We start from the raw sequence: 121950 nt of genomic DNA on the forward strand, positions 1-121950 counted from the left end.
GTCCCCCCATCCCAGGAGTGAAGTCTGACCCTCCCTGGGGGATTTTCCCTCCGGGTTGCCAAGATCCCCTCGGGCTCTGGAGCCTGCAGGCTCCCCCAGATCCCCCCTCAATGCCAGCCCAGGGGACCCCTCAGGTTTGGTCCCCGGGCAGGGAAGGGTGGGATGCTGAGCCGGGGGTCCCATTCACAGAGGAGGCTTTGCAGGGAGCGTGAGGAGCCCGATCAGCCACAGGCTGAGCCAGTGACCCTTGGCTGCGATTTCCAGCCGTTGCCCAAGCCGGTCCCTTCCCGCCTTTACCCTAAATGCGTTTCCCGCGTTAAGGCAAGCCAGTTGGTGACCCTGGCCACGCTCCAAGCTCTGTGTCCTGGAGCGTGGATGCTCTGGAGGCAGGCGGGCACCTCCTGCCGAGAGAGCACCTGGGGCCAAAGCCAAACGGCCTTTGGCTGTCCCTACTTCCCATTAAGGGTCGGCGTTTGAAAGAAAACAGCGCTGAGCCCGCCCTCCGCTCCGCTCTGCCCGCGGGGCACCGTCCACCATCCCCGGGCACACCCCTGGGCACCCTCCCTGCTGCCATCCCTGCCGTGAAAAACGTCAATCGCTTGGTTTTAAAATTTTGAAAGTTTAATAGTAATAAAAATATTATAAAAATAGTAATTATAATATAATATAATATAATATAATATAATATAATATAATATAATATAATATAAATAATTATACATTATAAATATTATTCTATATTATAAATATTATTAAAATATTTTATAAATATATTACAAATATATTATACATAAATTCTATTATATTAAAAATATACTTTATATTATAAATAATGATATATTATAAATAATATTATATATTATAGATATTATTAAATAAATTATAAATATATTGCAAACTTATATTATATTATATTATATTAATTACATTATATGTATTACATTATATATAATATAATATAATATAATATAATATAATGTAATATGATATAATATAATATAATATAATATAATATAAATAATTATACATTATAAATATTATTCTATATTATAAATATTATTAAAATATTTTATAAATATATTACAAATATATTATACATAAATTCTATTATATTAAAAATATACTTTATATTATAAATAATGATATATTATAAATAATATTATATATTATAGATATTATTAAATATATTATAAATATATTGCAAACTTATATTATATTATACTATATTATATTAATTACATTATATGTATTACATTATATATAATATAATATAATATAATATAATATAATATAATATAATATAATATATATTCTATTCTATATATTATCTTAAAATAAATATATTAAGATATATTTTAAGATAAATGTATTATCTTAAAATATAATATAAAAATAGTAATACAATTAGAGCAATAATAATTTGGACAATTTGAATTAGGACAATGGGAGACAATAGAGACAAAGAACATTTTTTGCAACCTAACACTATATTTAACACGCTACTTAAGAGAATTAATACGGCATTCATTTCTATAATATTCATTTTAATATTTGCGAAAAGCCGACCATAACATACATGCATTTTTCACACCTGCCCCATGGCCCTCTTTGCCTGTGTGACACGCACGGGTGTCCCCCCCCCAGCCACCAGGGATGGAGCTGTGCCCATGCGAGGGGGAAGGAAGGAGAGGCAGCCTGGGACAGGCAAGGAGGCAGGAAAGGAGGAATTTGTGCGGAACTGAGCAGAGGAATGGCGTGAAGGAGCGCAGAATCCCCTGGAGACACAGGGAGATCAGTGCCGAGTGAAATAAACGCTGAGCGGGTGGTGGCACAGCATTGCTGCAGCGCTCGGGGGGCTTCTCCAGGCAGAGAGAGAAGCCAGGGTGGGGAAGGGGATGTAGCGAGGCCGGGGGAGCGAGAAGGAAGGGGAAGGAGGAGGAATCCCGACCCCCAACCCCTCCCATGGCAGTGCCAGGGGGGCTGTGCCCAGCTGACCCTCCCTCCTTTTCTCCCCTTTTTCCCTCCCGTCTTTGACGTGGGGCTGGGGCAGATTCCCGGCGTGGAGCTGTTGCTTTTTCAAAGTTTTCACCCTGGATTGCTGCCGGCTCCTTTCTCCAGCAGCTGCCAGCGGGTTAATCATTGCCGGGCAGCGCACACGCGTGTGTGCCGTGTGTGCCCCGCGTGTTTGCGTGTGTTGCTCCGTTGCTGTGTGAGTCATTCCCAGCCCGCCCGGGGCTCCGCCGCCCTCCCTGAGCCGAAAAAGCAAATTGAGCTCGGATTGCGGCGGGGACAGGGACGGGAGGAGCCGCGGCTCCGGGGGCGGCCGGGCTGGCGCTGCCCTTGACCTTGGACCCCTCTGCTCGCAGGGAATGCCTTGGGGAGGTTGGCTGTGCTTTGGGGTGCTCCGGTTCTCGCCGGTGTCCCCAGCTTCAAGGTGCAGCTGCTTTCCCATTTTTCTTTACCACAGAGCCCAGCTTTCCAAGCAGGAGGAAGCTGGATCCCCCCAGGACCCCCACCCACCTCCCGTTATTCCTAGGGCTGATTTTCCATTCCCATTTCTCACATACATAGGATCAACAACGCACAAGGCAGCTGCCTTCCCGTTTTTCCTTACCACAGAGCCCAGCTTTCCAAGCAGGAGGAAGCTGGATGCCCACAGGACCCCCACCCACCACCCCTCATTTCTAGGGTGTAAAAGGGTTGATTTTGGTTTTCCATTCCCATTTCTCACACACGGGAGGGTTTGGCTCCACGGCACAAGGCAGGGAAGGGGATGAAGTCCGAGTCTCTCTGGCAGCACTGGGAGTGCCGGAAGCGTTTGGCAGATGTGGAAATCACGAGTCTCAGCAGAGCTTCGAGGGAGACAGAGCACCCCACATCTGCTGGGAGCACTGGGAATCACCCCTGCTGGGAGCTGGAGATACTGGGAGGGGGATTGAGTGCCACTGGAGAGGGCTGGGAGGCAGGAGAACAGGAAACAGGGAATTGGGGTGGCGTGCTCACAAGTTGGGGAGTTACAAACTGGCACAGCTGGCACTGAGGAGAGCTGGGAAATGGGGAATGCCATTGCTGGGAGAACTGGGCAAAACCAGTGCAGGGAAGTGGGTAAGTGGGTGGGGGCACTCTGGTGCCCTAGACCTCAGGATTCAGGGGAACCCAACCAGGGTGTTTCGGGGCTGCATTTGTGTCCCTGGACTCCAGAGTTTTAGGTACCGCAGGATCCTGAATTCAGTGTGTGCCAGGACCCCCCACACCCTGGGGTCAGCTGCGGAGATGCTGCCTGCCCTGCCCCGTGGGACAGCAATGTCCTGGAGGTGCTCAGCCCAAGGGCAGCCCCTCTCAAGGTGCTCTTTTCCCTGGCCAAGTCCCCACAATCTTTCAATCCAGCCTCTGTCGGGGGAATCGCCCCAGAAAAGCGTGTGCAAGGGGGTTTCCCCGGACTGCGTCCCCAAATCCGCCCTCCCGAGTCCCCTTTACGCAGGGACATTTTCCCAGCCTCTCCTCAGGAAGGGCTGGGACTGATGCGAGCTGTCCCCACCCAGGTTTTGGATAACTCCACCCGCCGCCTCTCAGCTCCTCCTCCCGGCGAACAGCCCAGCTGGGATATAAGCGAGTCGCTCGGGGCCGCCGGGGAGCTGCCGCCACAGCTGGCCGGGTGGCGTGGGGACATCGCGCCGCGACCTGAGCCGTGCCCTTCGCCTCCACTCCGCACCCCGATGGCGACGCCTTCGCAAAAAAGGAGCACCCGCAGCGGGGCTTCGGGGACCCCCCTGTCCCCCACCCGCATCACGCGGCTGCAGGAGAAGGAGGATCTGCAGGAGCTCAATGACCGCCTGGCCGTGTACATCGACAAGGTGCGCTCGCTGGAGCTGGAGAACGCCGGCCTGAGGCTCCGCATCACCGAGTCCGAGGAGGTGGTGAGCCGCGAGGTGTCGGGCATCAAGGCCGCCTACGAGTCGGAGCTGGCGGATGCCCGCAAGACCTTGGATTCGGTGGCCAAGGAGAGGGCTCGGCTGCAGCTGGAGCTCAGCAAAGTGCGGGAGGAGCACAAGGAGCTGAAAGCGCGGTGAGTGCCCCGGGGATGGCGGGTGCTGCCGTCATGCTTGGCAGGGAGCCGGGAGGGAGGAAGGAGTGACCCGGAGAGAGGAAAAATCCGTGGCCTGGCCGGGGCTGGGGTGTCTGTGGTAGGGACCAAAAGAGGAGAGAAGCTGTCTCGTCATTCCTGCTCTCCTTCCAAGCGCCATCTTTGGCCGGGATGCCCTTGGAGCGGGGATTTGGGAGCGGAGCTGGGGTGGCTTGGGGCAGGGGCTGAGCAGACGTGTCCTGGGCCCCCGGTAGGGTCCACAAGCGCCGGGCTGGCGGCCCCTGTGCCTTCGTCATGCTGGAGCTATTCCTAAACACGCTCCGGCACAGCCCTGGAAGCGGTGCCAGCCAGCTGGCTCTGTCCTGCCTACGGATTTCTCTTGCTCGTCCCATTTTCCTTTGCTGTCTTTGGCACCGCTTAAAGAACCTGCTCCAGGTTTTTGTTTGCCTTAACCCTCCCTGTGCCAAGCTGCTCCCGCTCTGTGCGGTCCCTGGTTTTGTGAGGTCCCTGGTTTTCGTGTCCCCCTCCCAGCAGCTGTCACCGGGTGGTGTGCTCCCGTCGAGGCTCCAATTCCTCCGGGCTCTTTTCTTTCCCTCCCTGGGGCAGAAATGCCCCTTCGTGGACCCCTCCCTGCTGCCACCCTGCGCTGCTCGGGGCTGTCCCTGAGGTCCCCTGAGGACACGGGGCTCCCTGGCCAATGTCTCTGCTGGCCAAGCCGGGGCTGGCACCGGGCTTCCCCCGGGCTCTGCCAGCCCGTGCAGTGTCGGGACATGTCGCTGTGGCGCTCGGTTCCCCGAGAGTGCCGCTCCTTTCCGTCATCACCTTTGGCTCGCAGCCGCCTTCGGGCTGGGCAGCGGCGGGACAGCCCCCTCTCGTTCCGTTTGATCTTTTGCCTCTTATTCTGACCTCCTCGTTTTGAGCCCGCACCAAATGAGGCTAAAATTAACTTCCTTAGCAGATGCCATAAATATTCTACCTGGGAGGGAGGGACTGTGCTGCCTGTTGGAGCTGTGCGCGTTTATATTTAGCTTTCGATTTCCCGTGCGCCGCTGCAGCTTCGTCCTCGGATAAAGGCGGTTTGCAGATCCCTGTTCCCGGATCCCGAGGATCCGGATGCTGCTCAGAGGAGGAGCTGAGCTGTCTCAAGGCTTTTTTCTGCCTTATGCAAACCCAGAACTATCTTGGCCGCGATCTTTCGAGGGCTGGAAAAAATGCCCGGCCCGCCGCCGCGGCTGGAGGGGAGCTGGAAACGGATGAGGAATTTTTCCCTGCGCTCCTGGAGCTGCTGTGCTTGTTCCTGGGCGCTGATAAATCCTCTGAAAGAGTGCTGTGACTCGAGGGGGTTCCCGGAGAGCGGCTTGTGCTCGAGCAATGGGTTTCGGTGGTCTCGGGGGGGCAGGGGTGTTTCCAGGGGTGTTTCTGTGTTGAGTCATCTCTGAGTCACGGCGGAGCGGAGATGCGGGGGAAGCCGCTGCTGTTCATTCCTGCCTCTGCTTTGTCCTGTGTTCTTAGGGCGCGGTGTGAGGGCTGCTCTGAACCCCAAAACCCTTTCAAGGAGGCTGCAGCTCATTTTGTGTCCCTGGGCAGCTGCCCGATGTGCCAGGGCTGCTCCCCAACCCCAAAACCCCTGTATGGAGGCTGTAGCTCCTCTTGTGTCCCTGGGCACCTGCTTGGTGTGCCAGGGCTGCTCTGAACCCCAAAACCCTTACAAGGAGGCTGCAGCTCATCCTGTGTCCCTGGGCACCTTCTCGATGTGCCAGGGCTGCTCCCCAACCCTAAAACCCCTGCAAGGAGGCTGCAGCTCATTTTGTGTCCCTGGGCACCTTCTCGATGTGCCAGGGCTGCTCCCCAACCCTAAAACCCCTGCAAGGAGGCTGCAGCTCCTCTTGCGTCCCTGGGCACCTTCTCGATGTGCCAGGGCTGCTCAGAGAGCAGCACAATCGGCTGCTGAGCTGCCATGCTCACTTTGATGGGGTGCCCCGAATTTTTGGGGCATGAGGGAACGAGCCCAGCCCCGCGGAGGGGTCAGAGCTGTTGGGGGGATCAGGATGGCCCCGTTCTGACGCCGTTCTCCTCCCTGCCATCCGCTTGGGCAGGGATGTGCCCGCTCTGCCGGCTCTCCCCGCCCATCCCGAGCATTTGTGTCAGCCCTGGGGCCGTTTCGCTGTCCTTGACTTTGGCTAATGAGTAACTGGCAGCGCTCTGCGCCCCTCGGCGTGCCCGGCAGCCCCGGAGAAGCGCGGGTATCTCCGGCAGGGCAGGCGCCCGGGGCTGCGTTATCAGCAGCCGCAGCATCGCCGCTGCCTGCTGCGGGGGTTGTCTCGGCAGCACAGAGGGAGGGTGGGGGGCCGGGATGCCAGGGCACGATGTGACACGGCCCCGGGTGCTGGGTGCTCTGTCTGGGGTGGGGAAAGAGCTGCTGGCTGCAGGGGGACGGGCTGTGCTAGCGCAGACCAGCCCAACCAGTAGCAGTGCGGGAGCTGCGTGGGTGGAGGAGGGTCTGAGAGGGGCTGGGCTGCCTCCCCTCTGCTCCTGCCTCCCCTCTGCTCCTGGCCAGCTGAGCTTCTCTCGGGAAGGTTTCCAGAGGGATCTTCCCACTGCCAGTGGTGATCCAGGGGGGGTTCCCCAAAGTGCCCAGCTGGCTCTTGGCACAGGGACCCTCAGCAGCCTGGTTCTGCTTGTGCCCCAGGACAAGGGACCCCTCTGGGCACTCCTGCCTGTCCTGTGTCCCCAGCTCTGGATGGCCTCTGGATGTGCAGTAGCCACGATTCAGACGAGGTAGAGGGTGTGGGGAGGGTGCCTGGTGACTCAGGGGTGCTGGCAACACCGGCATCATCCCCTCCCAGGCCACGGGTGGAGATAGGACCAGTTTGAAATGCCCCGTCCCTGGTGTCCTCAAGCTTCTGTCCCCTCCTTGGAGGGCCTGGATTCCAGCATGTCACCTCCATGGAGCTGGAGAGATGCTCTGGGAGACCTCCATGGAGTTGGAGAGCTGCTCTGTGCTGGGTCCTGCCCATTTCTCCCTCTCCTTAAGCTGCCTTCTGACTCACAGGGTGAGCAGAGCCACAGCCCTTGCCTTGCCCCATGGGAGTTCATCCCATCCCATCCCACAGAGCAAGCCCCAGCCTGGGGACACAGGGGGTGTAGAATACAGCCCTTGGCACCCTCAGTGCCAGGAGAGACCCCTGAGGAATTCGGTGTTCATGGTGAGGAGGGGCCATGTGGTGGGCACACCGTGACCGGCTCCCCTCTGCAGGCAGGAACCAGCCCTCGTTAGCAGCACCCTGATGAGCAATGCCTTCCTGAATTGCAGCCCCTAACCTGATTAAGGCATTGCCTTGGCAGAGCCTCTTCCTCCTCCCTGGCTCTAATGAGGACAAATCTCCTTTTTCCCAAGCGTTGTTGTGGAGGGGGAAGCACATCCAAGGGCAGAGCCACTGGGGTGCCAGGAGGAGAACGCCACAAGCCTTCCCCAGCCCAAGGGGGTTTTGCCCCTTGTTTTGTGACCCTGCAGGCAGGAGCAGGTAAATAAAACCTGTTTAATTGAAAAAAGGGAGGAAAAAGAATTAAAGCTCAGTGCTGCTGGTGGGGGGGAGGAGGGGACCATGCCCTTCAATGAGCTTGTGCTGGAACATTTTGCGTGGGGTGAAACCTCAGGCTCCTGGGCTTCTCCCCCGTCTGCCTCATGGGATCCCTGCCAGGGAGGGAATGCTTTGGCTGGGAGGAGGCTTTGCCCTTTCTGAGCAAACAAAGAGCAGCTTGTGCAGCTGGGGATGCTTTGGGGGGAGTCATCAGCACGGGGCTGGGCTGATCCAGACCTCCGTGGCCCTCTGGGACCCTCTTGAGCATGCCAGCCCCCCTGAATCTCCAGCCCTGGGTGTCCCCTGGCGTGTGCAGCCTGCAGCTGAGGGTGGCTGGGCGTGCTGGCCCTCCTGGCACGCTGCAGGGCTCTGTGGCAAAGCGTTTCTTCCAGGAGAAGGTTTTCATTAGCTGTTCCCAGTGGAGAGGAATTCTTGCCTGTGCAAACATCCAGCCCCTCTTTTTTCCAAGAAAAAGCTGTGGCAGAGAAACGTGCTCCAGCAGTTTTGGTTTGTGACCTCGCTCCCACTGCTGTGTTTGCCAGTGTCTCAGCTCATCCCCTCACCTTTCCCAGCAATGAGGGGAGTCAGGGGAAATCCTGTTGTCTCATATGTATTTAGGATGAAAGGATCCACTCTGGAAAATTAAGGACCTTTTCTTTGGAGCTGGGGGTTAAAGAGAAGTGATTGCCAAGAGAGTCAGGGCTGTGTTTGGTGCGGGAAGGGATCCATCCCAGCCTGCCTGGTCTCACATGCTGCCACAAGTGCTTTTTCAGCCTTGCACGTGCCACTTGACTTGTCTGAGTCCCATTAACACTCACACTCCAGAGCCCAGAGAACGGGGAGTTCCCTGTGTGGTGCTCAGGGAGGCAGACAGAGAAGGTGACACAGCCAGGGTGGGACATGTGGGACGCCTGCCAGCTCCTTATTCTGCTGAATTCATGCCCTTTGGGAGGGGTAGCTTCCTTTTGTGCTGCTGGCAGCCAGGAAAGGAGGAAGTCACCAGAGTTGTCCCTCTGCTCCTGGCCAGAATTAGAGCTGTGGTGGAGGATTCCCCAGGAAGCGTCAGCCCAGTGGGCTCAGGGAGAGCTGGGAATCGCCTCCCGCTGCCCTGCCACTGGCTGCATTACCTGTTTCACCATCCTGCTCCTCTCTGTGAGGTTGTCTGCTGAGCCTGTTCCTTTGTGACCAGCTCAGCACGTTCCCAAACAGCTGAGGCTGTGTTAAACCTGTCCCTGCTGACAGCTGCTATCAGTGTGGTGTCAGGGCTTGGTGCCCCCCTGCCTCTGCTCCCTGCCCAGGGCTGAATGTCCCCAGTGTGAGGCTGAACAACTGTGGGGGCTGGCGTGGTCCCCCAGCCCTGCCTGGTGCAGGGGCAGCTGCAGCCCTGACTGCAGAAACCTCTCTGTGACAGCCAGAATCTCAGCTACCCTCGGGGATGGGGCAGCCACAGCCTCTCTGAGCAATGCCAGGGCCTCACCGCCCTCGCAGGGAGGAGTTTCTTCCCAATACCTCGTCTAAATTGTCCTCTCACTTTAAAGCCATTCTGCTTTGCCCAGTCACTCCACAACCTCGATAAGAGCAAAATAAAATCCCCACGTTTTTCCTTGTTCCTGTACATGAAGGATGTCTCGGCATGTCCACGAGCCGTGGTGTGAAATCCAGGGCTGTGTGGGTGCTGGGGAAAGCCAAAGGGTGTGGAAGTTGGTTAATGAGGTGCAATGAGCTCAGCCCACAGAGACACCACAAAACCCAGCTGGGGTTGGGACGCCTCTGCTCCTGGTGAGGCTGAGTCAACATTTCACATTCTCTGTCATAAAGCAATTACCATTTCCAGGGAAGGTGAAGGTGCCCTTGGCTTGGGGTGTCCCCCAGGCTGCAGCCAGCGCTCAATTCCTGCCTCCCATGGTTGGCAGAGCTGGGAATTGCAGCAACAACAGGGACAAAGTTCCTCAGCACACAGGGTGGGAGCTGCCCTGCCTGTACTGAACCTTCTTTAATTATGGGGTTGCACCTGGCTGGTGTTGGAGCTGCAGAGAGGTGGCAGAGCCAGGTAGGAACAAACATGGGCTGTCCTGAAGGTCTGGAATAACAAACATGGGCTCTCCTGAAGCTGCTGAATAACAAACATGGGATGTCCTGAGGCTCTAGAATGACAAACATGGGATCTCCTGAGGCTCTAGAATAACAAATATGGGCTCTCCTGAAGCTCTAGAATAACAGACATGGGCTCTCCTGAAGCTCTAGAGTAACAAACATGGGCTCTCCTGAAGCTGCTCAATAACAAACATGGGATCTCCTGAAGCTCTAGAGTAACAAACATGGGCTCTCCTGAAGCTGCTCAATAACAAACATGGGCTCTCCCGAAGCTCTAGAGTAACAGACATGGGATCTCCTGAAGTTCTAGAATTACAAACTTGGTCTCTCCTGAAGCTGCTCAATAACAAACATGGGCTCTCCTGTTGAATTTTTCTGTCGGGGCTGTGAGTGGCTCAGAAGCACGTCTGGAGGAGCAAGGTTCTGATAGCAGAGGTCTCTCCTCCCTCTTGCACAAAAGCAACTTCCAGGCACTCGCTCTGGCTGCTGCTTTGCGCACACACACGTCCTCCTGTCTGTCCTGCCACCCCGTCCAGTGCCACCACCCTGGTCAGGCACAGCTTGGCATCACCACACCGTGGTGTTCAACTGGAGGTAAAAACTTTCACCTTCTTGTGGTTATTTATTAACAGCTTACCGACACAGTTTCTCCCTAAAACCCCCTGTGAGTCACACAAGCCCAAACAAACATCCAAGCTGTTGGTGTGGGGGTGCAAAGTGGGCTCCAGAAGGGGTGGGAGCCCAAAGGAAGCTCCCAAAGGAAGTCATTCCCGTGGGCACAGAGGGGTGGCCAGCTGCCAGTGCTCTCTTTCCACAGCAGAGCTGCTCCATCCCTGGGATCCTCTCCATCCATCCCTGGGGTCATTTCCATCCATCCCTGGGATCACCTCCATGCATCCCTTGGATCATTTCCATCCATCCCTGGGATCATCTCCATCCATCCATCCATCCATCCATCCATCCATCCATCCATCCATCCCTTGGATCCTCTCCATCCATCCCTTGGATCCTCTCCATCCATCCCTGGGATCCTCTCCATCCATCCCTGGGATAATTTCCACCCATCCCTGGGGTCATCTCCATCCATCCCTGGGATCCTCTCCATCCATCCATCCATCCATCCATCCATCCATCCATCCATCCATCCATCCATCCATTTCCATGCCCTGGATGCTCTCCCTGCTCTGTAGCACCAAACTCTGACCACACACAGCATCCCTCTGCTTTTACCCCTCCCATCTCTTCCTCTCACTGATCCCAATCAACACTCAAACGATTTTTAATCACAGCCAAGAGCTCAGGATAAAACCTCAGGCAATGCAAGAATTTTGGGTGAGAAAAAGAAATAAAATAACTGGCTTCCAACTCTGCCTTTTGCAACAAGTCTGACTGAGGAAAAGGAGAGAAAATAATTGTGCAGGTTCCTCTAGATATCAGAAGCTGCTTCTTGACCTGATGCAAATCATTTTTCAATCTTACAAAGCCCCAGTGACAAACAAAGCCCTGGAGCACGCCCTGGCCCCACTGCCCATCTCCCCCTGCAATTGACACTTTTGATTCCACCCAAACAGAGCTGGATGAGAATCGGCTGCCCGCAATTCCAGTCTTCACTGACATTTCATTTTTCACGGCCCCTCTGTGAAGAGCTGTGTGCCCTCCATCACAGCCCGTGCCAGATCAGAGCAGGGAGGTGACTCATGCCCAGCCTGTGGCTCTGGGCTGTGCTTTGGGGCCCCCCTGTCCTGCTCTGCCCCTTCCTTCCTTCCTGGCACCATGGCACACAGCCCAGCAGCACCCTGGGGTCCCCTGCCAGACACCAGGCTATACTGGGACAAACTGGGGGAGTTTCCAAGCTGAGTCTCTGTGTTGGGAGCTCTAGGGAGAAGGGGAGCACTGAGGAGAGCAGCCCCAGCTTTGGGCATTGTGCTTTGCTGTTTGGGTGGCCACCAGGCCCCCCTTTCAGGGCAGAGATGCTGCTTGGTGCTATCCACCCTCAGCTCTGCAGTTCCAGGGCAAAAACAACCAGACTGGGGTGGGTTTGGGTGTGTGATGCTGGAGCATCTCATGGTGCTTCTGTTCACAGGCAGCCCTGTGCAAGCACCAACTGGGGCTAAATTCTGCTTTCTAGGGATGCCACAACTGCAGCCCTCGCTGTGGGGAAGTGCTGATTTCCTGCCCACGTGCCAAGCAGGTCTGGGCTCTGTCCCTGCAGGGAAAGCAGGCAGAGGTGTGCTGTGAGCTCTGCACATGGCACAGAGCGCCAGGCACCTTGCTCGCTGCTCATCCCTGTGCTGAGCTGCATTTTCCTGCTGGAATCCCGTCCCTGTCCGTCCCCAGAGCCACCCCAGCAGCAGCTGCAGCTCCCTGTGCCGGCAGTGACTCAACGCTGTCACCGCCACATGCAAACAGACCTTGTGGGCAATGTAAACACCTTGTGTGCCTTTATCTGCTGCTGGAGCCAGCCTGGCAAACCCTTTTGTTCCCGGCAGTATGTGTGGCATCTGGAGCCAACAATCCCCTGCTTTGTCTCTTAAGCAAATGTTGCTGGCCAGCAGCTTTGCGTACCCAGTTTATGAAAAACACAGTGAGTTCCTGCTGCTTCTGAGGAGAAAAAGGAGGCCTTGAACTCATCCTCTGTTTTACCTCTCTTGGCTCCTTTCTGCCTTGTCCCAGCTTGCACAGGGCCCTGTTTCCATTGTGGATCAGGATGCAGCAGGCACAGGGTGACATCCTCATCCTTCCCACCCCACTTTGGGCTCAGGAGCTGCAGAGAGAAGGGAGTTACAGCCACATCTGCACAGTGGCAGCATGTTTCCTTGCTGCTGGGGCTGGTTTACCTCTCTTGCCTCCCTTCTGCCTTGTCCCAGCTTGCACAGGGCTCTGTTTCCATCATGGATCAGGATGCAGCAGGTACAGAGTGACATCTTCATCCTTCCCACTCCCTTTGGGCTCAGGAGCTGCACGTGTGAGCAGAGAGAAGGGAGTTACAGCCACATCTGCACAGTGGCAGCATGTTTCCATGCTCCTGGGGCTCCTTTCTGCCTTGTCCCACCTTGCACAGATTTCCACTGTGGATCAGGATGCAGCAGGCACAGGGTGAAATCCTCATCCTTCCCACTCCCTCTGGGCTCAGGAGCTGCACGTGTGAGCAGAGGGAAGGGATTTTTAGGCACATCTGCACAGTGGCAGCATGTTTCCATGCTGCTGGGGCTGTTTTACCTCTCTTGGCTCCTTTCTGCCTTGTCCCAGCTTGCACAGGGCCCTGTTTCCATTGTGGATCAGGATGCAGCAGGTACAGAGCAGCCTCCTCATCCTTCCCACCCCACTTTGGGCTCAGGAGCTGCATGTGAGAGCAGAGGGAAGGGAATTACAGCCACATCTGCACAGTGGCAGCATGTTTCCTTGCTCCTGGGGCTGTTTTACCTCTCTTGCCTCCCTTCTGCCTTGTCCCAGCTTGCACAGGGCTCTGTTTCCATCATGGATCAGGATGCAGCAGGCACAGGGTGACATCCTCATCCTTCCCACTCCCTCTGGGCTCAGGAGCTGCACGTGTGAGCAGAGAGAAGGGAGTTACAGCCACATTTGCGCCACTGGCAGCATGTTTCCATGCTCCTGGGGCTCCTTTCTGCTTTGTCCCACCTTGCCCAGGTTTCCAGTGTGGATCAGGATGCAGCAGGCACAGGGTGACATCCTCATCCTTCCCCATCCCTTTGGGTTCAGGAGCTGCACGTGTGAGCAGAGAGAAGGGATTTGTAGGCACATCTGCACCAGTGGCAGCATGTTTCCTTGCTCCTGGGGCTGGGATTGCCTCCCTGGCATTGCATCCCTGCTGCACATCCTGGCTGTGTTACCAGCTCCCAGCTAAACACGAGTTTAGGGCTGTTTTCCCCCAGTGCTCCTGTCCCGAAGGCGTGACTAACACGGTGACTCAGCTCCCTGTTTTTAACTGCCTTTGTAAGGCTCCCACCGTGCCCAATCTCCCAGGGAAACACCGGGAATCTCTGCTTTTCCTCATCCTTCGAGGTGCTGGTTTATGGGTTTGGGATGTGTTGAAGTGAACGGAATGTTCTGGGGCTGCCGCGGAGGGGCAACACTCAGAGCTGCTCTGGGTGATAAAAAACACCAAACCCACAACTTTCCCATTAAGTTTTAGCCCAATTATTCGAAAGCTGGCTTGGAGTAAGATAGTCAAGGCTGGGCAAAACTCCTTCAATTCCATCCAGTCCAAAGCTTAATTGTTAATTTGTTATTATTTAACACGTAATTTAACTATATTTATGGCACAAATCTGACTTGTTAAAATGGTGAATGTTCAGAGTAGTGGTATAAAGACTTGGAATTTCCTACTTCCCTCCGCTTCCCAAAGGTTTTGACTTTAGTCAGCAACAGACAGCACTGCAAACTGTTAGCAAATTCTGGATTGGGAAAAACAAGCTGACAATGCCCTCAAGCACATGGTGGGGTTTTTTGGGGCTGTCCTGTGCAGGAGTTGAAATCTGTGATCCTTGTGGGTCCCTTCCAACTCAGGATATTCCATGACCTTAAAGCTTTTTTTCTCCTGTCTCTCCTACTGCAATCTTGCCCTCAGAAGGAGCAAGAATTGAATTGAGCAGCGTGGAAGGTGGTGTATTGACATATTTGAGTTGTGTCTAAAAAAATTCACTTTCCAGCTCAATTCCAAAAATTTTAGCAACTTTCTTCTTCTTGATATGGGGTATTATTGCTTTAATCTATATTTAGGATGATTCAATCCCAGACCATCAAGTGTCTTTTAGCTCACCCAATTCAATATTTCATGGGAAGCTGGAAAAAGGCAGGCTGGCATGTTTGGAATGGATGGGTTTGGGTTGTGCTGAGCCTGGGCTGCAGTGGGTTTGGCCAATGTTTGGTCTTCTGAGGAGTTGAGATATTCAGGTTTATAAAGACATAAAATCATATAATAATTAAAAATAATATGATAATAATAGGTCAGGTTCATAAAGACATAAAATCATATAATAATTTAGTTTGGCTCCAAGACCATTGAGTTCCTCCAAAGGCCGCCACTAAGCCATGTCCCCAAATGCCACATCCACCTGTCTGTTAAATCTCTCCAGGAAGGGGGAAGCTTTATCACTGCCCTGGGCAGCCTGTTCAGGTGCTTGGTGACTTTTTTCAGTGGAAAATGCAGTTTTTTCAAGCAGGGAAACACCAGGCTCAGCCCCCTCAGGACGTGCACAGACACTGGCCAGCTTTTCCCAGTGCCATGTAATCCCAAGCTCTTCAGGACCAGCCAGGTTTTCCCAGTGCCATGTAATCCCCAAGCTCTTCAGGACCAGCCAGGTTTTCCCAGGGCCATGTAATCCCCAAGCTCTTCAGGGATTGCTAACAGAGCTGGGGCTGGGCCAGTTTGCTAAATCAAGTTTCAACTGGCAGCACTTTGCATGTACCCCCCCCCCAGGCTTGGAGGCCGGTTCCAGGTAACCCAGGGCTTGGTGGCAGAATTCCCCACAGGGAAATCCTGCCCTCCTTTTGCTGGGCTCCCTGTGCTGCCCCCAGCACTGGGTGCTCCAGGGCTGATCCTCCTTGCACTTTGCATCCTCTTTGCATCCATCTCCTGGGGTTTGCTGCACCCTGGAAAAGCTTTTGCCAGGCAGCTGAGAAATGGATTTCCATGGGTAACAGGGGGTCCTACAGGCAGCAGATGGGGTCCCACAGCTGGCAGGGGCTCTCCCAGGCAGCCAGGCTCTGGCAGACACAAAACTGGGGTGTTGTGATGTGTACTTGGAGGACAAGTCCTGCCCTTTGTGCACAGATTTATGCCAGACACAAACCTCCCCCAAAAACACAACGTGGGCTGTAGAAAACCAAATCCTTCCCATTCCCCCGATGATTCCCATGTGGCAAAAGAGCAAAACCCCCTTTTTCCAGCTCTGGAGCCCCCTCCAAACCCAGGGGCTGTTGCTGTGGGGGACTCAGCCCGAGCAGCAGCGTCAGTTGGTGATTTGGGATTTCCATTCGAGCTGCTGGTGAGTCACCAGCTGGCGTGACAGCCTGGACGGGGAGTGAGCCACTCCGGGGCTCCCCAGCCAGCACTGAGCTGCAGCATTGTTAATTCCAAACAATTAATACTCTATTTATTGTCAGAAATGTGCTTGGAGCTCTTGAGCAGAGCGTGGCTGCTGTGGTGCTGCGGAGGCTGAAGAGCTTCTCCTGTGGCAGGAAGGGTGCTCTGGTGCATCCAGCAGGAGAAAAGCTTCTCCAGACCTTCAGAGGGACATTTATGGCTGATTTCTGGGGGTACCAGCATGGTCAGGTGTGCACCCACAGCTCCCAGCAGTGTTCCTGGTGATGGGAGCTGTGGAGGGACAGGAACATCTTGGATTTGGGGAATCCTATGCAGGGGGGTCTGTTTGCCTCCCCATGAAAGGCTTTGTCCTGGTTCCCAATGAGGAAGCAAGTTTGGTTCATTTTAAGCTCATTTTAAGCAGCAGGTTTGGTTCATTTTAAGCCCATTTTAAGCAGCAGTTTTGGTTCATTTTAAGAACATCTTGGATTTGGGGAATCCTGGACAGGGTGGTCTGTTTGCCTCCCCATGAAAAGCTTTGTCCTGGTTCCCAACGAAGCAGCAGTTTTGGTTCATTTTAAACTCATTTTAAGCTCATTTCAAGCAGCAGTTTTGGTTCATTTTAAGCTCATTTTAAGCAGCAGTTTTGGTTCATTTTAAGCTCATTTTAAGCAGAAATTTTGGTTCATTTTAAGCAGCAGTTTTGGTTCATTTTAGGAACACCTTGGATTTGGGGAATCCTAGACAGAGGGGGTCTGTTTGCCTCCCCATGAAAGGTTTGTCCTGGTTCCCAGCAAGACAGCAGTTTTGGCTCATTTTAAGCTCATTTTAAGCAGCACTTTTGGTTCATTTCAAGAACATCTTGGATTTGGGGAATCCTAGACAGGGAGGATCTGTTTGCCTCCCCATGAAAGGTTTGTCCTGGTTCCCAACGAGGCAGCAGTTTTGGTTCATTTTAAGCTCATTTTAAGAGCAGTTTTGGTTCACTTTAAGAACATCTTGGATTTGGGGAATCCTAGACAGGGGGGCCTGTTTGCCTTCCCATGAAAAGCTTTGTCCTGGTTCCCAACGAAGCAGCAGTTTTGGTTCATTTTAAGCAGCAGTTTTGGTTCATTTTAAGCTCATTTTAAGCAGCAGTTTTGGTTCACTTTAAGGGCACAAGGAGAGGCCAGATCCCAGTTCCAGGAGGGGAAGCCCAGCTCCTGGGAGGTGCCACTGAGCTGTTTGTGCTCCACAGGGGCCACGTGGAGCTGGCCAAGCCCCTCATCCCCATGGCTGAGCGCGCCATGAGCGCATCAGGAGGGCCAGCACCGGCCCTGGCACCGGGAAGGGTCCTTGGCAGCACCGGTGCCAGATGTGGGGGCTGTTTCCATGCACACAGCAGGGCTGGCATGCCCAGCTGCCTCTGGTGCCCCACAGGATGCTGGCTCCGTGCAGACACTGTCCTTGCAGTGCATCACGCTGGCTATTTCCAGCTCCCCTGCATGGAGACCAGCCCGTGTTTATCCTGGTGATTTGGCAGAGCTGCTGCGGCACGGATGAGTCACGAGCTGGGAGAAGCTGCTTTGCCACATTCCCATTGCCCCACTGCAGAGCTTTTCCAGCTCTGCCTCTCCTCCTCCTGTGGGGCCCCTGCTCCATGGGATGGGGGAGCAAAACAGGCCCTGGGAGTGGGGAGCAGTGCTTGCAGTGGGGTGATGGTCCCTGGCATGGGTGGGACACGGTGCCACGGGTGACATGGAAACACAAAAGGTCTCACTGTTTCCAGAAGAAGCCTACCATACAAGAGAGACTCCTCACTCCTTGTTGAGAGCTGCGAATTGATTATCTGAAGGGTGGTGATGGACTGAGAGTTGGTGATCTGAAGGATGGATGTATTGGAAGTTTGGTGATGGGAGGAGGAAATGTTTTTTGGAAGGTTTTCATTCTTTCTGTGTGTGTGGTTTTTTTTTTTTTTTTTAGCATATAGTTGTAGCTTAAAAAACTCTTCTTTATTCCTAAGCTGGAGCCTGCTTTGCTCTATTCCTGGTCACATCTCACAGCAGACACCAGGGAGAATGTATTTTCGTGGGGGCACTGGCATTGCTCCAGTGTCAAACCACGACAGTGTTTGGTGATCCTGGGACAGATCCCTGGCACTGGAGGCAGTGCCATGGAGAGCAAACTGCCCAAGGTGGAGCAAAGCAGATTTCCTGGGCCCTCCCAGCAATCTGGGCACACGCTGCCACTCCTTCCTGTTAAAAACGCCAATCGCTTGTTTTTAAAATTTTTAAAGTTTAATAGTAATAAAATGGTTATAAAAATAGTAATACAATTAGAGTAATAATAATTTGGACAATTTGAATTAGGACAATATGAGACAATAAATACAAAGAATTATGGATGTCCAGGTACCTTTTTCTGGGCAGCACGAGCCCACGTTAACAAAGGATTAGCCCTTAAAAGCAACAGCCTGTTGCATATTCATACACTTCATACATGATGCATAAATTCCATTCAAACACAGGATTCTGTCTGGTCATCGTCAACTTCTTCCTCTGAATCCTAACAGTGCCTTCAAGGTGGGAAGAAGTTCATTTCTTGTGATAAGAGGGCAATAAATTCATTTTCTCTGAAAGATTGAGGTTCCTGTGGCTGCTATCTCACTGCAAGTCCCTTCTTTGAAAAAAGTATCCTACATAGCACACTTTCTATTTTAACAACTTTTATAACCTAAAACTATATTTAACACAGGACTTAAGAGAATTAATGCAGCATTACTTTCTAAAACAACACATATAATATTCATTTTAACATTTGCAAAAAGCCAATCATTAAATACATGCATTTGTCACATTCCCAAGCTGTGAATGTGTTTTTTGGGATAGCCAGGAGCAGCAGCTGTGGGCCCTGGCAGCCAGGTGGGACTGAGACCTGCAGTCTGGGAGGGGGGGAAATTTGCAGAGCTCCATAAAGATTTATGGATGGGGCAGGAGCCAGCGAGTTCCCTGAGCTGGCAGCTTTTCCAGGGTGGGGCAGCTGCAGTTGGGTAGGCAGGGAGGGAGGGGAACTGTGCCTCTACAAGCTCCATCCCACTCACTGGTCAAAGTGCACAATGCTTCAGGAGCGCTTGTGGGGATTCACAGTGGAGAGGGAAACCAAAGAGCGTTTCCTAAAAATGCACCGAGTGGGCTGTGGCGTCTCTCCAGCAGCCTGGTGGGCTCATGCCTGGAGCTGCTCCAACATCTCTGTCCTGTCTTGACTTTTCCAGAGGGAGAGCCCAGATTTCCAGTTTTCCTGGCTGGGATTTTGGGGCAGACAAGGGGGGAGCAGCAGCAGATCCCTGAGCCCTCTCTGGCTTCACAGCCTCGTGTCTGTCTGTGCTGAGCGCAGCCAGAGCAGATCCAACTTTCCATTAACATTTGGATTTTCTGGCAGCTCAGATGCAATTTTCAATCTTTTTTTTTTTTTTTCCTCCTTCCTGCTTTTAAAAGCTAAAAATAAAATGCCTTGAGGCCCCCTTTTCCCTCCATCTTTTCTCTTGAGACGTTTGTTTCTCGAGGATTTGGTGCCTCTGTTGTTTTTTCTCCCCTTGGGTTGTTTTCACCCGTGGCTCTCGCAGCACAGGGGATCGAATCCTGTGGGATTTGGAGGCACCCAGCCCTCCAGAATGAGGAGGGCTTCCCTTTTCTCTGCTTCCCTTTTCACTGGGGGATTTGGGGTCTTGCAGGCTCTAGCAGAGGCCAGTGAAATCCTGTGGGGAGGAAGAGGAGGAGGAAGGTCTGCCTTCGTCCTGCTCTCCAGGGAGGTGGGAGTGACACAGCTGCCATGGAAGTTTTTATTTTTAGCCCAGCGCCAGCTGGAGCCTGTGAGGCTTCCCTGGAATAAAAGCAGGACCTGAGGGCAGGAGAAGGAAAAACTCAAACCCTGGGATCAGCAGGGCTGGCCTGAACACGGCCAGAGAGGACTCACCTGTGTGCTGATTCCTTATCCAGGCACTGCTGCCACCTCTGGGGTCAGGGTGTGTGTGGAAGGAACCTGGGGGAGATGCTCAGGCCCAGGGAGCCTCACAGGACCCCCAGAACAGGGGACAGGAGAGGATTTGTCTCCCAGCTCAGTCTGGTGAGCTCCAAGCTCTTGGTTTTCTTCACAGAGGAACCCAGAGCTGAGCACAGGAGGTTTCTAAGCAGAAGGGATTGGTCTTTGAGTCTGGGATTTACTATGGGGCTTGATGCACAGAGCCCTGGATGCTTCTGGTCCCTGGAGAGGCAAATCTGCTGCAGGCACGAGGGTAACCCTCAGCAATTTCCCCTCTGTTTGTCCCTGGTCAATGGAGCTGCTGTCCCTTGAAAGAGTGGCACCATCCAGGTCGTGCTGGAGCCCCATCCCAACGAGCCAGAGTCCTCCAGCTGTACCCAAACAAACAGCAAAACCCTCAGGGATGAGCTGAGAGCAGCCCCAAACCCCAGGGATGATGAGGAACCCCAAACCCCAGGGATGAGCAGAGAGCAGCAGCAAACCCTAAGGATGAGGAGGAGCCCCAAACTCCAGGGATGAGGAGAAGCCCCAAACCCCAGGGATGAAGAGGAGCCCCAAAGCCCAGAATGAGCAAAGAGCAGCCCCAAACCCCAGGGATGAGCAGAGAGCAGCCCCAAAGCCCAAGGATAAGGAGGAGCCCCAAACCCCATGGATGAGCAAAGGGCAGCCCCAAACCCCAGGGATGAGCAGAGAGCAGCCCCAAAGCCCAAGGATAAGGAGGAGCCCCAAACCCCAGCGATGAGCAAAGGGCAGCCCCAAACCCCAGGGATGAGGAGCAGCCCCAAACCCCAGGGATGAGCAAAAAGCAGCAGCAAACCCCAAGGATAAGGAGGAGCCCCAAACCCCAGGGATGAGGAGCAGCCCCATCACTCCTCAGCAAGGACAGGGCAGTGCTGGGGTGGCCACGCTGGCCAAGGGGGCTGAGCCAGGGCCAGATGGGAAAACTCAGCGAGCCTTGGAGCAGCCTGGGACCCACTCCCAGTTGGCATTCCTGTCCTGTGAGTCACTGGCACAAAAAGGAGGGGGTTGGACAGGAAGGATCCAGCAGCAAACGGGACTGTGGTTCCCTGAAAAAGCAGCATTTCTTGGTCAGTTATTCCTCTGTGGGCAAAATTTCAAATTCTCCAGACTGCTGAAACACTGTTTAGACATAAAAGAGGCTGTTTTATGGAATTTATGAGCTATGAAATCATACTCTGTGCGTAGCATTGAGACCCTCTTACCTGAGAGCCCCAAACATTAAAATATGAAAATCCAACCACAGATACGTTCTAGAATTCATTACAAATCCAGCATTTTATACTGGGCCCTTTGCACCACAATAAAGAGTGTTCTGGGCTGGGAAAGGAGCTTTCAGAAATTGAAAGAAAGGCAGAAGGCAGATCTTCAGTCACTTCCAAGAAAAAGTCTGCAGATTCCCAGAGGCTCTTGGGCTCTGCTTTTCCTGCCAGCAGCACTTTAAGTGATTCTGAATTTCGTTGCTGTACATGTAGGAATTGTGGGGTTGTTTTAACTGTCCTTAAGGGGAATTCCTGCTCTTTTTAACATGGAACATCCTGGGATTTGAAGGGAGGTTTGCACTTAAAAACAGTAGCCTGGGATTTTGGAACCTGGGGTTTTGAAACCCAAAATAACAGAATAGCTTCTGTGTGCTGGCTCGGGTCAGGAAACAGAAAGAAATGCAGGGAAATCTGCTGCTGGCCAATCCAGGAGCTTCCAACATCGCTCATCTGAGAGTCTGGGAGCTCTGTCCTGCTGCTCCCAGGTCCATTCCTGGTGCTCTGGGATGGGCTCTGGGTGCTGCCATGGGATGGGCTCTGGGATGGGCTCTGGGATGGGCTCTGGATGATGCCACGGGATGAGTTCTGGATGCTGCTCTGGGACAGGCTCTGGATGCTGCCATGGAATGGGTTCTGGGTGCTGCCATGGGATGGGCTCTGGATGAGCTCTGGATGAGCTCTGGATGGGCTCTGGATGGGCTCTGGGTGCTGCCATGGGATGGGTTCGGGATGGGCTCTGGATGCTGCTCTGGATGGGCTCTGGATGGGCTCTGGATGGGCTCTGGATGCTGCTCTGGGAGCTGCCATGGGATGGGCTCTGGATGGGCTCTGGATGGGCTCTGATTGGCCTCTGGATGCTGCTCTGGGATGGGCTCTGGATGCTGCTCTGGGATGGGCTCTAGGATGGGCTCTGGATGGGCTGTGGATGGTGCCATGGGATGGGCTCTGGATGAGCTCTGGATGAGCTCTGGATGGGCTCTGGATGGGCTGTGGATGGTGCCATGGGATGGGCTCTGGATGGGCTCTGGATGGGCTCTGGGATGGGCTCTGGATGGGCTCTGGGTGCTGCCATGGGATGGGTTCTGGGTGCTGCCATGGGATGGGCTCTGGATGGGCTCTGGATGGGCTCTGGGTGCTGCCATGGGATGGGCTCTGGATGGGCTCTGGATGGGCTGTGGATGGTGCCATGGGATGGGCTCTGGATGAGCTCTGGATGAGCTCTGGATGGGCTCTGGATGGGCTCTGGATGGTGCCACGGGATGGGCTCTGGATGGGCTCTGGATGGGCTCTGGATGAGCTCTGGATGGGCTCTGGATGGGCTCTGGGTGCTGCCATGGGATGGGCTCTGGATGGGCTCTGGATGGGCTCTGGGTGCTGCCATGGGATGGGTTCTGGGTGCTGCCATGGGATGGGCTCTGGATGGGCTCTGGATGGGCTCTGGGTGCTGCCATGGGATGGGTTCTGGGTGCTGCCATGGGATGGGCTCTGGGTGCTGCCATGGGATGGGCAGACTGCCTCAGCCACTCCCTGTGTTTGTCACCGCCGTGTCCCCGCTCTGGTGCTCCCTCCTGGCCCCAGCAGGGGTGACAGCCCCAGCCCGGGCTTGGCGGCTGCTGGGGAGCCCTTGGGTGTTTTCTTTTTATAGGAACGACCGAAATAGCTCCAGGCTGTGTTTGGGTGTGCAGTCAGATCAGGTTCCCCGGTCACATGGCGGGGATGAGGAGCGGCTCTGACAGGCTGGAAAAGAGAGGGGGGCCAGGATGGTGGGTGGGGATGGCAGAGGTGGGGCTGGGGGGCTGAGGCACCACAGCTCTGCACCCACTGAGCACCAGCTGAGCTCTGTGGGAACCCAGGACATCCCTCTGGCTGTCCAGAACGGCCAGGACCCCTGCCAGGGGGCTCAGAAGCCCAAAATGCCCCTGTGGTTTTGATTATGAACCCTGGAGCAAATTACTAACCTTATATGAAGATCAGCAAGCCACAGCAGTTTAGGTAGAATAATAGTGAATTTATCACAGGGTGAAAAATAGATTTTGGGGTTTTTAGAATGGGAGTTCAGGGGGCAAGATGGAGGGAACTGGGTGTGCCCAGCCTTTCTCCTTCTTCTTCTTCTTCTTGGCCTCCATCTTCTGCTGTGATGGTGACACTTTTGGGTTGGTTTAGAGTAGGAGCTCACTGTCTAACATGGGTGACAGGTATTGGGAAGTAATTGTAAATATTGTACAGGTAGTTTTTAGTACAAAGACATAACACCCTCCTGGGACAGGCAGAGTGCCTGGAACTGTCCTGCTGGACGGACCTCGGCAGGGCAGGAGAAAATTTTTATAGATAAGACAGAATAAACAACCTTGAGACCGAGAAATGAAGAGCTCCACTCATTCTTCAACAGCCAGGCTGGGAAAAGAGATTTTTAACATTTCTCAACCAGCAAAACATCCTGAGAATGGCGAGGCAGAGCCACAGCAGGGCAATCCCAGCCCCTGGTGCTCCCTGGCTGCTCCAGGAGAGGCACCTGGAGAGGGGTGCCACACACTCCTCTGCCTGGGCACCTGAGTGGGCAGCACTGGCCATGGGGCAGTTCCAGCTCCTCCCCAGCTGCTGCTCCACCATCCAGGCCCACATCAGAGCTGAGCCATGCCGTGCTGAGCCACACTAACATATCTGAGTGTCCCATGCCATTGTGGCCTCTGCCACCCTTCACAGTGCAGATCCATGCCATGCTGTGTAGCAGCCTGAATAGCTGCTAGTATAGTAAGGAAATAAAAAATATATATAGTATAAAAAATATATAGTGTATATTTATATATTTATATATTTATATATTTATATATTTATATTTATATATGTAAAAATATATAATATAATATATAATATAATATAATATAATATAATAATAATATTATATATTATATTATATATTATATTATATATTATATGTTATTAATTATATATATAAATTTATATAATTCATATATTTTTATATATAATTATATATGTAATTATATATAATTATATTATATATTATAATACAATATAATATAATATAATATAATATAATATAATATAATACTATATTATATAGTATATGTATAAAAATATATAGTAAGGAAACAAAAAAGATCTTTGCATAATATCCACAGGTGTTTTATTCAGCCACATGGTGAGATGTTCAAACCTTGACACCCACACACAGAGGGTCTGGCTCACTGTCCTGGTTCAGGGCAAATTTGGGAGAGAACCCCCAAAGGGGCTCCTCTAAGAAAGCAGATTTATTTGGCCCCTCCCCACAACTGGTCTGGGAGAAAACACCTCCTTGGAAAAAAAAAATCAAATAATAATTATTTATTATTTAAAATAAATTTATTTGTTTATTAAATAATAAAACCTAAATAATATTAAACAATAAAACCCCTTGCTGCTCCAAAAGTGATGACAAACTCAGAAAGTCCCCATCCCCGGGTTGCAGCTCAGCTCACTCAGGCTCTGCTCAGTCCCTCCGGTGCTGGAAATGTCACAGGCCAGGCCTGGTGGCCACAGGTGGAGCTGCCAGTGCTCTGCTGGGTGTTCAGTCCAGAGCAGGTTTAAACAGCTCCAAAGAAAAGGAAAAAACCCAAAAATCCAGGAAACTTGTCTGCCTTAGCAAGCTAAAACTAACTAAAAGCAAAAGAGAGCTCTATCCTGTGTCTGTCCATCCACAGACAGCACAGTCCAGGAGCAGGAATGTGGAGGAGTGGAGTGCAGTGTCTGAAAACAAACTGAGCTTCTTCTCTCCCCCCTTCAGTCTCTGGAACAAGGCTTAAAGGTGCAAAACTTATTATTCAGCATAAACAGAAGAAGACAATTGGGGATAAAAGCATCATAGAGTCAACCCAGGACAATTCACTTTCTGCAGGGGCCTGGGGGCTGGCCCTGCTCTCAGGGCAGACCAAAGGTGAGGGAGAGTGTGATGGTATTCAGGGGTCCGAGGATGAGGGAAGAGATGAGGATCTGAGTCTATGTTTCAGAAGGCTTGATTTATTGTTTTATGATATATATTCTATTAAAACTATACTAAAAGAATAGAAGAAAGGATTTCATCAGAAGGCTGGCTAAGAATAGAAAAAGAAAGGATGAATAACAAAGGCTTGTGTCTTGGACAGAGAGTCTGAGCCAGCTGGGCTGGGATGTGCTGGTCCCCTTGTGGGTGGTTCTTAGGGACAGCAGTGCAGCCCCTTTGGGGGTGATTAGAGGAGGGCAGGAGTGACACTCTTTGTGCTTGGGCTTTTCTGAGAACAGCCCTCAGGAGAAGAATTTGGAGGTTTTGGTGGACGAGAAGCTTGATAAGACCTTGGAGTCCTTTTCAGTACTTAGAGGGACTAGAAAATTTTGAGGGGGATTTCGGACAAGGGTCTGGAGTGACAGGACAAGGGGGAATGGCTTCCCAGTGCCAGAGGGCAGGGTTAGATGGGATATCGGGAAGAAATTGTTCCCTGTGAGGGTGGGGAGGCCCTGGCACAGGTGCCCAGAGAGGCTGTGGCTGCCCTTGGATCCCTGGAGGTGTTCCAGGCCAGGTTGGACGGGGCTTGGAACAACCTGGGATAATGGAAGATGTCCCTTCCCATGGCAGGGCGTGGAACAAGATGAGCTCTAAGGTCCCTTTGAACCAAAGCAGCTCCATCATTTCCTGATGACTGTGATTATTGCTGCCGTGCCACTCACCTGTGCCACCCTTTGCCCTGCAGGAATGCCAAGAAGGAAGGGGACCTGCTGACTGCCCAGGCACGCCTGAAGGACGTGGAGGCTTTGCTTAACTCCAAGGAGGCCGCGCTCTCCACGGCCCTGGGTGAGAAGAGGAACCTGGAAAATGAAGTGCGAGACCTGAGGGGACAGGTGGCCAAGGTGAGCAGTGGCAGCTGACCCAGGGATCCCTTTTTCCTCCCTGCCTGGGGCTGCCGGGGGCTGTGGGGCAGATGCAGTTGGGTGGGGGTCCCCAGCCATGCCCAGAGCCCTCTGTGATGTTCCTTCTCCATCCCCTGGCAGCTGGAAAGCGCCCTGGGCGAAGCCAAGAAGCAGCTGCAGGATGAGATGCTGCGGCGCGTGGATGCCGAGAACCGGCTGCAGACCCTCAAGGAGGAGCTGGAATTCCAGAAGAACATCTACAGCGAGGTGAGCTGGGATGTGCTGTGTGGGATCACCCCCACTGGGTGTGCTGTGTCCCCTCCCTGAGGTTGATAGTGGAGCCCAGGAAAAAGTTAAAGATAGAATCTAAAATGTTAGGCTTTGTGCTTTCCCAGATCAACTGCACCTGCGTAAGCAGTATGATAAATTATATAATTGCTAGATGTGATGATTGTTTAGTAATTAAATATAATTTTTATATAACCATAAGAAGAATAATGAGAAACTATGTTGGAAGTTCAGAGAGGGGCTAAATTTATGTATACAATAGAACAATATAAGTTTAATAATTAACATGAAAGTTATATAACGATAGAGTATAAAACATGATCATTTCTGATGTATGGTCGGAGTCAGATTTGGATTGAATATACCCGATTCCCAGAGCTCTTAATAAAAAGCACTGCATATAATCCCCCGTGATTATGTGTTTTTGCACGCTAACAAGGTGACCCAGTGTGACACTGTTCACAGGGGTCTTAGGATGAGGGAAGAGACGAGAATATTGACTCCATGTTTCAGAAGGCTTGATTTATTATTTTATGATATGTATTATATTAAAACTATACTAAAATAATAGAAGAAATTATTTCATCAGAAGGCTGGCTCAGAATAGCAAAAGAATGATAACAAAGGCTTGTGACTGACCAGAGAGTCCGAGCCAGCTGACTGTGATTGTCCATTAATTAGAAACAACCAACATGAGACCAATCCCAGATCCATCTGTTGCATTCCACAGCAGCAGATAGCCATTGTTTCCATTTTGTTCCTGAGGCCTCTCAGCTTCTCAGGAGGAAAAAACCCTAAGGAAAGGGATTTTTCCTGAAACATGTCTGTGACAAGCCAGTGTCCCCTGGTGTCCGCAGGAGCTGCGTGAGACCAAGCGGCGCCACGAGACGCGGCTGGTGGAGATCGACAACGGGCGGCAGCGCGAGTTTGAGAGCAAACTCTCCGAGGCCCTGCAGGAGCTGCGCAGCCAGCACGAGGCCCAGATCAGGCTGTACAAGGAGGAACTGGAGAAAACCTACGGGGCGAAGGTGAGCAGATCCCCCACACCGCTCTCCCGTCCCTCCAGCCCCAAAGAGGGCGGGTGGGCTGCGGGTGATGAGGTGCTGATGCCCCTGTCCTGTCCCCCAGCTGGAGAATGCCAAGCAGTCAGCTGAGAGGAACAGCAACATGGTGGGTGCTGCCCATGAGGAGCTGCAGCAGACCCGCATCCGCATTGACAACCTCTCCTCAGAAGTCAGCCAGCTGCAGAAGCAGGTGGGTTGAGACCAAAGGGTTCCTTGGGATGGTCCCAGGTGGAGTGGCTCGCCTTCACCTTCCCTCCCTGTAGGAATGTGCCCCCTCTTGACGGAGTGACCAAATTATCCTTTGTCTCCTTAAAAAAAGGAAATAAGCCCAAAAGTTTCTCTCCTCAATTGGGTGAAAAGACACCTCATAGGACCTTGGGGGCTTCACCTCAAATTTAAGGATAGCCAACTGGACAGAAGCCAAAAGCAATTTACTAGGAAAAGAAGGGAACAAAGGAACTAATTGCTTTTGTGAGGTGTTTTACCAGGAGCAAAAGCCTCTTACCCCTGGCTCAGTTTTTCTCTGTAAAGAGCTGTTATTTTGCCTTTATTGAAATTTTTCGGTTTCCAAACCACCACAGAAGCCACCCTGCCGATTTGATGGATCTGAGGTGGCTGAGCTATCTCAGGTGTCATATAGACCTCCAAGAGCTCATAAGACCTGGCTCAAGGAGACCAATCTGTCCCCTCCCCACAGCTGGCTGCCAAGGAGGCGAAGCTGCACGACCTGGAGGACATCCTGGCCAGGGAACGCGAGACCAACCGGCGCCTGCTGTCCGACAAGGAGCGGGAGATGGCCGAGATGAGGGCGCGCATGCAACAGCAGCTGGATGAGTACCAGGAGCTGCTGGACATCAAGCTGGCCCTGGATATGGAGATCAACGCCTACCGCAAGCTGCTGGAGGGCGAGGAGGAGCGGTGAGCTCAGGGTGCTGCGCCCAGCTCTGGGCCACAAGGGTCTGTCTTGGTTTGGAAAGACAGGAGCCTGCTAAGGAAGGCAGGAGCCTCCCCTGAAATGGAGAATGTAAACCCACCTCTTCCAATTGCTATAAATTTTAAATTAAGGGGCTCTCAGGCAAAAATATGGGAGCAGGAAATAATAGTTCTTTAATAGGGAAAAGAAAATAAAAAAGGATAAAATAAGCAATGCAGTACACTAGAACAACACTGACAGAATCAGAACCCAACCTGACACCCTGTGGGTCGGGGTGTTGGTGGCAGTCCCATTGGAATTGTGGCTGCAGCCCTCCTGCAGGGTCAGGTGTGGCTCTGTTGGAGCAAGAGGGATCTGTAGAGAAGGATGTATTCTTCCTCTGAAGATCCAGTGGAAGGAGAGACAGCTGCTGCTCCTCTGGGAAATCCTGTGGAGAAAGCCATGCTCGTGTCTCAAAACCTCTGGATTATATCTGGGTAGCAATGCTTGGCTCCTCCCTCTGGGTGGAGCATCTCCCAATGGGATGTTATAGTTCTTATCAGCCATGCAGTGACATTCAATAGCTGTTATCAGCAGATGTCCCCTCCCCAGGGAGGTGTGATTGTGGTCACTCAAAGAGAGAGATAAAGCAAACTGCCCACTTGACAAAGATAATCTGCCATACAGAGGGTAATGGAAAACATCTTGCATTGCAATCTTCAACAGGGTCCCAGCCTTTGTGAACTCACTGGTTTAATCTCCTCTTCTCCCCTGCCAGGCTGAGGCTGTCCCCCAGCCCTTCATCCCACAAAGGTGCCTCCCGGAGCCACCTGTCCACTTCGAGCTCCTCCAAGAAGAGGAAGCTGGAGGACAGCGAGAGCCGGACCAGCTTCTCCCACCATGCCCGGACCAGCGGCCGTGTTGGCGTGGAGGAGGTGGACCTGGAGGGCAAGTTTGTCCGTCTCAGGAACAAGTCCAACGAGGTGAGCTTGTCTTTGGTGAGATCCCTACTGTTGGGGTCTCTAGCTTGTCAGAGTGACCCCAAGAAATGTTGGAAAGTCTCTTTTCCCAGCCCGGTGCTAGTAGGAGTCAGGGCTCTTCACTTCTTGTTCTCCAGGGTTGTTTATTCTTTCTTATCTATAAAAAATTTTCTCCTGTCCTGCTGAGGTCCACTCAGCAAGACAGTCCAGGCACTCTGCCTGCCCCCAGAGCAGTGTTATGTCTTTATACTAAAAACTACCTGTACAATATTTACAATAACTTCCCAATCCCTATCACCTATGTTAGACAGTGAGCTTCTACTCTAAACCAATCCAAAAGTGCCACCATCTCAGCAGAAGATGGAGGTCAAGAAGAAGAAGGAGAAAGGCTGGGCACACTCAGATCTTTCCATCTTGCCCCCTGAACCCCCATTCTGAAAACCCTAAAATCTATTTATTCACCCCGTGATAACTTCACTATTATTCTATTAAACTGTTGTGGCTTGCAGATCTTCATCTAAGGTTGACAACTTGCTCCACAGGTCATAATCAAAACCACACAGGTGTTTTGGGCTCTGTGCCAGGGTCCCTGAGAGCCCTGGCAGGGATCTTGGCTGCTCAGGACAGACAGAGGGATGTGCTGGGTCCTGGCACCCTAGGGTCCCTGGGGTGAGGTTCAGCCCTGCTTCACCCTAGGGGCAGGAGGTGAATGGGACAAGCTGGAGAGGGTTCTGAGGGTCTCTGCTCTCTCTCACAGGACCAGGCCATGGGGAACTGGCAGATCAAGAGGCAGAATGGGGATGATCCCCCCCTCACCTACCGCTTCCCCCCGAAGTTCACCCTCAAGGCTGGCCAGGTGGTCACGGTGAGTCCCTGCCTGGTGGAGGATCCAGGAAAGATCCCAAACCCTGCCAGGCCACTTACACGGAGTGCTTGGTGTGTGGTGATAGACAGACCAGAGAAGTCACTTTTCTCCTGCTTTTCTCCCTAGATCTGGGCCTCGGGAGCTGGAGCAACCCACAGCCCCCCCAGTAACTTGGTGTGGAAAGCCCAGAGCAGCTGGGGCTCAGGGGACAGCCTGCGCACCGCCCTCATCAACTCCAACGGGGAGGTGAGAGCCCCTGGCAGCTCTGGCACACAGGGATGGGGGGTGACAGGCTCTGAACCTCCCAACTGACCCCCTGTCCCCTGCAGGAGGTGGCCATGAGGAAACTGGTGCGCACTGTGATCATCAATGACGATGAGGATGAGGATGATGACGAAATGAGCATCCACCACCGCCACCACCATGTGAGTAGGGCCCTGAGTAGGGGGTGCTGGTGGTTCCAAGGGGGTGCAGCTCCAGGCAGGGCGGGAGGGAGCTCAGAGCAGGATCAGGCATGCAGGAGAAGGCAGTGGGGAGGCTGCTGTGGAAACAGCAGCATCAGAGAAGCCCACAGACCTCTGGCATCTGGAGGAGAGTGCTGCTCACTAAAAAAGCTCTGAAAACCTTGCTGGAAGTTGTCTCCAACCCTAAAGAACCCTGATGTGCCATGAAAAGGGCCAGAAGAGTCAGAGGGAGGCTGAGCATTGCTTGGAGGATAGGATGGTGGGAAGATGATGGATGACACTTCTTGTCAGCAGCTGCTCTGTCCTCTCTGCTTCATGAGGGTGCTGGAACAAATCCAGAGGTGGCTTTGTCCTTCCTCTCAGCCCATCTTTCCCCATGTGGAGCTGCAATATGCACGAGGAGGGGCAGCAGGCAGTGGGCAGGGAGCAGGCAGCATGCCAGGGGCAGAGCTGCAGCCTCTTCTCCCAGAGAAGCATCCCTGGCTGCTGCCCATCCTGCAGGGTGTGTGTGCCCACAGGAATCATGCAGAGAGGTGCCATCGTGGCCAAGCCGTGCCTCAGTGAGGGTGGAAGATCATCTAGGTGTCACTTCCAGGAGCAAATTGGGGCATCCATCATCCACTTCCCTCTGAGTTCTCTGGATCTGAAGAGCTGTGCTGAGACTGACACCAGCACGTTGAGCTGGTGGATTGTCCTCCTCTACTCTGCCCTTGTGAGACCCACCTGCAGCGCAGGGTCCAGTTCTCAGCCCCCAGCACAAGAAGGACATGGAATTGCTGGAGCAAGTCCAGAAGTAGCCATGAGGATGCTCTGAGGGCTGGAGTCTCTCTGCTCTGAGGCACGCTGGAGGAGCTGGGGGCAGCCTGGGGAAAAGAAGACTTCAGGGAGAGCTTAGAACTGCTTCCAGGGCCTAAAGGGGCTCCTGCACAGCTGGAGAGGGACTTTGGACAAGGGCCTGGAGTGACAGGACACGGGAGAATGGCTTCCCACTGACACTTAGAGGGGATACTGGAAGGAAATTGTTCCCTGTGAGGGTGGTGAGGCCCTGGCACAGGTTACCCAGAGCAGCTGTGGCTGCCCCATCCCTGGAAGTGTTCCAGGCCAGGCTGGACAGGGTTAGAGCGACCTGGTTTAGTGGAAGGTGTCCTGCCCATGGCAGGAGGCTGGAATGAGGTGAGCTTTCAAGTCCATTCCAACCCAAACCATTCCATGATTCTGTGATTCTCCTCTGTATTGACCATCCCTGGGCAGAGGAGCCAAGCTCCTGCAGCCACTGCTGCCCATTCCAGGAGGCTGAATCCTTTCCAGGAGCAAACTTCCCACAGGGGAGCTGCCAGCTCACGAGGTGGTGAGGAAGAGGATGTTTTCAGGAGCACAGTTCAGGTGTCTCCCATGTGCTGAGAGCTCAGGGCAGCAGGGCAGGTCACCCACTGGCAGCATGCTGGCCCCAGTTCACTTGGGATTAGAAACACAGTAATTAAATATTATTTATTCTTAATTAAATATTATTTAAATAAATAATATAAAGATAAATTTATATTATGTTATATTATATTATGTTATGTTATATTATATTATATCATATAATATCATATCACATTATATCACATCACATTATATATTATATATATATTATATATTATATATTGTATATTATATAATATATATTATATATTATATAATATATATTATATATTATATAATATATATTATATATTATTTATATTATATTATATTATATATTATATATTATATTATCATATAACATCATATAGTTGTTTATATGTATGTTATATGTATGTGTATATATATGTTATATTTATAATGTATCTAACGTATATAATATAATATAATATAATATAATATAATATAATATAATAATATATAATAATATATAAAGATATATAATAATATTTAATAATATATAATAATATTTAATAATATTTAATATAATCATATATAATAATATAGAATATAATAATATATAATAATATGTATTATTTTTAAACCCCATGATGGAGAGCACAGGTGAGCCAGGCTCACTTCCAGAGCTCTCCTGGCTCACACCATTCCTGCCACCATCCCCAGGGCAGGGACTCTGTGCAGAGCACGCTCTGGCAGCACCTTGAGGCCGTTCTGTCTGTGTGTCCCCACCATGTGCAGGGCTGCAGTGGCTCTGGGGACCCCGGCGAGTACAACCTGCGCTCCCGCACCGTGGTGTGTGGCACGTGTGGCCAGCCGGCCGACAAGTCGGGCTCCCAGAACGCCGGCATCACCTCCATGTCCTCGGGCTCGTCCAGCTCCAGCGTCACCGTCACCCGCAGCTACCGCAGCATGGGCGACTCGGGCATCGGCCTCGGGGACAGCCTGGTGACCAGGAACTACCTCCTGGGCAGCTCCAGCCCCCGCAGGCAGGTCAGTGCCATCCCAGTGACAGTGACAGTGCCAGGCCTCTGGTCAGTCCCTGGCACCCTGTCCTGCCACTGTCCTTTCCCCGCAATGCCATCCCCTCCCAGCTCTCCTTCTCCTGCTCTTCCTCTTCCTCTTTGGGCTCACACAAACCTCTTTATAAGGGATGGAGGGTTCTGGGAGGGATTGGAAAGGGATGTGGCCGTAGCAGCCTCCCACCCCATTTTGTCTTTCACTCATCCCCCTTGGCCCCCCAGAGCATTCCCTGCAATGCTGTCCCCTCCAAGCTCTCCTTCTCCTGCTCTTCCTCTTTGAGCTCACACAAGCTTCTTTATAAGGGATAGAGGGTTCTGAGAGGGATTGGAAAGGGATGCTTCCCACCCCGTTCTATCTTACATTCATTCCCCTTGGCGCCCCAGAGCATTCCCTGCAATCCTGTCCCCTCCCTGCAATCCTGTCCCCTCCCAGCTCTCCTTCTCCCTGCTCTTCCTCTTTGGGCTCACACAGGCTTCTTTATAAGGGATGGGGGGTTCTGGGAGGGATTGGAAATGCTTCCCACCCCATTCCATCTTACACTCAGCCCAATTTGCACCCCAGAGCATTCCCCATCCTCTACATTGTGACTGTTTTTACAGGGGTCTTAGAAGGAGGGAAGAGATGAGGATCTGACTGTTTCAGAAGGCTTGATTTATTATTTTATGATATATATTATATTAAAACTATACTAAAAGAATAGAAGAAAGGATTTCATCAGAAGGCTGGCTAAGAATAGAAAAAAAAAGAATGATAACAAAAGTTTGTGGTTCAGACAGAGAGTCTGAGCCAGCTGACTGTGATTGGCCATTAATTAGAAACAACTCTATGAGACCAATCACAGATCCACCTGTTGCATTCTACAGCAGCAGATAACCATTGTTTACATTTTGTTCTTGAAGCCTCTCAGCTTCTCAAAAAAAAAAATCTTAAAAAAAAGGTTTTTCATAATAGATGTCTGTGACACCACATCACTCATTCCACTGCTGCTGAGTAATGTGAATATTTCAGCACTTTATATCTCTATATTGGATTAATATACAATATATTCTATATTGATACTTTTAGTCAATATTATAATCCTCATATATCACCTACCATTAATCCTCAAATTTTGGAACTATGAACATCCCAGCTTGGGAGGATTTATTTATCACACCCCAAGGGTTAGGATGGAGGAGAACCTGGGGGCACTGTGGGCACCCAAAAGATCCCACTGGACACTTTGCAGTCAGAGCAAGTGGATGGTGACACTGGTGACACTGGGGTTTTCTTAACTCTCTTTTTTTCTTTCTCCCTTCCAGGCTCAGGCTGTGCAGAACTGCAGCATCATGTAATTCCATGGCGCATTCCTGTGGTTCCTGCCTGTCTCCAGCTAGGTTTGTTTTTTTTTTTTCCCAAAGCAAAGAAATTTTTTTCCCTTTAAAAAACAAGATATCAAAAACCAAGGTTGTTTTTTTTTTGTTTTGTTTTCTATAGCAGGAATTTTATATATATATATATTAAAAGTGCTAAAAGATGCTTTGATTTTTTTTTTGTAAAGAAAAAAATCTATTTCTATATAAAGAAAACCAAACCAAAAAATAGCTTTTCAGCTTCAAATATTTTTTAGAACTTCAGCCAAAGACAGCAAAGAACTGTGTTTACAGAGCAGCCATGCAGGAGGAGTCTGTAGTTGAAATGCTCCTTCCATTGTACCTTTTTTGCCAAAGCTTTTTACATAGGACAGGGAGAAGCGCAGCCGTACCCACTGGAGCTGCGTGCCACAGGGCCTGCTGTCCTGTCTCAAGTGGAGCACAGTGCCTTTACAACCCTTTTTTTCTTGGGATCTGAAGCCAAAATTCCCTTTTTTTTTTTTGTCTCGTTTTTGAGTTGCGATTCCCGGCGGTGCCGGCGCGGGGGCTCCCGGCAGCTCGCGGGCGATGCCCACATCTCTGTGCGGCCATTGCCCCCTCCCCAGCCCCCTGCCCGCCTGCCCTCCCTGCTCTGTGTACTGTATCTCCCTGATTCCCCATCCCAGGCACCTCTTGCCCTTTTTCTAAATCAGCCAAGTTGTGCCTTAGCTGAGGGGTTGGGCCGGGAGCCCCACTGGAGCGGAGATGGAGCAGGGCAAGTGAAAACAGCGGAGCTGCGTTTTGGGACCAGATGGATTTGACAGCTGGGGTGATGGAGCTCAGTCCCACGAGCTCAGCCCCAGCAGGGTTCCCCCAGGACCCCTCTTTGAGAGCCACTGCATCCACAGGGGTTCATCCCCCCAAGAGGGGTTCATTCCCCAAAGGGGTTCACCCCACTGCATCCAGAGGGGTTCACCCCACAGAGGGGTTCATCCCCATCTGCATCGAGAGGGATTCATCCCCACTGCATCCAGAGGGGTTCATTCCCCAAATGGGTTCATCCCCCAAAGGGGTTCATCCCCACTGCATCCAGAGGGGTTCATTCCCCAAAGGGGTTCATCCTCCCTGCATCCAGAGGGGTTCATTCCCCAAAGGGGTTCATCCCCACTGCATCCAGAGGGGTTCATTCCCCAAAGGGTTTCACCCCCATCTGCATCCAGAGGGGTTCACCCCACAGAGGAGCTCACCCCCACTGCATCCAGAGGGGTTCATCCCCCCAAGAGGGGTTCATTCCCCAAAGGGGTTCATCCCCACTGCATCCAGAGGGGTTCACCCCCATCTGCATCCAGGGGGTTCATCCTCCCTGCATTCAGAGGGGTTCAACCCCCCGAGGGGTTCATCCATCCAGAGGGGTTCATCCCACACTGACTCAGAGGGTTCATCCCTCTCTGCATCCAGAGGGGTTCATCCCCCAAAGGGGTTCATCCCCAACTTATCCAGAGGGGTTCATCCCCACTGCATCCAGAGGGGTTCATCCCCCAGTGATCCAGAGGGGTTCATCCCCCCCAAGAGGGGTTCATACATCCAGAGGAGTTCATCCCCACTGCATCCAGAGGGGTTCACCCCCATCTGCATCCAGAGGGGTTCACCCCACAGAGGGGTTCACCCCACTGCATCCAGAGGGGTTCACCCCACAAAGGGGTTCATCCCCGACTGATCCAGAGGGGCTCATCCCATCAGAGGGGTTCATCCCCCTTGCATCTGGAGGGGTTCCCCCACCTTCCCTCAGCTGCAGTCATTCAGGCTCGTCTCTGGTGGCCAGAGCTCAGGAGCTGTTTCAGGGATTAAGAGAAAGATGTTCAGTCCAGGTCAGAGCTGGTTGGCCAGGAAAGCACCCAGGAAGGCTTTTTGTTCGACTGAGGCGGATTTTGGGGTCTGATAGGTGCAGCTTCCCCCTTGGCAGGAGCCCATCCAGCCTTTGGCAGAGATCTCTTGGCTTTTTGCCTGGATTGGGAAACGCCTGCAGCCCCCCCTGACCTCAAGGGCAGCAGAGGGGTGGGGCTGGAGAAGGTGCCAGGACAAGCCCCCCACTCCAGTGCGTTTTGGGGAGCTCGTGTATGTATCTATGCTTGCAAAGCTTCTGTATTACTGCCTGTACTTTCTTCCAGACTCAAAATACAGCTGAACCCTTCCCATGCCGTGTGCTGTCATCATTGCTCACCAGGGGGATTTGGGGGTGCTGTGCTGCCCCCCCAGCAGCAAAGGGACCCCCCCAGGGATCTCTTTCCACCCCACAGGCAGGGCTGGGGCTCAGCACCCACTGTGGAGGGGGGAAATGGGGTGATCCCCTACACAAGGGTGGGTCACTAAGAGCTGGGCCAGGGGGTGGAATTTGAGGTAAGGACTCAGAGATTCCTCTTGAGGTTTTGGGGACCCAACAATCCCCAGGATGGGCTGGAGGGGTGCTGGAATTTGAGTAAGGACCCAGAGATTCCTCTTGGGGGTTTTGGGGACCAAACAATCCCCAGGATGGGATAGGGGGAGCTGGAATTTGAGGTAAAGACTCAGAGATTCCTCTTGGGTTCTTTTAGACCAAACAATCCCCAGGATGGGCTGGGATGGGCTGGGGGGGCTGGAATTTGAGGTACAGACTCAGAGATTCCTCTTGGGGTTTTCGGGACCCAACAATCCCCAGGATGGGCTGGAGGGGCTGGAATTTGAGGTAGACACAGAGATTCCTCTTGGGGGTTTTTAGACCAAACAATCCCCAGGATGGACTGGGGAAGTGGAATTTGAGGTACAGACTCAGAGATTCCTCTTAGGGTTTTGGGGACCCAAACAATCCCCAGGATGAGCTGGGATGGGGGGCTGAAATTTGAGGAAAAGACTCAGAGATTCCTCTGGGGTTTTTTTAGACCCAACAATCCCCAGGATGGGATGGAGGGGCTGGAATTTGAGGTAAAGACTCAGAAATTCCTCTTGGGGTTTTTTAGACCAAACAATTCCCACTATGGACTGGGGAAGTGGAATTTGAGGTACAGACTCAGGGATTCCTCTAGGGGGTTTTGGGGACCCAAACAATCCCCAGGCTGGGATGGGGAAATGGGGGGCTGGAATTTGAGTAAGGACCCAGAGATTCCTCTTGGGGTTTTTTAGACCAAACAATCCCCAGGATGGGATGGGGGGCTGGAATTTGAGGTAAAGACCCAGAGATTCCTCTTGGGATTTTGGGGACCAAACAATCCCCAGGATGGGCTGGGATGGGGGGCTGAAATTTGAGGAAAAGACTCAGAGATTCCTCTGGGGGTTTTTAGACCAAACAATCCCCAGGATGGGCTGGGGGGGCTGGAATTTGAGTAAAGACCCAGAGATTCCTCTTGGGGGTTTTGGGGACCCAACAATCCCCAGGATGGGATGGGGGGGCTGCAATTTGAGGTAAGGACCCAGAGATTCCTCTTGGGGTTTTGGGGACCCAACAATCCCCAGGCTGGGCTGGGATGGGGGCGCACAGAACCTGAGCGGAGCTTTGCTCCTGCCCCTCTGCCAAGGGACCCCCTGTGCCCCCGGGCCGTGCCAGGCACTGCAGCCGGGCAGGACGCTGGGGAGGGCAGCTCTAAAGCCGCTGCATAATCGGCTTTGCCAGGCACAGCGCTGCGGAGCCGCGATGTGAGCGAGGGACGCGGGCGGGCGGCCGGGGCGCAGGCACTGCCAGGTAGGTGCCAGGGGTGCCCGGCCTGGGGGTACCCCCTGTGCTGGATACCTGAGCCCCCCTGTGCTGTGTGGGGTCGCATCACCGCAGGTTTGGGGGCAGCAGGGCTGAGGTTTGGGGGGCAGGGGGTGCCAGGGGGTGCCAGGGGTGTTGGTGCCAACTCCCAGCTTCAAGGGAGGCTGTGGAGGTGAGAGAGGTGCCACCTCCCAGGACAGGGTTGGCTCTATGATGCTTTTATCCCCAACCATCTCGTTCTGTTTGTGCTGAATAATAAGTTTTGCACCTTTAAGAGTGTTCCAGAGAGTGAAGGGGGGAGAGAAGTGCACAGGTTTTGTTTTTTCCCTCCACATTCCTGCTCCTGCTTTCTTACCGTAGCCCCTTTGGGGATTCTCTCCCAAATTTGAACCAGGACAGGGGCACAGGGAGGTGACACAGGCCCACAGCATGGGAGGGGACACAGTGTCCCCCTCTCTGTGCTGTTTGCCTCCCATTCCTGTCAGCTGGACAGCCACCCACACATTCCTGCATCCCATCCCCTTCCATTCAACCCTTCCCCAGGGTGCCTGCCCCAAAAAAGTCATGAGGTTGTGCCCAAAATAGCACGTTCTGGAGTGATGGGGGAAGCCAGCCGTGCTGCTGGCATCTTCCTGGGAGGAGACAGGCCAGGAGACACGGGGACTGCCATGGGGAACTGCCATGGGGAAATGCAACAGGGAACTGACGGCCTGCATCGTCCCCGTGTCCCCTGTGGGGAACACAGAGTCCTGGCACCGGGGAAAGGCTGAGCTGGAGCTCCATGGGGGCTCTGCACAGCCCCCAGGGGACAATACAGATGTTGTGGGTTCCTTACAGACCCACATGGGGTCTGTCACAGCCCCCAGGGGACAATGCAGATGTTATGGGGTCCTTACAGACCCACATGGGGTCTGTCACAGCCCCCAGGGACACTACACAGCCCTCTAAGGACAATACAGATGTTGTGGGGTCCTTACAGAGCCCCACAGGGGTTCTGCCCAGCTCTTAAAGGATAATATTGACATTGTGGGTTCCTTACAGACCCACATGGGGTCTCTGCAGAGCCCCAGGGACATTGCAAAGCCCTGTAAGGACCATGCAGACATGATGGGTCCCTTAGAGAGCCCCTTGGGGTCTCTGCACAGCCCTCTAAGGACAATACAGATGTTATGGGTCTCTTACAGACCCATATGGGGTCTGTCACAGCCCCAGGGACATTGCAGAGCCCTGTAAGGACAATATTGACATTATGGGTTCCTTAAAGAGCCCTCAGGGACACTGCAGAGCCCTGTAAGGACCATACAGACATTTTGGGCTCCTTACAGACCACATGGGGTCTCTGCACAGCCCCAGGGACACTTCACAGCTTTCTAAGGACAATACAATGTTATAGGTTCCTTACAGAGCCCCATGGGGACACTGCACAGCCTCAGGGACATTGCAGAGTCCTGTAAGGACAATACAGATGTTATGGGTTCCTTACAGAGCCCCGTGGGGTTTGTCACAGCCCCCAGGGACATTGCACAGCCCTTTAAGGACAATACAGATGTTATGGGTTCCTTACAGACCCACATGGGGTCTTTGCACAGCCCCAGGGACACTACACAGCGCTCTAAGGACAATACAATGTTATGGGTTCCTTACAGAGCCCCAGGGACATCGCAGAGTCCTGTAAGGACAGTGCTGACATTTTGGGCTCCTTACAGAGCCCCTTGGGACCCAGGCACTCCCCACAGGGTCCTGGCACTCCCTGGTGTGGACCTTGCACAAGCTCATGGGGACCTTTGCACGTCCCTGTGGGGCCTCGTGCAGCCCGTGGGGACCTTGCCCAGCCCACAGGGACCTCACACGCTCTGCAGAGGAGCCTGTGGTGGATCTCCAGCCCTACTGCAGCCAAAGCACGGACTCGAGGTCAGGTTTGTCCCTCCCCTCCCGTTGTCCCACGGATCCGAGCCCTGAGAGGGCGGCTCAGAGGAGGGCGGTGGGGTCCCACAGCAGGGCCACGGCCATGCTGGGGTCTCTCAGAGTCGCTCAGGGCAGGCAGGAGCACCAGGTTGGAGGGCCACCAGAATTTTTGGGGGGAAATCCAGCCCAGGAAGCCTTGGAGCAACCACTGTGATGGGGCAGGGCTGGGAGTGCCTGCAGTGCCTGGCAGGGCAGCAGGGATTGCCAGGCAGGGCCCAGGGGCGCTGGGGGCCCTGCCAGCCCCAGGGCAGCCCCTCCAGGCCCCTGCATGCCCGGGGAGATTAAGGTCAAGCCACCCTGCTAATCCCAAAGGGGGGGCTGAGATGCGAGCCCGTGCCCAGTGCCACCCCCCAGGGCTGCACCCCAACGTGCCGCAGGGCACAGAGCCCCCCCCCGGGCACCCTGGGGGTGTCCAGCACCCCGAGGGGCTGCAGCTCAGCCCTGGGCAGTGCCCAGCTCCTGCCAGGCTGCCGGTGCTGCTGGGCACGAGGCACAAGCTCCTTCCACATCCCTGCGCAGGGCGCCAGCCTCCCAAAGCTGGCAGCTGCAGGGGCACTCGGCTCTGCCCTGCAGCCCTGGCAGGGAATGCTGCAGGGGTTTGGGGTGCTGATGATGCTCTCCAGCCCTGGCAGGGCAATGCTGGAGGCTGGAAGGTTTTGGGGTCTGATGCTGCACCCCAGGCAATGCTGCAGGCTGGAGGGTTTTGGGGGGCTGATGGTGCTCCCCAGCCCTGGCAGGGCAATGCTGCAGGGTTTGGGGGTGCTGACACTGCTGATACTGCACCCAAAACCTGGCAGGGCAATGCTGGAGGGTTTTGGGGTGCTGATACTGCTCCCCAGCCCTGGCAGGGGAATGCTGGAGGGTTTTGGGGTGCTGCTGTTGCACCCCAGGCAATGCTGCAGGCTGGAGCGTTTTGGGGTGCTGCTGCTGCACCCCAGCCCTGGCAGGGCAATGCTGGAGGGTTTTGGGGTGCTGATACTGCTCCCCAGCTGGTACAGGGCTGGCACCCCAGGCAATGGTGCAGGCTGGAAGGTTTTGGGGTGCTGATACTGCACCCAAAACCTGGCAGGGCAATGCTGGAGGTTTTGGGGTGCTGCTGCTCCTTCCCAGCCCTGGCAGGGCAATGCTGGAAGGTTTTGGGGTGCTGCTGCTGCACCCCAGCAGGTGGGTGGCTGCAGAGGGGGGAAGTGCTGCTTTGGGATCCTGTTTTGGGGTTCTCACTCAGCGGGGAAGGGGAAGGGAGAAAGTTCCACAGCGGGGGCTGCAGGCTCCAGCCAGGCCGGGCTCCTGCAGCGGGGGAATTCCGGGGGGGAAACGCCACAGGGCAGAATTTGGGGGTGCTGGGGGCAGGGGGGGGCACACACAGACAGCCCGGTGACACGGCTGCACCCCAAAGTGCTCCGGGGACCCCCAAATCCACAACATGGGAAGCCAGAGCCAGCAGCACTCACCTGGGAGGGCTGAGACAGGAATGGGGTGCAGGGATGGGGTCTGGGGGTGCAGGGATGGGGTCTGGGGGTGCACGGGTGGGGTGTGGGGGTGCAGATTCGGGGTATGGGGGTGCAGATATGGGGTGTGAGTCTGAGGGGGCAGGAATAGGGTCTGGGGTGCAGAGATGGGGTCTGGGGGTGCAGAGATGGGGTCTGGGGGTGCACGGGTGGGGTGTGGGGGTGCACATATGGGGTGTGGGTCTCGGGGTACACGGATGGGGTCTGGGGGTGCAGGGATGGGATATGGGGGTGCAGTATGGGGTGTGGGGGCGCAGATATGGGGTGTGAGTCTGGGGGTGCAGGAATAGGGTTTGGGGTGCAGAGATGGGGTGTGGGGGTGCAGGGATGGGATGTGGGTCTGGGGGTGCAGATACGGGGTGTGGGGGTGCAGATATCGGGTGTGAGTCTGGGGGTGCAGGAATAGGGTTTGGGGGTGCAGGGTAGGATGCAGGGATGGGGTGTGGATGTCAGGGTGCAGGGATGGAGCTTGGGGGTGCAGGGATGGGGTTTAGGGGTGCAGGATGCAGGAATAGGGTTTGGGGTTGCAAGGATGGGGTGTGGGTTTGGGGGTGCAGATATGCGGCGTAGGGATGGGGTGTGGGGTGCAGGGATGGAGTCTGGGGGTGCCGGATGCAGGAATGGGGTTTGGGGCTGCAGGGATGGGGTGTGGGTTTGGGGGTGCAGATATGGGGTGTGGTGTGGGATACAGGGGGCTGTGGATCTGGGGGTGCTGAGATGGGGGTACAGGGACTTATTGCCAACAGCAGAGAGCACAACTGGGGTGAAAGGCCCCAGTGCAGCTCTGGGGGCACAGGAACCCGTCAGGAGAGGATGTAGCCCGCATCATGTGGGGGCACAGGGGTGTCCCTGCCCCTCCTGGGGGTGCAGGCTCGGTGCTGTGTGGGGTGAGGGGAGGCAGAGCCCCCTCCATGCCCGTGTCCGTCAGTCCGTCCGGGTCTGTCTGTCTGTCTGTCGGTGCGGGGGGGCCGCGGTACAGCCGTAGCCATGGCGACGTGAGCCGGATGCGGGGCCGGGGGATGCCGCTGCCGCCCGCCCGCCGCAGGTCGGTACCGCCGCTCCGCCACCGGGGCCGGGGGCGCCCGGGGGGCCCCGGGGGCTCTGGGGAGGCTCCACGGGGGCGGGAGGTGGAGGGGGAAAGGGGGGAAATCGCCATAGTGGGGTTGGGCTTGGGGGACCCCCAGCGCTGATGCTGAAAGCGGCAACAAAGAGGATGAGGATGGGGATGAGGATGGGGATGAGGATGGGGATGAGGATGAGGATGAGGATGAGGATGAAGATGAGGATGAGGATGAGGATGACGTGCCGGCCCTGGGGAGACCCCCGGTACCCCCCGCACCTCCTGCCTTCACATTCCTCCCACATTTCCCTCTCCTCCATGTCCTGTGCACCCCTCCACACCTCCTGCACCCCTCAGCTCCCTCCTGTGCATCCTCCTCTCCCTTCCGTGCACCCCCCAGCTCTCCCCACCCTTGGTATGGAGCAACCCCGTGGGCACAATCAGCTCCCGTTTCCTCTTGTGTGCACCCCCAAATTCCTCCCCTTCATCGTCCCGTGCCTTTAGCCCACCCCCTCCTGCCTTGCCTTCCATCTGCCACACATCTGGATCTCGGCACTTCCCCCACACATCTGGATCTCGGGGCTTCCCCCACATATCTGGATCTCGGCGCTTCCCCCACACATCTGGATCTCGGGGCTTTCCCCTCACATCTGGACCTCGGGGCTCCCCCCACACATCTGGATCTCGGGGCTTCCCCCTCACATCTGGATCTGGGGGCCTCCCCCAGGCCCCCCTGCCCCAGCCCCTCGTGGGTGTTGGGATCATTCCTGCGCCCCCCACACCACGGGGATGCTCCTGGGAGCTGGCATGGGCAGGGAATTGCAGCCCAGCTGCAGAGAAGGAGCAAACTGTTGGGAACTGAGGCAGGGGGATGTCTGAGCAGCTGGCACATCAGTGCCACAGCTCCACAGTGCATCCATCACTGCCCACCTTGGTGAGCACCAGGGCTGGGCCTGGCTCCATCCTGTGGCCCTGTGCTCACTGACAGCACAACGCTCCCTGCCTCGGAGGGAATCCTGCAGGAGGAGATGCCAGCAGGAGCAGGACCCATGAAACCTTTCTGGTGCTCAGCCTGAAAGCACCAGGGGAAAACTGAACCATCCAAGTGTTGGGAGACCCTTGGTCTCCCTCCCATGTGCCAAATCCTATAGAGAGGGGCTGGAAATTACATTCCCAATCCTCCAGGAGCAGATCCAAGCAGGAGCAGGACCCATGAAACAAACCACAACTGTGCTGAGCCTGAAAGCACCAGGGGGAAAATGAAGCACCCCAGCGATGAGAGACCCTTGGTCTCCCTCCCTTGTGCCAAATCCTATAGAGGGAAGCTGGAAATTACATTCCAAACCCCATCTTAGAGGGAATCCTCCTGGAGGAGATGCCAGCAGGAGCAGGACCCATGAAACCACAGCTGTGCTAAGCCTGAAAGCACCAGGGGGAAAATGAAGCACCCCAGCGATGAGAGACCTTTGGTCTCCCTCCCATGTGCCAAATCCTATAGAAGGAGGCTGTAAATTAAATCCCCAGATGTAATTACACCCCAAATTACACCCCCGTGACCAGGGGCCCCAAAAAAAGAGAAGAGACGAGGCTGAGAGGGGATTCCAGCTTGCCACCTCACATCCTGCCTCAGCCCTCCTGACTCACATTGGGTAACACCGGCGGTTTCCTCAGCCCCACCACAGCCCCAAATCAAATCTCCAGCCTCTCTGAGGGGCCAAATCAAATCTCCAGCCTCTCTGAGGAGCCTCTGCTCCCGTTTCCATCCCCCCCCCCCCTCCCTCCACGGCCTCGGTGGCTGCAGCCCAGGGCAGAACAATGGGGCCGGTCCGAGGCTCCGTGCGGCCCCGTCCCCCTGCAGCCCCTGCCAAGTGGGAAATCCGGGGCAGAGTAACCTACTTTCAGCGTCCTGTGCTCACAAGGAGCCTCTGTCCCAGCCAAGCAAGGTGCTGAGCACAGCGCTGCCCTGCCGGGGCTCCCCTGGGTTGTTTGGCCATGGCAGAGGCAGGTAAGGAGGCCCCAGCAGGGCAGGATGCTCCTCAGCCTCGGCCTCAGGGATATTGGGGCGCCTCGGGGATGGTGAGCAACTCCAGGGCTTGGGTTTTGGGGGTTTCTTGCCTACAGCCAGCCCAGAGCAGCCTGGGCTTGAGGATGGAATGTCCAGGGGAAGATGGGTTTGGGGAGCAGCTGTGGGAGATTTGTGGGGGTGCCCCATGGGGCTGTTTGTGGGTGCTCTATGGGGCTGTTTTGGGGTGCCCCATGGGGCTGTTTGTGGGGGTGTCCCGTGGGGCTGTTTGTGGGTGCCCCATGGGGCTGTTTTGGGGTGCCCCGTGGGGCTGTTTTGGGGTGCTCCATGGGGTTGTTTGTGGGTGCTCTATGGGGCTGTTTTGGGGTGCCTCGTGGCACTGTTTTGGGGTGCTCCATGGGGCTGTTTGTGGGTGCTCCATGGGGCCATTTGTGGGGGTGCCCCATGGGACAGTTTGTGGGTGCCCCATGGAGCTGTTTATGGGGGTGCTCCATGGGGGGCTGTTTGTGGGTGTCCCATTGGGCTGTTTTGGGGTGCTCCATGGGGTTGTTTTGGGGTGCATCATGGGGCTGTTGTGGGCAGCAGGTTTCTACGTGATGCCTGTCCCCATGGGGCTGTTTTGGGGGTTCCCCATGGGGCTGTTTTGGGGTGCCCCATGGGGCTGTTGTGAGGTGCCCCATGGGGCTGTTTTGGGGTGCCCCATGGGGCTGTTTTGAGGAGCACTGCTCCCCCCTGGAGGTCTGGTTTTCAGGGTGATGCCTGTCCCCATGAGGCTGTTTTGGGGTGCAGGTTTTCTGGGTGATACCTATCCCCATGGGGCTGTTCGGGGGATGATGCTCAGGCCTGCTGTTGGCCTGCACAATCCGCAGGGAAAATGCCATTTATTTTCCTCACCCCAAAGCCTTCCCCAGCGAGCAAAGCCTGGCACCTGGGCACATCCTTTCCCCCCACTTTGCCACCCCCGGGGCACCCAGCTGCAGGAGCAGAGCTGCCCATTCCCCATCCCGGTTCCCATCCCGGCCGCCTCCGCCAGGCTCCGCTGCTCGCCCCGCAGGGATGCGAGGCAGGAGAGGCGGGCTCAGGCACCCACTGCCCCAACCTGCCGGGGCTCGTCCTCTTCCAGCAGGACTTTCAGGTTCCCCGAGCCACGCGGGGCTGGGCTGGGCTGGGCCGGGCTCGGCGGAGCCGGGCCGGGAGCTCGGAGCGAGCCGGGCATGGAGCCGCGGGACACGCGTGGCCGCAGCCCCCGGGGCTCGGGCACCTGCCCGGGGCTCCCGTGCCGGGGCTGCAGGTGAGAGGCTCCGTCCTGGGCTGCCGCAGAGGTAATGCTGCTCGCTGGGGACGCGGTGGCCGTGGGCAAAGGGGTTTGGGCACCGCCGGGCTCTGCGGATGTGGCTCTGTCCCCAGCGCTGCAGGAAGGGGTTCCCGTGTGTGTCCCCCACCATTTTGTGGATGTTGTGGTCACTGATGGAGCCAGGCAGAGGAATCGCTGGTGGGGATGGGCTCTGAGCTCTGGGGGCAAAGGCAGGAGCCTCTGGATGCCTCTGTGCCGGGGTCCCGTGCAGGGGGCCCAGAGGGTGAGGGGAAATCTCTGAATGTAGCAGAAATTGTGGTGCAGGAGCCCCAAAGGCTGAGGGGACATCTCTGACTGTGCCAAGAGATTGTGGTGCTGGAATCCAGAGGGCAAGGGGACATATCTGTGCCAGAGATTTTGGTGCTGGAGCCCCAAGGGGTGAGGGGACATCCTAACTGTGACAGAGATTATGGTGGAAGAGCCCAGAGGGTGAGGAGACATCCTGACTGTACCAGAAATTGTGGTGCAGGAGTTCCACATGGTGAGGGGACATCTCTGGATGTGAGAGATTTTGGTGCAAGAGCCCAGAAGGTGACAGCATGTCTCTGACTGTGAGATTTTGGTGAGGAGCCCCACATGGCGAGGGGACATCTCTGATTGTGCCAAGAGATTGTGGTGCTGGAATCCAGAGGGCAAGGGGACACCTCTGTGCCAGAGACTGTGGTGCAGGAGCCCCACATGACAACGGGACATCTCTGAGTGTGACAGAGATTTTTGTGAGGAGCCTCAGAAGGCTGAGGGGACATCTCTGAACTGTGCCAAGATTTTGCTGCAGGAGCCCCAGAGGGTGAGGGGACATCCTGACAGTTCCAAAATTTTGGTAGAGGAGTGCCAGAGGTTAAGGGGACCTCCTGACTGTGCCAAAATTTTGGTAGAGGAGCCCCAGAAGGTGACAGCACATCTCTGACTGGGCCAGAGATGTTGGGAGCCCCACGTGGTGAGGGGACATCTCTGTGCCAGAGATTGTGGAGCAGGAGCCCCACATGGCGAGGGCACATCTCTGTGCCAGAGATGTTGGTGCTGGAATCCAGAGGGTGAGGGGACATCCTGACCGTGCCAAGATGTTGGTGACGAGCCCAGAGGCCCGGGGCACCCCTCTGGGTGCCGGCATGGCAGTGGGAAGTTCGTGCCCAAACTGGGGGGGCCGCGTGGGGACTCGAGGCGCTGCAGACACCCCCTTCCCCTTCCCTCTCTCGGGTACCGCTTCCCCCCTCTGGTTTCCGCCGGGGGCGGTGACACGCAGCCAGCCTGGCAGCAGCGTGTGACCCTGTCCCTCCCTGCCCGCAGGGATGGTGGTGGGACCCTCGTGGGGCGCAGCCCTGCCGCCCCCAGCCATGCCCGCCGCCCTCCGCCTGCTCTGCGGGGTGGTGGTGCCGGCTGCCCTGCTCTGCTCCGCCGAGCCCCTGCCCCGCCTCGCCTTCCCCAGCGGTGAGTACGGCGTGGGAGAGCTGGGGAGGGGGGCACACAGCTGGGGAGGGGGGTACATAGCTGGGGAGGGGGTACATAGCTGGGGAGGGGGGTACACAGCTGGGGAGGGGGGTACATAGCTGGGGAGGGGGGCACACAGCTGGGGAGGGGGGTACACAGATATGGAGGGGGGTAGGGAGGGGGGTACACAGATATGGAGGGGGGTACACAGCTGGGGAGGGGGTACACAGCTGTGGAGGGGGGTACACAGCTGGGGAGGGGGTACACAGCTGGGGAGGGGGTACACAGCTGTGGAGGGGGGTACACAGTCTCTGTGTGGGACAGTGTCCACCCCCAGGGTTGGGTACACAGCCTCTGCCTGGGTCAGGGTCCATCCCCAGGGCAGAGCATCCAGCATCAGGAACCTTGGGGTGCCCCCCAGCATAGCCCCCCCCCCGCCCCATGAGTGACCCTCAGAGGGTTGGGGACAGCACCAGTGGCTGCAGGTGGTGTTGGGGCGGGGGGGTGACAGAATCATTTACTGGCACCCCAGCACTCGATGGGCCGGATCCTCCAGTGATTTTGTCACCCAGCTGGCACCCAGGGTGTGCTCAGGGTCACCCTGCGGGGATGAGAAGCTGCCTCTGGAAGGGACAGGGCAGCGCATGGGGGCAAAGCAGGGGATTGGGGGGGCTGGGATGTGCCAGTCGGGCTGCAGCAGGGTCTGTGCCCCACGGCAGGGTCGTGCCTTTCCAGCCCTGACTGCGCTGTCACTTCCCTTTCCCCGAGCAGCCATGCCCAAAATTGCAAAAATCCCCCAGTTTCGGTGCCTGCTAGGGATGAATGAGAATCTGCAATCTCTGCCTGTGCCCAAGGGCACCCTGGGGACTGGTGACACCCCCAGTCTGACACTTTGGGGTTTGTGACTCCTCCAGGGTGGCACCCTGGGGCAGTGCATCCCCCAAACAGATGCCCCAAAGCATCACAGGCACAGCTTGGGGGGGAAATGCACTCCATTTCTGGGGGTCTGCAGCTTGGGGATGTCCAGCTCTTGCAGCAGGAGCTGGAGGGGACAGTGGGAAGCGGGGAGCTGGAGGGTGAAGGGGTGATGGTGATATGAAATCTGAAGGGGAAGAACTGCACCCCATTTCCTGTGTGAGATTAAACAGAGCTGCTGCGCTGGCAGCTGCTGCCACATCCGCACACGGAGGGTGGTGGGGGGTGTGTGTGTGACCCCTGCGCTCCCCTCACCCCCTCTGCTGCTGCCAGGGGACCCCCGGCGGACCCTCACCCACTTCAGCCAGGACAACGTGTCCCACTACGACATCTTCCTGCTGGATGAGAGCGAGGAGCAGCTCTACGTGGGGGCACGCGACTGGCTGCTGGCCCTCGCCGTTGGCACCCCTGGCAGCATCCGTGCCAAAGCCTCGGTGAGCAGCACCCCTTCTGGGGAGGTGGGAGAGGGAGGCGCCTCTGCTGTGTTTCAATTTTCCCGTGGGGTTGGGCTCGACAGCCCAGGAACATCTTTGTTTCCTTTGTAGGTAAGGTGGGGACCCACAGATGTGAAAATATCTGAATGCGTTTTTAAGAAGAAGAGCGAAGAGGTGAGCTGGCCCTGTGGGGGGCTCAGGGGTCCCACAAAGCTATGGGGATGCTCAGCACCCAACTCTTTCCCCCTCAGACTGAGTGCTTCAACTTCATCCGGGTCCTGGTGGCCCTGAACCAGACCCACCTCTACGCCTGTGGCACCTACGCCTTCAGCCCTGCGTGCACCTACATCGTGAGTGTCCTCCCCAGGGCAGCATTCTGGGGCTCTCTGGGCAGCTTGTGGGGTTGTATTTTGTCAGGACCTACAACATACAGTCCAGAAGCGAGCCCAGGATGGGGGTGCTGGGTGTCCCCCCCAAGGGACATCTTTGTGTGCCATCTGATAAAGGAGCCCTTGGTGATTCTCGTTCAGCTGCCGGCAACTCTTCCTCTGGCAGGGAAACCCCAATTTTGGGTCCCCTCAGGTGACTCCAGGCTCTCTGTCCCTGCCTCAGCCTCCTCCATGCTGAGCACGTGGTGGCGACTGCCACTCCCCAAAATGACAATGAGGGAAGGTGACAGGAGCCGGGTACCCCCAGCATCCTCTGTCATCATCCCTGCACCCACCTTGAAGACATGGGCCACCCTATGTCTGCAAGGTATTCCACACTCATTCCCTACAGATTTGGGGTTGTTTTCAGTCCTTTGGCTGATTTTTCTCCCCTTTTGCACAGCACCTGGAAAGCTTCACGCTGGCCAGTGGCAGAGGACAGTCCTTCCTGGACGGGAAGGGCCAGTGCCCCTTCGATCCCCAGCACACTTACACGGCCCTGCTGGTGGGTGAGTATGGGGCCAGTGGCCTCTCAGCTGGGCTCCCATGGAGTGGAGGGCCGAGGGTGGGGGGTCCCCACCATGGCTCAGCCCCCTCTGTGTCCCTGGGCAGACGGAGAGCTCTATGCTGGCACCATGAACAACTTCCAGGGCAACGAGCCCATCATCTCCCGCTCGCTGGGCACCCGCACGCTGCTCAAGACAGATGCCTTCCTCCGCTGGCTCTCGGGTGAGCAGATGGAAGGTGCTGCACCTGGGGAGGTGCTGCAGCCCTCCATGGCTCCAGCTTCTCACCCATCCCTACCTGCAGCCGACGCCGCCTTCGTGGCCTCCTTCAGCCTCCCTGGGGACGACAAGGTCTACTTCTTCTTCGAGGAGACAGCAGATGAGTTTGACTTCTTTGAGAAGCTCCTGGTGCCACGGGTGGCCCGTGTCTGCAAGGTGTGAGAGCAGGGAGTGGTGGTGGGCTGCAGTGGGGGCACAGTGATGGGGTGTCACTATAGGACACGAAAGAACACGAGGGCACACTGCTGCTCTCAAGGTGAGGAAGAAAAAAAGGGAAGTTTATTTTCTGACTTTAGCATTTATGGTTTTCTGAAAGTGACAGTGGATTGGAGGGTGACAGTGCCACCTCTCCAATGACACTGGACAATCCAACAGTCTATCAAATTTCTCTTCTAGAAAAGAGAAGCTGGTCCCGGTAGGCCATAAAAGAATGCAAAACAATGAGTTATTTACAGAAAGTGTGTGAGAAAGTTCGCTACAAGAATGTCAACATCAGAAAGCTTAGAAAATCTTAAAAAGTCAGAATGACAGTGGGGGATGATGATGATGTGACAGGAGACAATGGGACAGGGACAGTGATGGGAGACCATAATGGGGATGATAGTTGTACTGTGATAGCAATGATGACAGGGGACAATGGCAGGGGACAAAGGGGTCATGTCACCTCGGTGATGAGCACTTTCCTGCAGAGCGATGTAGGAGGGGACAAGGTGCTGCAGAAGAAGTGGACAACATTCCTGAAGGCACAGCTGGAGTGCTCCGAGCCCGGCCACTTCCCCTTCAACGTCATCCACCACGCCTTTGCTCTGCCCCGCCACGACGGCCGCGCTGATTTCTACGCGGTGTTCACCTCGCAGTGGTGAGTGCCAGGGCTGTTCACCTGGCACTGGTGAGTGCCCAGGGTGTTCACCTTGCAGTGGTGAGTGTCAGGGCTCTTCATCTCATAGTGCTGAGTGCCCAGGGCTGTTCACCTGGCAGTGCTGAGTGCCCAGGGCTCTTCATCTCGCACTGGTGAGTGCCCAGGGCTCTTCATCTCATAGTGGTGAGTGCCCAGGGCTGTTCACCTCACACTGGTGAGTGCCCAGGGCTGTTCACCTCACAGTGCTGAGTGTCCAGGGCTGTTCACCTGGCAGTGGTGAGTGCCCAGGGCTGTTCACCTTGTACTGGTGAGTGCCCAGGGCTGTTTACCTCACAGTGCTGAGTGCCCAGGGCTATTCACCTGGCAGTGGTCAGTGCCCAGGGCTGTGGAGAGAGCCCAGGGCACTCTGCTGCCCACTGTCCCTCCCTGCAGGCAGGCCGGCAGGGCGGGCAGTGCCGCCGTCTGTGCCTACAGTCAGGAGGATCTGGAGAAGGTCTTCAAGGGCAAGTACAAGGAGCTGAACAAGGAGAGCTCTCGCTGGACAGTCTACAGTGGCCCTGACATGAGTCCTCGGCCTGGCAGTGTGAGTGCTGCCCCTCAGGGGTGTGCTCCCCACCAGGGGACAACACTGGTCCCCAAGAGATGGGCTCTGTGTATCCCTGTGTGCCCACACTTGCAGGTGGGATGGGAAAGGAGAAGGGTCCCTCTGCACCCCACTGATGCTGACCAGGCGTGGTTCTGCAGCACATCCTCCCCTCCCTGTGTCTCAGTTTCCCTCCCCAGCACATCCTCCCCTCCCTGTGTCTCAGTTTCCCTCCCCAGCACATCCTCCCCTCCCTGTGTCTCAGTTTCCCTCCCCAGCACATCCTCCCCTCCCTGTGTCTCAGTTTCCCACCCCAGCACAGACCCCTCTGTCCCCGCACAGTGCTCCATGGGTGCCTCCTCGGACAAAGCCCTCAGCTTCATGAAGGATCATTTCCTGATGGATGGGAAGGTGTCACCCCTCCAGGAGAAGCCTCTCCTGGTGAAGTCTGATGTCACCTACACCCGCATCACAGTCCATGAGACCCACGACGTGCTGGGCACCCCGTACCGTGTCATGTTCCTGGCCACAGGTGGGGTGATACGGGGGGCACACAGGGTCACCCATCCCACCCTCCCCTTGGCTCCAAAGCCTCAGCAATGTCCCCATGCCCCACAGACGAGGGTTTCCTGCACAAGGCAGTGGAGCTTGAGGGAGTGGAGGGTGCCCACATCGTGGAGAGCATCCAGCTCTTTGCAGCGCCAGAGCCGGTGAAGAACCTGCTGCTGGCACCAGGGAAGGTAGGGCAGGTGTGAGCACCCAGACACCCAACAGCCCCCTAAAACCAGCACTGGGGGAAAGCTCAGCCCTGCACCTCTCCTTCCCCAGGGCATCCTCTACGTGGGCTACTCCAGAGGCGTCCTGCAGGTCCCGCTGGCCAACTGCAGCCTGCACCGGAGCTGCGCCGAGTGCGTGCTGGCACGGGACCCCTACTGCGCCTGGCACAGCCCCGGGGGCGCCTGCCTGCGTGCCCACCTCGCCACCGACAACAAGTGAGCAGCAGGGTGGGAGCTGGGAGGGCTCTGGGGGTCACTGGGGTGCTGCTGACCCTTCTCTCCTGGGTGCAGGAGTGAGTGGCTACAGGATGTTAAGAAGGGGAGACCGGACGCCGTGTGCCACCGCGGGAGGAGTGCGGCCATGCCCCGCTCCTGGGGGGCACCGGAGGATCCCGCTGTGCAGGGTTGAGTATGGGGGTACATGGGGGGTGGGATGGGGCTCATGGGGTGTGTTTTGTGGGGATGAACAAAACTCTACAGCTTTTGTGAAAGTTGTAAAGCCAGGATGTTTATTACAGCGCTGGACGCATGTGGGAATCGCTCCCTTAAAATGACATGTGTACTTCTGGGAGCTTCAGGTCCCTTTTTATCCCCCTCTCAAATACATATGCACACAATTTCACAATATTTATTTTATAGATATTTACATTTATATTTATAAATATTTACAATATACATTTATAAATATTTACATTATATTTTGTAAATATTTACATGTTTCTTTTTATGAATTTCGCGTGGCAGTTGCCGCTAGTTCTTCTTTATCAGAAAGAATTCCTAGGTCAGGTTGAGTTGCTCTCACAGCAGTCTCTGTCTCTCTCTATCACTTTCTGTCTCCTCCTCCCTTATCTCTGTCTTTCACTGAAGCAGTTTCTCTGAGCTTAGGTGTGATGGTGTTCACAGGGGTCTGAGGATGAGGGAAGAGATGAGGATTTGACTCTATGTTTCAGAAGGCTTGATTTATTATTTTATTATATATATTACATTGAAACTATACTAAAAGAATAGAAGAAAGGATTTCATCAGAAGTCTAGCTAAGAATAGAATAGGAAAGAATGGTAACAAAAGCTTCCGTCTCGGACAGAGAGTCTGAGCCAGCTGACTGTGATTGGCCATTAATTAGAAACAACCACATGAGACCAATCACAGATGCACCTGTTGCATTCTACAGCAGCAGACAATCATTGTTTACATTTGTTCCTGAGGCCTCCCAGCTTCTCAGGAGGAAAAATCCTAAGGAAAGGATTTTTCATAAAAGATGTCCATGATACTTGGGCTTTTTGCAGCTAGACTACACAGAAAGCTACACACTTAAAGATGTACATTCTGCCTAAATCAAAATAGATTTCTACCCTGGAAAATCTCTCCTCTGCCTCAGGTGCACCACATCACTGTGTTCTCCACACCCACAGGGCTCAGCCCCCCGCTGAACGCCGTGGTCCAGCTGCCGTGCCCGCGCCGCTCCGCCCTGGCCACCTACAGCTGGCAGCAGCCTGGCAGTGCCCAGGGGCACACGGTGCTGCAGCCTGACCACACGCTGGTGGTCATCATGCAGCAGGGAATGGCCGGCACCTACACCTGCCAGGCCACAGAGAACGGCTACACCTGGACCGTGGCTCGCTACCAGCTCAGAGACTCTGGCGGGGCCCAGCTGGGCGAGGTGGGCTCGCCGCCCCGCTCGTACTGGTCCCAGTTTGTCACGGTGACGGTGCTGCTGGCCGTGACGCTGGCCGGGGCCGCCTGCCTGGCCCTCATGGCCTACCGGGACCAGCTGAGGGCTCGCAGCAAGGTGAGGGGCTGCAGCGCGCCCCACAGCCCCCCGTCACGCCAGAGGGAGAAGGTGCCCCTCAACGGGGGCACCGCGGAGCCCCCGGCACCCGGAGCTGCCACCGAGGAGGAGGAGGAGGATGAAGGCTCCCAGGCGTGCTGCCTGCAGCTCGGTGGGGACGTGGATGTGGACAACAACAGGCTGCACGTGCCGGCGGGGGACACGGCGTGACAATGGCAGTGGGTCAGGGAGACCTTGGGGAGGGAGGGTGTGGGGAGGGGTGGGACTGTGAAAGGGTTTTTTTTGGTTTTGTTTTTGTTTTATTTAATACACTTGTTTTAACCTAAGGCTCACGTTCTGAGGGTGAGGGTGGAATGGAAGCAAGAGAGTGGGACAGGGAGTGGGACAAGGAGAGAGGTCATGGATGTGGCACAGAGCAGAAATGTCACCATGGGGTGGGCACAGCTGGGAATGGTGGATGCTGATACCAGGGAAAAAACAGGTTCCATAAAAACCTCAGCATGGTTTATTTTATTTAATACACCTGTTTTAACCTAAGGCTCACGTTCTGAGGGTGAGGGTGAAATGGGCCCTGGGAGCAAGGGAATGGGACAGGGAGAGGAGAGAGGTCATGAATGTGGCACAGAGCAGAAATGTCACCATGGGGTGGGCATGGCTGGGAATGGTGGATGCTGATACCAGGGAAAAAACAAAAAGTTCCACAAAAACCTCAACATGGGCCAAGCTGTGCTGGATGCGCTCCCTAATCCAGCCCCATGGGCACCCACCCTGCACTGCCCCCACCCCTCATGGTCCCAACCCTGGGGTGCCCCCACTGCTCCCTGGCTGTCCCCCCCACCCCATTTCCAGCGTCCTTGAGCTGCCTTTTCAAAGCCAAGCCAGCTGTACATTTTCCTGGTCTTTGCTTTTTTTATTAAAAAAAGGAAAACTCAACGCCTGACATTGCTGGGTCTGTGGAGCAGCCCTGAGGGCCCTGTGGGGTGTGCGAGGCTGGGCCTGGGGAACGCGTGGGCACACGTGGGTTTGCAGGGACACCTGTGGGTGTGCAGGGACACCTGTTGGTGTGCACAGACACACGTGGGTGTGCAGGGACACGTGTGGGTGTGCAGGGACAAGTGTGGGTGTGCAGGGGCATGAGTGGGTGTGCAGGGATACACATGGGTGTGCAGGGACACCTGTGGGTGTGCAGGGATACACATGGGGGGGCACAGACACCCATGGGTGTGCAGGGACACGCATGAGTGTGCAGAGACACTCGTGGGTGTGCACAGACACACTTGGGTGGGCAGGGAGATGCATGGGTGTGCAGGGACACTCGTGGGTGTGCAGGAACACACGTGGGTGTGCAGGGGCATAAGTGGGTGTGCAGGGACACTTGTGGGCATGCAGGGACACACGTGGATGTGCAGGGACACACATGGGTGTGCAGGGACATGCGCGGGCATGCAAGAACACCTGTGGGCATTCAGGGACACGTGGGTGTGCAGGGAGACTTCAGGGTGGGTGTGCAGGGACATCCATGGATGTGCAGGGACATGTGTGGGCGTGCAGAGACACCCGTGGGTGTGCACACACATGTGTGGGTGTGCAGGGACTCGCACTCCTGTGCAGCGTCCACCTGCAGCGAGGCGCAGGGAGAGCGGGGAGCAGGGAACCATCACTCCCTTCTGTGGGTGCCCCCGTGCTGTTTCCCCCTCCAGCCGCTGGCCCTTTAAGAGCAGTAATTCGGCGCGGTCCCTTTAAGGCCCGGCCGCCCTCTTTACTGCGGGCCGGAAGCGCGTGGGCACTTCCGGTGCGACCTCTGCCCGCTCCCAAGATGGCGGCGGCTCCCCGGTGCTGACGCCGCCGGTCACTTCCGGCCCGGGAGCGGCCATGGGGCGGCGGGGCCGGCCCGGCCGGGGGCTCCGAGGGGCTCCCTCCCGCCGCCGTCAGGTGAGCGGCTGCCGGGACCGGGGCCGGGCCGGGGCGAGGCCTGGACCGAGCCAGCCGCGGTGCGGCACGGCCTGACGGTGGTGGTTTGGCCCGGCCCGGTGCGGCGCCGGTGCGGGCGGCGGCGGCCGAGCGGGGTCTGGGCAGGTGTGGAGGCGGCGCGGCTGGGCGGGAGGGCGGCAGGTGGAGGAGAGGGGGCGGCTAGCGAGGGGCGCATTTAAAGTGGGGAGGGGGTTGGTGTGAGACCCTTTGGCCTTGAAAGACCCCGGGAGAGAGGCCCGGAAGGTCCCGGAGCGGGCGGGGAGGGCCCGGAGCCCCCTCAGTGAGACCCCCCGGGGCAGGCGGGACAGGGCTTGAATGGCGGCGGGGAAAGGAGCTGAAGGGTTCAAGACCCTCCCCGGGGCAGAGGGTCCGAATCACCCCCCGGGCTGGGCGGGGGAGCGGTCGGAGCCCCCCGGGGCTGCAGGGACACGGCGGCTCGGGGACAGCGGGGACACCGAGCCGCGGGACTGGGCACGCGTCCGGCCCCGCAGTGACCTTGAGCGGATCCCGGACCGAGCTGTGCCGCTGTTCTGTGCCCCAGAGCACGGCCGAGCTGCTGTGGCCGGGATCGGAGGTGGGGGTCTCACCCGGGGTGGGATCGGGGGGGTCCTGCCCCGGGCCGGGGGTGCTGGGGAGGGCAGTGCTGTCCCCTGAGCGCCGCTGCCACAGCGCTCACAGAGCCACAGCTGTGCCGGAGCTGCGGGGCTGGGGTGAGAGCCAGGACTGCCTCCCTGGAGGGGTTGGATCCCAACCTACCGCGGGGCGAGTGTGAGGGGCGGGTTTAGCTCGGTGAGCTGGTGTGGTTAGCTGGATGTGGGGGCTTTGCTCAGCTCCGTGAGCTGGGTGTACTGAGCTGGATGTGGGGCCTCAGCTCAGCTCCATGAGCTGGATGTGGGGCCTAAGTTCAGCTCGGTGAGCTGGATGTGCTGAGCTGGATGTGGGGCCTCAGCTCAGCTCAGTGAGCTGGATCTGGTACCTCAGCTCCATGAGCTGGATGTGGTAAGGTGGATGTGGTGCCTTGGCTCAGTTTGGTGAGCTGGATGTGGTGCCTCAGTTCAGCTCCATGAGCTGGATGTTGTGAGCTGGATCTGGTGCCTCACTTCATTTCAGTGAGCTGGATGTGCTGAGCTGGATGTAGGGCCTCAGCTCAGCTCAGTGAGCTGGGTCTGGTGCCTCAGCTCCATGAGCTGGATGTGGGGCCTTAACTCAGCTCCATGAGCTGGATCTGGTGCTTGAGCTCAGCTCCATGAGGTGGATGTGCTGAGCTGGTTGGGGTGAGCTGGACGTGGTGCCTCAGCTCCATGAGCTGATGTGGTGCTGATAACCCCAAGGCCAGCGTTCCATCCCCAAGTGAACCATTCCCTGCAGAGCTGGCCCTGCTGGGCCCTGTCCAGCTCAGGCTGTTGTGTGATTCTGTGCCCTTGGAGGTGCCAGGCAGCCTCGGGGCTGGCTGCAGGAGGTTCCCAGGCTGCTGCTGAGGCATTAGCATGCTGGGCAGGGCACATCCCTGCCCGGGGCACACAAAGCCCTGTCTGTGTTTGCCAGAGAAGCATCCTGAGCTCCAGCTGCAGCAACGAGCGGTTTGGGGACCAGACTGACAGGGTGGCATTAAAGGACATGAACTGGGGGGGTTTGTACTGAGTTCTGTGTGTGGGAGACTGAGGCTGTGCCCAGATGAGAGAGCAGGAGCAGGGATGCCCTGCTTGGCACCCCCTGCTTGCATTTCCAGGCAGAAGTTCAAGAAATGCTGTTTGTGCGTGGTGGGAAGGAACCACTGAGGGGTGGTTTTGGCACAAAAGCTGCTCCAGAGTTAAAGGATGTGTGAGCTGTGGTGTGCTTGTACTTGTTTTGGAGGGCAGGTCAATTCTCAGGAGATGTAACCATGACTTTTATATCAGTCTCTCTAAAATTCCTTGAAAGATCATCAAATCTTAATGAGTGTGACGGGATCCCTTAGCAAGGCCATGGTCTAAATTTCTGGAAGATTAAATGCTCTGAGCAAAATGAATGCTTTTTATGTTGGCAAAGAAAGGATTGCAGCCATGCTGCTCATTCCTGGAGCTGCCAGGATCCCTTCCTTCTTCCATACAGGAAGGACTTTGAGTGCCTCAGAGCCATGGGGTTAAAGTGGCTTTATCTAATTCAGATCCTGAATGAGAGGAGTTATTGGTGAGAGTCCAGAGAAAATACAGCTGTTTCCTCAAGAAGTTGTGGCTGAAATTCTGAACCCAAAGCACATAAAACTAAATAAAGATCAAGGGATTATTATTGTTGTTGTTGTTTTTGTTTTGTTTTCCATATTGCAGTAATGAGAATGTTTTTTGCAGGCAGCCCTTCCCTTTCCTTTGTGGGGAGCTCAAATTCCATGGTGGTGGCAGAGGAATTTGGAGTATGGACTAAACCCTCAGGCTTCACCAGGGAATCATGTTGGCTAGAGTCTATTTTAATTTTTTTTTAATGACATATTAAGCTAGTGGGACTCCTAACAAGAACCAAGTGGTGTTTTCATAGGTGCTGTGCACAGATAATTCCTGTGCAGGAAGCTTTGTGTGTGAAATCATGTCAGTATTAGCAAACCCAATAGGGCTGTGATTGTGACTACAGCAATCCAGGCTGGGGTGTTTGTTGTGCCTTAGCTGCCAGGACAATTGGCTGGCAGGGTGAAGTGTAGTTCTCTTTACAATGTAAAAAAGTGGAATTTTGGGTGTTTTTAACTCCCCTGTCCACCTGCAGGAGCTGTGGTAGCCTGCAATGCTGTTTGCTTCTGTTCTGCAAATATTTTGTTGGCCAATGGGCAATGAAATTGTCACTTAATGGGACACCCACCCCTGATCTGCCTTAATTTCATAACTGCAATTTCTTCTCTGTGCCAGAGGTAAACAACTTCCAGTTGTTTTGTTACTGTGTTTCTAACAGAATGTGTGAGTTCTTCATCAATCCTGAAGTGTTGAGACATTTCCCTAAGAATCCCAGACTGGTTTGGGTTGGAAGGACCTCAAAGCTCATCTCATCCCATGGGCAGGGACACCTTCAGCTATCCATGTTGCTCCAAGCCCTGTCCAGCCTGGCCTTGGGCACTGCCAGGGATGGGGCTCTGTGCCAGAGGGAACACCTCAGAGGGAACAATTCCCTCCCAGTATCCCACCTAACCCTGCTCTTGCTCAGTGGGAAGCCATTCCCTGTGTCCTGTCCTGTCCCCTTGTCCCAGGTCCCTGTCCCTTGGAGCTCCTTTGGGCACTGATGTGTGTCATGGTAAAGTGAAGTGCCCCCAGATGAGTGTGTGCTGCTGGCTGCCCATCCCTTTGAGCTCTCACTTGGTGGTTCTGGTTTCAGATCAAGGTTTTGGCTCCCTTGTTCCTGTTCCTGTTCCTTGCTCTGGCTCTGCTCTCCAGCAGTTCAGCTCGTGCACTGCCAGTGCCTGGAATACAAGTTATGACCCAGCTGCAGTCCAGATCATTTTGTCATTCCATTATTTAATCTGGAGTTAAGTGGAAGGGCCAAATTAAATCCTACAAACACTTTTATTTCAAAATTCAACATGTCTTTTACTCTTTGTAAACAGGTTTTGCACGAATCCAGTGAGGATGTGAGCTGTGGGCATTGCCAACAAAAGAGCACAAATGCATGTGGGCACCAGGGCTCCCTGGCACACACTTTCCCAAAAGTTCAGCCACCCAAACACCCCATTTTTTTAAAAATTTGATGTGAAAGTAAGTTCTTACTGGCAGTGAACTGCTCCGTGTTGTTTTGGGTGATTCTCTGAGCTGTGCCTCTCCTGCTGCCTGGCTCTGTGTGCAGGTTCCCTTAGCCCAAGCTTGGTTAATCGTGCAGCAAGTTAATTTACTAATTACAGCAGCTGAAAGTGCAGCTGCTGGGTCCTGGTGATGAGCTGCAGCAATTGGGGCTGGGGGAGGCTGAAGCAGCCCCTCCCTCCTCATCCTCCCCATTCCACAGCCCAGGAGCAGCAATGGAGTGTTGGAATGGAGGATGAACTTTGCTCGTGTAGCTGACAAGCAGCTTAGCAGAGAGATCCTGGGCTGTGATTTAACCCTTTCTTTTCAGCGTCTTGGTCATCAATGTGGACACTCTACACGGCTGTCTTGCCTTGTTTTCCCATTGTTCTTTTCTTCTCATCACCCTCCAGCTTTAAGGAGATAAGAATGGAAGTGCCCAAAGAAATGGGTCTAATTCATGCAGAGAATGCAGGAACACAAAAGAACTTGTCACTTTCTTCTTTGTACAGATCCTACAACTGAAAAGTGACGTCCTGACACCTGGGAGCATGACAGACCTGGAATGACTGGGGAGAAGCTGCTTTGCTTGGCCATCCCTGATCTTGTGTGCCCATTAAAAGGTGTGTGTGCTGCTGGAGTGGTGCTCATCTGCTTCTGAAAGCACGGGAGCTTTGCTTTTCCCCAGAGCAGCCTGGGCTGTGCTGAGAGCTGCTGCTGGGGCTCAGAAAACAGCCACAGTGACATCTGAAGGTGTCACCATCAGGCACATGGTAGGGCCCTGCCTCTGGAGGTTACAGTCCCTCAGTGCTGTGCAAGGCTTGCTGTGTGTGACCGTGTTTGCAGGGGGGACCAGGATGAGGGAAGAGATGAGGATCTGACTCCATGTTTCAGAAGGCTTGATTTATTATTTTATCATATATATTATATTAGAACTATACTAAAAGAATAGAAGAAAGGATTTCATCAGAAGGCTGGCTAAGAATAGAAAAAGAAAGAATGAATAACAAAGGCTTGTGTCTCGGACAAAGTCTGAGCCAGCTGGACTGTGATTGGCCCTTAATTAGAAACAACCACATGAGACCAATCCCAGATCCACCTGTTGCATTCCACAGCAGCAGATAACCATTGTTTAAATTTTGTTCCTGAGGCCTCCCAGCTTCTCAGGAGGAAAAATCCTAAGGAAAGGATTTTTCAGAAAATATCATGGCTGTGTGCTCGAGGAGAGTCAGCCAAGGGTGAGGTGATGTGGGTGGCTGTAGCGAGCGGGGCTTTGTCCTCTACCCAAGGGCTCTCTCATTTCAGGTGCCGGCACTCGCAGTCAGCTTGCTCAAGGCTGGAAGGCTGGGCCTGGATCTGCTCTGTACCTTTGAGGGAAACCTGGACCTGTCCTGCCTGCGCCCGAGGAGCCATGGAGGACAAACGCAACATCCCCATCATCGAGTGGGAGCACCTGGACAAAAGGAAATTCTACGTCTTTGGCATTTGCATGACCATGATGATCCGCGTGAGCGTTTACCCCTTCACGCTCATCCGCACGCGGCTGCAGGTGCAGAAGGGCAAGAGCCTCTACAACGGGACTTTTGATGCCTTTGTGAAAATCCTGCGGACAGAAGGGGCGGCCGGGCTCTACCGAGGCTTCCTGGTGAACACCTTCACGCTGATCTCGGGGCAGTGCTACGTCACCACCTACGAGCTGACGCGCAAATACGTGTCGCGCTACAACAACAACAACGCCGTCAAATCCCTGGTGGCCGGAGGCTCGGCCTCCCTGGTGGCCCAGAGCATCACGGTGCCCATCGATGTGGTCTCCCAGCACCTCATGATGCAGAGGAAAGGGGAAAGCATGGGCAGGTTCAAGGTGCAGAACCAGGATGGCAAGCGGCTGCTGGTCTTTGGGCAAACCAAGGATATCATTGTACAGATTTTCAGGGCTGACGGCTTTCGAGGTTTCTACCGCGGTTATGTGGCCTCGCTGCTCACTTATATTCCCAACAGTGCTGTCTGGTGGCCCTTCTACCACTTCTATGCTGGTAAGTGAAAGGAGGTTTGAAATGTGTCTTATCCCAGGAGAGCCAGGAGCCCCTGGATGGACTCTTGGTGCTGTGGATTCAGCGGGATTTGTTTTCTCTCGGGGGGTGGGAGCAGAATCTGCCCTGAGCCAAGGAGCTGCATCTGGCTGTGTGGGAATTCTGCAGGTGTTGGGTGGAAGTTTAACAGAGCAGCAGTGTTTCATGCAGAACAAGGGGCCCAGGTGCTATAGAACTCGAAACTGGATGGCTCCAAGCAAGTGGGGCTTTATGCATCTGCTTAACTTTCTCTGCTACTAATCCAAGTAGTGCCTTCTCCACAGGAGTGAGGAAGGGAGAGTTTGGAGCCACCATGTAAGTATAGTTCATCTTTCAGTTCATGTGAACTCAGGAATCTCAGAAATGGTAAAGGGACTTTTAGAGCCACAAATCTCGTGGCAAAACCAAACAACAAACAGAGACAAGGGCCAGATCTTCCCTGGATTTCTGTCACGTTTGCTGGATTTGCTTCAGTTTTGGCAACTTTAAAATTGGCACTGAGCCTTGTGATGGAAAACTGCACTCAGTAGAAAGTTCTTTCTCCCTAGCTCAGTTCTTGTACTCCTTGGGGTGTTTCCAGAGGCTAAAGGTATTGGCCAGCTGAGGCTTATTTCCACCTCTGATGATCCTTTAGATTTCTGCCCTGCAGCTTTGCACATGGTTTTTAGGAGCCTGGTTACCTAATTTCTGCCAAAAGGTGGTGGCAATGAGTACTTTGAGTTTTGCTGTACTGGGCCTAAAGTACATCTTGGAGGATTCTTCAAAATCCAGATGTCTCAAAGGTCCTGTGTGCTTTCCAGAATTCTGGTAGCTAGAGGAAATATTGGTGCTGCATTTAAATGGCAGTGGCAGCCTGGCATGTTGGTCTGTGCTTTGTGGGAGTGCTGCCATCAGTGTCCCTGTCAGCTGGTCATAAGACCAAAACCCAATGTACTAACTGTAAGATTTTCATGCCCAAAGGGCTCAGAGGAGGGCAGGTAAGAAAAGGCAGCTGATATGGAGAAACCAGAGCTCTCAGCTTCCAGGTGTTTGCTCTGTCCCTGTCTTCTCAGTGGGAATTGAGATGGTGGGGAACATAAACCCCAGCTGTCAATGAATCTGCTCTGGCTGCATTTCCCAGTGCTCTGTCCCTGGAGCAGCAGCTGGGGTCACTGAACCCTCCTTGGGTTCAAAGGACACTGCTGGCCCTGATTCCAGTCGGTGTTCAAAGTCTCAAACAGAGCTGCTTCCGTCCCTCCTGCCAGCCAGGCTTCCTCATTGTCCAGAAATGGGGCTTTTGAGCACTCATCTGTCCAACTCCAGCCAGTGAAAGTGTGGGACATTCAAATCCTATTGGCCAGGCAGCAGGAGCAGAGTGAGGAGATCTGGGGTCAGCACTAACCAGGGTATCTCCTGGACACTGTGCCCAGTAGTGACAGCTTTCTGTACAAATCTCTGCTGACTCCTTCCAGTGGAGCCTTGTCTTAAGACTTCCTCCACCTTCTAAAGAGAGTGGGGATTTTCATGCCCTGTTTTGGGGGTGTGGAAGCTGGTTCTGTCCAGTTTGCCCCACAGGCCTGGGAGGCTGTGGCACAAAGCATGGCGAGTGTCCTGGGGCCAGCAGTGTGATGAGTCCTGCTCCCTGTGCTGTGCCAGCTTTCTGCTTGGTGTAGGAAGCACCACTTGGAGATTCTGCAGGCTGGAAATCAGGGATTCTGCCCACTGCAAATCAGCTGGAGTTAGGGGGTGGGCTTAAGGAAATTATAAACAATCACTGAAAGTCTGAAATTTTCCTCTCTCTCTCCTGTTCCCAGAACAGCTTTCGAGTTTGACTCCTAAAGACTGCCCCCACCTCCTTCTGCAAGCAATATCAGGGCCCCTTGCAGCTGCCACAGCCTCCACTCTCACCAACCCCATGGATGTGGTGAGGGCTCGGGTGCAGGTAAGAGCTCAGCCTGTTTGGCACTCAGCAGGGTGGGGTTCAGCCTGGGCTCTCTCATCTCTGTGCTTTCAGGTGAGCTGTTTCCCTTTCATCCTGGGTAGCAGCTGCTTAATTAACCCTCAGCATTAGCAAGAGGAGCCTGGGCTGGCAGTGCCAGCCTGGCCTGCTCAGACAGGCTTTCCCTTCAGAAAGGGAGAGCTGCTTCCTGCTGCCTCCTTGGGACTTTGTGCTTTTTTTGCTGCCCTCCTCAGGGAGCTCTGGAGACCAGATCAATGCTGTCAGACTGGCTGATCTGTTGTCTCCAGAGTGTTCAGTTGCAGCAGAGCCCCAGAGCAGCTCAGCATGGAGTCTGGCAGCTCTGTCAATGTTTGTTCTGGCCTTGCAGGTGGAAGGCAAGAGCTCCATCATTCTCACCTTCAAGCAGCTCATTGCAGAGGAAGGCCCCTGGGGGCTGACCAAAGGCCTCTCTGCCCGCATCATCTCGGCCACTCCTTCCACCATCGTCATCGTGGTGGGCTATGAAACGCTGAAGAAGCTGAGCCTGCGCCCAGAGCTGGTGGACTCAAGGCACTGGTAGAGGCAGCTGGGGGAGGAGAACCTTCCTGAGACCTCTCTGAGTTTGGACTCTTGCAGGGGAGAGCCTGGGATGCCGCGCAGCTGCCGCGCCTTTGTCTCCGGCTGCTTTCACAGCACAAGGCAGATGCAAAAGCAGCTGCACTTCACCTCTTTAGATCTGAGTGTCATGCAATGGTTCTGCTGCTGGTTTCGCTTCAACTGTGACCTTTGGCAGTGCTCTTTGCCTGGAACAGTCCGTTCCAGGTGTGGGAATGCATCCTGGCAAGTTAGTAATTCCTTTTTTTTTTTTAAAGACTTACTGGCTTAAGCAAAAAGCCAGTTTATTCTCTTTAAATTATTTTCATCTTTGCCAAACTTCCAAGGAGTCTCACAGCCTGCAGCAGGACCCTCTGCTGGGATGTCTCTAGTGGCAGTTGTGCTGTGGGAAGCTGGAAGCAGAAAACAGACAAGTGACTTTCTCCAATTACCTGCTTTTATTTCTAGAAGATGTGAGACAAGAGTAACCTGGAACCACTTCAGACCTGATTTCCTGCGTTTTGAATAGATCTACATACTTGTTTTGTATATTCTTGGGAAATGTTCCCTGTCTCTCATCCTCCAAACAGCAAGCTGGCTGACAGCAAGTGGGGAGCTGAGCTGGCTGTTTGGAATTAGCTGATGGCAGTTTTGACATCTAACCTGTGTTTTTAATCTGTTGTAATTTAATTTTTTTTTATTTTATTTTAGGGAAGCTTATTCTGATTTCTGGGGTACTGAATGGTTGTCCTGTGGCCTCGTTCAGTGTGTCAATCCTGCATGTTCAGAGTGGCTGTGGCCACTTCCCACCTTAGTTAGTTTAAGCCCAGAAATGCAGTTTGGAAGTGTTTGATCGTGGTGCTGCCAGCAGCTGGATGAGAACTGAGTGGGCTTTGAGCTACAATTAGATGGGATGTGGGGAAGGAAAAACCTTGTGCTGGCTTTTGATCCAGTTCAAACCTGACAGGCATGTTTATATTGAATAAGAAGTGATGGTTCACTTCACGAGTTTCAATTCTGCTCTTCCAGTTTGGGAAGGGCAAGGATAATGTTTTGCACAATTGCTGGATCAGAAGCCTGAGCTATGGCCTGTGTATTTTACCAGGTGAAAACTTCAGGGGGATGAAACCAGAGGCTGCTTTTTGGGGAGGGGAGGGAGGGGGTTGTTTGACTGCGCTCTGCTGCTCTTGGTGGTTGAGATTTGCCTTTCATGCTGCCAGCCCACACGTGGTGCTTGTCTGGGAGGGGTTTGGGGTGCACCTCCATTCCCCTTCTGCCATAACCAGGAATTCTGGTTGAGGTGTTGATCCTGCTGACCTGTGGCTGTTGCTGGGCTCCACTTGGCTGTCTCTTCCTGAGGGAATTCACCAAGTGTGGCTCTGCCCTTCATCCCAGTGATGTCCCTGCCCAGCAGACACTTGACATTCCACCCTGCCTGCTGGAGATGGAGAGTGCTGCAGCTGCTGCTGAGGTGGGAGAGGCTTCTCTGCTTGATTCCAAGGTGCAGTGCTGTGATGGGGCTGTGAGTGAGAGCCCTCTTCATCCCAGTTTTGTTTCTTGCAGTGCTCAGAAAGGCACTGGATGCTGGAGCCACTGGTGGAGTTGTTGGAGCAGCACCTTCTGCACCTGCTCCAGTCACCTGTTTGTTGTTTAAAAGTTGACACCAGTCGGCTCTTGCTCTAATAATAGATTCTGCTCTGAAAAGCAGAACAACAGCACCCCAAACCACAAGGCAGCAGGATGTTAACACTGATATGAACAGGAACAATAACGATCAGCCTCTGCCAGGTGCAGCAGGGCCAGTCCCAGTGTGCAGAACAGAGGGGTGGCAGCACCAGTGTGGGGAGACACTGTCAAACTTAATGTTCCTCTCGTAACCAGCAACGTTCTTGACAACTAATAAACTTGAGAGACCTTCAGTTTGCTGCCTGCGTTTAAAAGCACATGGCTCTCCACGCATGGGGAGGCTGCTGCTTTTGTTGTGTCACAGGAAGAGTTTCACCCTTAGCCTTTGGACTAGGAGAGGGACGTGAGCTGCCTGAGAACTCGGTGGCTGAGGGAGAACCGGCTGGAGCACTGGAATGCCTGCAGGCAGCCGCGACCCACAGCCGCGGGCTGGCTCCTGCTTGGCTGTTACATGGCAAATGTCGCTTTTTTTATTCTCTATCCGAGCTGAACTTTGTTTCTTCTTTTCTCCTTGAATTCTTCAGGCTTGATCGTTTTATTTCACTCAAAGTCGCTGGGGGGCAGGGCGGGCCCTGGGGAGAGAAGGACGGTTTTGTCTCGCTGCTTCGATTCGGACCGGGCGCATCCCCGCGCCGGGAGGCGGCAGTGTCTTCAAAAACCGCGGTGTTTTTGTCACGGTTTGATTCGGACCGGGAGCAGCCCCGCTCCGGTAGGCGGCAGTTTCTCACCGCGGTGTTTTTGTCGCGGTTCGGTTCGGATCGGGCGCAGCCCCGCTCCGGTAGGCGGCAGTCTCTGCAAAAACCGCGGTGTTTTTATCGTGATTTGGTTCGGACCGGGAGCGGCCCCGCCGAGCGGCGCGAACCCCGCCCGCGCCGCGCGCTTCCCGCGCATTCTTTCCGCGCTCCGTTCCCGCCCTCCGTTCCCGCCTCCGTTCCCGCGCGCTTCCCGCGCTCCGTTCCCGCGCTGGCGGCCGTTAGGGGCGGGGCCCGGCGCCCCGGCCAATGGGCAGCGGCGGTGGCGGCGGCGCGCTCCGGGCCATGGCGGCGGCGGCGGGCGGCGATGGCGGCGCGGGCGGGGCTGAGGGCGGCGGGGCCGATGGCGGGGACGAGCCGGCACTGGCGGCGGCCCCGGGGCGCGCCGAGGTGTTCAGCACCGTGGTGGACACGTTCCTGGAGAAACTGGTGGCCGCCGGGAGGTGAGGCGGGGGCGGGGAGGGAGCTCTGAGCCCGGTGCCAACCGTGCCGTGACCCTGGGCCCACCGGATCCCGGGAGCTGCCCCGGACCCGGCTCTGAGCCTGACCCGACCCTGTCCCACCCGTGCCGTTACCCTGGACTCACCGGATCCCGGGAGCAGCCCCGGACCCGGCTCTGACCCTGAGCCTGGTCGTGACCCGGTCCCAACCGTGAGCCTGGTCCAAACCGTGCCGTGACACTGAGCCCGCCCTGATCCCTGAGAGCCGCCCCGGACCCGGCTCTGAGCCTGGCCCAACTCGGTGCCAACCGTGCCGTGACACTGGGTCCACCGGACCCCCGGGAGCAGCCCCGGATTCGGCTCTGAACCTGGCCCTGACGCGGTCCCAGCCGTGCCGTAACCCTGGGCCCACCGGACCCTGCTCTGGGTCTGAGCCTGGCCCTGACCCTGGGCCCACTGGAACCCCGGGAGCAGCCGGCTTTGACCCTGGCCCGGCCCCACCGTGACCCTGGGCCCATCGGACCCCCGGGAGCAGCCCCGGGCCCGGTTCTGAGCCTGGCCCGACCCGGCCCCACCGTGTCCCCAGTCCCAACCGCGCCGTGCCCCTGAGCCCGCCCGTACCCCCGGGAGCAGCCCTGCCGCCATCCCCATCGCTAACCCGGCTCCGGTTCTGATCCTGCCCTCCTTGCAGCTACCAGAGGTTTGTCAGCTGCTACCGCTGCTTCTACAAGCTGCAGCCGCAGCTGACCCGGAGCATCTACGACCAGTTCATCTCCCAGCTCCAGACGTCCATCAAGGTGAGCAAAGGAGCCACCCGGGGGCAGTGGAAAAATGCTGAGCAGGTTGATATTAAGGGCAGCAAATATATTTCCTAAATGTAAAGCAGAAAGTTGAGGCTGCTCTCCAGAGTTCTGCCTTCCCCAGAAAAAGCTGTGGGATCGTTCAGGAAAACACCACTGGGACTTTGGAGTCCAAGCATGGCCAAGGCCACCACTAAACCATGTCCCTGAGTGCCACATCCACACATCTGTTAAATACCCCCAGGAATTGTGATTCACAGGGTGTTCATCATCCATGGTTCCAGCTTTTCATCCAGAACAAAGCTAGAAGGACTTGGGATAAGGGATGGAGTGACAGAACAAGGGAAGTGGCTTCCCTCGGTTAGATGGGATATTGGGAAGGAATTCTTCCCTGTGAGGGTGCTGAGGGCCTGGCACAGGGTGCCCAGAATTTAGGGCCAGGTTGGACAGGGCTTGGAACAGCCTGGGAAAGTGGAAGGTGGAAGGAAATGTGCTTTAAGGTCCCTTTGAACCCAAACAATTCCCTGATTCCCTGACCAATGAAGGCTCACAAGCAGAGTGGTGCCTGTATTTGTTCAGCTCATGTCCTTCCTTCACAGGAGGAGATCCAGGAGGTGAAGAATGAAGGGAATCTGGAGGGACTCTTCAGTTTGCTGGATAAGATCGTGGAGGAGGCCAAGGACCGGGAGGAGCCAGCGTGGTATGGATGGCCAAGGGTGGGGGGTGGTTTTGCTGTAAGGGAGGGTCTGAAAGCTGCTGTATCTTTACAGCAGTGACAATGAGCCTAAAACACACAAAAATCAGTTTAATCTGTGCTTCTCTGGGTCAAGGGTCCATTTCCACTCCCTTAGTGCAGGGGGGTCAGTGCCACTGAGCTGGGGGGTTTGGGCACAGCACCTGTCCTACAGCAGAGTCCCCCTGTGTGCTCTTTGTGTCCCTGGCTCAGGGCCTCAGCAGACACTGGAGAGACTGGGGACTGACCAGAAACACAGGATTTTGTGTGTCTGTGCTGAGGGGGTGAGGAGATCCTGCCTGTTCCAAGCACCCACTTAGTGCCAGGCTTTGGCAAGAGCTCCCTGTGCCCTCCAGTGGTGCTCTGGCTGTGCTGGGTTCCCTGTGGCAGCCACAGAGCTGATCCCAGCTGGCAGCATCTCAGCAGCTGTGTGGGACCAGTGCTGGGCAGCATCTCTGGCCAGGGTCTATGTACAAATCACCAACAGGATGGGACTGCTGCTTGAGCTGTTTATTTTCCAGCATCAGTCTCATTCCATGGTGATGACAATGGGAAGGTGCCAGCAGCTCACATCCTCAGCTGCAGACAACTCAATGTTACAACTCACTAAAAGTTTTTTGACCAATCACACAAAGCAAAAGCACTTTGACAGTAGTTCTATCCAACCACTATAAGCACAGGTACCTTTGGTTGAAACAATGCTTGCTTATTTCAAATACAATACCTGCTTGTAAGCCTTAAAACACAACACACAGAGCTCCATTATTAAGCTTCAAACTCCCTAATATCTCCCTAGATATATTTTTCTTTAGCTTAGGGAGTTATTCTAGATAAGTAGAATATGCTTGTGAATCTGCTGTAGGGCCTTAGAGCAGATCTGTGCAAGGAGGAAACTCCAGCTCACCCGGAGTGTTGGGATGGGAGCAGTGCCTTGCTTTACCCCAGTCCAGGGGATGATATGATGAGCCCCCCATTATTAAGCCTAGAACTTCCTAATATCTCACTACTCTTTTCTGCAGTTTAGGGAGTTATTCTAGACAAATAGAATATGCTTGTGAATCTGCTGTGGGCCTTGGATAGAGCAGATGTGTTCAAGGAGGAAACTCCAGCTCACCCTGAGTGTTGGGATGGGGGCAGAGAGGTGTCTTCCTTTACCCCAGTCCAGGGGATGATGTGCTGAGCCCCCCATGATTAAGGTTAGAACTTCCTAATATCTCGGTAGAAATACTTTTCTTTAGCTTAGGGAGTTTTTCTTTTCTTCTTTCTTTTCTTTTCTTTTCTTTTCTTTTCTTTTCTTTTCTTTTCTTTTCTTTTCTTTTCTTTTCTTTTCTTTTCTTTTCTTTTCTTTTCTTTTCTTTTCTTTTCTTTTCTTTTCTTTTCTTTTCTGAATCTGCTCTGGCCCTTAGAGCAGATCTGTTCTGGGAGGAAAGTCCAGCTCACCCTGAGGGTTGGGATGAGCAGAGCTTTGCTTTACCCCACACCAGGGGATGATGTACTGAGCCCCCCCAGAAGGCCAGGCTGGCTGCAGGACACTCCAGGCCATGTCCCCAAGGCTGCTCCCACACTCTGCAGCCTCCCAGTTTACAAAAAGTACAGGTGCATGCTCTGTTAATGTGACCGTGTTCACAGGGGACTCGGGTTGAGGGAAGAGATGAGGATCTGACTCGCATGTTTCAGAGGACTTGATTTATTATTTTATTATATATATTATATTAAAACTATACTAAAAGAATAGAAGAAAGGATTTCATCAGAAGGCTGGCTAAGAATAGAAAAAGAAAGAATGAATAACAAAGGTTTGTGGCTCAGGCTCTGTGTCGGAGCCAGCTGACTGTGATTGGCCATTAATTAGAAACATCCACATGAGACCAATCCCAGATGCACCTGTTGCATTCCACAGCAGCAGATAACCATTGTTCACATTTTGTTCCTGAGGCCTCCCAGCTTCTCAGGAGGAAAAATCCTAAGGAAAGGATTTTTTATAAAAGGTGTCTGCGACATGTCAATACACAGACCATTCTTCTATTTGTCCTTTTATAACTTTCCTGCTGACCAATCTCATGGCTGCTGCTTAGCTCCAATGATATTTTTGCTATCTCTGAGCGCTGATTTGCATCTTTCCCACCCCGCTGATGCTGAGAGCCCAGGGCAGGGTGTGTTGTGTGTTCTGGATGCTGTGTTGCTCCCTTGCTGTGTCCTGGGTGCTGTGTTGCTCCATTTTAGGCGGCCCAGCGGGGTCCCGGCGCGGGACGTGCGCAGCGCCCTGGTGCCGTTCCTGCTGCGCCACCGCTCCCACCTGCGCCGGGCGCTGCAGGAGAGGCAGCACAGGAGCAGCAGCCTGGCCCAGGAGGTGCTCAAGGGCAGGGACAGCATTGCAGAGCTGCAGCAGGTGATCCAGGCTCGCCAGGAGGCCTGGCAGGTAAAACACACCAGAAAACCCAGAGCAGACTGACCCAAACCGAACCAACCCCATCCAAACCACCCCAAAACCAGACCAAACCAACCCAAACCAGACCAGCCCGACCCAACCCAAGCCAGACAAACCCAGACCAAAGTGTTAGCATTCAAAAACACATAATCACGGGGGATTATATGCGGTGCTTTTTATTAAGAGCTCTGGGAATCGGGGTATTACCCAAGTCTGATTCTGACCATACATCCGAAATGATCATGTTTTATACTCTATCGTTATATAACTTTCATGTTAATTATTAAACTTATATTGTTCTATTGTATACATAAATTTAGCCCCTCTCTGAATTTCCAGCATAGTTTCCCATTATTCTTCTTATGGTTATATAATAATTACATTTAATTACTAAACAATCATCACATCTAGCAATTATATAATTTATCATACTGCTTAGGCAGGTGCAGTTGATCTGGGAAAGCACAAAGCCTAACATTTTAGATTCTATCTTTAACTTTTTCCAGGGCTCCACTATCAAAAGCAAACCCAACCTAATCCAGACCAAACCAACCTAAACCAGAACAACCTAAACCAGACCCAACCACACCAACCCAGACCAAACCAACCCAACACAATCCAAACCAACCCAGACCAGACCGAGGTAAATCTGACCAGACCAACACAAACCAACCCAACACAAACGAACCAACCCAGACCAGACCAAGGTAAACCAGACCTGACCAAACCAACTCAAACCAAACCAGACTAGACCAGACCGACCCAGACCAGACCAACCCAACCCAAACCAGACCAGACTGACCCAAACCAACCCAACCCAAACTAGACCAAACCACCCCAAAACCAGACCAAACCAGACCAAACCAACCCAAGCCAGACAAACCCAGACCAAAGCAGACCCAACCTAAACCAGACCAAACCAACTCAAACCAGACCAACACAAACCAGACCTGACCAAACCAGACCAACCCAGACCAGACCAAAACTAACCAACACAAACCAACCCAACACAAACCAACCAACCCAAACCAACCCAGACCAGACCAAGGTAAACCAGACCTGACCAAACCAACTCAAACCAAACCAGACTAGACCAACCCAACCCAAACCAGACCAAGGTAAACCAGACCTGACCAAAACTAACCAACCCAACACAAACCAAACCAACCCAACCCAGACCAACACAAACCAGACCCCACCAGACCAACCGAAACCAAACCAAATCAACCCAACCTAAACCAAACCAGACCAACCCAACCCAAACCAGACCAGACCAACCCACACTAAACCAGACCAACCAAACCAACCCAGCCCAACCTCATTCTCACAGCACCTGGAGAACGAGGCTCTGGAATGACTTTCAAAGCCTCCACTTCCCCAGGACCTCCCCAGCAGCCAAGTCCTGCTGAAACTTTAGTGTGGGCATTGGAGCTCTCAGGTGCTTTTCCCTGTGCAGTGGGTGGGCTGTGGGGTGTGGGTGGTCCCAGGGGAGGTGAGGGGGTTGTTGTGTTCTGCACATGGAGGGGACGGCACTGTGTGCCACACATTCCACCCTGAGTGTGGCAGGGTGGGAGAGGCTCCATGCTGAGCTCTGTGCGTTGTGTTCCTTCCAGGCAATCACTAAGGAGCAGCGAGAACTCATCGTGGCACTCCAGGAGCTCCAGTGATGTCCCACAGGCTCTGCTGAGGCAGCTCACCATCCCACAGCACTGATGGGACAAGGTGTGTGCACTGAGAATCGCCCCATCAGGCCGCTGGAGACTGCAGAGGGACTGGAACAGCTGCTGGACTGGCATGGGTTGATTGAAAACAAAAAACCAACAAAAGAAACAAAAAAAAAACATTGGGATCTTTGGAAATGGGCGGCAATTCCCTATTTCCCACTCAGCTAGACAGAGGAGTGTCACAAAGTGTGTCTGTGCTCTCATCTGCTGCACTCAGTGCTGTGACAGGCCTGGTTCCAGTTTCCAAAGCCACATTTGGGGGTTTGTAGCTGTTTTAGCTGTGTGTTAGACAAAATTCAGTGCCTTAAGCCCCAGGGCAGGCTGTCCTGGGGTCACAGCCAAGGCTCCTGCCTTGTTTGCAGGTTCATTCAGTCTCCCTGTGCTCACTGCCCTCGCAGATGTGGCAGCAGCTGCTGCCCCAAGCTCCTTGTTACCATTCCTTCTGTCTCTTCTGAAGTTATTTTCTAGCCCTGGTCCCCTCCCAGGGATCTGTGCAGAGCTTGGAACAGCCCTGCCTCCGCTTTGTGGCTTTGCAGCACGGGGTTTTCATGTTTGTTTTTCCTGTGGAACCTTCCAGAGCCAGCCTGGCTTCCCCCACCCAGCGCTGTCTGTTCTGCCTCTCCTGTTTGTGGGCTGGGGAAGCCAAGGGATCTCCCTGGCACAGCCCCACCTGTGAGTGATGTGTTCCTGCAGCAGGGACAGGCAGTCCTGGGGCTGGCCAGGGAGGCAGCAGAGCCCCCTGCACCTGCAGAGGCTCTGAGGGCACAGCTCCAGGGTTCCTGCCCAGCTGGGATGGGGCAGTGGCCGCTCCACCACAGCCCAGCCTCTGTCAGCAATTAGAGCTGCAGCATTTCCCCTCTGCCTCCCCTCTCTGTGCTGGAATCTCCTCAATAAACTGGGGCTGTGCTTCCCAGCTTGGCTCCTGCTGTGCTCTTGGCCCACGCACTCTGTGTTTTATGGCTTTGTCTGACAAAGGCTCTGCCTCAGCAGCTCTGTCTGCCCCAAAGCCTCCGGTTCTGCTGCCCAAGGCAGGGCTGGGATTTACAGGATCAAACAAAGTGGTCAGGATGTGAAAGAGGAATGTAACTCAGGGGCTCTGAGTGCCCTGGCTGGGATGGTGTTCACAGTGGTTCTTGGATGAGGGAAGAGATGAGGATCTGACTCCATGTTTCAGAAGGCTTGATTTATTATTTTATTATATATATTATATTAAAACCATACTAAAAAAATAGAAGAAAGGATTTCTTCAGAAGGCTGGCTAAGAATAGAAAAAGAAGGAATGATAACAAAAGTTTGTGTCTGGGACAGAAAGTCTGAGCCAGCTGACTGTGATTGGCCATTAATTAGAAACAACCACATGAGACCAATCCCAGATCCACCTGTTGCATTCCACAGCAGCAGATAATCATTGTTTACATTTTGTTCCTGAGGCCTCCCAGCTTCTCAGGAGAAAAAATCCTAGGGAAAGGATTTTTCAGAAAATATCACGGCTACAATTCACCTTGCAGCAGTTTTGGGAGGGCTGTGTGTCCAGGGGGGAATTCACTGTGACCGTGCACACAGGGGTCTGAGAATGAGGGAAGAGATGAGGATCTGACTCCATGTTTCAGAAGGCTGATTTATTATTTTATGATATATATTACATTAAAACTATACTAAAAGAATAGAAGAAAAGGTTTCATCAGAAGGCTGGCTAAGAATAGAATGGAATCATAACAAAGGTTTGTGGCTCAGGCTCTGTGTCCAAACCAGCTGACTGTGATTGGCCATTAATTAGAAACAACCACATGAGACCAATCCCAGATGCACCTGTTGCATTCCACAGCAGCAGATAACCATTGTTTGCATTTTGTTCCTGAGGCCTCCCAGCTTCTCAGGAGGAAAAATCCTAAGGAAAGGATTTTCCATAAAACATGTCTGTGACACCCTGTCTGTAACGCAGCATCTGCCCCTGGCCTGTGGCAGGGAGGAGCTGTGCAGGGACCAAGGCCGTGGGCACCTCTCACCTCCCTCAGGGGTGCCCAAAGCAGCACCTGCTGCTCCCCCAGAACTGGGCCAGCAATTTCCCTTTGGTCAAACCCCAAGGTTTTGGCAGGAAGGTCTCCCTGCGTTGCAGAAGATGATTCTGGGGTGCTGGGGCTGGGCATTGAGGAGCCCCCAGTGCCCCCTCACCCACCCCGTGGGGCCTGGGCACTGCCAGCCTGGCAGGGCTGGGCCCACCAGCAAATCCCCCCCGGCCCGGGGCCGCTCCTCCCTCCCTTTGTGGGCTCTGGCCGGGCGCAGGGCACCGGGTCCATCCCAAACCACAATTGCCAGCTCTGCCAGCGGCTCCGGCCGGGGCGGATGTGCTGCAAATAACCCTGCCGGGGCCGGGCCCCCCTTGCCGAGGCCGCAGCGCCCTATAAAGGCAGCCAGGGAGCCGGGGCAGCCCAGCCCAGCTCGGGGAGGCACCATGAGGGCCCTGCTCCTGCTCACCCTCCTGGCCCTGCTCGCCCTCGGCCTCTGCCGCAGAGGTACCGGGGAGCCCGGGGCTGCTGTGGGCATGGGGGTGATGCTGTGGGCATGGGGGTGATTCCATGGACACTGGGGGTGATGCTGTGGGCATTGTAGGTGATTCTATGGGCATCGGGGGTGATTCTGGACACTGGGGGTGATGCTGTGGGCATTGGGGGTGATTCTGTGGGCACTGGGGTTGTTTCTGTGCCCTGAGGGTGTTTCTGTGGATACTGGGGCTGATTCTGTGCCCTGGGGTGATTCTGTGGACACTGGGGCTGATTCTATGGACATTGAGGATGATTTTGTGCCCTGGGGGTGATTTTATGGACACTGGGGATGATTCTGTGCACACTGGGAGTGATTCTGTCGACATTGGGAGTGATTCTGTGCCCACTGGGGCTGATTCTGTGTCCTGAGGGTGATTTTATGGACACTGAGGGTGATTCTGTGCCCTGGGGCTGATTCTGTGGATATTGGGGGTGATTCTGTGCCCTGGGGGTGATTCTGTGCACACTGGGAGTGATTCTGTGCCCTGGGAAGGGCCCTGGAGGGAGCAAAGGGACTGGGAAAACTCTGCTGAGCTTTGTGGGGCACGGGGGTTCAATGGGGAGACAGGGACATCATTCAGCAGATTGGGGGGGGGGGTCTCAGGGAGGGATGTGAGCCCCAAAAAGAGCGGGGTGAGAGCAGAGCAGGGTGGGAGGGCAGAGCAGGAGACCCCTGTGAGCGCGGCCACCCCTCCGTGTCACCCACAGATGGCTCTGCCAGCACCAAGGACTCGCCCAGCTCCGAAGGTGAGTGACCCTGGGGGCAGGGGACAGGGACATCACCCTGGGGACAGGGGACACACACACAGGGGACAGGGGACACACCCCGGGCACAGGGGACAGGTGACATACACAGGGCACAGGGGACACACACACAGGGGACACACCCTGGGGGCAGGGGACACACACAGGGCACAGGGGACAGGTGACACGACCCCCTGACCCCCCTGTCCCCACAGCCTTCATCTCCAGACGCGCCAGCGCCGAGCTGGTGCAGAGGCAGAAGCGCAATGCCGGCCATGGCAGGTGAGCATCGCTGGGTGCAGCCGGGGGAGGTTTGGTGGCCCAGGACCCCGCAGACCCCCCCGGGTGTCCCTTTGTGTCCCTTTGTGTCCCTTTGTCCCCAGCAGCGGCCCCGGGGCCCCGCCGGACCCGCTGGAGGCCAAGCGCGAGGTGTGCGAGCTCAACCCGGACTGCGACGAGCTGGCGGATCAGGTCGGGCTGCAGGAGGCGTACCGGCGTTACTACGGGCTGGTGTGAGCCCTGCCCTGCTCGGGGAGGGGGCTGAGCGCTCCAGGAACCCCCCCTGCCAGCCCCACAGCCCCGCACTGCGCCCTCCCACCCTGCTGTCAGCCCTGGAAGGAAATAAACGCAAATGTAGAGCCAGTTCCTCCCCAGGCCTGGGTGTGGGTGGGGGGGGGATTCGGGATGTGCTCAGTGTCACCCCATCCCATCCATCCTGGGTTCCCTCCTGTGCCCCCCAGGCTCCAAGGAGGAGGTGCTGTCACCCCCAGGTCCTGTTGCCAGCCCAGAGCTGCCCCATCACCATCCCAGTTTAATTTAAAGCTGTTTCTCCCAATGTGGGGTTACTGGGGAGCAGCGGGGCTGATCCTGGCCAGGAATTTAATCACAAACCACCTTAATTACTCATTAACCTTGAGGAGGAGAGGTGCTACCACCCCCAGATCCTGCTCCCAGCCCAGAGCTGCTCCATCACCATCCCAGTTTAATTTAAAATTGTTTCTCCCAGTGTGGGGTTATTGGGGAGCAGCAGGGCTGATCCATGCACCCCTGCCCCAGAATTTCATCACAAACCACCTTAATTACTCATTAACCTTGACTCACACATGCTTACACTGCTGGGCCCTGTGTGGGGACCCCAAATTCATGGGATGACTGCTGGAGAATGGAATTTATGGGATGAATTGATGGAATTCAGGGGTGCAGCCAGAGCAGCACAAGGCTCTGGGCAGGGGAAGGTGGGAGCAGTGCAGAGAGCAGCCGGTGGCAGCAGCCGAGCTCAGCCCCACTCCAGCACAGTCCCAGCAGCAGAGGAGCTCTGGGGAGCAGGGGGAGGAGCAGAGGGAACCTTCTGGAAGCCCCCTGGGGTGGTGGGGGCGCCTGAGCCCTGCCCTGGGCCACCCTGACTCACCGGGCAGAGGAGCAGGGGGTTGCTGGAGAGGAAGGGGCACAGCAAAGTCTGCAGCTCCTCGCTCTGCTGGGGATGCTCCAGCTGGGGGAAGTTGTGAAGGGGGCACAGACCCCTGCCCCAGTGTGCTGTCCCCACAGCAAAGACCCCACAAAACCTTGGGTTTCAGCCTGAGCAGGGGGAATCAGCAAGAGGAGCAAAAAGCTGAGAAGGAGGAAAGCTCCAGCCCCAGTTTCCTTATCCCAAACACTCTGGGAACAGCAGGAGAGGCCAGTGCAGGTGGAGGAGCTCAAAGCAGCCACAGGGACAGAGCAGCAGTGCCAGACACGGCTGACCAGGAGTCTGGCATGGCAAACGTGCAGCCTGTGACAGACACACGGTGTCAGGGGGCCTGCAGCTCCCTGTGCCAGCCTGGCCCTGTACCATCCCATCCCCGTGCCATCCCATCCCCGTGCCATCCCATCCCCGTGCCATCCCAGCCCTGTGCCATCCCATCCTTGTGCCATCCCATCCCTGTACCAGCCCATCCCTGTGCCATCCCATCCTTGTGCCATCCCATCCCTGTGCCATCCCATCCCTGTGCCAGCCCATCCCTGTGCCAGCCCAGCCCTGTGCCAGCCCATCCCTGTGCCATCCCATCCCCGTGCCATCCCATCCCTGTGCCATCCCATCCTTGTGCCAGCCCATCCCCGTGCCAGCCCAGCCCTGTGCCAGCCCATCCTTGTGCCAGCCCATCCCTGTGCCATCCCCTCCTGCTCAGCAGGAATTGTGTCCAGGGCTGTCTCATTCACCACCAGAAAGGAGCTGAGGACACAGTCAGAGCTCCTGGGGTCCCAGTACCGCAACATGATCCCATCCTCCCAGAAGATCTGTGGGGACAGCAGGGCAGCCCAAGAGCTGCTTTGGGATTGTGGTGGCTGGGGAAACTGAGGCAGGGTGGGCTGGGAGTATCTCCCAGCTGGAACAGGGTTTCATGAGGAGTCCAGGTGATTTCCCACCTCAGATGAGGGAATCACCTGGACTCCCCATGAAAAAAAGTAAACACCCCCTCAGCCCAAAACTCACACAGTGAGAGGAAGGGAAACCCAAAATGATCCAAAAGTATCTGCACTGAGGATGCAGAGCAGTGCTGGTGAGAAGCACCAGGGGTGTGCTGGCCATGGGGGTCACCTGCAGAGCCCCCTCCTCACCCCTGCCTTGGGCTGGGGGTCCTGGTCCTGCTCTTGCCCTGGCAGATGGGGCTCTGCAGGGCCCCAAAGGCAGCTTTGTGCTGTTCACATCCCCAGCCCTGCCACAGCCTTGCTTTGGCTGAAATCCCCCCAAATCCCCAGTGCAGACACGACCCTGACTGTGCATGGGGGCACACGGGAGCCTCCAGCTGGAGGGGCCACAGCTCTGGGCTTGAAATGCCACAGCTCTGGGCACCAGACTTTAAATGCCACCAAGCTGGGACAGCCAGGGCAGGTGACAAATGCAGGTCCGTGCACGGGGCCTCAAACACCCACCAGGTGACACTGCAGGAGGAGATCTGGGAGGGAAGAGGTGGAGAAAGCAAATTTGGGCAAACAGAACCTGGCAGCAGTTCCAGCTCAGCCCGTGGGGCAAATGCCAGCAGAAGGTCCAGGCTGCAGCTGGGTGGAGCTCAGGGACAGAGGACAGATGATTTCAAAACCCCAATTTTTGGGGATTTATTGATCCCCAGAGGATTTGTGTGCTGGGCACAGCACGAGCAGCCCAAAACCCCCACGGGCCTGTCCAAGGAGCCCGAGGTGCTCTGGGCTCTGGGGCTGACAGGGGAAGTCACCCCCTGTCCCCAGGGGTGCTGGCAGGAGGTCACAGGGAGGGTCTGGGGTCTCTACACTGGGTGCAGACCCTGGTGCCTCCAAAATAAGCCACGAGGCACAGCAAGCCCAGGCAGGGAGATGCTCGAGGCAGGGGATGACACGTCTGGAGCAGAAGTGGGAAGCTGAGGCACAGGAGAGGAGGGGAACAGGCAGTGAGAAACAACCAGGGGCAGACACAGCAGCTCCTGGGGCTCCTGCAGGATTCAGCTCCACCAGGAGCAGCACCAGGAGCTGACCAGGGCTGTGGCCTTTTCCTGCTCCAATTTCACCTCGGTCTGTTCCCATGAGGGGCTGTGGGACAAACCCTCACCCACAGAGCCCCCCAGCAGCACCATCCTGCATGGAGCAGCAATGGAGGCTCAGGGGTGGGTACAGGGCTGGCAGCCTCTTGGCACGGCCCTTCCAAGCAGGAAAAAGCATTCCCAGATGGGGATGGAGCAGTGCCAGTCCCTTTGTGCCAGCTCAGCCCTGGGGCAGGGCAGGGCTCACCCCCAGCCCCTTTCCCTGCTGGGGACTGAGGCTGGGTTTGCTTTTAACACCCCCCTCTCTGACCTCCCCGCCAGTGCAGCCTCCAATGAACCCGAGAGGGAGAGAGAATTATGGCAGTGCTCGATGCTCCCCGCCAGGGGAAGCAGATCAGGAGCTCTGACAGCAATGAATTCAGGGCTGGAATATTCATTTATTTTCTCTCCCTTGGCACCAGGGCATGGTGGGACCCTCACAGCCCAATCTCCAGCCTGAAGCCCCCAGCCCACCCTCTCCCAGCGCCTTGAATGGACACTGGGAAGCCACACATTTTAAAAATTTGTATTTTTCTTGTCTCAAACTTCTCCATCCCCTTGCCCCCATTAAAAGTGAGCTGCAAAGGCCCCAGTGAGCTAGGCCAGGGGTGCTCCTGTGGCAGCAGAGCCCTAACAAGAGGATGAAATCAGCCCCAATCACAGAGACAGCAAGGGAAATGCTGTTCCCATCACAGGGCTGAGGAAGGACCCACCTGCACTTCCCTCACTGGAAAACTCAGGTCAGCAAAGCAGATTTGGGTGGATTTACAGATGGAAAATGCACTCAGCTGCTCAGGAAAGGTGGGATTCCCAAATGACCACAGGACACACACAGTACAAACATCTGGTATTTTATTAAGCCAGTTGCTGTGCTCAGACCATGGTCAGACATTTGCTGGGAGCCCCAGCCCCTGCTCACCCAGCTGGGCCCCAATCCCCTCAATCCTCCCTGGCTCTGCAGCCCCTGTGCCACACGAGGGCTGGGGAGAGGTGATTGTCCCTCGCCTCCAACCTGCATCCCCTCCCTGCCAGTGGCCAGGCCAGCAACACAACCCTGTCCCTGCCCAGTGCTGCTGCACACCCAGAGGGAAAAGAGCCCAAAATTGAAGATGTGAGACAAAATCCGAGGCATTTGCGGGTGGCCTCGAGCCAAGCAAGGATGGGAGCAGAGGAGCTGCTTGGAACAGCCCATGAAACCATGGAGCAGAAGCCCAACAAGCACCAGTGACTGTGTCCACCACGGTTTGGGGACAGCCCAGCCAGCCTCAGCCACCACAGCCCCGTGTCCTCCCAGCGTGGGGTCACCCCAGAAACCCCGAACCGCTCCACAGGGCGGTAATGAAGAGAAAAACCAAACCCAAGAAACACACCAGAACACATGAACACTCTTGTTTTTCAGCCCACGAGATGGTTTTTTTGTTTGCTCTCCTTCCCAGCACAGCAGGCACCACTGGACTGGGTGACAGCTGCTCTAGGCCAAGCCTGGGGTTGGTGCAGGAGGAACCAGAGCCTGCAGCCTCCACCCTGCCCGATGCTCTCTGCTGAGGCAGCTCCCAGTTCTGGCTTGGACTGGGATGCCCAGGGTGGGGGGGCTCTCAGGGAGCCCCCAGTGCAGCACCACAGCAGCCAGAGGCAGCACAGAGCCTTCCACAGCCCACCATCCCCTTTGCCCCCACCCCCAGAGCCGCTCTGAGCAGCACAACGTGCCAGGGGAGAAACCCAGCAGCCCTGGCACAGAGCAGATCTGTGCAAGGAGGGAACTCCAGCTCACCCTGAGGGTTGGGATGGGCAGAGCTTTGCTTTACCCAGGCCAGGGATGATGTGCTGAGCCCCCTCAGAAGGCCAGGCTGGCTGCAGGACACTCCAGGCCATGTCCCCAGGGCTGCTCCCACACTCTGCAGCCTCCCAGGTTTTCAGCTCCAGCTGTCTCTGACTGGGGATGCAAATCCTGAAACCATTCACCAGCTCCTCAAGCACAGGAGGAGAGCAGCACAGGGACCCTTTTTAGAGGTCACAATCCCTCCCCATCCAGCCCAGAGGGGAAGGTGCCACGGGGCAGTCAGGATTCCCCTTTCTCCCCTGCAGGTATGCAAAACCTTGGAATATCAAACCAACCCCTCAGGGAGCAGAGCAGCGACTAAAGGAGAGCTGTGAGCAGCCCCTGTTGTTGCCATGCGGCCCCACATGGGCTCACAGCAGCTCCTCTGCCTCTGGTTACAGAAAATGAGTTTATTTGCTTTGTTCTTAACTGGATCTGTGCCCACCAGGGCCTCAGTGAGGCAGGACACAGCTCCTCCTCAGCCTGGCCAGCTGTGGCTCCCAGCTGCCACCCTGCACAGCTGTGGGAGCTGCAAGAACTGAAAACATTTGCCATCAAGTGAAACACTTGCCACCAGCGAGACAGGAATTCCCTCTGGGCTGCTGCTTTACCTCTACTGCTCCTCTCTCTCCCCTCAAGGTCCAGCCAGGACCCAAGGAAAGCTCAGCCTGAAGCTGCCCCAGCTCCTCACTGCTCTGCCCACAGCCCTGCAATGCTTCTCTTCACCAGCCACAAGGGTCACACTGAGGCTCTCAGGACAAACACACCAAGCTCAGCCCCAGGGACCTCCAGACCCCAGGATCAGGGGGGGTTTCTTCAGCAGAGCACATCAACTCCGTGCCCCCCACCAGACAAGGACGGCTTCACCCAACAACAGTCCCACAAGGAGATTCCCTTCTTATTTCCCACCCCATTGAACAGAAACAATGAGCTCCACAAACAAATGACTTCAAATAAAACCACAGGAGGGGAAGAGTGACTGGGAGCTTCACAACCCATCTCAGATCCCCAAGGTGTGCCAGTCTCTGCCCTGCTGTCCTGCACATGGCCTTCTCTTGGCTTAGCCAAGCAAAGCACTGTGAGTTTCAGGAGAAGATCCTGCAGGGAAAGCCCTGTCCCTCCAGCTGGACCAGGCAGGTTGGCATTTCCCTCTGCTGTGCTGTAAAGGAGCTGGAACTGGAATAGAAATGAATCCTCTGGTACTTGTGCTGGTATTTTTAGTTTTTACCTGAAAACAAGAACAGCCTGCCCCTGCAGTACAACACACCATGCTCAGAGCCTGCACAGAGTGGAGGATGTGGCTCAGCTTCTCAAGTTTTGCTCTCTGGCTGTAGCAGTTTCTGGCTGGCCCATGTGAGAACACAGACAGATAGAAGACTCCAGTGGTTTGTACTTGCATAGCTGCTGCTGGTTCATGTGGATGGAGACATCTCTTTGTGGGCACACAGAGGCAAGAAGAGGGAGCAGGAAGAGACTGCCCAGCCCCTCTCCTGCTGCCCTGGGAGCAACCTGCAGCTTCACATGCGAGTGGCAGCGTGTCAGACACGGGCTGAGTGAGATGCTGCCAGGATGGAGCTCTGCAGGATCCCTCCCAGCTCTTCCAGCACCTTTCCAGGTAGCATCAGCCCTCCTGTTTGGGATGCCAAAAGCAGGGAGCAGTCTGTGAATCTCCTGCACAGCCTCTGCCAGCCCAGAGGGATGTGAGAAAAGGGGACACAGCTCTGTCACCATCTCTAGCACAGCATTGCAGCAGTGGTGCATTGAACAACCAGCAGAAGATAATGGCTTTGAGATTCTCCTTCCTCCTCCACAGCCTATTGAAAGATTTAGTGGGGAAAAAAAAAAAAGGGAAAAAAAAAAGAAAAGATGAAAAAGAGGCTTTGGGTCCTTTGGAGACATCTGCTCCATCCCAGTGTTGCAGTGCTCAAGCCAAGCATTTGAGCCTTAATGGTGCATAAATCCCACCCAGCTCTTCTCTCTCTCTTTCAGCAGTTCTGCCAGATTCCTCCTTTTCTCCAAGGTCTGATGCATAGTGGGAGAAGCTGGGGATGGAGGCAGAGTCCTGTGGGCTCCCTGGAGCAGCGTGGTGGAGCTTGTGATGCTCATGAAGCATGGAGCTCCCAGGGAGAGTGGAGTGCAACATGGGGCTGCTCCCTCCTCACAGGCCAACATCCCTTTGCACTGAGCCTGCTCCATGGGGGCCTGGGAAAGGAAATAAATATGCTTGTTCTAAGAAAAAAAAAAATTATATTAAGAGCTTCTTCCCCCTTTTAAATAGAGTGTTTCCTTTTCTTTCTGATGTTGGAAGAGTATCCAAAACCCCAAAGGAACTCTTCTTTTTTCTTTTTAATATTATTCATATATATAAAAACTAAAAATTAAAAGGAAAAAAACCCTCGAAAAATAATTAATTCAAAAGGAGGGGATGGGAGGGGGAGAGAAATCCTATCCACTTTCCTGTCCCCAGATTGCCAAACAAGAGCAAAACACTCTTTGGATCTTCTTCCCCGAGGCGGAGCGCTCCGTTTCTGCTGCACTGGTTTGGTTTTGCTGAAGTGAAGTCCAAGCTTTGAACCACCAGCCTGCTCCTGCTGGCCAAGCAAGCTTTGGGAGGAAGGAGGGGGATGAAGGACTGCCTGTCTCTCGCCCATCTCTGCCCACTGGGAGAAGGGCAGAGCTCTGCCCCGGCCGCTCCCATTCCGAGGGGCCTCTCTCAGAGCAGCTGGCTCCCTCAGAGCTGTACAGCCTGTCTGCTCAGGGTGCAGGTGGAGGGTGTCAGTGTGCATGCCCACTTTGGATTTTTGTTTTGTTTTTTTTTTTTTTTTAATTCATTTGGGTAGGTATTTTTGTTGCTGTTGCTGCTGCTGCTTCTTCGTGTCTTAAGTGTCGCCCAGATTGTTGTTTCCTTCGTTCAGACGCTGCACGTTGCGAGAGGGGGAGAGAAAGGTTCACCAACCAACCCGATGCCTTTCTGACCATCAGCCCATCTCTTTCCACTGCTTGTAGAACTCCAGAACATTTTTTATCTCTATGCTGGCGTTGGCGGCTGCCTGGATGGCAGACTGTAAGCAAACACAGAAAAACAGGAGGTTAATTTTTAAACACAGAAAAAGGTGGGTAATTTATAACTTGCCCTGCCATTCCCAGCCTGGGGACTCTCCAGCAGCCTGGCACAGCTGGAAGGCCAAATCCTCCCAATTCTCATTGCTCTGGTACAAGAGGCCTGCAGAGACATGGAATTAAATTCTCTCACCTGTCCCAGAATATTCTGTATCACAAAATCAAGAAGCCTTGAGGGAATACAGAATCTCAACAAAAAAATTGGGGAAACCAAACTTCAGGGATCAGCCAAAGTAAAAACATTTTTAAAAAATCTCTTTCCAATTAATCACATTATATCCTTGCTAGGAAGCAGAATGGCTCAGCTCAGGCAGACAAGAGCTACTGACCTGCATGGGCACTGAGAAGGAGCTGGGGTCCTCCAGCTGGAAGCCTGTGATGATGGTGACCATTCCTGTGGTGTCATCCTCCCCACTGCCCTGGGACACTGTCAGCTGCTTGCAGCTGTCCAGGATTTTATAGAGATTCCTGCCAGAACAGAGAAACAGAGGGGAAGGTCAGCAGGGAAGGCCACATCTGCTCAGGACAATAAATGGAAAGCAGGGTTGCTCTCCTGTTGTCATTAAGGACTTTTCTGAGATCTTTCTGAGCACAGAGTGCTTTGTGTAACATGCACAGGTGGCTGTCCTTATCTCCAAGGAATTTCATCATTATTCACATAGAACAAGCTCTGCAATGGGTCTCAGTGCTAACACCTCTCCCCAAAGCCACCTGCCTGCTGTGAGCCCAGCTCAGACATCTTCAGATGCTGAAATCTTACCAGGCATCTAAATCTTGTCTCTTCAATTTATGCCTCTCAAAGCTCTTCCCGACATCTTTCTGGCAACGAATGTACCTAAGGAGAAAGCAGAGTCTCTGAGCTCATATGGAGAGTGTCACATAGGCTGAAGTCAGCAGCTCCTCTGGGTGCTGCAGGGCTTCCTCCAACCCAAATTTAACACCCAAAGGTCCATGCAAGGAATGCTCTGTGAATCCCTTCCATCACCTCCCTGCCTCAGCACCATTCCCACATGTCTCAAGCCCACCAGCCCTGATAAGGACCCCAGAGATGCAGTTTGTCCTTCCAGCTGTGTTTCTGCAGAGCACCCAGGCACAATTCAGCTCCTCCAGCACTCAGTGCAGTGGCAAAGGTCACTGCTCCAGTTTATACAGCAACAGAGATGCAACCCCACCATTGCTCAGAAGCTTCTGCACTTCACAGCTGAGCAGCAGCTACCAGCACATCTGAAGAGCCAGCTGCTGCATCTGCTCCTTCCCATTCCTGAACTCTGGCTTTTCCTTGGCCCACTCCTCATTCTGCTCCAAGGGATCCACAGCCTGCTCCCACCCAAAGCCCACCCATTCCAAAAGCAAAGGAAAATCCCACCCTGTCCTGCTCTCACCTGTTTCCCTTTTTAAATTCTGCCTCCAGATACCGAATGCTGTCCCGAGCACCGGCGTTCTCCTTTTTCAGGAAGTCCAGGCCATCGATAACTAACAGGAACAAAAACCAAAAAAAACCATCTTGGTTACAGTTCCACTTCTGCAAACTAATCCAGAGGTGCCAAGTACTCCCCACTCCACAGAACACTGTCCAATGCACAGCTCCCACAGGAGAGGCATGGAGGGAACAGGAGCTCTCTCCTCTCAGCTCTTCTGACACACTGTCAAAATCCCAAGCATGGGCCACACACAGAACAGGCCCCAAAAGCAACACATCAAAAGGGTGCTGCAACTGTTCCAGATGAAGGATAAGGGCAGGAGGAGAGAAAGCCACCACCCAGGCCCCTGGGGCCTGCTCCCAGCACAGAAGGGTCAGGGGGGCAGCCACCTGCAGTTTCCTGCTGTGGAGTCCCCATACCTGTTCGAGGGATGATGATGATGAACCTCCCACTTGTGGCCAGCTGCTTGACAAGAGCCAGGTGCTGGCAGAGGGCCTGGGTGTCAGGAACCAGGTAAGGAGACATGGCTGACTGTGCCTTGGGCTGCTGGAGACTGCCCTCCAGCTGAGACACCTCCAGCTGAAAACACACATGCAAAGACACTCGCTTCACACTGATGCTGAAACAAATCATCAAACAGGACAAGACTTGCCCTGCAAACCCCCACCAGGCCCTTCCAACCTCCAAGCATGCAGAACAGAGGGCTGGATGCAGCACAGGGTCAGCAAGAGAAGAGGATCTCACTCTGCACTGCCCAGTGCAGCCCCACATTGAGTACTGGGAACAGTTTGGGGCACCTTGATGTAAGAGGGGCACTGAAATATTAGAGAGTGTCCAGAGTGGGATAACCAGGATGGTGAAAGGCCTCAGGTGGCTGAGGTCACTCAGTTTGCTCAGCTTGGGGCAGAGAAGGCTGAGGGTAACCACTCCATCACAGCCTACACCTTCCTCAAGGGGTCAGCAAGCAGGAGGTGCCGACTTCCTCTCTCCAGTGAGCAGCAACGAGGAAATGGTACATTTAATTTCTAGCTTCATTGCTGCATCAGGGCAAGTTCGGGTTGAACATTTAGGAACAAGCTCCCCAGGAAAGTGGCTGTCACACCAAGCCTGCCAGAGCTCAAGGAGTGCCTGAACTACACTTGTGGACATTCAGTTTAAAGTATCATGTGAGGAGCAGGAATTTGGGACTCCTGACCCCTATGGGATCCCTTCCAACCTGAGATACTCCACAGTTCAATCTATGCAGAATGGAGTTAGTGCCTCTGTGTGGGACAGGAGCAGAGAGTTCCTCCTTCCCTTCCCAGGCTGTGACATTCCAGCCACTACCCTGCTGGTTTTCAGGCTGGACCTGGAGTCTCCTACCTGCAGCCGAAGCTGAGCCATGTCTCTCATGAGCCTGTTCCGTCGAGCTTCCTCTGCAGCCTAGTTACAAAACCAAACCTCCATATCAGTTAGCAGGAAACACACAGCTGACACTAGCATACACTTGCAGAGTGAAAAGTGGAATAGCTTTAAGAAACAGAACTTTCATCTCCCCCCAAAGATCTGTGATTATACTTACAACCTAATAGTAACCTACAGGAAACGGAGAATACAGAGGATTCATTCACCTCTACCAACTCACCATGTGAAACTGAGCCTGGGCCTGGTGCAACAAGTTGTCTTGCTCAGACTGTGCTATGCTGATGAAGATGCCAAGCTCTGAGTTGAACTGCAGGATGCTGCCTTGCAGGTGGGTGATGAAGTGGCCGAAGCTCCGGATGCAGCAGATGCGCACGACAGACTGCAAGGAAGAACAGAAGTCAGCAGCCACCACAGGCAGGGTGAGCCTGAGGCAGTGCCCACCTGCAGCTCACACTTATGAAAAAGGCAGGAACTGATATTAAATTCCCAGTTCTGATGGATGTTTGTGATCTCTGAGACTGCAGGAAAGGCTACAGCTGGCCAGAAGGTTCAGGGGTGCCAGTGTCGCAGACATCCTTTATGAAAAATCCTTTCCTTAGGGTTTTTCCTCCTGAGAAGCTGGGAGGCCTCAGGAACAAAATGTAAACAATGATTATCTGCTGCTGTGGGATGCAACAGGTGGATCTGTGGTTGGTCTCGTGTGGTTGTTTCTAATTAATGGCCAATCACAGTCAGCTGGCTTGGACACAGGGCCCGAGCCACAAACCTTTGTTATGACTCCATTCTGTTCTTAGCCAGCCTTCTGATGAAACCTTTTCTTCTATTCTTTTAGTATAGTTTTAATGTAATATATATCATAATAAATCAAGCCCTCTGAAACATGGAGTCAGATCCTCATCTCTTCCCTCATCCTCAGACCCCTGTGAACACTGTCATAGTGAATTCCCCCATGGACACACAGCCCTTCCAAAACTGCTGCAAGGTGAATTGTGGCTGTGATATTTTCTGAAAAATCCTTTCCTTAGGATTTTTTCAGCTGAGAGGCCTCAGGAACAAAATGTAAACAATGATTATCTGCTGCTGTGGAATGCAACAGGTGGATCTGGGATTGGTCTCATGTGGTTGTTTCTAATTAATGGCCAATCACAGTCAGCTGGCTCAGACTCTGTCTGAGTCACAAACCTTTGTTATTGATTCCTTCTTTTTCTATTCTTAGCTAGCTTTCTGATGAAATCCTTTCTTCTATTCTTTTAGTATAGTTTTAATATAATATATATAATAAAATAATAAAACAAGCCTTCTGAAACATGGAGTCAGATCCTCATCTCTTCCCTCATCCTCAGACCCCTGTGAACACGGTCACAGTGCCAGCAAGTCTGGGGCTTCCTCAACCCAAGAAAATTTTAGGAAAAACCAGCAGCACCCTGCAACACCTGCTCTATAAACCTCTGCTCAAGCCTTCAGTGCTAGGAAAATGAAGCACATAACACAACAATCCAGGCTGTATCTGGTTTTTTCCAGGATTTAGCCCAACTGACCTCCTCGAGGGCAGAGAAGATGGGCCGGTCCTGCTCGAAGTTGAACCTCTTGTGTGCATTTTTCAGAGGGGGGAGATTGCGCAGGGCCACGTCCTCAGGGAGCAGCAGGTTGGCCCTCAGGTCTGGCAGCTCAGCATCACTCAGCATGTCCTTGACTTCATCACACAGGGCCAGCCCTGGACAGGAGGGACAGAAGGAGAGCAGAACTGGTGAGGGGGCTAAGAGGGGAACTGCTTTAAGGCACATGATCTGTAATGGCTGGGGCAGAGGTGTTAATGAAACATGATCTGTGAGCACCTGCTTAAGGAGGAACCACCAGACCACCCACAATATAAAGAGTTAACTCTCCCAAACAACTTGCCAGGGGACTCTGAGAAATCTCCTGTTTGGAGGGACAGCTTTCCCACCTATTGATGAGCAGCCCTGTTTAAACTCTGCTTCTCATAAACCACTGGGAACTTCAGGCTCAGCCCTGAACAGGCACAGAGCACATCATGAGCAGCTGGAGCTCTGAAACTATTTTCCAAGATTACCATGGCAAAATCACAGCCTTACTCCTGCTACTGGCAGTGAATTTCACTCCTGCTGGCCACACATGGATTCTCACATGCTGGTGCCAGTGTTTCAGTATGCTGCCAGCCACATTCATGCATCAACACAGCATTTTTGTGTGTGATTTTTGGGGTTGTCCTGTCAGGGCCAGGAGTTGAATTCAATCCTGGAGTGAGGTGAGGGGTCTCTTCCAACTCAGGATGTTCTGTGATTATATGATTCTAAAGACCATGGGACAGTATTTAACTGGATGGTGGTTAAACAAATAAAAACAACACATGCATGTTTTACTTGCTATTGTGCTTCTAAAAGCTGCTACTAGGAAATCTCCCTCCCTGGGCTCTCACACACCCTGGGAATAATCACTGATGACTAGGCTTGGTGAAACATGACATTGCCACCTCTTTCTCCAGTACCTGATTCCTGCAGGTCTGCAGCAGAAGGCAGAAGGTTCAGGAGCACAGACAGCCTGTTCCACAGGCTCTGAGAGCTCTGCAGGAACAGAACACAAAAGGCCATAGAAAATATCATGACAGATGTAAACAAACCTCAGAATACTTTATGAAGAGTAAACCTCACCATCCTTCTTAGATCCAGATTAGCTTAATTCAGCTGGTGGGGGGACATAACATCACCCTCTGCCCAGGACTACAACCAGCCCAGGGAAGCTGTCACAACCTTGTAGAGAGCCCTGACACCATCCCCACCTGAGCACACATAATGATGAGGTCTGTGTTTGTCCTCAGCCAGTCCAGGAACACCTTGACAGTAAGCAGCAGCCCTTCATTGGTCACAATCTCCAACTTCTCCTGAAGGGATCGCTCATTTCTGCAGGATTTGTTACTTGAAATGCTTTCTTCAGAGTCAGACACATCATCTGGAAAACAAAGGCAAGCACAAGATGGCAGCTGTTAAACCCCCTGGATGTCGAGTCAGAACAGCATTGGGCTGGTAATAATTGAGTTGAAATACCAGGTGCCTCCACACATCCTCACAAAACCAGTCCCTGTCCCCTGTGCTGTTACTGGAGTGTATCACCCCTGCATTTCCTTCTCCTTGGGATAAGGGGGTTAAAATCTCCCTGTGAGGGTCTGACCAATGCCTAAGCTCTGCAGCAGCCTCAAGGCTGAGAGAGTGGGGCAGTGCCAGGGCCCAGAGCAGTTCCTGCAGGGAGCAGAGCCCTGAGGCCAACATGCTCCCAGCTTGGAGCCAGGCAAGAGCAGGAAATGGCAGGGCTGTCCTGTGAGTCAGAGAGTTTTAAATATTGAACATATTCTTCACTCTTCTAACTCTCCAGAGCTGAGGATCTCAAAGCCATTGCCAGTGGAATCACATGTGACACAAGGGATCTGAGGTCAAGGTGGGAATCACCCACACATTTTGCTACAGATCCTCATTTCCAGTCTACCATTGCTTCCCATGAGCACATCTGTGGGCATCCCATAAACCCTCAGAGTCACAAGAAAGGAAATTATTTATTCAGAGCCCACCACTGACGGTGTTACACCATGAAAGAGCAGTTTGGACACAGCACACACGAGGGTTCACACTGAACTCATTCCATCTCTCGTTTTCTACACCTGTAAAGGCATTGTGGCCACACAACAGCAAGAAAACCACTGAGGGAAAGGGTTAAACAGACCAAAGCCCATTTGTTTCTTCCCCCATCTCTTTCATGTGGCCATGGAGCAGTGCCAGGAGCCAGTCAACACTAACATGATCTAATACTGTGCCTTCAAATGCTGGCCCAGGCAAAGCCTGGATCTTGCCAGTGCTGCAGGCCAGCTGGATTTGGCAGCAGAATGTTTCCTTGCTCCAGGGAAGCTGGGAGGAATGAAAAACAAGACTGAACAGGCCCATGTAGTTTTATGTGAATCACAAACAATTCCCTGTAGTTTATCAGATCTCCCTTTCCAGCTGTTTTTGCCCAGAACATCACTGAGTTGTGTAAGCTGAGTGGAAATGGAGACGTGGCAGCTCCACCTGCTGCACATCTCCCAGGGGTTCAGCATGAACAGTCAGTGAGGCACATCTGGGGGGGTCACAGAGACACCCTCAACACCCCTCACATGCACCTGGGTCACATCTTCCACACAAACTTCTACATCTGGGGGGTCACAGAGACACCCTCAACACCTCTCACATGCACCTGGGTCACATCTTCCACACTAACTTCTACAAGAGCATTGGGCTGATCATCTGTCATCTCATGGACAACCTCCTGTCCCCCATCTGCCCTGTCACCAGAAGCAACACTAAGTGTGTGATTAGGTATTTCACAAAGGGAAAATGGAAGATGCAATTTTTAATACCTGCTGGAATCATCCTCTGGAGCCAAAATGGCTTCACTATAGCAAATCATGCCTGAAAATTCATTGGCTTTCTACAATGGGGCTACAGCAGTGGAGGATGAGGGAAGAGCAACTGACCTCACCCACCTGGGTTTGTGCAGAGCATTTGACACTGTCCTGCACAAGATCTGTGTCTCTTAACTGGACAGACATGGATTTGATGGATAAATCACTTAGTGAGCAAAGACTTGGCTGGATAGTCATGGGTAAAGAGCTGCAGCCAAGAGCTCCATGTCCAAGGGGAGAGCAGTGACAAGGGGCATCCTCAGGGCTTGGGACCAACATGTTTTAACATCTTTGCTGGTGTCACAAATTGAGATCATGTGCACCCTCAGCCAGCTTGCTGACAACAGAGGTGTGTGGTGGGGTCACACGTTGGAGGGAAGGGATGGCACCAGAGGAACCTGGACAGGCTGGAGAGCTGGGTCTGTGCCAAGCCCAGAAGGAACAGCAAGGGCAAGGAGAAATGTTGCACCTGCATTGGGGCACCCCAAAACACAAAGAGGCTGGGGGAGAACGGATGGAGAGCAGCCCTGGGAAGGATTTGGGGGGATGGGTTGACAAGAAGCTCAGCACATTGGCGGCCCAGAAAGCCAACACTGCCCTGGGCTCATCCCCAGCAGCATGGGCAGCGTGTGAGGGGGGATTCTGCCCCTCTGCTCTGCTGAGACCCTGCCCTGCAGAGCTGCCTCCAGCACAGGGAGGACAAGGAGCTGCTGCAGTGAGCCCAGGGGAGGCCACAGAGATGATCTGAGGGCTCTGGAGCTCCTCTGCTCTGGGCACAGGCTGGGAGAGCTGGTGGTGCTCAGCTTAGAGAAGGCTCCAGGGAGACCTCAGAGCTCCTTCCAGGGCCTAAAGAGACTCCAAGAGAGCTGGAAAGGGACTTTGACAAAGGACAAGGAGGAATGGCTTTAAACTGAAGAAAGGTAAATTTAGATGTGGTATTAGGAAGAAATTGCTCCCTGTGAGGGTGGTGAAGCTCTGGCACAGGTTGCCAAGAGAAGCTGTGGCTGCCCCATTCCTGAAGTGTTTAAGGCCAGGTTGGATGCAGTTTGGAGGAGCCTAGTGAAAGAGGGATGAAATGACATGGGCTTTCAAATTTCAAGTCCCTTCCAAACAAACTAGCCTGTGGGCCTGTGATTATCACAGCTGCTCAGCATTTAGTGGGCAGAACAATGGTAGTTCTGGTAACTCTGCCTAGCTACAGGTGATTCCTTTGCTCAGTGCACATATTCCTGCATGCTGGGCAGTAGAAGTAAAGCTTCTCTGTCAGGGAAAGTCCAACCCAAGGCCTGCCCACTACCTGGCCAACCTGCTCCTCCAGACCTACCTAAAGGAGAGAGCTTGCACCATGAGAAACGGTGAATTTAGCAAACAGACTGCTATAGTTTGCAGTTTTCTACACATAATTGCAATAACAAGGTCCTTACCTTGCTCTGCCAAGCTGGGCTTCTCCAGATCTCCATTGACACATGGCTTGCTCTCCATGCCATCCTTCAAGGCAGGTGCTTCACTGCTGGGTTTCAGGAGGATGTTGCTGAAGGTGGGAGCCAAGCGAAAGCAGCGTTTGGTCTGGAACAGCTGGGTGGACATGGCCTGCAGATTACTGGCTATGCTTGCATCATTAGTGCTCAGGGAAGCTGGCCCATTGACTGCTGGATCCACAGCTTCACTTTTAGAGATGCTTGGGCTCTTGGAGTCCCCCAGGCCACTGCTATCCACACAGTTTTTTAAGGCCTCTTTGGGCCCACTTTTGCCTTGGCTGCTTCCTTCCTCACCCGGTTCATCCTCCATGTCCTCCAAGTCAGACCGAGACTCTTGGCTGTTCATGTCGGAGTCTGTCTCCACATCAAAAGCAGCTTCTGCTTCCTCATCACTCTTCTCTGAGCCACTCTCTGAGCCATCACTGCCCTTGATGGAGCTCTGGCTGGAGTCAGAGTCAAAGCCCTCACTCAGGTCGCTCTCATCCACCTTCTGGGCGTGCCGGCGGCGGCGCAGGCAGGACAGACGAGAATATTTCTTGCTTTTCTTGCAGTCGTTCTTCCTCTGCTCCTCACTGGGCTGATGATTGGCCAGCTCAGCTTCAGCTTCCTTCTCAATTGAGTTCACAGGCTCCCGTGGCTCCTGCTCATCTGCATTTACAGGGAGAATAAAAACTGAAGTCACAGTGTGTCCCACAGGCTGCTGCTGGCCAGCCCGGGGTCCAGGGCTGCAAACGTCAGCCATCACCTCCATCAGTGTCTTCCACTGCAGAATAAGTAACCCCAGAAGACAAGATTCACTTTCTAAAAACACTTGGCAAGTCAGAATTCCCACTACCCAAGCTGGCAGTACTACATATAATATATATAATACTATATATATATAGTACTATATATAATATATATAGTACTCTATATATACACAGTACTACATATAATATATATAATACTCTATATATAGTACTATATAGAATATATATAATACTCTATATATATAGTACTATATATAATATATATAATGCTCTATATATATAGCACTATATATAAAATATATAATACTCTATATATAGTACTATATAGAATACATATAATACTCTATATGTATATAGTACTATATATAATATATAATACTCTCTATATAGAGTATTATATATCACAATTTTATTATTACTATATTACTATTATATTATATAATACTCTATAGAGTATTATATATATTATATATAATATATAATACTCTATATATAGTACTATATATAATATATCTAATACTCTCTATATAGTACTATATATAATATATGTAACACTCTATATATATAAAATACTATATATAATATATCTAATACTCTATATATATAGTACTATATATAATATATATAATACTCTCTCTATATATATACTATATATAATATATATAACACTCCATATTTATAGTACTATATATAATATATCTAATACTCTATATATATAGTACTGTATATAATATATATAATACTCTCTCTATATATAGTACTATATATAATATATATAACACTGTATATATAGTACTATATATAATATATATAATACTCTCTCTATATATAATACAATATATAATATATAATACTCTCTGTATATATAGTACTATATATTATATATATAATACTCTATATATATATAGTACTATATATTATATATATAATACTCTATATATATATATAATATATATATAATATTCTGCTACCAGGCAGCCTCAGTGCTCAAGGCTGCTAAACCAGAATAGAACACAGCTGAATTCTAACTCTCCTCCCCAGCTTTCTACTGTCAAAGAGCTGAGTGACCCACAGAGCAGGGCAGGGACATGTGCTCTGTAATTACACTGACCTGATCAATCCCTTTCCTGGCCAACACGTATGGAGCCTTTCTAGCAGCCCTGAATCACTGTGACAGCTTCAAAACCTGCAGAGGAGGGGTCATTCCTTGCTGCTTTTACCAGAAACTCCCTCACCCTGCATTCAGTGAGGTATTGCCAATGGACTGTTGGCAGGGGAAAGGTTTAGCAGTTTTAGTCACTGCTCAATAAAACACCCTTGCCTGAGCAGAACTGAGGTATGCTGAGAGGGCCTGTCTCCTTCAGCCCCACTCTGCCCCTTCTGCCTCCCTCAGCCTGGGTGTTTTACCCAAGATCATCTCCTCAGTGGAGCAGGAAAGCAGCCAGTAAACAACAGCAAACAGAGCCAGAGAATAAAACCTCAGATTGGGTTAAACAGATGATGAACGAGCTGCCAAGAGATACAGAAAGTAATCTCCTTATAAAGAAAGCAACATGTCCATTCTGAGGTGATTCAGATACTCAGAGCATCCAAGTGGAGACAACTCGGCACATCAAACCCCTTTGGGGATTCCACACCAGAAATTAAAAATCAATACACCTCAGTACACCCTACAGAACCCATGCCCAGGGGAGAAAGGGGAAAGACAGCCCTGTAGGCAGGCAGCCTGGGAGACCCAGGTGCTGCCATCTCTGCTCTCTTACCTGTGCCATCACTCTGAAAGGCTGGGACAGGATTTTCCCCTTCCTCTAGCTCAGCCTGGAGGCGAATATTGACGTGGTTTATCAGGTGAGAGAAGAGAGCCAGCGTGAAGGCAATGGCTGCACTGTACTGCTTGGAACCTGCAAGCACACAGCACAGTGAGATGGAGGAGGTGAGCACTACACCACTTCAGACAGCATCCCCAGGCTGTGCTGCTGGATGTTCACCAGGAAATTCCCAAACAAAGCACTCCTCACCTGCCCTCTTGAGGCTGTGAACGCTCATAAGGCAGATGATGACCATGCGAAAGATCAGGAGGTCAGGAAGGAAGGAGTAGCCACTCTCATACTCTTCTTCATCTTCACTAGTTGAGCTCAGGTTAGGAGGAGAGGGCAGGTAGAACAAGCACAGGTTGAAATCTTCCAGCACAGACTGGCAGAGAGATGTCAGCTCAGAATCCAAAGAGCTTAAAAAGAGTAAAAAATAAATAAGAGTTATTAACTTAAGACTCTGCTCCTGGCATGTCTGCCCAGAAACTGAACCAAAACTGGCAGCCAGGCTGTCCTTCAGCACTAGGCAGAGTGAAGCACCAGGGAAGTAAGTGACATTAATCAGATTATGTTTTCCTCCTTAAAGCTGCTTAACTAAAGACAAACAATACCTAGAGAGGGTCACCAAAAACCAGGTTAGTTTTCCCCTGGGAGCTCAGCAGTGGCCATTAAGATCCACAAAGCACTTAAATGCTAAAGGGAGCAAAAGTTCTAAATGCTCTGCTCAGTGAAAAGTATTACACTGCCACACACACAGGACTCAGTTTTTCCTCCTCCCATGTCTCTCCTGTAGCCCAGAATATTCCAAAATCCTCCAGAGCTATTCAGTCCTTCAAAGGAAGCATCCACGAGATCAATCCAATGGGCTGTGGGAGCCTCCCAGTTACAAAACAGACCTGCTTGTGGAATTTCCAGCAAAGCCTTTTCAGGGGAAAGTGTGCTTGGGAAATTAAAGTAATTCCCAAATTTCTTATGTTCTAAATACGTGTTGAGTGGATATTAGAGGACTCTTGTAGTTCCACCTCAGTATAAGCAGTATTGGAAAGTCAATCTCACACTGGGCTGCATGAACAAGGGCAGAGCCAGCAGGTTGAGGATGTGTTCTCCTCTCCATCCAGCACTCACAAGGTGGCATCTGGAGCACTGTACCCAGTTTTTGGGTCCACAGGACAAAAAAAAACACCAAACAAAACCACACTGACAAGCTGGATTTAGTCCAGCAGAGGAACAGAGAACATGATGTAAGAGAAGAGGCAAAGAGAATTGAGTTTGTTCAGCCTGAAAGACAGAGGGCATGGAGGGGTTGTCTTCTGTTTCCAGATGCCACACAGGAGATTACAGAGGATGGAATAAGACTCTCCTTAATGGTGCACAACAAAAAGAAGAGAAATTATGGGTACACACTACAGAAAAGAAAAATGAGATCAGATGCAAGGAGAAAAAAATTCTGTGCTGAAGGTGGTCAAACACTGGGAAGGGGACCAGAAAAGTGTGGGATTTTTGTCCTTGGATCCAGTCAAAACTCAGTGTGATGAGACTCTGAGCAAGCTCATCCAACTTCACATCTGCATCTACTTTCACAGTGAACACTACTTTGGGAAGTACCAGACCCCCAAAAGGTCCCTTCCAACTTAAACCATTCCACAATGAATTTAACTGCAGCTTGTATTTAAGCCCTTTAAAACACCTCTTCTGTTTCAAGAGGTTTATTTAAAATCACCTGAAAACCTCCCAGCAGAAACAGAGAAAATCCAATAAAAAAATCTAAAAGCCAAAAATCACACAGCTATACAAAGCTTCCCATTTATTCCAACACAACCAGGTTTTGGTGTTTCTTTGAACAAGGTGTTTGAGTTACAGACTTCCAAGAGCAGTGAACAGCCCCAGACATGTGGACAGCAACTCTTTGCTGTCCCATCAGCCTGAATACAGGGCTTTCCAGAAAAAAGCATCTGCTGACTGCATGGGGTAAGCAAACACCAAAGCACAGCACAGAGACAGCTGCAAGGCCCAGGAGCTCAGCATGCACTCAGGCTGGCTTGATTTAGACAAGAATACCCTTTGGAATTTCAGCCTCCCCTGGAAACACAATCTTCATGTTCCATGTATGGATAGGCCAAAGTCTTGGGCCTTTTGGCAGAAAGCCTCAGCACAGGCACTGTTATCCTACAGGAAACCATCCCTTCCAATTCTGAGTGCCTGCTCCTGTCAGTTGTCAATAGAAGACACAATTTACCATAACCTTACCTGCTCTTTGGCTGCAAAAGACTCTGCAGGTACATGAAGCTCACCAGCAACCTCTTAATGTCTTTTCCTCTAAAAAGATGGAGGAGACAACACTGTAAATCAGGTGCCCTATCACAGACAGGGCTGGGCTGACAGAGCTCTGTTAACAGGTAAATCAACTGAAAAGTCCATTCTGATGAAATTGGAGAGAAAGAAGACAGTTGATACTGCCAACTTTCACCACTATGCCCCAACCCTCATGAACAGCCCCCAGCTCCAGGGAAGAGTGAGAAAAATCCCTAAATGCAAACTCTACACCTGGCCAGCATTTAGCTTTGCTCCTGAAATTACAACCCAGGACAGCAAGATTGGGATCTAGAGTGGGGCTTTCAAAATTTGGGAACAATCACCGTGCTGAAATGGCCCATCTACCAACTCCACTCCCCACAAAGACATTACTCTCAGCCTGCATCTCTCCTTTTCCTTCCCTTCTTACCTTTTCTTGCTTGGAGACAACTTCCTGGTCTCACATTTCTTCAGCTGATGGTACATCTTGGCTGCTTTGTCATAGAGCCGCTTCAGGTTCCCATAGGCACCCTCAAAGGACACTTCAGACTGGATGCTAAAGCACCAAAACAGGACACAGCCAAAGTTATTTCTCCACAAGGCTGCTCACACTTTAGGCCTTTAACTCACCAGCAAGTTATTCAGGCATTGAGGCATGAGCACAAGTAGCCAGTGCTGCTTTTTGGACATGCTGGGCACCTAAATTTCCTCCAATGGCTGCAAACTGCACTTGAGCTGCCTCACAGCCTCCACCTGCCCTGCTTGCACATATTCTCAAATCAGTGCCTTCAAGCCAGGAATTCTACCCTGCTCATACCATAGGGTGCCTCCCTCAGCACCTCCAACCCACTTCCAGCCTGGAGAAAGCCCTCCAGGTGCAGCCCTGCACAGGTGATTAGTAACCAGCACAGTGGGGTGGTTTGGTTTGACCAAGGCTCACTCTCATTAGTCCCACTCAAGGACAAACCAAACTCATTTCTTTCCCCTCCCCTAAAATTTATCTGCCAAAACCAGTGCCAAGTTCCAATTAAGAAGGGGATCTGGCCCCCACAGCAGCAGAGCATGGCTTCCCTGCCCAGGACATGCAGATCTGCAGGAACTCACCAGCGTAGGTAGCAGTAGGTTGCTTCCACATTGTAGTATTTGCTCCCTGCCAGTGTCCCCAGCTGGTTGAAGGGCATTCCTGTCACAAGGAGAGGGGCAATGGAATTTACTTGGAATTCTCCAATGGCCCTGACTAGAAAATAGATCCTTTCACTACATTTGCACACAGGAGGGAAGGCAGGAGACACAAAGAGTAGTAAAGCTGTAGCACAAAGGTCTGGACTACTCAATCCTTCCACCATGCAGGGTCTGTTTTCCATTTTACAGAGCTTTTAGATCCTCCCCACCTTGTGCCAGTTATCTATGTAAGACAGAAGAGCAAACCACACCTCCTCCTTTGTATTTACAGTGGTGTGGCCTTGACCCCATATTGCCTGATAGAGAAATCATCTTATCAGCATCTGAGAGCTCTGTTGCAGCTCCTGTGGTGCAGAAACTTTTGCCACTTTTATCTGGGAACAGCCTTTCAAACAGTTCCGTGAGAACTCTGCATAGACAGCACGTAGAGGACATTTGGCTGGAATCACACACTTTAGGTACGACACAGCCTCTGCACCAGCACTGATGTGTTCCCAGAAGGAGGCACTTCTGAAGGAGGAAGCAGCACATGAGATTTTTTTTTTCCATGGGTAAAAGGGGAAGGTGACTGATAATGCTCTGCTCCTGGCAATGGGGAGCCGGATATGTGCTTAGCCCAGAGGTGCAGCATCACCACAGTCAGGGAAGTCTGAGCTTTTCAGATGAGTACAGTGAGGTCACTGGCAAAAAGCAGTGACTTTAACTCCTCTGTTTGGCTTGCCAGCAAAAAAAAAATCACCTGAAAACCTCCCAGCAGAGACAGAGAAAATCCAAGAAAAAAATCTAAAAGCCCAGCAAAAGAAGTTATTGAAGGAAGCAACTTTAACCAGAGGATAAAAGCAGTCCTCTCTCAGCTGCAGGATATAAACCTAACCAGTTTATATCACTACATTGTACTGTACCAGTAGCACTACATTGTTCTTATGTTGCAGCAACATGATTTTAACAACTATAAACTCAGCGGAAGTCACTCACCAACTTGTGGTGCAACAGAAAGGGCTTGATAGTAAAATCGCTCAGCCAGCAGCTCCGTGTCCACACCTGCCAGCTCGTTCTGATAGCGAGCTGCAAGGAAAGCATACACACACTGCATCACAAACCCAGCACAGCTGCCCTGTCAGCAACACCACCAAACCTGAAATACTGGCCAAGCCAACAGATCCACCAAAGAACTGCTCCTGGCAAACACTGCAACACACAGGCTTTGCCAGGCTGCTCTGAAACATTTTTCTTCCACCTGCTCACACCACACACCACAAGTCCTGCCCTTTCCAGCCACACTTGCAGCATCACATGAGCGAAAGGAAAATGTTCTCCTGCTCCATGTGCTAAGTGCTGAGTCACCTATCCTTGAAGTAACTCGGAGTTGTGTACATTTTCCTGTACCTCAGACTGTATTCTAGAACAGCAGGGTGTGAAATCAAGTCAGCTGACTTCATAAAATACCTGACTGTGGCTAGACTGAACTTGATTCATTTATTTCCCCCCCCCTTTTTTTTTTTTGACAAATGTAGGCATTTTGGAAAACCTTAGGTGACAGCACTGTGAAAAGGTGAGCTCATTTCTCTCCCACCACTCAGGTAAGTCATTCCTACTACCCCCTCAAGACATTTATTTGCAATGCCATTCTTAGGCTGATTCACATGCAATACTAATGCCAAACAGCTTTCAGCATTTGGAGGCTGCAGTGTCAGACACATGTACCTGCACCACTCTTCCAAGAGCTGCTCTCCACACAGCTGCTTTCTCCTGCCTTTACTCCCACATGTTCACCAGCAAGAAGCTGACACACTTACCACACACTTCAGGAGGTCGTGACTGTGGGACAGTCATGCTGCTATAAAAAGGATGTCACACAGCCAAGCACAATGACACTGGGGTTTTGCAGAGGCAGAACTCTGCATTGATGCACAATATTGCCTAAATCTGATTTTCAGTGCCACTGGTGCTGATGGAAGAGGGTTTTTAAGTCACAACTAAGCAGTCTGAACTAACTCTTTTTAATCCCTCATACTGTGGAAACAATATAAATAAAAGCAAAGGCTTCCACTCTCACAGCCATGGCTACAGCTGCTCAGCAGCAGCAAATTCCTCATCTACCTGACCAAACACAGAGCTCCTGCAACTTGCAGCAGTTAAAAAAAAAGTTATATCAACTTGCAACTTATAAAAAAGAGCAGTTCAACCATGAGGATTTCAGCTTATCCCAGTCTGTGACAAAGGTGTTAGAGGGAAACAGAATCTGCAAGTAACCTTGGCTGGTGCCCAACAGCACAGCCTCACATGGTGGCTACAGGCAGCACCTTTTTGCCATGTAAAGGCTGCCCTGAGAGGCAATCTGTCCTTACCTAGATCTCCCAGATAAACCAGACACCGGTGACAGGCCATCTGTGCCCACTCCATCTCCTTCTCTGATGCAGACACAGGTTTCTTGCAGCCTACAAGCAAACACAGAACCACTCAGAGCACTGGGAGGAGGCTGCTGGGAAACACCAGAGCTGCCCATGGCACCCAAAGCAAATCCCCCATGGTCAGACCTCACTGCCAGCTTGTAGAGCAGCACTGGGTCACTCTTGTCAAAATGTGGGGAAAGAAAATGCAGGAAAATACTTCCAGACTCTGCTGTTCATCCACTTCCCCCTGGATTCCCTTGTGATGGGAGTCACTGACATAAATAAATGAGTGTCACCATGTCCATAAGGTCTGCCACAGAGACCTGGCTCCATCTGCCCTCACGTGAGAGGACAAAGGCCAATTCCTGCCTACAGGATTGTGTGATCATGTTAACACAACTAACACAGCTGATCTCATTAGCATGGCTAATGAGGCCTTCATGGGAGCAGGAACACCCCCATGGAAGCCAGAACAAACTCTGAGCACTGGGCACCAACACACAACAGGGACAGACTCTCTCCAACAATGCAGATGGAAACAAACTCATTGTCTCAGGATCAAGATGTAGATTTAGTAGTGACCAGCCAAAAAGGGAAGAAATTAAACAAGGGAAAACCTAGGACAGAAATCTGTGCTGTAGCCAGAGTCAGTTAGGGAGAAATGCCTCTTTGCAGTGGGTTCAGGAGGCAACTGAGCTGGTGACAGGGCTGAAGGCACAGCCTGGGAAGAGAGGCCACAGACTTCAGGCTTGTCCAAGCTGGAGAAGAGCAGGCTGGGGATACCTCACTGCTCTCTGCAGCTTCCTGAGGAGGAGAAGGTGCCAGTCTCCTCTTCTTGGCATCCAGTGACAGGACACATGGAAATGGTTCAAAGGTGCATCAAAGGAGGTTTAGATTGGACATGAGGAAGCCTCTCCTTACTAGAAGATGGTCACACCCTGGAATGAGTTTCCTAGAGAGCTGGTCAATGCCTCAGACCTATCAGTGTTTAAGGAACTTTTGGACAATGTCCTTGACAACATGTTTAACTCCTGGTCAGCCCTGAGCTGCTCAGGCAGTTGGACTGGACAATCACAGGTCCCTTCCCACTGAAATAACCTTGTCTATTCTATACTAAACTTATAAAAAAGAGCAATTCAAGCAGTGGAAAGTGTCAAGAGCAACAGAGGAAGGCTGCAGCCAGCTGATGTGAACGAAATGAACTCAGTTCCTGGGAAGGGCACAGGCAGGCCACAGTTCAGCCAGAGACCAGGAGGCAAAGGCTGCTGTGCCTGCACCTCCCCTCCAGAGAGCAGCTGCTGCTGCTGGGACACCAGGCTGGGCTGACCTCAGGCTGGCCTCAGCCCTGCTGCTGCCAAGGACTCGCTCACACCTTCTGGAAGAGACAGTTCCCTCAAGCAGGAACCCCAAAGAAGATTCTGAAGACCAATCCAGTCTGCACTCTGCTTCCCTCCTGATGAGGCTAAAAGGGTGGACATGGAATCTGGAGGCTGCAGTGACCAGTGAGGAGCTGTTCCCACTTACCAAGAGGTGTTGTCCAAGCCACACTACAAATACAGAGCCTTCAATCTGTGACCACATACACCACTGGATTCAACCTCCCTTTTTTTGCTCTGAATCCTCTTGCTCCCATTCATATAACCATGAAGCTGTGCCCACCCCCATCTGTGGTTTATAAGAGATCCTTTCAGATCCATCTTTTCTGGATAGGCAAAAGTTACATCTCTACTCTCCAGTTATGTGCTCACCTGCAGCATCCTTTTAAATGAAGAGCCCAAACACACCAAGAAACCTGAACAAGGGGAGCCCTTCATATGCAATCATCCCTCAGGGTATAAACCCATCTATGCAATCAAATCATCCCTCAGGGTATAAACCCACCTATGCAATCATTCCTCAGGGTATAAACCCACCTATGCAATCACCCCTTTGTATAAACCCACCTATGTAATCACCCCTCAGGATAAAAACCCACCTATGCAATCATCCCTTTGTATAAACCCACCTATCCAATCACCCCTCAGGGTATAAACCCACCTATGCAACCACCCCTCAGGGTATAAACCACCTGGAATGTGCATATTGAGGATTTATTAATGCTGCAATACTGAGATACACTTCTAAAAGCCACACCTGCTAAGAACATCTGCCTTTTAAACCAACATTCTGAAGCCAATAGTGACACCATCATTTCCCAGAACTAAGAGTAGGATCCCAGCAGGTAAAATCTCCTTTTGTTGAAGACACACTAACTTCCCTTAGCCAGGTGCTGCTGCCCTGTGCCCTGCCAACTTTAAGCACAGCAGTTAAACCTTTGCTAATGCAGCTCACAAAACCAAGGCTCCATTTCTCACCTGGACACCCCCACAACAGAACCATGCACCCTGAGGCCACTGAGTACAACCCTGGGCAAACCCAAGACAATCCAGGATGTGAATGCACAGACAGTCTAGAGCTGTTTCAGGACTGTAAATGCTCTTATTCTTCCTCCTCTAACAGGTACAATACCTCAGATTTGCCTGCACCCAAGGCCATGCAGAGGTCACACAGGCCAGCTAGCATGAACTGCAGAGGTCACACACAGCTAACATGAACTACAGGACCTTCCTGGGCTCTCAGTCCAAGATTCAGAAGCCACACAGTGAAGAGAGCACAGACTTGAGGCACCAAAAGGAGGAAGAGTCTTACATCTAGTGGATAGGATGAACTGACAGAAATCTGTTGATTTCAAGAACCTATTCCCCTGTTTGTCTGCTTTAACTCAGCTTTTAAAAACATTCTATACAGTCAGCAGTGCTCTTCAGTTTCCCATAAAAATCTGCCATCACCAGACACTTTTCCTAAAGAATTTTCTCACACTGTTTTCTTTCTATTAGAAACCCTTCTTTCTTCCCTAATTTAGTATTATTTACAAGAAAAAGTGCCATGGAAAAGAAAGCAGAACAGTCTGTTCTAAACAGAGACCTTGCTAATCAGGGGGGAAAAAATTTCCCTTGAATGCTGAAACAAAGATGGACTAGTGCAAGGGGAAGCCACCTGTGGGGTGAATTTCTGAACCAAACACCTTGAGCACAAACCTATGAGAGGGTCTGTCACGTGTGTCCAGTCAATGCAGCACTGCAGCTCCAGCTGGTAGTGGGACTGGATGTAGAGCAGGAGGTGCTGGTAGAATCCTATGCCAGCCACCAGGTGAGTCCTGTATGCACACTCCAGGGTGCTGCGGCTGTGGATGTGCTGAGAGAGGGAAGAGGAACATGTTAATGCAGCCCTGAGCACAGTTTAGACTCAGCTGTACTGAGGGTGAAGCAAGACATTGGTTTTGCACAGCTCTGTACCTCCTCCTGCTCCACAGTGCCTCCCCTAGTAGTATTTACTAAGGGTTAACATCAAGGAGAAATAGTTGTAAAAATAAATCAATAAAATCAAAGTATCTGGTTGGAGCACCTTAAATGCACCCAGACCCCTGAAAAGCCAGGAGAGCACTGAGGATCTTCCAATGCTCTCCTGGCTCTTCCAAAAATTTGGCTTAGGGTCCAATGGATAAGCCAAAAAAGGAGAAACTCAAAGGGAACACAGTGGTGGTAGAAAGTTGGACATTGCCTGATCTTCCACTGACCCCTCCTCAGTAACTGGTTTTGGATCTGAGCTGGTTTCAAGTTTATATTTCAGAAAGTGAATTATGCTGCACGTGTAATCAGCAGGATGCTGTGGATAAACTGGTGTGTTGAAGGAAGAAAATCATAGACAAAGGTAAGAATTAAATGGACTAAAAAATATTTCTACTTGCCAAGTGCTGGAATTTTCAATTTTGAGGTAAGATGCGACTTGAAAATGTTTCATTTAGGCATTTCATTTTACAAGATCAACTCTTGTAAAAACAATCAGCACTGATAAAGCACTTGAAACAATCACCCTACCTGGAGAGATCTGTCTGATGAAGAGGGGAACACAAAAAATAAGCAAATTCTGTTGGAATGCCCTCTGCAATGGCAGGACTCTCAACAGCACATCAGTGCTTAACTGCACACTGCCACACAAAGGCACAGGGCAGCCCCACAGGAATGTGAGAGTGCCCAGCTCCCCACCCTGGGCTCACACCACAGCTTCTCCAAGCAAATGAAGCTTTCAACTTTGCCTCCACTGCACAGAGACCTTCTCATGCCAGAGCCATAGATACCTGCCTTTTTATTTGTTTTAATGAGCTGGATAACTTCATAGTAAACCTTTCTCCAGAGCAGTTCTTCTGCTTTTCTTCCATAATCCACTGGATGCAGGAACATCAGCTTCACACACAGCTCCCTCAGCCTGGACAGAGAGCAGAGCATTGTCAGTGGGTCCTGCAGCCTCAAACAGCTGCCACTACAGAAGCACAGAGAGGAAAATCCAAACCCATCACAAGGGCTGAGCTATGCCATCTGCCTGGATCACTCCCACACAAGAGCACCAGGAAAAGCCACATGCTGAAAGCAGTGCCCTCTGGGCTCAGCTGGCCATCAGTGACTTCCTGAAGTGCAGTAATGACAGCTTCAAAAATTAGTAAGAATAATCCTCCTTGCTCAACAACCCAGACCCCAGATAAAAGATTTTATACATGTGTAAGATTTCTGCCCCACGGTTTTTATTACAAGGAAAGAATTGGCCAACACAAAGACAATTTATTTGTATCAATGATATCCAGGAAAGCCATGGATTGCATTGCTCAAACACAGGTCTGAAACCCAGCCTCTGCTTGCAAAACCTGGAAGGCTCCCAGGCCAACAGGTGCACTACAAACCAAACAAACATTAAAACTGCAGATTCAACAGCTCCACGTGTTGCTTCACACGGATTTTCCCCAGCCAAACACAAAACACAAACGTTCTGCCCAACTTACTTGTTCCTCAAGCTGATGTTCTCTGGCTTGAACACATCCTGGTAAGCTGCCTTATTGCCAAGGATGAGATCCAGCCTGTGCACGGCCTCGACCACTGCCCTGCAAGAGAACACAGAACCAAAGTTTCAGGAGAGGTCACCTGGGATCACTGCAGATCAGAGGTGGCTGCAAGGAACCCCATTTAGTCCCACTGTCAGCACACTGCCAGCGCCCTGTACCACCACAGCACAGTCACTGATCTCCTTTTTGCACTCTGAAGAAGGTTATGGAATACAGAATTATAGGCATTTTTCTGCAGAACAGTGGTTTAATCACCATTTACCTCTGCCTGTCTGATCAAATACATCAATTATTTCTACAGCTGCAAAATCAGAAATGTCTCTGGACTCGCTGGCAACCTCAGCAATTAAACCTGCTATACCTACATTCAGATTAATTTAAATGTCTTAAACTCTGTGATTATAAAATTGATTGAATTCTAAAAACTACTGTTTTGATGGGGTAAGTTTTAATGGTGTAAGACTCAAACCTCCACCAACTCCTGTTTTCTTACCAATCTGCCTGCAAAAGAAGGCAACACAAGTCTCTCATTTGCCAAAACTTCCCCATCTTTGTTACAGGGATTCACTGGCTGAACCCCTAAAGTTCCCTCAGTGACAGGTAACAGAGAGAGGAAATTTGTTCCAAGGTTTTCTCCCCCAAAAGGCAGAGCAAGCAACCTCCAAACCTCTGAGCCATGCAAAAAAGCACTTTAGTCAATCATTGCCCAAAACCCTCCTTCTGGAGGAAGAATCCCACACTGTGCAAATCTCAAACACTCAGAAGTTTGTAGCTGTGAACAAATCACACCACAGCTCTGAACACTGCAGTGAAACAAACCCAGGACTTTCAGCACCATTAGTGCTGAACCTCATCCACAGCTCAGGGACAGCTCAATAAAGCACAATAACAATAACAGCCAACCCTTCCTACACAAGGGGTCACCTCCAGCCTCTGCCTTTGCTCTGCCTGTACCTGAGGTCACCAAACCCACCGCAGTGGTCCTTGTTCTCCCCCTCAGCTTCAGACACACCCCACCCATGGTCACTCCTCAAAATCTTCCTTGAAAACTCAAGATGTTACTGCAAAGTAACCAAAGGTTTCCTATGCCAGCACCTTCCCAGCAAGGCAAATCTCTCCTCACAAACTCACTACACCCAAAGCAACTTCCCTGAAAAAAGCCCCAGAACATTCCAGAGCTCCCACAGAAAATGTCCCATCTCCTGCTACGTCACAGAAAGCCTCTCACTCAAGGTAGAGAAATTTCAGTTGTTTCCAGTAAGCACAGAATCAGGAAAAGGGAAATGTGGGGAATAGAAGCATCTCATGCAATGCCTTGGGAGAGCAGAACATCATAGACTTGAACCAACTTCCAACTGAATAATGATGAAGAAAACCAAGGAGATGGTAATAATCACACAAAAAATCCTGTTACATCTTGACATCCAGCCCCTCCTGCTCACTGCCCTCTTTCTCATAAGGCCTGAAGGGCATTTGTAAACTCTGACAGCCTCATACCCTCATAGCAAGGAAAGAAACAGGTAAAATACATTTTGTTTTACAGGTAACAGGCACTGAGTGTGCAGCATCCCTGCAAGCTCATATTGGGGTGGGGACAATCCAAAAAAAAACCAGTTTAGCTGCCCCACAACAGAACCCCACAAACACAGGCAATGCACATCTCCTTCCTGCAGCCTGGACTGCTGTCCTGTGGCTCTCCAAGTCCCCTCACACACCAGGAGCTGACTGGATTCCTCTCACAGGGAGACCAGAGGAAAGAGGAATTGCTGGTTCATTTAATTCCCAGAGAGAACTACAAATAAACTACAATCAGTGATTCCTGACACGGGCAGTAAAGTAGCTGTAAAACAACATTCTGTGAGCAACAATCTCAGCTGTGTGTGTCTGAAACAAGTGCACATGTCCATGAGAGCCAGTGTGGGAAATGATCCAAGTGCCCTGCCAAATGACAACTACAGAAATGTTTCCTTCTAGGGACAGAAGGGTATCACCTTCCCCTCAAGGTGGCCCAGAGGGCATCTGCCATACAACCTAATTTTCTACAACAGGCCATGGATGGGCACGGGCACACATTCGGTATTTCTGCTGTTCTTTCAGTGTTTGTAAAGAAACAGAGCTGATGAGCAGAGGGCAGCAAGGCTGACACACTGGGATGTGGTTTGTCACCCCTAAGGGCTGGAACATTGCCTTGTCCCCATCCACACAGCCCCTCTGGTGCTGCTGCAAGAGAAGGAGGCAGGAGCAAAGCAGAATCTGTGACACTGGGGATGCCCTGCCAGATCCCACATCTGTGCTGCTGAGGAAAGAGGATTCAGTGAGGACAAAAGGGACAGGAGCCAGAAATGCTGGGAAACACCAGAAATGCTGGGAAACACCAACACAGGTGCTATGGACCATGCACTGCTGGAAATGCACTTTAGCATCTGTGCCAAGACCACAGGTTGAACTTTCCCCAGCAGTTAAGAGCACAAATCCTGTTCCAGGACCCATTTTTCCACCTGCTGAGTTTAAACATTGCTGTCAGGCAGCACATCAGAGCCACAAAGGAGGCACATCAGATGCCAGTCTATTAAAGGAAACAAATACAGCCCATGGTGCCAAGCAGGGTGGAAACAGGCCAGTGCCATACAGACACTGATCTGTCCCTTCTCCTCCATGTCATTAACAGTCTGGGATGGAGCAGGACAGCAGGGACATTTGTCCCCTCTGTTTCTTTATTTAGGACATCACTAAGAGCCACAGTGTGTGAGGAGTAAGACATTATTAAGAGAAAAGACCTGCAAGTCATTCAGCTGTGCTGTGGCATGTGTCAGTCCACAAACCACAGTGCCTGGAACAGGCTCCACACAGCACCAGCAGCACCGAGTCCACGGGCTAATGGTTACCTGTGGGATCTCAGCGCCTCAGGACTGATGTGCAGAGACACCGAGATAACCCTTGGGGGGCTCGGAGGTCCTGGAATGTTGCCAGAAGTGTCTGGTGGCTGGACTTTGATCCTGCACAGGAGATGACACCTGTGTGAGGATGGGAGGATCTCACGGGGATAAATGGTGAAGGGATAGGTTAATTATAGTGTGAAACACAGGTTTTAGAATTTTGGTACAGGGGGGTCTAGAGAAGTGAGATGGAGGAATTGGGGCGTGTCCTGTCCTTCTTCTTCTTCTTCTTGGCCTCCATTTTCTGTGGTGGTGGTGGTACTTTGGGATTGGCTCTTACTAAAAGTGCACTTGTCAATAAGGGTGAAAGGCATTGGGGAAAATAGGTAAATATCTTACACGTAGTTTTGGGTATAAAGATAAGTGACCGCCCCGAGGGCTCTCAGTGTGCTCATGGCCGACGTGCTGTGCGCACCTCTGTCGGGCCGGGAGAAAATATTGTAGATAAAAACTAATAAACACTGAAGACCAAGAAAAAACCTGAAGACTCGTCCTTTGGAGCACGGGCTGTCCCAAGGCCTCCCCGAGCCTTTCCAGGCCATCAAAAACAGCTGAGAACGGGACAGTTACCCAGAAACCTGTCAAATAAACCTGCTCACCTCATGCCACAACAGGCATTGTAAAAGCACACCGATGATAACGCAGCTGCCACATTCCAAGGTGAAACCTGGGAACTGTCAATCCAGGAAGACTTGGAAAAGATCAAAGTTTACCCGAAGAGCAGCAATGGGTCTGGAAGGACACTCTGACAGGCAAGGACCTCGGAGAGCTGAGCTCAGCTCCCACAGGCTGATCCCATGGGATCGCCGTTTACAGCTGTGGCATTCCCGCATCTGTGACTCAAAGGCGCCGCTTAGTGTGACAGTCAGGAGCTCTCGGGCCACACAACGGGGGGCAGGAAACTCCCACTTCAGGCTGAGACACAGAGGAACTGACAGGAGAATGTTAAGGTGGGAACTGCTCAGAGAACTGCCAGCTACAGAGACGGAAATTTGTGGCCACTGCAGGCACTATAAATCCTGTGCTAAAATCACAATGCTTCCTCCCCACTAAAGGAGGAGGAGGAGGGTGGTTCTTTTTCTGCTGTAAAAACGCTCTAGAGCAACCACACACCTTATTCTGCTACAAAAATTGAAACAGAAAACAACCCCTCCCTTGCAAGGATGACAATCCCTCCTCTGGCCACAGGCAGTTCTCTGCAGCAGAACGTGAGGTTCTGCTCGACAGATGAGCTGAGCAGCACCAGGAAAACAAAGCAGAGCAGGTCTGGAACCACGACAGGGATGGTTCCAACAAAACACGTTCTGGTTTGCAGGCAGAAGGACAAACATCCTCTGCAGGCCTGTGCCACACTCTGCTGATGTGCTGGAGATCACTGCAGGTGTCTCAGCGTGGCAGCAGCACACACAGAGCTCCCCAGCAGGACTGTGCAGCCCATACCTCCATCACACTGAGCCCCACTTCTCACCTCACACCAACAAACCAACCCACTGAACCCCCAAAGTGCAGCAACGTGCTTGCACCGAGCACAAAACAACCACCACCCACAGCTGCAGCTACTGCTGGGGAGGCAAAACCCTGCCCTGCTCTAGAGGAGGGCAGTGAGGTGCCACGAGGTGCAAGGACACAGCCAATGTCATCAAGACACAAAGAAATGGACCCCCGTGTAAAATTCATCTCTTGTCTCCATCACTTTGCTCATCTTTGAGAGCTGCTGCTGGAACTCCTGTGGATCTGTTGTACTGACAGGGAACCTGAGCCAGAAGGGAACAATTTCTAGGCTGCCCTCACGAAACAGGTGAGGAGCAGAGCAGAGGGGGCCTGAGCTCACCAAGGCCAGCAGGAGTGCCCCAGTCCTGTTCTGATGCCATTTCCAATGCTTGGTGTGGAAATGTGGGACCAGAGTCCCAGGGAGAGCTTAACTGGAAAGATCTGCAGAGCTGGAGCCGTGCTGCCCTCCACACAGCAGCAGAGTGCCCCAGCTCACACTCCTGCTCATCACATCCTCTTCTGCAGCACTTCTCACACAATCCCTGCCTACTGCCAAAGCCAGGGATCCCTCTCCAAACCCGCTCTCCCTGGATGACCCCACATCTCACCCTTATCCCACTGTATCCCAACAGCTCCTTTCCACTCAGCCCCCATCATTCTCCCTGAATCCCACAGAACTCCTTTTTCCACCTCTTATGTCCTTACTCATCATCCTCGGTGTCCCCTTACCCCTGACCCTCTTCCCGCTCTCCCACCTATCTCCTCCCCCCATCTCTGCATTCCCCCATCTGGCCTGGATCTCCTTCAGTCCCTTGGTCTGATTTATCTGCCCTGGAGCCACCAGACTCCTTTTCCCCAGTGGAACCCCTCCATGTATTGCTTATCCTCTCTGATCTCATACAACTCTTTTCCCCGGTCTTCCCTAAACCTCCTCCTTCTCCTCTCCCTTTGCACTGCACCCTTTCCCTGGGTTTCCCCACACTTTCACTTCCATCTTCCCTAATTTCCACCATCTCCTTTCCCCATCGTCTCTGAACATCCCTCCGATCCCCTGTGCTGTCGTTCCTCCAGAGCCACCCCAACCCCGTCCATCCCTGCTGTTACCTCAATTCCACCATGTCCTTCCCCAGTCCCCCGAATCCTTCACTGACAACTCCCCCATCTCCTTTCCTTTATCCTCCCTGTCTCTCACCAACTCCTTCACCCCGGTCCTCCCCAGCCTGGCCCAACCTCCCCGCCACAATCCCCTCCCGTCACCCCCAGCCCCATTCTCCCTCTGCTCTCCTCGTGCACCCCCTGTTACCCTCCCTCCCCAAATCCTTCCCCGTCCCCCTGAGTAAGCCCCGACCCCTCAGCGCTGCTTCTCCCCACCCTCATCTGGAGCAGCCCCGGCACCGGCTCCCTCCCCTTCCCGGCCCCTCCATCCCCTCCGGCCCCTCTGCTCACCGGTACAGCCGCTTGGTGTGCAGCACCTTGGCCTCCGGCTCGCCGCTCTCGCCGGCGGCCCCGCCACCCTGGCTCATGGCGCCCGCGGCGGGCCCGGCCCGGCCCCGCGGCCCCTCAGCACCGCCCGCGCCGCCGCCGCCGCCGCCCCCGGGCCCGCTCGGCCGCCATGGCTGCCCCCTGGCCCTCGATGCTCTCGCGAGATTTCCCGCGGCGGCGGCGGCGCCGCGCCGGGCGGGCAGGGCGGTGGTGGGGGCGACCTCGTCTCGCGAGAGCTGAGCCGCCCGCACTTAGTGCTGGCAACATGGCGGCCGCCGCCTCACGGCCGGGCTGAGGGCTAGGGCGGGCCGGGGTCCCCTTGTCCCGGTCGAGGGCTGGAGCAGAGCCCGCCCCGTGGTGTGGAGCCGGGAGCGGGGGGAACGGCGCAGAAATCCCTCCCTGCTCTGGATCCCGCTCTGCGAGGGTCCCCAGGGACCGGCCAGGCACCCGTCGGGTCCTCCCCCAGTGGTGTCTTCAAGCTGAACCTTCTCACCTTTTGTAAACATAACTCTGCCGGCACGGAACTTTTTCTAATTTCTGTAATAAAAGTTGCTCAATAAAATAAAAATACTTGGTATTATTACTCTAATTGTATTACTGTTTTTATAACCATTTTATTACTATTAAACTTTTAACATTTTAAAAACAAGTGGTTGGCGTTTTTCACACTCAATAAAATAAAAATACTTGGTATTTCCATCATTGTGTTAGGTGGCGCTACATAAATATTCTTTAGATGGGCAGGGATGTGTGTTAGACTGGTTAATGTAAATTTTACCGTTTAAAAGATGAAACTTAGTGTTACCCTTGGTGCGCTTGATTTGTGGAAAACTCCACCTTGCAGGATAAACAAGGGCTGACTTTCCTGTCTCCTTTTTAAACTGTGAGTGAGTTTAGAGAGCTCTTTAACTTGGCACACCCGTGTGAAAATGCGTATTTTACGATTGGCTTTTGGCAAATATTAAAATGAATATGATATGTGTAGTGTTAGAGAGTAATGCTGTATTAATTCTATAAAGTAGTGTGTTAAATATAGTTTTAGGTTGTAAAAAATGTTAAAATACAAACGATGCTGTGTAGGATACTTTTTTTAAAGAAAGGACTTGCAGCGAGATAGCAGCCACAGGACACCTCAATCTTTCAGAGAAAGAGAATTTATTGCTCTCTTATTAGAAGAAATGAACTTCTTCCCGCCTCGAAGGTGCTGTCAGGATTCAGAGGAAGAAGTTGGCAATGACCAGACAGAATCCTGTATTTGAATGGAATTTATGCATCATGTATGAAGTGTATGAATATGCAACAGGCTGTTGTTTTTAAGGGTTAATCCTCTGTTAACGTGAGTCCTTTATCAGGCGTATTTTGCCCAGATAAAGGTACCCGGACATCCATAACTCTTTGTTTCTATTGTCTCATATTGCCCTAATTCAAATTATCCAACTTATTATTACTCTAATTGTATTGCTATTTTTATAACCATTTTATTACCTTTAAAAGTTTAAAAACAAGCGATTGGCGTTTTCCAGAGCCGGAACGGCCCGGACACGGCCCGGGGGTCCCGGGGCTGCCCCGCGCCCGCCGCCGATCCCCGCGGGGCCGGGCCGGGCCGGGCCGGGCGGAGCTTCCGCCCCTCCGCCCTCCCCACCCGAGCCGGTCGGGCAGGTTTGAGGTGCAGAGGCGGCCGGGAGAGCGCTGGAATCGCGCAGGGTCTCCTGCAGAGCTGGGAATCCATGGAGCTGGAATCCCCCATGGCCCCACACCCGTGCCCGAGTGAGTGCTGCAGCCGGGGATGGGCTGGGGGCTCCGATTGGGACTGGGGGCTGCGATTGGGGCTGGGGTCCAGGATGGGGTGCTGGAGGTGTGGGAGGCCTAAGAAGCTGTTTCAGCCTTGCTTCCGTGTGTGGAGCTCGGAGGAAGCTCCGTGCCTCAGTTTCCCCACGCCTGTGGGCTCCTGTGGGTGCAGGGATGAAAGTGCTTTGGTTTTGCTCCAATCTTTTCCCATATAGATAGTTAAAAATCATCTGCTTATGGATTATTGGCAGTTCATTGGGGAAAAAGTCTCAGCCCTCCACTGGAAATGTACTTCAGTGAGAGTTGTGCGTATCTAATTCATATAGCCGCCAGTTTTTGTCAGAGTATTTATTTAGTTAGGGCTGGTTAGCCTTATCTCCAACAATTCTAGAAAAAAAATCCCTTCAGTTTGGACTTGAGCACACTCAAACAGATGTTTTGTTCAAGTCTTCTCCTTGTCAAACTTCTGGACAAACTTTAAATTGTTGAGGAAACAGAGAATCTACTTTGTTTTTCTCAATTGTAATACTGCTAAGATAATATAAGTTTGCTCTGACAGGCAGGACACACGGGATGGGCCAAGAGACAGGGTTCCCCTAAAGGGTAACAACAGCATGGGAGCTCTGCCTGTGCCTCCTGCACCCATGGAAGGGCACCAGCAACCCCTTTTGCCACCTCACATCAGTCTCAGCTACAAGAGGCAGCAAACCTGGCTCATGCTGGCTGTCCCCACGGTTTTGGGAAGCAGCCAGGTCACCTCTCCCCAGGGCTTGGCTTGTCCTTGCTCAGGACAGAGCCACTGAGGAGCCAGCTGTATCATCTGGGCTGTGCCCAGCCAGAACTCCCAGAGTGTTTGTTCATCAGGGGAATTAATTCCCAGCCAGATCTGCACCTCCAGGCTTCACCCCTCCCGGGACAGAACCTGACCCCGCTGCCAGGGGACACCAGGCACTGCTTTCCCCTCCTAGTGCAAGGACAGGTGGGTGGTGAGGGCTCCAGGAGTGCCAGTTTGCTCCCACTTTGTAACTGAGGCTGTGCATGTGACCCCAAACCTCTCATTTCTGATACGAATTGATTTGTCTCCTTTCTCCAGGGTGAAAGCTGAAAGGACAGGAACTTTGTCCCCTCTGAACACCCCAAGTGCAGGCAGCCGTGTTACCAGCCCCCAGCTGCATCCCTGGCAGTGTGGAACTGAGCACTCTCATGGCTGCTGCAGACCCTGTCCCGCCCCCTGAGGAGGTGGCTCTGCTGGAGCTGGGCAAGGTGGCCCTGGACAAGGTGCCACCAGCCCCAGATGAGCACCTGGGGGACCCTGATGCCACCCTGCCGTGGGACCAGAGTCAGCACAATGCCCGGGGCCAGCCGGAGCTCGTGGAGACAAAGAAGCGCTCGAGTCCTGAGGGAGGCCACGAAGACCCAGAGGAAGCTGTTCCCACCTGCCCCACAGTCGAGGCCGAGGATGAGGAAGTTCCCCAGCTGCCCGTGATGGCATCCCACGTCTTTGTGCCCATTGACCCGCAGTGCATCGAGCAGAGCCCCTTCAAGCAGAAGCAGCACCCGACCCCATGGCCCCGGGAGGAGGGCAGGGGGGATGTTCCCCCCAGTGTCCCCTCCAGCGACAGAGCCAGCAGCCTTCACCACAAGCAGGTCTTCCTCCCCCTCGGCCCCTCACGCTACAGGAGCCCACCGGGCTTTGAGGGGCGCATGGCCAAGCCCCTGGCTGAGGGCTCGCAGTGCCCGTGTGCCAGGGACTGTGGCACTGATAACCTCAAGGCCGTGGCATCGGTGGCAGGGGCCCTGCTCCTCTGCCCTTGCCTCATCTATGGAGCCTACATCTTCCTGCCCTTCGATGCCCCGCTGCTGCCCACCGTCAGTGCCCGCCTGGTCTACACGCTGCGCTGTGCCACCTTTGCCACCTTCCCCATCGTGCTGGGTGAGCCATGGGCTGGGGTGTGAGCGCTTTGCTTCTGGTCTAGGCTTCATGAGCCCTGGGACCGAGCTCTTTGTGGGTCTGATACTCCCACCAGGAGCAGCAGGTGGAGCTTTTCTCCTGTCCTGGTGCTCCCCAAAGTCCACCGTGGCTCCTTTGGGCACGCACTGAGCCCCTGTGAGACAGAGTAGAAATTCTCCAGAGTAGAAATCTATTTTGATTTAGGTGAAATGTACATCTTTGAGTCTGTGGTTAGAAAACATAGCTCTGTAGCCTGACTGCAAAGCCTAGGCTCAGGGAAGCTGATTCAGTGAAGGACAGAGATAAAGGGGAGGAGACAGAGGGGGATAGACAGAGAGACTGCTGTGAGAGCAGGTCAACCTGACCTAGGAATTCTTTCTGATAAAGAAGAACTAGCAGCAAATGTCACGTGAAATTCGTAAAAATGAATATGTATGAACCTATTGTGAAACTGTATGCAGATGTATTTGAGAGGGGGATAAAAAGGCACCTGAAGTTCCCAGGGGTACTGCATGCCTTTTAAGGAGAGTAATCTCCACATGTGTCCGGTGCTGTAATAAACATACCGGCTTCACGACTGTCACAAAGTTGTGGAGTTTTTGGCTATCTCCACAAAACACCTCTCTCTGTCCCTCAGGAATGATCGTCAGCGGCATCTCCCGCCTCTGCTCCTCTGCCCTGGAGCCCTTTGGAGAGCTCCAGCGGGAGGTGGAGATCCACCGCACTTACGTCTCCCAGTCCGTGCACCTCTTCATCCTCTACTTCTTCAACATGGCCGTGTTGGCCACCTACCTCCCACAGGAGCTCCTCAAGCTCATCCCACTGCTCACAGGGCTCTTCGCCATCTCCAGGTAAGTGGCTCCTTCACCCCAGGCTCTGTCAGTGCCAGCACCATCCCTTGGAGCAAACTCCCACTCTGGCAGCACCTCACCCAGCTCACCGGAGCCAGGAAGGGTTCCTCTTCCTACAGCAGGGAAATCCTCAGATTTCTAGTCAGAAACTGAGTGCCAGCCCCACAGCATCACCCCAAATCCTTACTGGTCAGAACCACTGAGTGCCAGCCCCAAATCCTCACTGGTCAGAACCACTGAGTACCAGCCCCACAGCATCACCCCAAATCCTCCCTGGTCAGAAGCACTGAGTGCCAGCCCCACAGCATCACCCCAAATCCTCCCTGGTCAGAAGCACTGAGTGCCAGCCCCACAGCATCACCCCAAATCCTCACTGGTCAGAAGCACTGAGTGCCAGCCCCACAGCATCACCCTGGCTCTCAGCCTGCACTCTCTGCCTTCTCCAGGTTGATTTTCTGGATGTCCTACGCCATCGGCCGCTCTTTCCGTGCCTTTGGCTTCAGCATGACCTTCCTGCCCCTCCTGGCCATGCTGCTCTGGAACCTGTATGGCATGTTTGTGCTGGAGCCTGAGAACCTCCTCTCCCTGGCACTGCCAACGCCCGAGAGCCGCTCCAAGGAGAGCAGAGCTAAACTGCGCCACTGGGGCTGAGGGAGGCCACGAGATGGAGTGCCTGGATCCTATGGGTTTGAGCTTCCTTCATGCCCTGTCTCAAGAGTGCTGACAGATCCTGCTGGGCTCCTTCTCCCTGCCTGGACACAGGGAGGTTTTGCTGGGCACACAGAACCAGCTGCAGACCCTCTGCACCAGGAGACTCCTGCTGGAAGGTGAACAAGAGCAGGACACAGCGAGCCCTGTTCCCTGGGAATGGGTGGGATTTGCTTCCCCTCCTGCTGGAGCCAGCTTTGCCCAATAAAGCCCTTACCAAGCAGCTCTGTGCCTGGTTTGCAGAGGGTGAGGTAAATTTCCCACAGAATGACTCAGAGCTTCGCCTACAGCATGCAATCATCCAGCCTCAAAATTATGTTTCCAAGAGAGAAAAAAATGTTTCCCCCAGACTGTCCCTCTCCCAACCCTGCATCCCACTCCAGGGTCCCTGCCTAGCCAGTCTCGCCCTGTTTGTCCCTCCTCTTCCTCCTGGTGGAGGGTCAGCACCCAGTTCTCAAAGCAGTGGGTTGGATGGGAGGGAGGAAGCTGGGTTGGGTGACATGGCACCGGCTTTGCCACTGGCCAGGGCCAGGGATGGCCAGTCCTCCCCAGGATGGGTGCTGAGCCCCTTCTGCAGACAGGAATGGACCCCTGGGAGTGGCATTTCTGACAGCCTCAGTTGTCAGTCCCAACCCAAAGCAGTTAAAAATCCATCCAATCCAGGAAAAGCCACTCCAGCTCCAGATCTGCCCGGTGTCTGGCTTGTCCCACCTCCCATCTGCAGTGCTGGATCACAGGAACGGCTCACCCCAACCAGAGAATGGGAATCAAGGACCTGAGGGACTGCCATGAACCTGTGTCTTGCTTTGAAAGCCAGGTGTCCACCCAGGAAGGCAGGAACCTCCCCTGCAATGGAAAATGTGACCCCCTTCCCTCCAAATTATTTTAACTCTGAAATCAAAGGGCTTTCAGGCAAAAATATGGGGAAAGTGATATACATACACTTCTTTATTAATGTGTATATTGTGTAACTTGGCAAACAACAATGTGAAAGCCACGCTCACTCTCCTGTGAAAATTTAAAATAAATTTTAATAAAGGGCAATAGAAGACAAGGACAATGGAGCAAAGGATGTTAGGGTGCATCTTGGCACTCAGCCAAGACCACTCTGTTATCTTACACCTTGAATACCTTATCCCTTACATCAGCCTGTTGCATATTCATAGATCCTTATCCAGAGTAAACTTTTTCCCCAAACTAGTTTAATGTTCCAAGAACTGTTCAGCATATCTCCTCCTTGGATCTGCCTTTTTAGAGTATGCATATTCCTTGGTTGTGGTTTTAATTCTTTTTTATCATCATCTTCAGTTTTGGGTCTTGGTCCACACTGTCTTCAGACAATGGGTGCTGATAGTTGGCATATCTGTACAGGTGTCCTCATGCTGTGTTCATTGGATGTTATCCCATCAAAGTAGGCATTTTAACACAAGCATCCTTATATCAGCTATTTCACTACTATGTCTAAGCTTAATTAACAACAGAAATAAATCTACATCTTTATTGCAAAGTTATTTCAACACCACACATATAAAATCTGTGTTAATGTTTGCAAAAAGCCAATATTATAATATGTATCTATAACAAACAACAATGGCAGCACCACCAAACAAAACTAGAAAACCCCATGAAGTCTCTTTGTTAAAAAACAGGACCACACTTCTGTACTAAGTGATTTCAGCATTTCTTATAAAAAAGAAAAGGCCTAAAGCAAGGGGCTTGTGGCCGGAGCAGGAGCGTTCCTGTCAAGGATGCTACAGCGCCAGCACTGGGTCTTTTTGAGTAGTGATGTCCCCGATGTTCCAGGTGGAGCAGCACATCTTCCCTGGGTCAGATGCCCTTTTTATCCTGTTTTTACTCCCTTTGGATTGTTTTTTGTTGGGATCCTTCATTTGCATGAAGGTTTAAGGCGCTTGATTTGCCATTACAGTTCTGTCCAGGCTGGCTCCTTTCCCTTAGGGTGTGGTGCACTTTACTTAGGTGTAATACAGTAAGATGCGTACTGCATTTCTTATAACTACCCTTTGAACCCCTTTTACAATATAATAACCAAACTAACAGTACATGCTTTACAATTATTAACTATTTTCCATCACTTTCTAACCTATTTTTGACATCTTTTTCCCTCGAAGCCGTTTCCCCCGCGCTGCAGTTCCGGGCACGGCCGGCAGGGGCGCGGGTGGCTCCCGGCGGGCAGAGCGGGTGCGATGATTCCCCCACGCCTGCAGGGGGCGCTGTGGGGCGGCTCGGCCGGGGCGGGAGCTCACGGGGGACCGCGTGAGGGGGCCCGACCCTAACCCGCCCCCCCACCAAAGAAAGAGAGAAAGAATTAAACCCAGTTTTAATGCATAAAAACCGGAGCAGACCGGGATTCCAGCACACAGCAACACACTGCGGGCAGAGGGTCCCGCCCAAGCCTGTCCCGGTGGTTCAGCGCCACACGCGCTGGTTGTGAGCTCCCAGCGGTCAGGCCTGTGAGGAAAATCAATCCACAAACACCAGAGGTTTATGTCCAAAAAGGAGACAGAGGAGTCCTGTAACTTTATTCAAATGAAGGGAAAAGTCATGTGCATTTTCCATGGAGTCTCTCAAAGTTTTAGAGGACGCAGCCTCCTTTTTATCCTAATTTCCCGTCCGCATTTCTTTCTCTCTTTCCTCATTGCCTGAGGTACTTGTGAGGTACAGACTTCCCAATACGCCTGATACCTAAAACCTCCTTTTAATTTAACCCCCTTCCCCCCACCTCTTTGTCTTTTCCATGTATCAATTAGTGGAATTCCTATGGAATTTGTAGTTATTCCCATTGTTTCTTTCATCTCTCAGTATCCAGTTTTATTTATCAGCAGACCTGCAGTTTGTTTGTAAAGACAAATCCCTCTCATTCCATTCACAAATCAGCAGAATCCTTCCCACTGTTTCTTTTTCCTCTCAGTGCTGATTTTATCTACCAGCAGATCCACAGTTTGTTTGTAAGGAAAAATGCCTTGTTCCTTTCAGGCTGCAGGGAAATGGGCAAACAGCTCCCTACAAACCCAGTGTGAAAAATGCATGTATTTTATGATTGGCTTTTTGCAAATATTAAAATGAATATTATATGTGTTATGTTAGAAAGTTATGCTGTATTAATTTTCTTAAGTAGTGTGCTAAATATAATTTTAGGTTATTAAATAATGTTAAAATTGAAACTATGCTGTGTAAGATACTTTTTTTTAAAAGGAAGGACTTGCACCGAAGTAGCAGCCACAGGACACCAAAAAAAAAAAATATTCATTAAAAAAATTTTAAAAAATAATTTATTGCTCTCTTATCAGAAAAAACAAACTTCTTCCTGCCTTGCTCAGCCCTGAAGATGCTGTTAGGATTAAGAAGAAGAAGTTGACGATGACCAGACAGAATCCTGTGTTTGAATGGAATTTATGCCTCCTGTATGAGGTGTATGAATATGCAACAAGCTATTGGTTTTAAGGGTTAATCCTCTGTTAATGTGGGTCCTTTTTTGGGATTATGTTGCCCAGAAAAAGCTACCTGGACTGTAACTCTTTGTTTCTATTGTCTCACATTGTCCTAATCCTAATTGTCCAAATTTTTTTTACTCTAATTATATTGCTATTTTTATAATCATTTTATTACCGTTAAACTTTTTAAATTTTAAAAACAAGTGATTGGCATTTTTCACATGCATATGCACAACCCCAGCACCTCCCATCCCTGCTCTGTATTAAAATGAGGTTATTAGGCCTTCACATGTGCACAATTCTTCTCTCAAATTGGGTCAGTGGTCTTGAATTGGGTCAGTGGTCCCAGGGATGAAGTCAGGAATGTCTTCCTCAGGTCTCTGTGACCCTCTGTCACAATCCAAAGCCCCCTGCTTAATGATGGATTAACACATTAATCCATCATTAATTAATAAGGTGCTGGGCATTGTTCTGCTGGTTCCAATATGTTCCTATAATGGTTCACTTGCTCTACTTTCTTCCACAAATGAGCTCATAATATAACAATTAGCTTTAGCTT

General features: G+C 52.8%; 7 protein-coding genes across 9 annotated transcripts; 6 read left to right on the forward strand and 1 right to left on the reverse strand.

Moving 5' to 3' along the window:
* The first annotated feature begins 3606 nt into the window (after positions 1-3606).
* LMNA (lamin A/C) lies at positions 3607-35342 on the forward strand. Its single transcript, XM_054292709.1, has 12 exons — positions 3607-4066; positions 25824-25980; positions 26122-26247; positions 27126-27296; positions 27397-27522; positions 28030-28250; positions 29024-29228; positions 29983-30090; positions 30217-30336; positions 30420-30515; positions 32718-32969; positions 34301-35342. The coding sequence occupies exons 1-12, from the start codon at positions 3717-3719 to the stop codon at positions 34331-34333; spliced, it is 1965 nt and encodes a 654-aa protein (XP_054148684.1). The 5' UTR covers positions 3607-3716; the 3' UTR covers positions 34334-35342.
* A 7165-nt stretch (positions 35343-42507) lies between these two features.
* SEMA4A (semaphorin 4A) lies at positions 42508-54255 on the forward strand. 2 transcript variants are annotated; one of them, XM_054292711.1, is made up of 15 exons: positions 42508-42572; positions 47252-47392; positions 48641-48801; positions 48913-48975; positions 49053-49151; positions 49633-49738; positions 49842-49958; positions 50040-50170; positions 50704-50873; positions 51306-51456; positions 51799-51988; positions 52075-52196; positions 52285-52448; positions 52524-52636; positions 53645-54255. In XM_054292711.1, the coding sequence occupies exons 2-15, from the start codon at positions 47254-47256 to the stop codon at positions 54229-54231; spliced, it is 2313 nt and encodes a 770-aa protein (XP_054148686.1). In that variant the 5' UTR covers positions 42508-42572; positions 47252-47253; the 3' UTR covers positions 54232-54255. The 2 variants fall into 2 exon arrangements, with proteins under 2 accessions (XP_054148686.1, XP_054148685.1); XM_054292710.1 differs by lacking the exon at positions 42508-42572 and adding an exon at positions 44565-44592.
* A 1592-nt stretch (positions 54256-55847) lies between these two features.
* SLC25A44 (solute carrier family 25 member 44) lies at positions 55848-64572 on the forward strand. The gene is made up of 5 exons (XM_054292712.1): positions 55848-55953; positions 60236-60346; positions 61029-61756; positions 63586-63713; positions 64099-64572. Exons 3-5 carry the CDS (start codon positions 61135-61137, stop codon positions 64288-64290), a joined length of 942 nt encoding a protein of 313 aa, XP_054148687.1. The 5' UTR covers positions 55848-55953; positions 60236-60346; positions 61029-61134; the 3' UTR covers positions 64291-64572.
* Positions 64573-66991: 2419 nt separating this feature from the next.
* On the forward strand, positions 66992-72983 carry PMF1 (polyamine modulated factor 1). The gene is made up of 5 exons (XM_054292692.1): positions 66992-67185; positions 67874-67979; positions 68582-68682; positions 70938-71133; positions 72756-72983. The coding sequence occupies exons 1-5, from the start codon at positions 66992-66994 to the stop codon at positions 72807-72809; spliced, it is 651 nt and encodes a 216-aa protein (XP_054148667.1). The 3' UTR covers positions 72810-72983.
* BGLAP (bone gamma-carboxyglutamate protein) lies at positions 72855-76669 on the forward strand. The gene is given in 7 exon segments (XM_054292693.1): positions 72855-72864; positions 75192-75237; positions 75239-75295; positions 75297-75379; positions 76118-76156; positions 76369-76435; positions 76537-76669. Coding segments are annotated over 7 exon segments (435 nt in total).
* Positions 76670-82512: 5843 nt separating this feature from the next.
* On the reverse strand, positions 82513-112702 carry SMG5 (SMG5 nonsense mediated mRNA decay factor). Of its 2 annotated transcripts, XM_054292763.1 has the most exons (23): positions 112606-112702; positions 106673-106771; positions 105981-106104; positions 104877-105033; positions 101755-101844; positions 100382-100471; positions 99329-99407; positions 98655-98780; positions 98180-98248; positions 96140-96348; positions 95885-96022; positions 93319-94020; positions 90245-90414; positions 89954-90029; positions 88986-89161; positions 87668-87826; positions 87406-87465; positions 86463-86622; positions 86005-86095; positions 85383-85457; positions 84952-85090; positions 84463-84564; positions 82513-83704 (listed from the first exon to the last, which is right to left on the reverse strand). In XM_054292763.1, the coding sequence occupies exons 1-22, from the start codon at positions 112680-112682 to the stop codon at positions 84481-84483; spliced, it is 3150 nt and encodes a 1049-aa protein (XP_054148738.1). In that variant the 5' UTR covers positions 112683-112702; the 3' UTR covers positions 82513-83704; positions 84463-84480. The 2 variants fall into 2 exon arrangements, with proteins under 2 accessions (XP_054148738.1, XP_054148737.1); XM_054292762.1 differs by having other exon boundaries at positions 82513-84564.
* Positions 112703-114270: 1568 nt separating this feature from the next.
* On the forward strand, positions 114271-117882 carry TMEM79 (transmembrane protein 79). Its single transcript, XM_054292828.1, has 4 exons — positions 114271-114408; positions 115523-116362; positions 117018-117231; positions 117678-117882. The coding sequence occupies exons 2-4, from the start codon at positions 115633-115635 to the stop codon at positions 117880-117882; spliced, it is 1149 nt and encodes a 382-aa protein (XP_054148803.1). The 5' UTR covers positions 114271-114408; positions 115523-115632.
* Positions 117883-121950: the final 4068 nt, after the last annotated feature.

This window comes from Melozone crissalis, unplaced genomic scaffold (assembly GCF_028551555.1).
Source record: "Melozone crissalis strain CALT ecotype California unplaced genomic scaffold, PUWL_Pcris_2 ptg000114l_1, whole genome shotgun sequence".
NCBI classification, from domain to species: domain Eukaryota; kingdom Metazoa; phylum Chordata; class Aves; order Passeriformes; family Passerellidae; genus Melozone; species Melozone crissalis.

Excerpts from the sequence above, each read along its gene's own strand:
- SLC25A44 (XM_054292712.1), top strand. The coding sequence starts at position 61,135 with ATGGAGGACAAACGCAACATCCCCATCATCGAGTGGGAGCACCTGGAC. Across the intron at positions 61,757-63,585 it reads CTTCTACCACTTCTATGCTG|AACAGCTTTCGAGTTTGACT; the intron begins GTAAGTGAAAGG and ends TCCTGTTCCCAG. Across the intron at positions 63,714-64,098 it reads TGGTGAGGGCTCGGGTGCAG|GTGGAAGGCAAGAGCTCCAT; the intron begins GTAAGAGCTCAG and ends CTGGCCTTGCAG.
- LMNA (XM_054292709.1), top strand. The coding sequence starts at position 3,717 with ATGGCGACGCCTTCGCAAAAAAGGAGCACCCGCAGCGGGGCTTCGGGG. Across the intron at positions 4,067-25,823 it reads CACAAGGAGCTGAAAGCGCG|GAATGCCAAGAAGGAAGGGG; the intron begins GTGAGTGCCCCG and ends TTTGCCCTGCAG. Across the intron at positions 25,981-26,121 it reads TGAGGGGACAGGTGGCCAAG|CTGGAAAGCGCCCTGGGCGA; the intron begins GTGAGCAGTGGC and ends ATCCCCTGGCAG.
- SEMA4A (XM_054292710.1), top strand. Across the intron at positions 48,976-49,052 it reads TTAAGAAGAAGAGCGAAGAG|ACTGAGTGCTTCAACTTCAT; the intron begins GTGAGCTGGCCC and ends TTTCCCCCTCAG. Across the intron at positions 49,152-49,632 it reads GCCCTGCGTGCACCTACATC|CACCTGGAAAGCTTCACGCT; the intron begins GTGAGTGTCCTC and ends CCTTTTGCACAG.
- TMEM79 (XM_054292828.1), top strand. The coding sequence starts at position 115,633 with ATGGCTGCTGCAGACCCTGTCCCGCCCCCTGAGGAGGTGGCTCTGCTG. Across the intron at positions 116,363-117,017 it reads CACCTTCCCCATCGTGCTGG|GAATGATCGTCAGCGGCATC; the intron begins GTGAGCCATGGG and ends TCTGTCCCTCAG. Across the intron at positions 117,232-117,677 it reads GGGCTCTTCGCCATCTCCAG|GTTGATTTTCTGGATGTCCT; the intron begins GTAAGTGGCTCC and ends TGCCTTCTCCAG.
- PMF1 (XM_054292692.1), top strand. The coding sequence starts at position 66,992 with ATGGGCAGCGGCGGTGGCGGCGGCGCGCTCCGGGCCATGGCGGCGGCG. Across the intron at positions 67,980-68,581 it reads AGCTCCAGACGTCCATCAAG|GAGGAGATCCAGGAGGTGAA; the intron begins GTGAGCAAAGGA and ends CTTCCTTCACAG. Across the intron at positions 68,683-70,937 it reads GACCGGGAGGAGCCAGCGTG|GCGGCCCAGCGGGGTCCCGG; the intron begins GTATGGATGGCC and ends GCTCCATTTTAG.
- SMG5 (XM_054292763.1), bottom strand. The coding sequence starts at position 112,682 with ATGAGCCAGGGTGGCGGGGCCGCCGGCGAGAGCGGCGAGCCGGAGGCC. Across the intron at positions 87,827-88,985 it reads TCTTCTCTGCCCTCGAGGAG|TCTGTCGTGCGCATCTGCTG; the intron begins GTCAGTTGGGCT and ends TCTTCCTTGCAG. Across the intron at positions 86,623-87,405 it reads TGGCTCAGCTTCGGCTGCAG|CTGGAGGTGTCTCAGCTGGA; the intron begins GTAGGAGACTCC and ends GTGTGTTTTCAG.